General features: G+C 36.0%; 3 protein-coding genes across 6 annotated transcripts; all 3 read right to left on the bottom strand.

The window, feature by feature from the left end:
• Positions 1-6,089: 6,089 nt before the first annotated feature.
• Positions 6,090-10,636, bottom strand: NKG2A (NKG2-A/NKG2-B type II integral membrane protein-like). Its single transcript, NM_001168587.1, has 6 exons — positions 10,450-10,636; positions 9,881-9,979; positions 9,337-9,390; positions 8,365-8,513; positions 6,530-6,630; positions 6,090-6,207 (listed from the first exon to the last, which is right to left on the bottom strand). The coding sequence occupies exons 1-6, from the start codon at positions 10,634-10,636 to the stop codon at positions 6,090-6,092; spliced, it is 708 nt and encodes a 235-aa protein (NP_001162059.1).
• Positions 10,637-35,896: 25,260 nt separating this feature from the next.
• LOC101905403 (killer cell lectin-like receptor subfamily I member 1) lies at positions 35,897-63,800 on the bottom strand. The gene is made up of 7 exons (XM_005207044.5): positions 63,200-63,800; positions 58,860-59,132; positions 55,765-55,863; positions 55,546-55,614; positions 49,908-50,059; positions 49,455-49,558; positions 35,897-48,662 (listed from the first exon to the last, which is right to left on the bottom strand). The coding sequence occupies exons 2-7, from the start codon at positions 59,062-59,064 to the stop codon at positions 48,551-48,553; spliced, it is 741 nt and encodes a 246-aa protein (XP_005207101.1). The 5' UTR covers positions 59,065-59,132; positions 63,200-63,800; the 3' UTR covers positions 35,897-48,550.
• A 9,234-nt stretch (positions 63,801-73,034) lies between these two features.
• Positions 73,035-96,847, bottom strand: LOC100296778 (killer cell lectin-like receptor subfamily I member 1). Of its 4 annotated transcripts, none has more exons than XR_009494634.1 (7): positions 96,259-96,847; positions 95,164-95,198; positions 87,908-90,693; positions 87,695-87,763; positions 78,401-78,552; positions 77,946-78,040; positions 73,035-77,438 (listed from the first exon to the last, which is right to left on the bottom strand). XR_009494634.1 is itself a non-coding variant. In XM_059887067.1 (7 exons), coding segments are annotated over exons 2-7 (528 nt in total). In that variant the 5' UTR covers positions 95,165-95,198; positions 96,259-96,841; the 3' UTR covers positions 73,035-77,326. The 4 variants fall into 4 exon arrangements, 1 of the variants encoding a protein (XP_059743050.1); XM_059887067.1 differs by having other exon boundaries at positions 87,908-88,006; positions 96,259-96,841; XR_009494633.1 differs by lacking the exon at positions 96,259-96,847 and having other exon boundaries at positions 78,401-81,772; positions 95,164-96,234.
• Between the last annotated feature and the right edge of the window lie 14,836 nt (positions 96,848-111,683).

The following is a 111,683-nucleotide window of genomic DNA, read 5'->3' as shown; positions in this document are numbered from 1 at the left end:
GACCATTACTTTGCTAGCATGTGAGATTAGTGCAACTGTGCAATTGTTTGAACATTCTTTGTCATTGCCGTTCTTTGGAATTAGAATGAAACCTGACCTTTTCCAGTCCTGTGGCCACTGCTGAGTTTTTTAAATTTGTTGGCATTTTGAGTGCAGCACTTTCACAGCATCATCTTTTAGGATTTGAAATAGCTCAACTGGAATTCCATCACCTCCACTAGCTTTGTTCGTAATGATGCTTCCTAAGGCCCACTTGACTTCGCATTCCAGGATGTCTGGCTCTAGGTGAGTGATCAACCATCATGGTTATCTGGGTCATGAAGGTATTTTCTGTATATTTGTTTTGTGTATTCTGTCACCTCTTCTTGGTATCTTCTGCTTCTGTTAGGTCCATACCATTTCTGTCGTTTATTGTGCCCATCTTTGAATGAAATGTTCCCTTGGTATCTCTAGTTCTCTTGAAAAGATCTCTTGTCTTTCCCATTCTATTGTTTTCCTCTATTTCTTTGCATTGATCACTGAGGAAGTCTTTCTTATCTCTCCCTGCTATTCTTTAGAATTCTGTTTTTAAATGGGTATATCTTTTTCTCTTTTGCCTTTAGCTTCTCTTCTTTTCTTAGCTATTTGCAAAGCCTCCTCAGATAACCATTTTGCATTTTTTTCTTGGGAATGTTCTTGATCACTGCCTCCTGAACCATTTCATGAACCTCTGTCCATAGTTCTTCAAGCATTGTGGCTATCAGATTTAATGCCTTGGATCTATTTGCCACTTCCTCTGTATGATGGTTTTTGCTGACTGTATAGAGCTCCTCCATCTTTGACTGCAAAGAATATAATCAATCCGATTTTGGTATTGAGCATCTGGTGATGTCCCTGTGTAGAGTCATCTCTTGTGTTGTTGGAAGAAGGTGTTTGCTACGACCAGTGAGTTCTCTTGGCAAAACTCTGTTAGCTTTTGCCATGCTTTATTTTGTTCTCCAAGGCCAAACTTGCCTGTTACTTCAGGTATCTCTTGACTTTCTCCTTTTGATCCAGCTATATCACCATGGCAGAGATTGAAATATTGAATACTCACCATATGATTCATTGATGATCCTCAAATCATAACGTTATCTATATTTTTAATAGGAATATTTGTTGTAAATAACAAAAGCCCAAGTTTCCATAGGGGAAAAATAAGCTTTTAAATTTTCACTTCACAAGAAAATGGGGAAGGCAGAAAATGTTGACCTTTTTGCAAAACACACATATAAAATATTAAATAAACTATCAAATTTGCCTCAAATGGATTTTTTTTCATCAGTTGTCACTTGTATCAAGAAAAGGATAAACGTTTATCTACCATTCCTAAGGATATTCTCTTTCAGCATCACTTCTAGAACATTGAGTTGAGGGAACCACTATTTTTTGCTTTCTGAAATCTATACAAATGTAATGTAAACTCAGTTATGTCCTTGTAATGAAGACTAATACTTGAGCCTTCTAAAACAGTGACTAATGGCTACCTATATGGTTTATCTATCCATTATATTTTATTTACATAAACTAAATTGATAATTTTCTCTATTACTCACATCCTAGAATTATAGTTATTGAAACATTTATTAGAGATGTCACACAATGTAAAATATACTAATGTTTATTTTTAAAATTTGAAGCAGTTATATCTACTACTTTCATAGCCTTTGCTGTTTTCAATAATGTTACACATGTCAGGTTCTTTGTTATATGTAAAAATACGAGTTTAATCTGAAGAAACTGCCCTCCACGCAGGAGACATGGGTTCGATCCTTGGGTTGGGAAGATCCACTAGAGAAGGGAATGACTACCCACTCCAGTAATCTTGCCCGGAGAATTCCGTTGACAGAGGAGTTTGGCAAGCTACAGTTAATGGTGTTGCAGAATCGGATAAAACTGAGTGAGTACATTTTCATTTTCACTTTCTCTGGCATTTAACTTTAATAAAATCTATGTTCAGACAACATACAGCAAAGATAAAATTACTCAAAACACTAAAAGTAGTTTGAATTTACTTTTTGTGATATGAATATATCGATTTGTAACTATGTCTATTAATGGCCATACTTAGTGACCTAAGAGAGAGAGATAAATTGGAAGTCAATAACAAGTGAAAATGTCCTTTTCACCTAACGACAAGATCAATTCATTTTCAAGGAAGTTTTTAAATGGAGAGAAATTACCAACTGACTCTATAAAAGGAAATATTTAGGGTCTTCTAAAGAAGGAACTCTTAATCTAGGTAAAATTTTATAAGATGATTTGAAGAAAAGAACTTGTGTGACTACATCCAAATAGATATTGAGGGGTAAAATATTAATGATAAAATTTCAAATTGTAAACACATATTTGTATTAGAATTCAAGGAAGTGAATACAGCATGAGTAGTAAATAAAAGTAGAGAATAAATATATCCTTTCATTGTTTGAGAAGTGGGTGAAAGTACTAACTTGGACTTTATTGAGTAAAGAATACAAGCTGCAAAATGTAGGGCATGAATTAAACTAAGGCATATTAAGTGAATAAATTCTTACAGATGAGTGTAAAAAATATTTATTTTGAAAAATAAGAAAAAATAAAGTACAATTCAAAGAAACAATATATTGTACTTAAAAATTAATTATATATACTTGCATACAAATAAAATATGTAAAGTTTACAATAATTTTAAAATTAGGTTAAATATATATGAAATAGCCTTCCACTTCTAAGAATGTTCATAATTTAAAACATTTTGTTTAATACAGCTATATATATAGAAGAGTTATTTTAATAACTGCTGTCCTAGTTATAATTATTTTAGAAATAAAGAGGAAATTTAAAAACCTGAAAAATGATATGATGCAACACAAGATGGTAGAACTAATAAAGTTAATGTGCTGTCACAATACGAGGGAAGAATCTTGTTAGAAAAGATGAAGTATGTTTCAAAACAATATACTGAGGATCCAAGCCATTAGCAATTACAAAAAAACTGCATGTACTTAATAGTACAAGTTCAACAAAGATTTGAGAAAAGTATGTAGGTTAAATAATCATAAATGGAGATTTAAATAATTACTTCTCACTGCTCATCTGGCAAGCAGATATACCAGTAAGGCTATAGATAGATCTAAACTAGACAGTTAACCAAAATATTTGTGCACACACACACTTATATACTCGTATAGAATACTCACACTTTTAATTACACTCAAATTTTCCAAAAATTCACTGTATATTCATAATCCTGATTACATTAATATGAAGTATATAGAACTGTAGTGTCACTATAACAGCCATAAGTCAAGTTTGGCAGATGGACACTTGAAATGTGAGTATTCAAATTTAATTTTTAATTTATTATAAAAAAATAAAAATTTAAGATTTCCTCCTCATTCACACCAGCAGCATATAATAGAGATACAGATTGCTTCCAGATTCATAGAAATTCTTTACAATCTAAGCTAGAAGGTAATAACCAAAAATGTGAAAACCTTTATCTAGTTTTAATTTCAATTACACATTTGTAAATAACATATGAGCCAAAGAAAAATCCACAAAGTTCTCAATTTTTATATGATTTTGAAGGAAAATGCAATAGTAAAATCTGCCTTGTGAAATATCAATTGCCTTAAATGCATACATTGCAAACAAAAAAATAAGAAAGAATAAATTTGAGGAGGTGCCACTAGAAACTAAAACTTAAAAAGCAATCTGGGTGAAATTAAATTCAAGTATAGTCCAAATAGGAGATGGCAATGGCATCCCACTCCAGTACTCTTGCCTGGAAAATCCCATGGATGGAGGAGCCTGGTAGGCTGTAGTCCATGGGGTCGCTAAGAGTCGGACCTGACTGAGCGACTTCACTTTCATGCATTGGAGAAGGAAATGGCAACCCAATCCAGTGCTCTTGCCTGGAGATTTCCAGGGACGGGGGAACCTGTTGGGCTGCCGTCTCTGGGGTGGCACAGAGTCGGACACGACTGAGGTGACTTAGCATAGTCCAAATAAAGAAGTAAAAGGAAAATAAATGATGCAAAATCATGACAAAGAAAGCAAGTATATTAGAAAGGAATAAAATGGTCAATGTCATTTTCATTTGAAAGGCAGTATAATTGATAAAAGACGTTTAAAGAAAAAATGAGGAGCCATAAATCTTTTACATCTATAATAAATATGACAACAGCATTATTGTTTTTATAGATGTTAAATAGATAAGAAAACCATACTATGAATATATTCTACTATCTATATGAAATGCCTAAAAAATGCAATTTACCAAATGCAGTACAACTTGGATCCTGAATAAACTTAATATGTGCTAAAGATATGGCATTCATTGCATGAAGTTCCTACAAAAAAAGTTCTAGAAACTCTAATGATAACAGTAGTGAATAATAACACTTAAAATTATACCAGGTCTTTCACAAAGTCTCCAGGTAAGATTAAAAAAAAAAAAAAAGGAACGCTTCCCAATAGAGCCTTGAGAACAAAACTTGCCAGCTTACATAATATTAAGGAACTCAGTCCTGTCTCTTTGTGAAAATTGATGAAGAAAATATTTTAATCTAAGTATGACATATGCACTGATTTTAAGAGAAAGAAAATACAGAATGATCATTGTGGTTTCATTTCAGCAATGTTTGACTGGTTAATATTTGAAGTAAATAGGAATATTTGGAGGAAAAACTTTATTTTTAAAATTAATTTATTTATTTTAATTGGAGGCTAATTACAATATTGTGGTAGTTTTTTCATACATAAGCATTATTTTTAAAAAAATTTCTCATTCTATTGAAGAAAAAATAAAACTGAAACACTACTGATTGGTTACAAAATTTATAAGAAAAAATAAATAATATGGAATTGCTTTCATAGTAAAAAAGTATGATCAAAAAATCCTTAAACCTCATACTTGAAGATAAAGTATTGAAATATATTCCCATAATATAGGAATGATACATAAAGGACCTTTACAGTACCTTCTATTTGACATTGAAGATAAAAGCTTGCAGTGTAAAAATAAGTCAAGAAAAAAACAAAGCAATTGTACCTGGAGAGAAGAAATAAAACATGATTATTTATAGTTGCAATATCTGTTTTTATTTTAAAAATCCAGAAGAATGTAAATTTGAAACAATAGAATTAATACATAAAATCAGAGAGGTCATTGGACATAAGATCAGCCTGTAAACCTTTTTCTTTGTTTGTTTATTTCTGCTGCAGGAGCAAAAATTACCAAAAATTTTAAAAGCAACGATGACATTTACAAAAGCATGGATATGAAATATCCCTATTTCTCTAAGATTTCAATATTGAAAAATGTAAAACATGCTAAGCGGATTTCCTTGACAGTCAGTGGATGGGACTCTGTGCTCCCCAGCGTGGGGGGTGCAGGTTGGATTCCTGGCTTGGAAACTAAGATTCCACCTGCCACCTGGAGTGGCCAAAAATAATTAAATAAATAAAATAGAAAGAAATTAAGAGAAAACCTAAATTATTGGAAGGATAAAGCATGGTACTGATTGGAAGAATCAATATTGCAAAGATTACTCTCTTTACAATTTACTTTAAATATTAAATGCAGTCCCAAGCAATTTTTTAAAATAGCTTTATTGAGATGTGATTTACATAGCATAAAATTCATCCATTTAAAGTGTATAATCAGTTATTTTATGTACATTTCCAATTTGCGACCTTTGCCACCATCAAAATCTAGAAAGTATTCATCACTGTTCAGCTAGCAGTCATTTTCTATCCCCACCTCCCCACAGCTCTTGGTCATCACTAATCTGCTTCTGGTCTCTCTTTTCTTATTTTTGGTATTTCATGTAAATGATCCTATATACCATGTGATCCTTTAGAAAGTTTGATTGCCATAAATATATTATTGAGCGAAAAAGTCAGACACCAAAGGAATGATATCCGTACTTTCTGGTGTGCATATTAAATTTCAAGAGTTTTTTTTTTTTTTTTTAAACTTCCATTATTAGAAAAAAGAATATAATGCATTTTGAAGTTTATGCAATCATACTATTATTTCCATTTCATAAGAGATGAAGTTACCCAACAGCAGCCAAACTTACTTTTTAATTCTCAAGCTTGTGCTTGCAAGTATAAAAATTTGGGAATTCACAGTCATCTGACTTTATGTCCCCCGAGGATAGCACTGCACAGTTTCCTTTCTCAGGTAAGACGTCTAATACCCTGTAATGGAAAGCATTGCATAATTCTGTTATGATATACGAGGACAGCTCATGAAGTTATAAAATTTCTGTATAACAGTAATAAAAAGATATTTTGAAAGTGGGTAATTGTGTTTTTAACATAATTTCAGGCAGAGTTTGTTATTAGGAAAATGGAATACTGAGTATCCCATTTTCTAATAGTTCTATCAACATTTTATTAGCTTTCAACATCTTCCTTCATCATTGTGTAATTCAACCAAAACAAATGTTTTAATAATATTCTTAAAATACATATTTTTAATATGTTCCTCCTCTATATAGTATTGTTTTTAAAAACTTACTGTAGTTTGCAAGTTGAGCCATTTTGCCACATCCACGGATGACCACGGCCTTCACGAAAGACTGGAATCCATGACATAATTGATAGGGACTTCAGAAATGTCTACACAAAAGTATTTTCATTTAATCACTATGAAAGAATTTATTAATTCTTAAAATGCAAATAGTGTGCTCTTTCATAGGACCTTGAGTTTTCTGAACAAGATGAGTGTTAGAATCTAATCTAACACTAAAAATACAAAGTTGAAAGTTTTAATATTTGTCAAAGCATTAACAAATGTCAGTACTTGTGATTAAAAATAAACTCAAACATTTATGTTTATCAATTTCATTGCTTTTCTCATGTTAATAAGTAGAAGTCTGATTCATGCAGTTTAATTGCTACCCATGATGTCAAATTAAACATAGCAAGGGTTTAAATGTTTTCAGATTCTGTGACATTTGTTTTTCTAGATACTGTGATTATATCACTGGATTTCACTACTATTTTTCTGAGTTTCAGCGTTAGAAGGAAATTAAGGGATTGAAATTGAAAAAATAAGTGACATGAAAGATAAAGTTTTGATTTTCCAGGACCCACACCATTCTTTGCCTAGATGAACCCAAAATCAATCTTTTTTCTGTATTGCTGGAATCCAGTGGGCAAGACAAAGGGTCAGAGACTCATTTCTCTCTGCTCCTCCCTGCTAAGTACAACTGTAAACATGGGAACTAATGAAAGACAGAAGAATGGAGAACTCTGAAAGGTGGAAAGAGAAGGGTGATGTGGTTGGAGACTTAACAGCAGCTTGACTCTTCTGTAATCTCTCATCACTTCTCCAGGATGAGAGAACAAGGTGAGAGGTTAGGGAACAACAATTAGGGGCATCTTATATCTTCCCCCAAAGAAGAAAATGACCTAGACCTGCTAAATGACTTACCAGCCTAGCTGTAGGAGGGGGCACAGATAAGCCATTCCATTCTTTCAGTGTGTTGAGGGGAATCCTGTCGACAATGCCATGTGAGCCTTACAAAGTGCCCATCAGGACACCTGCTAACAAGGAGCAGTTAGAGGAAGTTCTCCTCCTGCTTCCACAAAGAGAACTAAAGCTGGGAGGCTGAGATGGAGGTGGGGCCTGGAAAGAGGGTCTCATATCTAAAAGTACTGAACCCAGGAAGCCTCTTTTCCCTGAAGGCATAAAACTCCATCTCCATTCAGAGACACTGGATAGAATGGATTTTAAATGTTATATTTACATAATGAGTAATAGACATTAACAAACACCATGTAAATGCAAGAATATGGATGAATTGCAAAACCAGTACATGGGAGTGTGCGGAGACTGAAAGAAAAATGCATACTGTTTGATTCTATGTACACGAAGAGCAAAAACATACAAAGAGATTATATAACATCAAATGCCACGACAGTGGGTAAATAAGGAGGACACATAAGTGATGACAAGTTACAGAGGATGGGGTGCTGGAAAGTTGAAACTTCTAATCCATGATCTGATGTGTAATTACATGGTTCTATTTATTTTGTGATCTATATGAAAATGTATGATATGTATACTTTCCTTGATATATATTAAAATTAAATAGCACAGTTTATCTTAGAATATAATAGCACTTGTAGCAGTGTGGTTTTCAGTGAAAAGCAAGAATGGAAATAATCAAGCATGAATTCATAGGATAAATATTAATAAAGTATCATAAGGTTGTATTCCATTATTTAGTAAAATAACAGGCCTTAAACAAACTACAAATACATACAAAAATACAAGTGAATTCCAACAAATATAACACTGACTGAATCAAGCCTTTAACAAAATGTTGGAAACATTTGATATCTTACCAGTTCCTCTTCATTATCTATATAAAGCAGAGTAGAGTTCCTAGAAGCACAGGCTGTCAAACTCCCATTCCACGTTTTTTCTTCAAAAATAATACAATAGCAGTTGTGGGAATATGTAAACCAGTCTTTTGAATGACCACAATGGCATTCTGAAGAAAGATTGTGAATTACTAGCCAAAAAATATTGAATTTTAGAAAATAAAAGTCAATTTACATATATGCATGCTGCTGCTGCTGCTAAGTCACTTCAGTCGTGTCCAACTCTGAGACCCTATTGATGGCAACCCAACAGGCTCCCCTGTCCCTGGGATTCTCCAAGTAAGAATACTGGAGTGGGTTGCCATTTCTTTCTCCAATGCATGAAAGTGAAATGTGAAAGTGAAGTCGTTCAGTCATGTCCGACTCCTAGTGACCCCATGGACTGCAGCCTACCAGGCTCCTCCATCCATGGTATTTTCCAGGCAAGAGTACTGGACTGAGTTGCCATTGCCTTCTCCAACATATATGCATAGATATAAACATATATATATGTATATACGTGTTTAGACAATGTATCTATGCATCCTCAAGGTTGGTACATATTAAACAAACCAACACATACATTCACAGAAAGGGTTAGTCTCTCATAACCCAATTTATGTCTCCATATAAAGCAAGGACAAAGAAATACCCACTCTTTACACATGCTGAAAATCAAGAAACGAAACCTCTGCTTTAGAATAATAAAATTATTTGTCTCTTATCATATTATAGCAGAAGGAAATTAGAACCAGTTTTCAACAATTGTATTGTTCATATTGATCATATTGTTGTATAGGCAGAAGCATTCTCCTATAATCATTACTTATAAATATTTGTTGCTCTATTTTCCAATTTATGTTCTACCCCATAATCTATTCTTATTTTCATTAGCCTAAGACAGAGACAAAATACCAACTGTATGTATGCCAGAGCTTTAAAATCATTATGTACCTTTCTGGAGCCTTGTTATCCGAGAGGAATTATTCTGTTCCTGTTTTAGAGTAGCTACAAAATTAATCATTACAAAAGTTAATATTGCTCTAAATAAATCATAATGATTTTAGTTTCTGAGTTTAAAATTTGGTTTATTATTTATGATTAGAGTAATCTAAAATAAAACTGATTTTACCTAGAAAAATTAATTAAGCAATGAAGATTTGGTGGAAAAAAAAATTTCAAAAACCAAAAGTAACAGATGCCACCACCTCTTACAGTATTTGTTTTAATCAATTAAGAATTAATTTATGTTTATCAATAAGTTATTTCAGTCTCCTAATACATGTTTTTGAGTTATGAAATTAGAATATACAAATATGTACCCTCTGTAAATATTCTGTGTTGTATATTTTTGACAGATTCAGAATTACCATTCCACATTTAGTCTAAATGCATATTTTTTAATGATAGGCACATTCTATAATATTATGAAATGTTTAGAAGACTGACCATCATTAAAGTGAAAAGTTCCCTTACAGTTTTTAAAAAATGTACTTACAGGGAGTAATAACGATCATTGTTACCACAGTGGACATCAGGACAAGGCAGATGATTCCGAGGATCCCAGCAATGAGCTTCTCTGGAGGTGATGGTGAACCTGCCGAAAGTAACTACTGAGAAAGGAGTGATGGGAGCAATTGTTTAGAGTAGACATAACACTGCTGCTGCTGCTAAGTTGCTTCAGTCGTGTCCGACTCTGTGCAACCCCATAGACAGCAGCCTACACTAGAACCCATGTAAACAGAGAGTTATGTATATAAACTTGGACCCCAAACTCAATTTCTACAACTGTAGAAATATACCATGTAGAAATATATATTCTCTCAAAATATACCATTGCATTTTCAGCAAATATAATGCTGCATTAGTTGTTGATTAAAGACTACAAATTTCAGCAATGCCAGAATGAAAGTAGTTCTCTGATTTCACATTAAATACCATACCCAATTTTAAGCTCTCTTCCTCAAAATGAAAAATATGTGACTTATCCCTTACTCCTTCTCCACACTTTTGCACCCCAACTGCATATCCTGGAACAGTTCCACCTAGTGACTGGTAATGTTTTACCTTTGAAGTGGTAGTTCTCCTCATTCCCTTGAAGATTCTGAGAAGCATTTTGAAGATTTAATTCAGCATATGTTAATTCCTGTGGAGCTATTGAAATGGAACCTTTAGAGCCCTTAGGTTTTATTCGCTGTCTCTTTGAGTTCTTGACTCCCTTCAGTTCTGCATAGATTACTCCTTGGTTATTCATCTCTGAAGCTGAGTGATGTCAAGGACTGTGCTCTAAGTGAACTGAGGAATGAATGGTGTATATAAGACAAGAATCCTACTGCAATAACATGGGGCGGGGCAAAGAGCTTAGTGTTCACTTTGCAGCTGAACAAACTTAAAGCCTGGTTCTAAATTCCTTGGAACTTCAAACAAGGATTTCATGATAGAACACTTTTTTAAAAAAAAAGATATTTTATATTTGACAATATATTATTGGTTAAACAATGAAAAGCAATAAATCAGGGAATAATAAAGAAGTTCATGACTAATAATATCCTTATTAAGTTAGATTCCACAGAAATATTTTAACAGCATTACAGTGCTTGTATTAAAATGAAAATATTTTGTAATACAACAGAGATTCAACTATAATTTTGATTCTTTTGAAATCCAACACTGGTTATAGACGAAGTACTTTAAAGATGAGGATAAAGTTGGCATTTCCTGTACTAAATTATAGTATATGGTGACATTTATTTACTAAAAAGGGTACCAAATGCTCTTTATTTTGAATGGTTGAGGAATTCTTAGAAAACTTTCAAAATTGAGGTACTACTTCATATATTGAAAAATATTACGTGACAAACTAAACATAACCTAAACAATATTAAAAATAAAACAATAGAAAAAGACTAAAAAATATTTATTTTACAAACCTAATTGATAATTGATTTAGTGACTAAGGTCTGAATTCACAAAATGATAAACAAATATAGGACATTTATGGAAGAACACTGTTGGTTCAAACTTCCAGAAAGATCTTATAGATGTCAAAGTTAGTAAAGGTCATTATATTTGTATAAGTGATGATAATTGCTTATAAAATCCAGAAAACATAGCTTAATAATTCAGTCAATGGATGCATTAGTCAGAAAGATCTGGAAATTAATTATGGATTTGAAACTTAAAGAAGTGTGTTCTTTAAAAGTTACTTAGTGTCTAGTAACCTATATTATTAATCTAACATGGAAATAATATGTAATATATAATGCATGTTACACTGAGCACTCAATCTGGTACCTATATGTTCTATAAATATTAGTTTTTAACTACTGTTTAAGTTACAATTTCTGTGTTACAATTTCTGTGTTACTATTTCTGATTCATATCAGTTAGAGCCTGGAAAGCAATTTGTTTAAACAAGAGTATCTTTAATTAGTATAGTACATCTTTTCTGAAATGTTTGTTCAATATTTTTTAAAATCCTGTCATTACTTACAGTTAAGGTTATATTAGTATTTAGGAAGCTACTTCATCTCGATTTTTATTAAAAATAAAACTGATTTTATTCAATCTAAGTGCATATATAAAGAATTATGTTTGGCCTTTTTATGCAATGAATTCTTTCCCAAGAATCTATTTATAGAAGTCAAGAGAAATATATATTAACATATTATTATACAAGAAACCTACCTTCTACTGATTATAAAATCCCAAACTAGTTGTTCTCTGTCAAGATGCCTGCAGCTTTCACTTAAGAATGATATACAAATCCAAATATGCACTTGACTAGCATTCTACAGACACTAATTTGAATACTTGGAGAAATCTTCCATCGTATTTGATATTTTATGGTTGTTTTTTACCCTGAGTTTTTTTTAAGCTAATATTATACTTTGATTTTGTTGTATATTAACTATACTTCAGTTACTTCACATCTAACATTTGCTAGTTCCCACTAAGTGAGATGGTCTAGTAGAGAGACAGGCGAGAAGGGACACATACCTTCTGTTGGCCAGAAAGTCGTGCATCCTTTAGTGGGGAGGTCAGGTTACTCTCATAAAAGAGGCCTGCTATAGCTGTGTAATAAAAGGAGAAATTTAAAAACATAAATCCAGGACAAGAATAAACAATGTCTGTGACCTTCACATACTGCCCTTTGAAGGCTCAGAGTGAAGTGAGAGTGGAAAAAGTTGATTTGTCATCAATGTGTCACTTCAGGTTTGAACAGGAAATTCTCACATTTGGGCTATTTGAAAAGAGTTTAGCTTATCACACACCTCCAGAAAATAGGAAACTTTGGACTCCAATTGAAAGGACAGATGGACCTCTAAGTGTGCTATTTATATTTTCAATTTTCAAATGCCTCTGAGAAATTATTTCCATATTCTACAAGATCTGAGGACACTGAGGTTTAACCACCCATGCAGTTATCTTGCTTCCATCTCAATCATATACATTGCAAACTTAGAATACTTCAAGTTTTTCTTTTAAAACTAGATTGCTAAATCTTGGCAGTACATATGCCTTTTCCTCACATCCATTATTACTTCATTTCCATTGTCATTAAAGAAGTTCTATGAATCATAATCCCATTTTCAATAAATATTTAAAGATATTTGTCCCTAATTATTCTGAGAAATTACTGCATTGCCAACCATAGTGTACCTGGCACAGAGTCCATCATTTTCAAAATACCATCTCCCTTTCTCTGCCTTAGTTCTTACATTCAGCTTTAATCTTATTAAATAAATATTTTAATGTATAAATTTCCTCTGATAAAAATAAATTCCCTTTGAAAGGATAAATATAAACAATATTAAATGTATCATCATGACATAGGTTGAGATATTAAATAACTACTCATCATATCAGATAACTCATCACTTCCCAGCTACACACCTTCAAATTTTACATTCTCATCATCCCTTCTCTTTTTGTTATAATGAAGGAAACATTAGTAATTTTAATTTTTATCCACCCATTCCTACCTTTAGAGACTAAATGAGTCACCACAGGCATGTCCACTGTTGATCACCATCAGTTTGTTTTACTTTCCTAGTTTCTTCCCACTTCTGTTTTCTCCTTAGGATTCACTTTGTTAGTCTTTACAATATGAAAAATGTCAGTTCTTACCCCCAAACTGAACCACCTTCAGACTACTTGCAATCCAGCATTTTCCTGAGTGCTCAAAACAGAAACTTAGGATGAAATTGAGGCAGGGTCATAGAGGTTTGTGATGTGACTAAGATTGGAAGAAAACTATTGGCAATGTCAAGAGATGTCCAATATGCTGTCAGAGTAGGAAATGAAAACTCACTCCAGTATTCTTGCCTGGAGAATTCCATGGACAAAGGAGCCTTGTGGGCTACAGTAGGGTCACAAAGAGTTGGACACAAATGAGAGACTAACACACACATCAAATCGGTCATGAATTCATCCTCCAATCCTCAATCATGCCTAGTTGTCTATATTTCACTAGGAATATTTATATCACAATATAAACCCAAGTCAAACTTTGCAGTTCAAGAAAAGGTAATTTTTAAACATATCTAACAAAACAATGGGAAGGGGAGGAAAAGAAGACATAAGCCACAAGATAAATGGCACATGCAAATGCAAATGATAAGAAAGCAGGTATAACAATATTCATATCAGATAAAATAGTCTTTAAAACAAATTTCATAATGAAAGACAAAGGACACTATGTAATGATAAGGAGATCAATATAAGAAAAGGATATTATACTTGTTAGCATATATCCACCCAATATATTTAGGAGGACCTAAATACATAAAACAAACACCACAGACATAAAAATAATGATTGAAGGGAATACAATAATAGTAGGAGCTTTTTAACACTGCACTGACATCACTGGACAGATCTTCTGGACATAAAATCCGTAAGGCAGCAGAGAATCTAAGTGACACAATAGAACTGATGAACTTAATTGATATCTACAGGACATTACATACAAAAACCCCAGAATATCCTTTTAAGTGCACATAGAACATTCTCAAGGATAGACCACATACTAGAACACAAAATATGCCTTAAGGGGTAGAAATTATTTCACACATCTTTTCTGACCACAACTCTGTAAATAGAAATAAAATAAGAAATAAAATAAAATGATAAAAGAATGATTACATGGAAGCTAAAAACACAATACTAAAACCCAATGGGTCAGCAATGAAATGAAAGAGAAAAATCAGAAAAATACCTAGAGATAAATGATGATGAAAAGACAACCTTATAAAACCTATGGGACTGAGCAAAAGCAGTTCTAAAATGGAAGGTCATAGGGATACAGAACTTTCTTAAAGAAGAAAATCTCAAATATACAACCTAACCTACCACTTAAAAAAATTAGAAAAAGAGGGACAAACAAACCCAAAAGTCATCAGAAGGAAGGAAATAACAAAGATAAGAGAGGAAATAAATAAGAAATTAAAAGCAATAGAGGAAATAAAGATAAAATTTTTTTGAGATGTAAAGAAAATCAAGCCAAGTTCACCAAGAAGAAAAGAGAGCTCGAATTTAAAAAAAGAAATTAAAAAATAAAAATGAGAAATAACAACCAATACCAGAGAAAATTTTAAAAAATAAGAAAATACTATGAATCCTTATGTCAATAAATTGGACAACCTAGAGGAAATGAACAAGCTTCTAGAAATGTACAACCTTCCAAAGTGAGTTATGAAAAAAAAAAAAAGATAATTTGAAGAGCATGATCACTGGAAGTGAAATAGAATCTGTCATCTTAAAAAACTCCCTACAAATAATAGTTCAGGTCTGGATGGCTTCACTGGGGAATTTTACCAAATATACAAAGAAAAAATTTATATTAGTTCTTCTTGCATTATTCTAAAAGGTTGAAAAGGAGGGAACACTCCTAAAGACATTCTAAGAAGCCACCAGCATCCTGATGTCAAATCAGACAAAGATACTGGGAAAAAAAAAAAAAAAAGAAAGAAAAAAAGAGAAAATTATTAAAGGCCAATATCCTTGATATATAAATGGAAAATTCCTCACAAAATATTAGAAAAATGAATGCAGCAATAAGTAAAGAGACCATATGCTATGATCAAATTAAATTCATTCCAGGGTCCCAAGAATGGTTCATCATATACAAATAAATTAACATGATACACCACAATAAAAAAAGAAAAGACAACAAACACTTATCATCTCAATAGATGAAGAAAAGTCTTTGATAGAATTCAACATCCATTCATGATAAAAACTTTCACCAAAGTGGGAAAAAGGGAACATGCCTCAGTATAAACTTTTTATAGCAAATCCATAGTCAATATAATGCTCAACAATGAAAAGCTGAAAGCCATCCAGATAAAATCTAGGACAAGACAAGGGTGCCCATTCTCACCAATTCTATTCAATATAGTATTCAAAGTACTGCCAATAGTAGTCAGACAAGAAAAGCAAATAAATTGTATCTAAATTGGGAGCTTAGCAGGTGGTGCACGAGACATAAGAGAAGCAGTTTTGCTTCTTGGGTTGGGAAGATCCCCTGAAAACAGCATGGCAACTCACTCCAGTATTTTGCCTGGAGAATCCCATGGAAAAAGGAGCCTGGAAGGCTACTGTTCATAGGATTGCAAAGTTGGACACGGTGAAGCAACTGGGCACACATGCATTCGGATTGGAAAGGAAGAGGCAAAAATGTCATTATATGCAGATGACATGACACTATATATAGAAAACCCTAATGACTGCACACAAAACCCACTAGAAGTAATAAATTCAGCAAAGAAGGAGGATGTAAAATTAATACATAGAAATCTGTTGCATTTCTTTACACTAACAATTAACTATCAGAAAGGGAAAGTAAAAATGATCCTGCTTTAAATGCATCAAAAAATACCAAAGAATAAATATAACCATGGATGTGAAAGATCTAAAGGTTGAGAACTGTAAAATATTGATAAAAAGAAACATGATTTAAAGAAGTGGAAAGGTGCTCTTGTATTGGAAGAATTAATACTGTTAAAATGGCCATACTACACCAAAGCAATCTACAGATTTAATGTAATTCCTATCAAATTACCCATGACATTTTACACAAAACTATAGCAAATAATTCTAAAATTTGTATGGAACCAGAAAAGACCCAGTAATCCAGAGGAAAAAGAACAAATCTAGAGGCAGATCCTTCTCAGAACTCAAAAAATACTACAAAGCTACAGTAACCAGTGTGATACTGGCACAGAAGAAGATATATGGATGAATGCAACTGAGCAGAGAGCACAGAAACAAACCCTCAAACCTACAGTTAATTAATCTTTCACAAAGGCGGCAAGAATAAACAACAGAGAAAAAGTCTCTTTGGCAAGCGGCATTGGGAATCTGGACAGCTGAACGTAAATCAATGAAGTTAAAACACCCACCTTGAACCATTTGTTGTGTTGTTCAGTCATTCAGTCGTATTCAACTCTTTCCAACCCCATGTACTGCAGCATGCCAGGCTTTCCTGTCCTTCAGCATCACTTGGAGCTTGTCCAAATTCATGTTCATTGAGCCAGTGATGCCATCCAACCATCTCATACTTTGTCGTGCCCTTCTCCTCCCGCCTTCAATCTTTCCCAGCATCAGGGTCTTTTCATATGAGTCAGTTCTTTGCATTAGGCAGCCAAAGTATCAGAGCTTCAGCTTCAGCATCAGTCCTTCAATGAATATTCATGATTGATTTCCTTTAGGATTGATTGGTTTGCTGTCCTCGCAGTCCAAGGTACTCTCAAGAGTCTTATCCAACACCACAGTTAAAAAGCATCAATTCTTCGGCTCTCAACTTTCTTTATAGTCCAACTCTCACATACGTATGTGATTACTGGAAAAACCATAGCTTTGACCAGACACACCTGTGTTGGTAAAGTAATGTCTCTGCTTTTTAATATGCTGTCTATGTTGGTCATAAGATAAGAAAGCCTTCCTTAATGAACAGAGCAAAGAAATAGAAGAAAATAATAGATCTCTTGAGATCTCTTCAAGAAAATTAGAGATACCAAAGGAACATTTCATGCAAAGATGGGCACAATAAAGGACAGAAATGGTGTGGACCTAACAGAAGCAAAAGATATTAAGAGGACATGGGAATAACACAGAAGAACCATACAAAAAAGATCTTCATGACTCAGATAATCACAATAGTGTGATCACTTGCCTGGAGCCAGACATCCTGGACACAAAGTCAAGTGGTCCTTAGGAAGCATCACTAAGAGCAAAGCTAATGAGCTGATGAAACTCCAGTTGAGCTCTTTCAAATCCTAAAAGATGCTGTGAGTGTGCTGCACTCAATATGCCAGCAAATTTGGAAAACAGTGGCCACAGGACTGGAAAAGGTCAGTTTTCATTCCAATCCCAAAGAAAGGCAATGCCAAAGAATGCTCAAACTCCTGCACAATTGCATTCATCTCTCATGTTAGTAAAGTAATGCTAAAAATTCTCCAAGCCAGGCTTCAACAGTATGTGAACCATGAATTTCCAGATGTTCAGCTGGACTTAGAAACAGCAGAGGAACCAGAGATCAAATTGCCAACATCCTATGGATCATTGAAAAAGCAAGAGAATTCCAGAAAAACATCTATTTCTGCTTTATTGACTATGCCAAAGCCTTTGACTGTGTGGATCACAATAAACTGTGGAAAATTCTGAAAGAGATGGGAATACCAGACCACCTGACCTATCTTTTGAGAAATATGTATGCAGGTCAGGGAGTAACAGTTAGAACTGGACATGGAACAACAGATTGGTTCCAAATAGGGAAAGGAGTACATCAAGGCTGTATATTGTCACCCTGCTTATTTAACTTATATGCAGAGTACATCATGAGAAACGCTGGGCTGGATGAAGCACAAGCTGGAATCAAGATTGCCGGGAGAAATATCAATAACATCAGATACACATATGACAATACCCTTATGGCAGAAAATGAAGAACTAAAGAGCCTGTTGATGAAGTGAAAGAGGAGAGTGAAAAATTTGGCTTAAAACTCAACAATCAGAAAATTAAGATCATGGCACCTGGTCCTATCACTTCATAGCAAATAGACGGGGAAACAGTAGAAAGAGTGACTGACTTTACTTTTTGGGGCTCCAAAATAACTGTAGATGGTGACTGCAGCCATGAAATTTTAATTTCATGTGTCTTTTAAGACACTTACTCCTTGGAAGAAAAGTTATGACCAACCTAGACAGCATATTAAAAAACAGAGACATTACTTTGCCAACAAAGGTCCATCTAGTCAAAGCTATGGTTTTTCCAGTAGTCGTGTATGGATGTGAGAGTTGGACTATAAGGAAAACTGAGTGTGGATGAATTGATGCTTTTGAACTGTGGTGTTGGAGAAGACTCTTGAGAGTCCCTTGGACTGCAAGGAGATCCAACCAGTCCATCCTAAAGGAAATTAATCCTGAATATTTATTGGAAGGACTGATGCTGAAGCTGAAACTTCAACACTTTGGCTGCCTGTTGCAAAGAGCTGAATCATCTGAAAAGACCCTGATGCTGTGAATGATTGAAAGTGGGAGAAGGGCATGACAGAGGATGAGATGGTTGGATGGCATCACTGACTCAATGGACATGAGTCTGAGTAAACTCCAGGAGTTGGTGATGGACTGGGAGGCCTGGGTGTGCTGCAGTCCATGGAGTCGCAAAGAGTCAGACATGACTGAGTGACTGAACTGAGGTTGGTCATAGCTTTTCTTCCAAGGAGCAAGTATCTTTTAATTTCATGGCTGCAGTTCACCATATGCAGTGATTTTTGAGCCCAAGAAAAAAAAATCTGTTACTATTGCCATTGTTCCCTCATCTATTTGCCATGAAGTGATGTGACAGGATGCCATGATCTTCATTTTTTGAATGTTGAGTTTTAAGCCAGCTTTTTAACTCTCCTCTTTCACTTTCATCAAGATGTTCTTTAGTTCCTCTTCACCTTCTTCCATAATGGTGGTGTCATCCATATATCTGTGGTTTTGATATTTCTCCTGGCAATCTTGATTCCAGCTTGTGCTTTCTCCAATCTGATATCTCACATGATGTACTCTGCATATAAGTTAAATAAGCAGGGTGACAGTATATAGCCTTGATGTACCCCTTTCCCAATTTGGAACCAGTCTGTTCTATGTCCAGTTCTAACTGTTGCTTCTTGATCTGCATACAGGTTTCACAGGAGACAGGTAATGTGATCTGGTATTCCCTTCTCTTGAAGAATTTTCCACAGTTTGTTGTGATCCACAAAAACAAAGGCTTTGGCACAGTAGGTAAAGCAGAAGTAGATGTTTTCTGGAATTCTCTTTCTTTCTTCTATGATCCAACAGATGTTGGCAATTTGATATCTGTTGGCAATTAGATCCCTGTTGGCAATTAGATCCCTTGCACCATCAGTTCAGTTCAGTTCAGTCGCTCAGTTGTGTCCGACTCTTTGCAACCCCATGAATCGCAGCACGCCAGGCCTGTCTGTCCATTACCAACTCCCAGAGTTCACTCAAACTCACGTCCATCGAGTCAGTGATGCCATCCAGCCATCTCATCCTCTGTCATCCTCTTCTTCTCCTGCCCCCAACCCCTCCCAGCATCAGAGTCTTTTCCAATGAGTCAACTCTTCGCATGAGGTGGTCAAAGTACTGGAGTTACAGCTTTAGCATCAGTCCTTCCAATGAACACCCAGGACTGCTCTCCTTTAGAATGGACTGGTTGGACCTCCTTGCAGTCCAAGGGACTCTTAAGAGTCTTCAACACCACAATTCAAAAGCATCAATTCTTCGGTGCTCAGCCTTATTCACAGTCCAACTCTTACATCCATACATGACCACTGGAAAAACCATAGCCTTGACTAGACGGACCTTTGTTGGCAAAATGATGTCTCTGCTTTTTAATAGGCTATTTAGGTTGGTCATAACTTTCCTTCCAAGGAGTAAGCATCTTTTAATTTCATGACTGCAATCACCATCTGCAGTGATTTTGGAGCCCCCCAAAAATAAAGTCTGACACTGTTTCCACTGTTTCCCCATCTATTTGCCATGAAGTGATGGGACCAGATGCCATGATCTTAGTTTTCTGAATGTTGAGCCTTAAGCCAACTGTTTCACTCTCCTCTTTCACTTTCATCAAGAGGCTTTTTAGTTCCTCTTCACTTTCTACCATAAGGGTGGTGTCATCTGCATATCTGAGGTTATTGATATTTCTCCCGGCAATCTTGATTCCAGCTTGTGCTTCTTCCAGCCCAACGTTTCTCACAATGTACTCTGCGTATAAGTTAAATAAGCAGGGTGACAATATACAGCCTTGATGTACTCCTTTACCTGTTTGGACCATATTCAAAAATAAATTCAAAATATCTTAACAATTTAAATATAAGACATGACACCATAAAACTCTTAAAGAGAACATAGACAAAACTTTTGACGTAATTTTAGCAATATTTACTTAAGTCAGTCTTCCAAATCAAATGAAATAAAAGCAAAAATAAACAAATGCACCTCATCAAACTTATAAGCTTTTGCAAAGCAAAGAAATAAAAAACAGAAAAACAACCCAATAAACAAATGCACCTCATCAAACTTATAAGCTTTTGCAAAGCAAAGAAATAAAAAACAGAAAAACAACCTACAAAATGGGAGAATGTATTTACAAAGGATCTCACTGTCAGGGCCTGATTTTCAAAATATGCAAACAGCTTATACAACTTTATAACAACAGAAAACAATCCAAACAAAAAATGGGCAGAAGTCCTAAATAGAAGTATGTTCAAAGACTTTCCAGATGGCCAACAAGAACTTGGAAATATGTTCAACAGCAGAAATTATTAGAGTAATGCAAATCAAAACTACAGTGAGTTATCACTTCACACCATCAAAATAACTATCTCAAAAATTCTATAACAAATGCTTAGAGGGTGTGGAAAAATGGGAACCCTCCTATAGTATTGGTGTGGTTGTAAATTTGTGTTGGCATTATGGAGAACAATATAAAGATTCCTTAAAAATTTAATAGACTCTCCATTTGACGCAGAAATGCTACACTTGGGCATATATCAAGAGAAAAATTTAATTTGAAACAACACATTAAATCCCAATGTTCATAGCACCACTATTTAAAGTAGCCAAGACATGGAAGTTATATGTCCATTGACAGATGAATGAATAGAAAGATATGTTGTACATATAAACACACACACACACACACACTTACTATATATATATAATGGAATATTTACTCAGCCATAAAAAAAGAATGAAACAATGTCATTTGTATAAACATAGTTGGACCTAGAGATTATCATACTATGTGAAGTAAATCAGACAAGGACAAGTATCATATGATATCACTTATGTTTAGAATCTTAAAAAACATGATACAAATGACCTTATTTACAAAACAGAAACAGACTCACAGATACAGAAAACAAACTTATAGTTACCAATGGGAAAAATGGAAGGAGGAATCAATTAGGAGTTTCAAATTAACATATACACACTTCTATATATAATAGATAAACCGCACAGGTAACTATATTTAATACCTTGTGGAAATAACCTATAATGGAAAAGAATCTGAAAAACAAATACATATTTTCATACATATAGTATAAATATATATCTGAATCTCTTTGCTGTACATACAAACTAACATAAATTGAAAATCAACTATACTCTAGTTGGAAATTAAAAATACATATGAGAGATTCAGCTTTCCTCAAAAAAAAAAGTTTTTTTTCAGATTTCTCTTTTTAAACTATTGTTTCATAATTTTCTGTATTCCATCTGCTTTATAATTAAGTTCATATTAACTTAGTTAAATCCTGCTATCATTCTGCTTTGTTCTTATGCTTATGTTTACTTATGTCATCATGAAGTATTCCCCTTTCTATTTTATTTTATTTATTTCATCTGAGGTTTGAATCTTGGTTTCCATTACCTCATCTTTCTTTCATTCAAAGCTGTTTGAAGTTCTATTTCTTTTTCTTTTTTTCTCTAATATTGAGTTGGCTTTGTAGATATGAAAATAGTGAAACATAAGCAATACTTCAGTGGGACCTTAAAAGATAAGTAAAAGTTCAGGTTGAAAGTCAAGTTGTTGAGAATAAAAGCCATTCTAGGCAGTGCTAAAAGTATGTTAGTATTTTGGGTGCAAAAGAGTATGGGTGCTTCAAGAACAGGGAAGAGTCTAATAAACTAATTAATAAAATCCTATTCTTTATTCAAAACAGGAGAAAGTATTTTAATTCTTAAAATAAAATAATCATGTATCCATGATCTGAAGATATTTTATATTTCACTTGCTGTAGATGCTGTTCATGAAATATTTAAATCATATAGTCTGACAGATTTTTATAGCACTTATTATATTTATTTTAATTATGATAAATGTACAAGCCTATTTTAGAAGCCCTAAGAACTAAAACTGCTAATCTGCTTTTCACAGGGGCTTGCCCCAAACATTTATGAATATGTGTTTATCAGTTAATCTGTCAATATTAAAAATGGTAAATATAAAACTATGCAACTTTTTAAATGATCAGAGCCACCAAATTACTTAAATATATGGTATGCTAATATTTATAATTAAATTATATTTTTGGTTCATAACATATGAAAATATTACTTAATACATTTTGTTAAATTACATAGTTTGAAAGTGGGAAATTTGACATACTATACATAGATATAGATGTACAGCAGCCATGCTGAGTGATTGATTGTTGTTGTTGGTGGTTAGTCTTTCAGTAGTGTCCAACTCTTTTGCAACCCATGGACTGTAGCTCGTCAGGCTCCTGGCCAGGGATTTCCCAGGCAAGAATAGTGAAGTGGGTTGTCATTTCTTTCTCCAGGAAATCTTCCCAACCCAGGAATTGGACCTGTGTCTCTTGCATTGCAGGCAGATTCTTTACGACTGAGTCACCAGGGAAGATTGAATTCATACCTGTGAGCCTATTAATACCGATAGTTCTCAGACATGCCTTAAAAAATATTGTTTTGACTTTAGAAGAATGTACCATTGCCCAACTGACTGGAGAATTTCTGGATTGACTTCCTCACTGTCATTATTTATATCAGAAACCAACTCCCTAAAATCAAGCAGTTTAATCTTAAGGAAGATATATAATAATTTAAAGGCAAATCTATGAGAAAACTCTAAAGAATCTCAAAAATGTGCAATCATTATTTAGAATGAGAAAAAGACAGCTTTGTTTTGGCAATGACGGGTGAAGTCATACCAAGCCACAGAACAGTGCTATTGAAAACACTACAAATGGTATAATTGACATAGAAGTAATTTCAGTTGTTGCTACTATGCATTTCTAGGAAAAGTTGTAAAGCATCAGAGCATTGGTGGCCCTTGAGGTGCACAGATCTATGTGGTTAATAAGGAAAAAAAGAGAAAAAAAACAAAATATAACCCTTCTTTTGTTCCTGCCTGACTAGCACTTGCTTCTGGATTAAATAGGGCCCAGACCTACTCACTATATTTAAACATGTCATGATTTAAAAACAATGCTTTGACAAGTGGAACAGATGATTTTGACTCTGACGGTTTTAAAGGGCTACATTCAAACCCATTCACCATTTTAAGATTTTCAATTTTAGTTTCTGTCACTTTTTTTTTTTTACTTGAAAACCAATGTCTGCTTCTTCAGACAATTCTAGGAGAACACAAGAAAGAAACAGAAAATGGCTATTATTCAAATCAGTCAACCCAATATTGTATATATTTATTGACTGTACTTAAGCTCCAGACTTTCGTCACTTGATGCTACCAGCCAACTCATTAGAAAAGACCCTGATGCTGAGAAGAATTGAAGGTAGAAGGAGAAGAGAGCAGCAGAGGATGAAATGGTTGGATGGCATCACCAACTTGATGCACATGAGTTTGAGTAAACTCTGGGAGTTGGTGATGGACAGGGAGGCCTGGCGTGCTGCAGTCCATGGGGTCGCAAAGAGTCAGAAACAACTGAGCAACTGATGGGGAAAAAACTAAATTAAAAAAGTTGGAAAAGAAGAAGTAAAACTCACTGTTTGCAAATGACATGATCCTCTACATAGAAAACCCTAAAGACTCACCAGAAAATTACTAGAGCTAATCAATGAATATAGTAAAGTTGCAGGATATAAAATCAACACACAGAAATCCCTTGCATTCCTATACACTAATAATGAGAAAAAAAAGAGAAATTAAGGAAACAATTCCATTCACTATTGCAACGGAAAGAATAAAATACTTAGGAATATATCTACCTAAAGAAACTAAAGACCTATATATAGAAAACTATAAAACACTGGTGAAAGAATCAAAGAGGACACTAAAAGATGGAGAAATATACCATGTTCATGGATTGGAAGAATCAATATAGTGAAAATGAGTATACCACCTAAAGCAATCTATGGATTCAATGCAATCCTTATCAAGCTACCAACGGTATTTTTCACAGAGCTAGAACAAATAATTTCACAATTTGTATGGAAATACAAAAAACCTCGAATAGCCAAAGCAATCTTGAGAAAGAAGAGTAGAATTGGAGGAATCAACATGTCTGACTTCAGGCTCTACTACAAAGCCACAGTCATCAAGACAGTATGGTACTGGCACAAAGACAGAAATATAGATCAACGGAACAAAATAGAAAGCCCAGAGATAAATCCATGCACCTACGGACAACGTATCTTTGACAAAGGAGACGAGAATATACAATGGAGAAAAGACAATCTCTTTAACAAGTGGTGCTGGGAAGATTGGTCAACCACTTGTAAAAGAATGAAACTAGAACACTTTCTAACACCATACACAAAAATAAACTCAAAATGGATTAAAGATCTAAATGTAGGGCCAGAAACTATAAAACTCCTAGAAGAGAACATAGACAACTCTCTGACATAAATCACGACAGGATCCTCTATGACCCATCTCCAAGAATACTGAAAATAAAAGCAAAAATAAACAAATGAGACATAATTAAACTTAAAATCTTCTGCACAACAAAGGAAACTATAAGCAAGGTGAAAAGACAGCCTTCAGAATGGGAGAAAATAATAGCAAATGAAGCAACTGACAAACAACTGATCTCAAAAATATACAAGCGACTGCTGCAGCTCAACTCCAGAAAAATAAATGACCCAATCAAAAAATGGGCCAAAGAACTAAATAGACATTTCTCCCAAGAAGACATACAGATGGCTAACAAACACATGAAAAGATGCTCAACATCACTCATTATCAGAGAAATGCAAATCAAAACCAGAATGAAATACCATCTCACGCCAGTCAGAATGGCAGCGATCCAAAAGTCTACAAGCAATAAATGCTGGAGAGGGTGTGGAGAAAAGGGAACCCTCTTACACTGTTGATGGGAATGCAAACTAGTACAGCCACTATGGAGAACAGTGTGGAGATTCCTTAAAAAACTGGAAATAGAACTGCCTTATGACCCAACAATCCCACTGCTGGGCATACACACCGAGGAAACCAGAATTGAAAGAGACACGTGTACCCCAATGTTCATTGCAACACTGCTTATAATAGCCAGGACATGGAAGCAACCTAGATGTCCATCAGCAGATGAATGGATGAGAAAGCTGTGGTACATATACACAATAGAGTGTAACTCAGCCATTAAAAAGAATACATTTGAATCAGTTCTAATGAGGTGGATGAAACTGGAGCCTATTGTATAGAGTGAAGTAAGCCAAAAAAAAAAAAAAAAAATACCAATACAGTATACTAACGCATCAGAGAAGGCAATAGCAACCCACTCCAGTACTCTTGCCTGGAAAATCCCATGGACAGAGGGGCCTGGTGGGCTGCAGTCCATGGGATCTCTAGGAGTCGGACACGACTGAGCAACTTCACTTTACTTTTTCACTTTCATGCATTGAAGGAGGAAATGGCAACCCACTCCAGTGTTCTTGCCTGGAGAATCCCATGGATGGGGGAGCCTGGTGGGCTGCCGTCTATGGGGTTGCACAGAGTTGGACAAGACTGAAGTGACTTAGCAGCATACTAACGCATATATATGGAATTTAGAAAGATGGTAATGATAACCCTGTAAGCGAGACAGCAAAAGAGACACAGATGTATAGAACAGTCTTTTGGACTCTGTGAGAGAGGGAGAGGGTAGGATAATTTGGGAGAATGGCATTGAAACATGTATAATATCATACATGAAACGAATCGCCAGTCCAGGTTCAGTGCATGATACTGGATGCTTGGGGCTGGTGCACTGGGACGACCCAGAGGGACGGTATGGGGAGGGAGGAGGAAGAGGGGTTCAGGATGGGGAACATGTGTATACTTGTGGTGGATTCATGTTGATGTATGCCAAAACCAATACAATATTGTAAAGTAATTAAACTTCAATTAAAATAAATACATTTATATTAAAAAAGTTTGCCAAGAAGTTATTTTAACTATAACAAGATTTATTATATATTTTGAAAGTGTAGAAGACAGAGTATTTACTAAACAATAAATAGTAGTGTTTTTGTTTAACTTATCATTATTTGATGATTGTTCAAATCAAGTTTCCTCAAATTACAAAGTAAATGTTGAAATAGTAAGATATTTTGAGAACCCAAGAATAAAACCTAAACTCTTAGGAACACTATTCTGGCTATGTTTACAGAAGTCACAGAAATATTTTTCAGAGAAAAATATGGGTTTTTTCTTTTAATCATTAGCATTTTCCATTTCTTCAGTAGTTTATTTTGTATTAGCCATACACAATCCAACTAATTTTTTAATTTATTTTTTAATTGAATGATAATTGCTTTCAACTAAATTTGTAAATCTTACTGTGTATTGAATGTATGAATTTCACTGACATCTATTCTATATTCATTATTTAAAATATTTTTATAGTTTTGAAATTATTATATGTTCATAGTATAACATGTGGACAATAGAAGGATGTCATTCCCGCAACAATCTTCTCTGCCAGTATTGGCTGTTCACCTCACAGTCTGCTAAGTGATAGAGGAGGAGTTGGAGACAAACAGGCCCTTACTTCATAAATGAGTCAACTTGTAAAGGCGCATTTTGTTTTGTTTTAGGAGTCAAAATAAATATTTAAGAAAAATATATTAAATATTGCAAGTGATGTATATATCCAGTAAACAAAGCTGTGGAGATGTCATAAAAATAAATGCAAAATTTTCTCATAATTACACAAAACATAAATAAATTTTGTATGCTAACTCCTTATTATGCTTCTTTTTACTTTCTCGATCTCATTCTAAAATGTAAACCAAATCACTGGCAAGATGAAGTCGATGCTCATGATTAACTTAGGCTAATATCTGGAGTAGAATAAATGTTGGGAAATCAATCAATATGAAAACTGAAATACTTTAAATTGATTTAGATTTGAGAAAAGACTACAATTTCTACGAGATTGTTAAGCAAATGTCCCAACTCCATTAACTGGATAATCCTTCCTTTTAGCCTCTGACTTATATAATAAATTTATACACTTTTTAACACAACATGTATGATTTAATTAATTATAGAATGTAGTTAATATATATCATGTATTAATCAAGGTATATTAATTGGTTGCAAGAATAAGTTGAATCAGAAAGCAAAAAAAACAAAAACCTCAGTACAATATGGTATATTTTACTCACTAAAGATCAGCTATACTAATTACCAATTCTATCCATATTGGATTTGCTTTAGAATTACACTTAAGATGGAATTTTAGACTCAAAAATGAAAATTGAGATCATCTCTTCTAACCTCTCCTTATGTGTATGAGAAAGTTAGAATAGTTATTTTCTTAAAGTCATAAAATTAATTTGTATCATAACAAAGATTATAACTATCTCCTGGATTCAATTATAAAGTTATTTCAGAGAATCTTGAATTGCCTTGTTTTATAGTCTGCTAAATATCAAAAGATTATGAGTCTTAGATTATTCACACCTTCCTAAAATAGCTTGAACCTTTATTGTTCCTCTTAAGTTTCAGAGCAGATTTAGTACCACGTTCTTTAAAAATCCATCCGTATCTTGCTGAAGAGAACATATTTGTCTCCATTCTAAGCCCTGTGGTGTTAAAATAGAAAAAAAAAATAAACCTTGCATTTCTTCAGAATGTTTTCCTCCTTAAATTTATTTATTTTTCTGGAGTAGACAGAGGCTATATTTTTGTGGAAGTATAGATGAGAAATTATATTTTGGAGTTATATGTATGTATGTACATATATATATGGATTTTGATTAAAGATTATCACTTATTAGTTGATTGATCTTAGAAATATTTATATTATTTAGGCTCAATTTTTCTCACTTATAGAATGAAAAATAATCACACCATATAGGCTTGTTATTAGTACCACAAGTCATCTTTGGCACCTTTAATATCACTTTTCAAAGGCTCTTTTTTTGAATCTCATGGTTACTGTGTTTTCCTCAAAATCTAAGATTCACGTTATGAACTCCAGTGACCATAATGTTGAAGGAACAAGAAAAGTGAATGATAGGACCTGGTATAACACAATTGGTCAGTTAAGGGAATTTGCCAAATTAGACTGTGTGTGTGTATTCTTCTTCAAAGGGGTTACTCTATTTGATGTACCAAAACGTGTGCCATTTGAGTCTAATACAGATACTAAGTGATGAGATATAATTTTTCTCAAAAGAACATATTGATCTGGGTTTTTGATGAGTGTGAAATATATCATTTCTAAAACTTTGCAACCAATTAAATTGATTTTTAAGTTTGAAAGTTTAAGCCATAAGCTGTCGTGGATCACTACTTAACCACACAGAAAATATGTTCTAAAAGCTCCAGAAAGAGAAATTTAAAAAATCATATTTTCTGATATTCCCAGAGAAATGGATATTTTATTTCACTTTTTAAGATCATCTTGGTTATTATTCACTTAGCACCCCATTACTTAATGATGAATATGTTGCCATTTTTCCATTGAATTAATTATACCTTATGAAACAATGTGAAGGATTCTTAGTGTGTTCTTTGCCTATAGTCTTCAAAAATGAGTGAGAAGAGGGGGTGACTCATAAACCAGAAATTGTCTTATTCAAAGAAGGATAAAAGGCATTCAGCTGATAAAAAGGTAAATACTTTTTTCTATATGCTGTGGTTGTTTAGGTCCTAAGTTGTATCTGACTCTTTTGCCACCCCTTAGAATGTATTCTCTCAGGCCCCTCTGTCCATGGAATTTCCCAGGCAAGAATATTGGAGTAGGTTGCCATTTGCTTCTCCAGGGGATCTTCCCGACCCAGGGATTGAACCCACATCCTGCACTGCAGGCTGTTTCTTTACCATTGAGCCACCAAGGAAACTCTTTTCCTATATATTTGGTTGTTTACTGGAAACAATGTCAAGTAAGAAAAAATGAAATGATAACAGTTGTGTCCGTGTATTTATTATATGTCTGGTTCTTAATATATTAAGAGGTGTATTTAAATGCAATATTCAATGACATTTGTGATCAACTAAATAGTGATATTAATCTGAAACTCCACAATAAGTTCAGTTTTGCTCTGATTCTGGAGGTTTTGCTTACCACATATTTGACTTCTGATTTTGTGAAGAATTTCCACAGCATATTGTTGCAGCAATCCTGGGATTAATGTGCTTTTTATTCCTGCTGGTAACCAGAGGCTTAGGATATACATATGAGTATCAGGTACACTTATTGATCATGAGAGCAATGAACCAGAATTTAAAAAATGAGATACTATAACTGCTGAACAGCTGTTGAGCTTCATAAACTATGAAGTTCTATAGAAATGTTAGATTCCAGAGGGTAATGACTATGATACTGATATCATAATCTTGTTATCATAAAGTTCTTATGTCACACAAAATAGCTGAAGTCATACAAAAATTTTAGTAAGGAATTTGAATTTGAAATTATTTGAAATTTTCTATTTGAAATTATTTTTCATGTAAGTTTGAATTTGCCATATGGACCAAGACTTAGAGCATTTTATTTGATTGTTACATTCCTTATCTTACTGCAATACTACTTAATTAGAAAAGAGTATATTTGATCCCTTTTTATGTTATTAAAATAAAAATCATGAGTATTGATATATTATATATTATTTTGTACATTATTCTTTCATTTCAATGTGTTTTTCCTGATAATTGTTAATTATTTGGTTCACTTCAAACCATTTTTAGTGTCTTTCTGGGTTAATGTATACTGAGTAGAATCACAAGTTTGAAATTGTTATTTGAGAAGAATATATGGCAAAAAAAAAAAAACAGGTAATAACTTCTTTATTTCCACTTTTTGTTTTCTGTTGTATAAATGTTTATTATTATTTTACTCACTTTAAAAATAACAGAGTCAAATATATGCAGCTATCATTTAAAGATCTTTTTTATGCTTCAACACTTCAAAATATTTTAACTTTACATTTTCATTGATTGTTTCAACTTAGCCAACATCATTCATACAATAAATTATAACAATGTCATCTTGTGTTAAAGCCATTCATGATCTTATTTTTACAGTTGAAGTGTTACAGGGCTATTGTGAATGCAAAATACAAAATACAACAGAAAGGAAAATTTCTGCACCAGAAGTTGAGGATCACTTCATTTTACCACCTAATACAAACAAGTATTAAATACTTAGGCTGATATCTGACAGGTATTTTTTCATAGAAATATCTCCTTCTGTACCATTTCAAAATGTAGTTTTAAAACTTTATATTGAAACTTTGGCAGAAATTTTAATTTTACTCATCTTTCTTCTTGAATCCATGTTTTACTATAGTTAATTGGATACTTAACTTTCACAAAAATCCTATGATACCATCATAGTTACTTGATTATTTGGATGTTCTATGCTAGTCATAAGATTTCCAGGTCGCTCAGTGGTAAACAATCCTCCTACCAATTCAGGAGACTCAAGACACTTGGGTTTGATCCCTGAGTCAGGAAGATCCCCTGGATTAGGAAATGGCAACCCAGTCCAGTATTCTTGCCTAGAGAATCCCATGGGCAGAAGAGCCTGGTGGGCTGTAGTCCATGGGGTTGCAAAGAGTCCGACACGACTGAGCACACACACATGCTATCTATAAATATTTCTCAAAGCAAAGAGTTTTTAGAATTAACATCATTCCCATGTATTCACTTTGATGGATTTTGCCCTTTAGGGAGAAATATTTCATTTTGTTACAATTTATCTACATTTGAGAAGTCAAGGTTTCTCAGTGTAATCTTATCAAAGGCCTTGAGTCTGTCAGAGACAGTCTCTGGCTCAACAGTATTCTTACCTACAGAATTTGGTAGAAGAGCTATTTTTTAATATAGACTTTTGGGACACAGAAAATAATCTATTTACTGATCATTCAGTCAGAAGTAAGCAGTGAAGTAAAGAAAATATACAGGTCACTAAAGATCTTGAGGCTGTGATGATGGTAGTTTTGTTTTCAAGATAGACTATGGCACATGTCAAGTACAATGGTCCTGCTGTGGCAAGAAATATTATTTTTCAAAAGAAGAAAAAATTTGGAGTGAGTATAAGAAATCATTCCAAGACCTGGGCCCTAAACTCATTAAGATTGATGACCAAGAGGAGAAGGCATATTTACTTTACTAAACCTGAGTAAGTGTTTTAGGAGAAGTTTGTATATCTTAAGTTAGGATAATTGCGTAGACTTTTCCTCCAATGATATTTGACCAATTTGGTTTGAGCCCTGATACGTATAGGTGCAGACTTACCTGCAGAAAAGGGGACACAGGTGTAACAAAGACCTGTAAAAGCTATTTCTAAACCAAGAGAGTTTTGCTGTGGGTGTGGGTGCAATGTACTGATTTTCAGTTGTTTCATTTTATGTGTGGCATCTTGATATTTTAATATACATAAGGCTGTTTCAGTATTTAGCCTCAAAGCACTTTGTTGTTGTTCAGTCGCTCAGCCGTGTCAAACTCTGACCCCATGGACTGCAGCATGCTAGGCTTCCCTGTCCTTCACTATCTCTCAGAGGGTGCTCAAACTCATGTCCATTGAGTCAGTGATGCCATCCAACCATCTCATCCTTTATTGCCCCCTTCTCCTTTTGCCCTCAATCTTTCCCAGCAACTAGATCTTTTCCAGTGAGTTGGCTCTTCCCATTAGGTGGCCAAGGCATTCGAGCTTCAGCTTCTGCATCAGTCCTTCCAAAGAATATTTTTGGGACAAAAGAGAAACTGCTTTCAATGATATAAACAGTCTAAAAGAGCCAACATCTTACTGTATTGAGTTCTATTCTTCCACCACCAGGATTTCATGGGTTCGATCCCTGGGTTGGGAAGTTCCTCTGGGGAAGGGAATGGCAACCCACTCCAGTATTCTTGCCTGGAGAATTCCATGGACAGAGGAGCCTGGCAGGCTACAGTCCACGGGGTTGCAAAGAGTTGGATATGACTGAGTGACTAACACACATCGGTATTTGGGAGGGAAAACATTTCTAAGGGAGGATGAGTTTTTCACTTTCATGACCATAGGAAATATAAAATGAAAAATAAAGAGAAAGACTTTAGCTGGAATGATTTTTGAAAATGAGTTTTTGTCTTACTCTTAATCCTGAATGACAGAGGAAGCTTCTCTTTTCTGGAAGAGAAAATCTAAGTCACATTTGCCATGACTTATAGAATGTAGAACTATAAAGCCTACCTAGCAGATTTTGTAGATTTCCTTCTAATAATTCAGGTCAGGCACTGAATTTAATTTGTAATATTTAGTCCCAAGAATGCTATTTCTATTAGTCTTATAAAGTATAGGTTAAGAGCTTTATGTTTTCTTGATTGTGAAATGCTTATGTTCTTAAAATAACAGTGTCAGTGAATAACTCTTCACTATAAAAAAGTAATGAATTAAGTGATGGACAATGAAGACAGAGAAATACAAAAATTCAGACACAGATTATAGGTACCTTGATTAATTTAAACCTCAATTGTGAACAATCAATCCCTGAATGATATGAGTTTTATTTTACCCTCAGGAAATTAGCTTTATTTTAATCTGTATTTCTCTTGTCTCTTCCCATTTTTGTTGTCTACAGTTTTACTTCTGCCACTGGAGTTTCTGGACTTTGACATTTCAGCCAAACGTCTTGTATCTTTCATCTGTGTACTTCCACGAACTATTCCATCTCCTCTGAAATTTCTGAAACCTTGTGATGTTTGTTAGAGTGAAAACTTTATGTTGTACAAATCTTATGACAGACTTTCTTGTATAACAGCATTACTTTCATGCTAATGGTTTAGGATTTTTGGTATTTCCTTGCTTTATAGAGCCTAAGAGTATAGGTAAAGCAGTGACTTAAATCCAGTGATATGTGAAAACAGTCTTTTATAAATGATATAGACCCCTAGTATGTAACAAAGATATATAAATGAAAGAATTGATGAACATTTAATTTTAGTGCTTTTTCAGAGACCTAGAAATGATAGGGTATATTTTTGACATGCCTCTAGAATACCTATATATTTTTCCTAGACATTAAAAGTTAATAATTAAAATTTTCCTCTATGCAATTTAACTATAGTAGAAAAAATTGGTGTGTGTGTGTGAGAGAGAGAGAGAGAGAGAGAGAGGGAAATACAGAAAGACAGAGAAAAAGAGAGAAAGATGTTGCTCTTAGGGAAAAATATGACTTTATAGCTCCACATTTGCATCCATATGAAAATATTTCAAGTGAATAAAATGCACCATAAAGAATGATTGCAAATAATTAATAGCATTTTTATGGTAAGGATGTTTCAGAAACTGCATGCATCCATTATTTCAGTACACAAAATCTTCAGAATAGACAGTATGATTCCCATTTGATATATAAAAAATGCTTAAGAAAATTCGTTTCCTTACATTAACATGGAAGTAAATGGGATGACCTATTTTAAAACTTGTAGATACAGTTTCTCCATTTTCACTGCTATATAATATTCCATAGTACAGATATACTTTATCCATAGTCTAAATGATGGGAATTTAATTTTTTTCCCGTTTTTGTTGTTATGAATTGTCCTTCATTAAACATTCATAGATATATCACTTCATAAGTTTTTTTTTTTTTTTTTCCCCTGTGTCCTATCTTTTCTTTGTCACAATATTCTGAGGAGTGGAATCATAGGATAATTGGGTATGTAAAAGTTTAATTTTATATGATAATTCCAAATTATTTTTCAATATTTTTAGCAATGGTTTAAAAAATATCTTTGATATCTGGCGTCCCACAAACTTGGGGTAGTTATTCTTCAGTTCGGTCACTCAGTCATGTCCAACTCTTTGGAGTTGTTATTCTTAATTTTTGACAGTTGAATAGCTGTCAATATCTTTGTAGTTTTGATTTACATTACCCTGATTTCTAGTGAGCTTGAAATATTTCCATATTTATTGACTATATATTATATTTATTATGTTTTCTTATTGATTTATAAGAATATTTTATTTGTTCTTTAAGCGAAATATTGCAGATATCTCCAGATTTGAAGCTTGTCTTTTCACATTTTTAAGATGTCTTTCATTGAAGAGAAGTTTTAGGTTTAGAGCACCCATATTAACCCATCTATTCTGTTATACATGGAATTTCTTTTAGTCTATCATGTCTCTTCCTTGATACCTTTCATCCAGACACAAAGAATTGGATGAGTCATTCATGAGGCTTTCCCACTTTCATTTCTTCTCTGCACGATGGAGAAATTAGTGCTTTTTTGATTTATCATAGGGGCATTTGAAGACAAATGTGTCCAGTGTTTTATGAAAGTCCCCAGTAATAAAGTGTTATCAATATTATGAATAACGCTAGTGATTCTAATTTTCCCACAGATCATTCGATCAAAAATAAAATACAACTATTGGGTTGGATTATATTAAAAAGGAGCTAATCATCCCTGGATGTGGCTGGATAGTTCATCTCTTTCTCAGAACATGTAAGTTTTCATTTCATTCTCAGTAACTGACTCAGAGATTACAGGTCATGAACTGAAATGGTCCTTGGGAATTTAGGTACCATCTTTAATTGCATTGAATATCACTTCTCAAGGAACCAAATGCAAATCTCAGGCCCCAAATCATCAAACACAAAGTACATTATTTCTTCTCATGTTCTTTAATGGAGGGGTCTTCCAAACAGAGTAAAGTAACATTTTACTTTTGTATTTTTCCCTTGTGTATTTGATGATGCTAGTTGTATTTGCAGGTGGGGCTGGAAGAAAGAGTAAAAATGTAGGGAAAGAACAATTGTACCTAAACCCAGCACTCTCTGTATATGAAATTTGTAGCTACTTACTGGAATGTCATTGAAGAATTGAAACAAATCCATTTCCTAATAAATCATTTAGTAATCTCAAATAGCTTATGTGGTACTGTCTTTCAAGCCATTATTTCACATAAGTTCACATTAACTCCAGTTAACCCCCTCTCATCATTAGTTAGTCGGCATAGATTTGTCGATCCATATCTAGGAAGGTAGTTTAGAAAGTGAAGAAAAATCACCTGTTAAAGATAAGTAGCATGGGGAAAAATATGAGAAACACAGGCTCTTTAACAAGCTGTTTATTGATTAATTACCCACTGTCCCATGTAGCTATTCTAGCTATTGAAGCTATAGCAATAAACAAACATACAAAAATATCTTACTCTTGTAGAAGATTACATTTTAATGCATGAGAGATAGGGATAATGAAAATTATTGACAGAAAACAAAATATGCCAAGTAAATTGCATAACATATCAGAGAATGATAAATGCTATGATGTGATATGAGTCCATATATTCCACTATATCACAAAGTACTTTCTTATATATGGATGCAAAGGAAAGATACTTCATTGTGTTAAATAGAGTTGCCAGGGACAGCCTTCTTGAGAAATTATGTCCATACAGTATCTTGAATGAGCAAGCTATATGGGTTGCCTGGTGGGATAGCTTCCGCACAGTAAAAAAGTCAGTGTACAGCCCAGCAATCCCACTACTGGGCATACACACTAGGAAACCAGAATTGAAAAGACACTTGTACCCCAATGTTCACTGCAGCACTGTTTACAATAGCTAGGACATGGAAGCAACCTAGAAGTCCATTGGCAGATGAATGGATAAGAAAGCTGTGGTATATACATAAAATGGAATATTACTCAGCTATTAAAAAGAATGCATTTGAATCAGTTCTAATGAGATGGATGAAACTGGAGCCTATTATACAGAGTGAAGTAAGTCAGAAAGAAAAACACCAATACAGTATATTAATGCATATATATGGAATTTAGAAAGATGGTAATGACAACCCTATATGCATGACAGCAAAAGAGACAGATATAAAGATCTGACTTTTGGGCTTTGTGGGAGAAGGCGAGACTGGGATGATTTGAGAGAATAGCATTGAAACATGTATATTACTATATGTGAAATAGATCACCAGTCCAAGTTCGATGCATGAAACAGGGCACTCAAAACCGGTGCACTGGGACAACCCTGAGGGATGGGATGGGGAAGGAGGTGGGAGGGTGGTTCAGGATGGGAGACACATGTATACCCATGGTTGATTCATGTCAATGTATGGCAAAAACCACTAAAATAGTGTGGAGTAATTAGCCTCCAATTAAAATAAATTAATTAATTTAAAAAAGGAATTGAAAGATATTATCCAGAAAAAAAAAAGTAGGTGTAAAAACTCAGAGGTTGGAATGTATATCACCTGCATGAGGAAAAAGCAAGAGACCTATAAGACTGGAGCAAAGTGGGGAAAGAAGAAGAAAAGTAGGTCAGAGAGCAGAGAAATAATAAGGATGACAGAGAACATGGGCTTCCCTGGTGGCTCAGCAGTAAAGAATCTGCCTGCCAACACAGGAGATGAGGGTTCAATCCCTGGATGAGGAAGCTCCTCTGAAGGGAATGGCAATTCACTCCAGTATTCTTGCCTGGAAAATCCCATGACAGAGGAGCTGGCAGGCTATAGTCCATGGCGTTGCAAAGAGTTGGACACAACTTAACTGAACAACAACAGCAACATGTAAGAGATCAGACGTTATTGCAAGAACTTTGATTTGTTTTCAGGAGGATAACTACTGGAGGGTTTTGAGCAGAGGAGTGATGAGGGCAGATTTCTAGTTTTAGAGACTCACTCTTTGAGATTAGACTGTGGGTATGTGTATTTAGGGGTATTAATTCAGTTCAGTTGCTCAGTCATATCAGACTCTTTGCGACCCCATGGACCGCAGCCCACCGGGATTTCCTGTCCTTCACCAACTCCTGGAGCCTGCTGAAACTCATGTCCATCCAGTCGGTGATCCATTCAACATCTCATCCTCTGTTGTCCATTTCTCCTCCTGCCTTCAGCCTTTCCCAGCATTAGGGACTTTTCCAGTGAGTCAATTCTTCACATCAGGTAGCCAAAGAGTTGGAGCTTCAGCTTCAGCATCAGTCCTTTCAATGAATATTCATGACTGATTTCCTTTACGATAGACTGGTGGGATCTCTGATTTTCTTTAGGATGGACTGGTTGGATCTCCTTGCAGTTCAAGGGACTCTCAAGAGTCTTCTCCAACACCACAGTTCAAAAGCATCAATTCTTCAATGCTCAGCTCTCTTTATAGTCCAACTCTCATATACATGACTGCTGGAAAACCATAGCTCTGACTAGATGGACATTTGTTGGCAAAGTGATATGTCTTATTTTTAATCTGCTGTCTAGGTTGGTCATAGCTTTTCTTCTAAGGAGCAAGCATCTTTTAATTTCATGGCTGCAGTCACCATCTGCAGTGATTTTAAAGCCCAAGAAAATAAAGTCAGTCACTCTTTCTACTGTTTCCCCATCTATTTTCTATGAAGTGATGGGACCAGGTGCCATGATCTTAATTTTCTGATTGTTGAGTTTTAAGCCAAATTTTTCACTCTCCTCTTTCACTTTCATCAACAGGCTCTTTAGTTCTTCATTTTCTGCCATAAGGGTGTTGTCATATGTGTATCTGATGTTATTGATATTTCTCTTGGCAATCTTGATTCCAGCTTGTGCTTCATCCAGCCTGGCATTTTGCATGATGTACTCTGTATAAGTTAAATAAGCAGGGTGACAATATACAGCCTTGATGTACTCCTTTCCCTATTTGGAACCAGTCTGTCGTTCCATGTCCAGTTCTAACCTTTTCTTCCTAACCTACATAGAGATTTTTCAGGAGACAGGTCAAGTGATTTGGTATTCCCATCTCTTGAAGAATTTTCCACAGTTTATTGTGATCCACACAGTCAAAGGCTTTGGCATAATCGATAAAGCAGAAATAGATGTTTTTCTGGAACTCTCTTGCTTTTTCGATGATCCAATGGATGTTGGCAATTTGATCTCTGGTTCCTCTGCCTTTTGTAAATCCAGCTTGAATATCTGGAAGTTCATGGTTTACATACTGTTGAAGACTAGCATGGAGAATTTTGAGCATTACTTTCCTAGTGTGCAATTGTGTGGTAGTTTGAACATTTTTTGGCATTGCTTTTCTTTGGAATTGAAATGAAAACTGTCCTTTTCTAGTCCTGTGGTCACTGCTGAGTTTTCCAAATGTGCTGGCATATTGAGTTGAGCACTTTCACAGCACCATCTTTTAGGATTTGAAATAGCTCAACTAGAATTCCATCACCTCCACTAGCTTTGTAGTGATGCTTCCTAAGGCGCACTTGACTTTGCCTTCCAGGCTGTCTAGGGTATGTTTAGGGGTATAGGGAGTAAGAACTGGGACGTGAAGTACTTAGTACGGTCATCTAGGTGAGAGATGATAGTGGCTTGATGAACAATGATGAACATTAAGGAGAAGGGGATGACAGAGGATGAGATAGTTGGATGGACATGAATTAGCGTAAACTTCGGGAGTTGGTGATGGACAGGGAGGCCTGGTGTGCTGCAGTCTGTGGGGTTGCAAAGAGTCAGGCACAACTGAGGGACTGAACTGAACAGAATTGAACTGATAAACATTGGTTGAGTTGGTCTGCTGACAGATTCCAAACGTATTTAAAGATGTGTGAGTCAGAGATGTCAGGGATGCCTCCAAGATTTTTATGTCAGTAATTGTAAGAATATTTGCCATTAACTCTGATGGGACATATTTGGAATTCAATTTTAGATATGTCAGATAAACATATTAAACATTTATCTATCCACAAGATATCACATGATGGTTTTTGTACATGGTTATCCAGTTCAAATGAGAGGTCTGTGCTGGGAATGCAAGTGCAGCATGAATCATTGCAGAGACATTGTCAATACTATGAAGCTGGGAGTGACCTTCAGGAAATCTAAGCCTGAACTTTTGCAGACACAAAGGGTGGTGAAAGAGACATAAGGAAAACAATGAAGCAGGTAGGGTCGTGGGATACCTTAAATAGAAGTGCTACGGAGGTCATTAGCAGAATTTGAAAGTTTGGTGACTTCACACAGATAATTTTGTGATTTAAAAGTATTACTCACTATTGGTTAGATTCAGGAACATTTAGAGAAAATTAAAATTAAGCAACATTTTCTCCTACATATTGCTGCCTCCTCCCTCTAAAATGTAAAATCTATGTTCCCTAATCTCATTGCTCAATTTCACAGAATTTTAATACTTTCTTTGGTATGAAAGTCTTTATAAAAGTGTTAGTTGCTCAGTCGTGTCTGACTCTTTGTGACTCCCATGGACTGTAGCCCACCAGGCTCCTCTGTCTTTGGGATTCTCCAAGCAAGAATACTGAAGGAGGTAGCCATTCCCTTCTCCAGGGGATCTTCTTGACCAAGGGATGGAACACAAGTCTCCTGCATTGCAGGCAGATTCTTTACCAGGGAAAGAATCTCAGGTACTAGGGAAGCCCCAAAGTCCTTAAGGTCAGTAGGAAAAAGGTGTACTTTCATTTTAGTTATTTACGTAAAATTTTTATTGACATATAGTTGACATACAACAAGTTTCAGGTGTACAACATAGTGACTATGTCTATTTGCCTCCTCGTTGTGCTTACCTCTCTGTGCTTATGATAAGTCACTCAGTCATATCAGACTCTTTGCAACCCCCTGGACTGTAGTCTGCCAGACTTCTCTGTCATGGCACTCTCCAGGCAAGAATATTGGAGCCAGTAGCCATTTCCCACCCCAGGGAATCTTCCCGACTCAGATATTAAGCCCATGTCTCTTGCTTCTCTTACTTGGCAGGCAGATTCTTTATCATTGAACCACCTGGGAAGGAGCAACAGGAATGGTGCCAACCAGTGCTGGGTTAGCTAGGTGGGTAAAGAGCTAAAAAAAAAAAGTATCCCCCACCAGTGTTTCCATCCCAATAGAAAGTTCTACCATATCCCTGCCCCTTTATCACGGGCCCTAAAATTACTCAATTAATTTTTTTCTTGTATGACTCTGATACTTTTCAAGCTTCTGCTGCTGTTCTGGGATCAGAGCAAGTTAGTTTGTGTGTGAGTCCTTCAAAACTAGAGTCTCATACTGACCTCTGGCTCCCTGGGATGTAAAAGCCCCGCTAGTTTTCAAAACCAGACATTATGGGGACTCATCTTCCTAGTGCAGGTCCCCTGGTCTGGGGACCCCAGCGAAGGGCCAGAACCTTTGCTTTTCAGGGGTGAACTCTGCAGTTGCACTCACATCTCATGGCACTGGGAATGCAGGCTCTGAATCACTATACCTAGGCATTGTCTGTTTTAAATTTTAATTTATTTTTGGCTGTGCTGGGTCTTCATTGCTGCATGAGGCTTTTCTCTAGTTGTGGCAAGTGGGGGCTACTCTCTAGCTGTGATGCACAGGCTTCTCATTCTGGTGGCTTCTCTTGTTGCAAAGCATGGGCTCTGGAGCACAGGCTCAACAGTTGTGGTGAACAGGCTTAGTTACTCCATGGCATGTGTGATCTTCCTGTATAAGAGACTGAACCCGTGTCTCCTACATTGGCAGGCAGATTCATTACCACTGAGCCACCAGGGAAGCCCCTATGCAGTGTCTTTACAACCTTAGTTATAGAAAATCTGCTCTGTTGGTCTTTAAGTCATTCTCAGAGATCGTTGTTCTACATACGGTTGTAGTTTTAGTTTGTCTGTGGAAGGAAATGAGCTCAGGATCTCCAACTCAGCTATCTTGCTTTCCAAACATACACTCTTGAGACTTCCCTGGCAGTGCAGTGGTCAAGACTTTGCCTTCCAGCTCAATTCCTGGTTGGGGAACTAAGATCCCACAGGCCTCATGGCCAAAAAACCAAAACATTAAAAAAAAAGAAACAATATTGTAACAAATCCATTTAAGACTTTAAAAATGACCAAACTAAAAAAATTAAAAATATACATTCATTTTTAATGCATATTAGCACTTTCTGCACTCAAAGTGAGGCTAGTATAGTAGATAATTGCTTTCAGCACATTATTCTGAGTCATAGGAAACTGGAAGTATTTTTATGTCTAGTTATAATTGGCAATACTTCTATTAGTTTTATATATAAAGTTACACTTTACAATTTTATAGCTATATATCTGTCACAAGATTTGCATCTGAACACTGAAATAATTACACACATATGTTTTAAATTTGTCATAATCAAATTTTTCCTGAAGAATGACTGTCTAAAATAAATATATTTTCTGCTGTAGGAATTTCCAACAGAATTCACCTGATGGGAAATGTGGATACTTCAATTCAGTGAGTATCATTTTTGATGTTTATATTAGACAGCTTCATTACATTTGTGAAAAGAAGTTTATTTGCCCTGATAACTAAAAGAATTATTGTGTTCAAAGTCAATATTTTAATTCTTTAATAGATACTATGAAAAAAAAAACTTAGGATGTTCATTCAAATTACTCAACTATGCATGATTTATGAAGGATTATGATCTCTCAAATATTCCTGAAGGATAAAACAATAAGTTTTAAATGTAATAAAGTCAAAAGTCCAAAAAATAAATTTAGATTTTAAAAATTTCGAGGGCCAGTAAATAATAAAACATCAAACAATTTCATTTAATGGAGTAGATATTTTAAAGTTATCTATGTAAGTCATTATTAAATGTATTTTAAAAGGTTTGAAATTGATACTTTCATAATGTTCAAAATATGAAAGGTGTGAAATAATGAACAAAGTCTTTTATTTTTCCTCATTTCCTTCTCAGAGAAAATATTATATTTGCCTAGATGTTATTCCAGAGATATTCTAGGAACATAAAATTATATACATGCTATATGCTAAATCAAATGTTATGTAATCATGGAACAACAGACTGGTTTCAAATAGGAAAAGGAATACTTCAAGGCTGTATATTGTCACCTGGCTTATTTAACTTATATGCAGAGTACATCATGAGAAACACTGGGCTGGAAGAAGCACAAGCTGGAATCAAGATTGTTGGGAGAAATATCAATAACCTCAGATATGCAGATGACACCACCTTTATGGCAGATAGTGAATAAAAACTAAAGAGCCTCTTGATGAAAGTGAAAGAGGTTTGCTTAAAAGTCAACATTCAGATAACTAAGATCATGGCATCTGGTCCAATCACTTCATGGCAAATAGATGGGGAAACGATGGCTGACTTTATTTTTCTGGGCTCAAAAATCACTGTAAACGGTGATTGCAGCCATGAAATTAAAAGACGTTTACTCCTTGGAAGGGAAGTTATGACCAACCTAGACAGGACAATCAAAAGCAGAGACATTACTTTGTCAACAGAGGTCTGTCTAGTTAAGGCTATGGTTTTTCTAGTGATCGTGTATGGATGTTAGAGTTGGACTATAAAGAAAGCTGAGCGCCAAAGAATTGATGCTTTTGACCTGTGGTGTTGGAGAAGACTCTTGAGAGTCGCTTGGACTGCAAGGAGATCCAACCAGTCCATCCTAAAGGAGATCAGTCCTGGGTGTTCATTGGAAGGACTGATGTTGAAGCTGAAACTCCAGTACTTTGGCCACGTGATGCGAAGAGCTGACTCATTGGAAACGACCCTGATGCTGGGAAAGATTGAGGGCAGGAAGAGATGGGGATGATGGAGGGTGAGATGGTTGGATGGCATCACATACTCGATGGACATGGGTTTGGGTGGACTCTGGGAGTTGGTGATGGACAGGGAGGCCTGGCAGGCTGCAGTTCATGGGGTCACAGAGTCAGACATGACTGAGCGACTAAACTGAACTGAATTATAAACAATAGTCCTGCTTCTTTATTTTTTTATTTAAATAACCTTCTTGCAGATTTTTCCATGTCAGCATATAAAGAGCTATCTCACTTTTTGTAAACAATTGCAAGTATTACGATAAAATTTAACTGCTTACTTGATAAAATATTCTCAGAGAAGTGTTAACCTGTCTCATTGTGATTATATATTTTTTTCTTTTCCCTTTTATTCCTTCTGATTTTTGCTTTATGCATTTTTGTTTCTTTGCTGTTAAGGTAGCTAATGGTTTATGATGTCTATCTTCTTTGTGAATTGTACCTTTTATCATTAAAAATATTTATCTTTGTTTCATTTAAAATAAATTACTTTAAAAAAATTTAACTGCTTATTTCAATGGATATTCAGTTTTGCCCCAGAATTTGGTAATTATAGAAAAATTATCCAATAAATAGCATGATATACTGTATCATTTGCCATAGAGCATATCTATAATATAAATCTCCTGCAGTGCTATTTCTGTGTCAAAAAATATGTAAATTAAATTTTGATAGAAATTTAGTGTTTAATAGAGCTTGTGCACTTACTATCCCCAAATAGCATCATTCAAAAGTGCTTGCTTCCCAACATCTTTACCAACAAAGTGTGTTATGAATCTGTTTGATTTTGCCAATAAAGCCTTTACCAATGGAAAGAGTTGTCTTGAGTTATTTAAATTTACAATTTCCTATTATTTGTGACACCAAGCATCTCTTTTGGGTATTTCTTTTATTTAAACTATCTGTTCATGTCATTGTGGGTTAATAACATGAACATAATTTTGAGCAAAAAATAAGATACAAAATAGTTTATTCTATAAAATTCTATTTATTTATACAGTAACTCTAATCTCTGCTGTTATAAATTAGGACAGAATTTATTTTAGAGAGGATTTATTCCTAGAAGGTATAATAATGGGAATGAATAATAGTTACCATGGTGAGAAGTCATTCCTAGAGACAATGTCCTAGAGGCATTTCTCAAGTGCTTGTAATATTGTTTAACACATTATTGACCAGGGGATTTTTGCAGACATTAATGCCTGTAGTTGGTGATTTGTTACATAAGTGAATATTGAAACATCCTCAGTCACTAAAGTTTCAGTAACAAAAGATATATCAATATGTTTCTGGTCAAAGCCTTGTTAATTATCTGGTCCTGGTTACTTGGGTGTTGTATTTGTTTCCTAGGCCTTCTGTAACAAAGTAGCACAACTTGAGTGTCTTAAAAGAACAGAATTTTTTTTTTTCCACAGCTCTATGAAGATAGAAGTTCAAAATAAAGGTGTCAGCAGGTCCTACAAATGAGCATATTCGATTAGGCTTCTCTCTAAAGAAAGAAGTAGCTTTAACTTGATCATATCCACCAAGACCCAAGACCCATTTCAAATAAGTTCATATTTTCAGGTCCTGGGGGATTAGATCTTAACATATATTTATATGTTAGGATCTCAACATATAAATATACAACAAGTATATTTATTTTGTGAAAATTAAACAAGCTCTACATTAATAGTCTGTGCAGTTTTCTGCATGTTTTATTTACACTATGAATTTGTTTAATATAATAGATGATTCCATTTACATTAGGAAAAAATTTAAATACCTAGGAGTATCTGGAGTAAATACCAGAAGATATTCACTATTTCTATGTAGAAAATTATGAAGTTTACTGAAAATTATTAAAGAAGATGTAAATTACTAGTGATATCTCTTGCCAATTCATTGAAATATTTACTTACATTATAAATATGGAAATTCTGCCCAAAGTAATCTAAATACTTAGTGTAACTAAAACAAACACCCTATCATTGTTTATTCTAGACCTTAATCAATTATTTCTAAAAATTTATAGTAGGGCAAAGAGCCTAGAATAGATATTTTATTCCTAAAACTGAAGAATGGTAAGAGAGAATTCGGCGTGGTAAACACAAAGCTACATATTATAAAAGCGACCTTAATTTAGATACTTGATAATGAAATAAGTCAGACAGAGACAAATAAATATTACATGATATCACATACATATGGAATCTGAAAAAGCCAAATTCAGAGAACAGAGAGAGAAGTGATTGTCACTAGGAACTGGGAGTGGACTGTGGAAATACTAATCAAAGGACATAAATTTCCAGTTATCAGATTAACAGGTTCTAGGGATCTAGTGTATAGTATGATGAATAATTGATGCCTTTGAACTGTAGTGTTGGAGAAGACTCTTGAGAGTCCCTTGGACTGAAAGGAGATCCAACCAGTCCATTCTGAAGGACATCAGCCCTGGGATTTCTTTGGAAGGAATGATGCTAAAGCTGAAACTCCAGTACTTTGGCCACCTCATGCGAAGAGTTGACTCATTGGAAAAGACTCTGATTCTGGGAGGGATTGGGGGCAAGAGGAGAAGGGGATGACAGAGGATGAGATGGCTGGATGGCATCACTGACTCGATGGATGTGAGTCTCAGTGAACTCTGGGAGTTGGTGATGGACAGGGAGGCCTGACATGCTGCGATTCATCGGGTCACAAAGAATTGGACACGACTGAGCGACTGATCTGATTTGATGATGAATAAGATAATAATATTGTAGTATATACCTGGAAGTTGCTAATAAATTAGATCTTGAAAGTTTTCATCACAAAAAAGAAATGTATGTCTCTGATAGGACAGACATGCTAGGTAATGCAATGATGACAGTCATTTTGCAATAGAAATATGTCAAATCAACATGCTGGACTTATACAATGTTGCATGTTGATTATATCTCAGTAAAACTGTGGAATAAAGTCTTTGTGTCTATCAAAAAGATATTACTTAAAAAGTGGGGGGGGAAAGTGACAACATGTAAAAATGTTTGCTGCAAATGTAACCAACAATATGAGGACAGCCCCACCTATCAGTGTCCCCATAGTAGTCATCCTATGCTGTCCACAGACTCTCTCCTAGAGCATATGGCTCTGGTGACCAGAAGAGTCTGCTGCTGGCCCCATAGGACATCTCTTACATAAGATCACTTCTCCAAGAACAAGAAACATGACCAAGCTACCTAACACAGAAATAAACACAGAGAATTAGAGAAAATGACAGAGACAAAAAGAGCAAGGTAAAATCATAGAAAAAGAAGTAAAGTGGATATGACCAATCTACCTGACAGAGTTCAAGAAAATGATTATGGATATACTCAATGAACTCAAGAGAAGAAAGGATTACACAGTATTTTTAACAAAAAGTTAGAAAATAACAGAAGAAACACACAGAGCTATAGAATTCAATAGCTAAAATTTTAAAATACACATGAAGGTATCAACAACAGATTAGATGCCGCAGATGAACAGTTCAGTAGTCTGGAAGAGAGAGTAGAGAAAAGCATTTAAGTTGAACAGAAAAGGAAAAAAAGAGAAGACTTTTAAAAATCGAGGACAGTTTAAGACACACATTATGCAATATCAAGTGCACAAACAATTGCATCATACAGATCCCCAGTAAGAGATGGAGCAGAAAACTCATATGAAGAAATAGGAGCAGAAAACTTCCTTAACCCGAGAAACAAATATCCCTGTCTGGGAGGACAGATGGTACAAAAACATATGAACCCAAAGGGGTCCTCAAAGAAACACATTATAAAGATAGTGGCAATAATTAAAAATAAAAAGAGACCATTATTAATAAAATCATTAAGGGAAAAGCCACTGGTATTGTACAAGGGAGAGGCTTCCCTGGTAGCTCAGCTGGTAAAGAATCTGCCCGCAATGCAGGAGACCTGGGTTCAGTCCCTGGGTTGGGAAGATCCCCTGGAGAAGGGAAAGGTCACCCACTCCAGTATTCTGGTCTGGAGAATCCCTATGGACAGAGAAGCCTGGCAGGCTACAGTCCATGGGATTGCAAAGAGTCAGACAACACTGAGTGACTAAGCACAACACAGCAAATTACAATGTACAAAGGAACTCCCACAAGACTATCATTTGGCTTTTCAACAGAAACTTTGCAGGTCAAAAGATAGGAATGCTGTATGCAAATTGAATAAAGGAAGTTCAGATCAATATGATGGAGTAAAAGGACATAAAGCTCACCTACTCCTTCACAACATGTCAAAAATACTTCCACATGTGGAACAATTCTCACTGAAACCTAACTGGAAACTGGCAAAAGGACTCCTGTTTAACTGAAACTGTAAGAAAGATACACAAATAATCAAGTAGAAAGGGAAGAGAAGTGATTGGGTCAGGACTGGTGCCCCTTGGAGGGAACTCAGAGGAAAGAGAGATTATACTGATGGAGACCCACTCTTGGGATTGAATGGGTCAAGCCATGGATTGGGTGTCACAGTCTGGAGTCCTATGTGGGGGAGACAAGTACCTGTGACTGATTGTAAGACTACTAAAACAGATGGAAGGGCTGTGGGAAGCCTGGGCTTTGTTCTTAAGGAGTATGCATGAACATAAGCATACTGGTTTGCCTCCAAGACTGGACAGACAAAGGTTTATAAATCTTGCTATTTCTTGTTTTTCCATTAAACCTTACCAATGTGGTTTACCACTGTGAACCTCTACAACAATCTTAAATGTCTATTTCATGCCAGAACCCTAACTGATATAAGTAGAAGCCTTTTTTAGTTTTATATCCCTAATTTTTACAATTTTTTTAGTTCATAAAGGATGTTTGCTAACTTTATTACATAAATAATTACTAATATGAGCTCTCATAAGGAGACTACTCACTCCCAAGGAATTTATGGGTGGTAAATTTTCCTCACTTTGAGTACATTTAAAATTTGGAAATGTAACTGAAGTATTCTGCATGCAGTAAAAAAAGGTTTAACTAATAACTAATAAAATTTTATAAAAGCAGCAACATATTTTATGCTCTTTAATTAATTAGGATTCACTAACAACTTGTATTGGAGAAGGAAATGGCAATCCACTCCAGTGTTCTTGCCTGGAGAATCCCGGGGATGCCGGAGCCTGGTGGGCTGCCATCTATGGGGTCGCACAGAGTTGGACATGACTGAAGTGACTTAGCAGCAGCAGCAGCAACAACAACTTGTATTAGCAAAATTGAGCTGCTATACAGTAAACTCACACACGTAACTTTTCCTAGATGAACAGTTAGCAGTATAAACATAATTTCCTTCAATATATGCACAACCATCTTTCTCCATTTTCAGGAATTCAAATCTGTAAAAAAATTAAAGCAATAAAATCTTCAAATGCCAATTTTATCTCAAGCTTAAAATTAACAAACAAAATGAGAAAGAATAAAAGAACAAACTAAACAAATAAAATAAGAACAAACCCCTGAAGACTGAGTCTTTAAATTTAGCAGTTAATACTAAACAGTATCTAATCCTGTTTGTTTAAATAGAATTATAAGCCAAATGACAATTTATAAGTCAAAGGAAATCAATCCTGAATATTCATTGGAAGAACTGATGCTGAAGCTGAAGCTCCAATACTTTGGCCACCTGATGTGAAGAGCTGACTCAATGGAAAAGACCCTGACGTGGGGAGAGATTAAGGGCAAGAGGAGAAGAGGGTGATAGAGGATGAGATGGTTGGATGGCAGCCCTGACCCAATGGACATGACTTTGAGTAAACCCAGGGAGTTAATGAAGGATAGGGAAGACAGTCCATGGGGTCACAGAATCGGAAATGACAGTGACTGGACAACAACAAAAGCAAATCACGAATGATAAAACTATGATAGAAATGTATAGATTTATAAACTTGCCTAAAACTATGCCCAATTTCTCCTAAGAGTCCAGTAAAGTTAACAATGTAAAGGTTCTAAAGCTGAGATTATTTAGAAAGAATTATTTTCCCCAATTAAATCCCACAGACTGATCCTCAAAAAACATAATGATTTCCTTTATCTTGGTTGCTCTTTCTGTTCCCTACACACATAACACACATACACACAAAACCACATATAATCTCAGAAAAGTTCAGTTATCAAAACACTGTACATACAGGTTTTCAATTACTGTGCTGCCATCTTCCCATAACCAGGATTCACTGGTTTCATTGATTTTGAGACCTATCCATCCTTTTACTTCAAGCATTGATAAAATTTCCTATTTGGAAAAAAATCATAAATGTGTACATATTATAATTCACTCCTTTCTGACTCAAAGATTATTGATTAAATTTCGCCCAAGGGTTTACACACATCCACTTAGTATTAATAAGATTTTTTCTCAAGATATCTCATTTATTAATGTGCTTTTTTCCTAGCATTGAATGTTCAAAAAGTGGAGTTTCTCTAATTTCTCCCTAATAAAACTGAGTCAAAGAAACAAAATATCATAGACTTTTGAGAACATCAGTTTTGCCAAATTATAGCATCAATCCCTAATGTTTTCAAACCAAATACAGTCACAGTATAACAACAACAATAACAAACAAATGAAGTGTTTCCCCTACCAGCTCTCCCTTGATATCGATCTTTAGAAGGTGGGTATTTAGCTCTTCACAGGCAGCATGGCTCTCCATCCAGGTTTTGGTTTTACTCGAAAGATGATAATAACTACTTCCAAATCCAATCCAGTGAGTTGAACAATGGTCACAGGAACATTCTAGAACGTAAAAATATATTTAATGTGTACTCTGTACAATAAGTCACTACTACTAACACAATTCCCTTATCTTCCTGTTTGTTATACAGATGGATATTAGGTAGAAAGCAAAACAAGCATTTTTTGGTAACATTTCTGGGCAAATTTTAAACAAAACCATAGCTAACTTCAGCAATATGTGAACCATGAACTTCCAGATGTTCAAGGTGGTTTTAGAAAAGGGAGAGGAACCAGAGATCAAACTGCCAAATTTGAATTGATCAAATTCGATGGATCATCAAAAAAGCAAGAGAGTTCCAGAAAAACATCTATTTCTGCTTTATTGAATGTGCCAAAGCCTTTGACTGTGTGGATCACAATAAACTGTGGAAAATTCTGAAAGAGATGGGCATACCAGACCACCTGACCTGTCTCTTGAGAAACCTGTATGCAGGTCAGGAATCAACAGTTAGAACTAGGCATGAAAAACAGACTGGTTCCAAATAGGGAAAAGAGTACGTCAAGGCTGTATATTGTCACCCTGCTTATTTAACTTCTATGCAGAGTACATCATGAGAAACGCTGGGCTGGAAGAAGCACAAGCTGGAATCAAGATTGCTGGGAGAAATATCAATAACCTCAGATATGCAGATGACACCACCCTTATGGCAGAAAGTGAAGAAGAACTAAAGAGCCTCTAGATGAAAGTGAAAGTGGAGAGTGAAAAAGTTGGCTTAAAGCTCAACATTCAGAAAACTAAGATCATGGCACCTGGTTCCATCACTTGGTGGCAAATAGATGGGGAAACAGTGGAAACAGTGTCAGACTTTATTTTTGGGGGGCTCCAAAATCACTGCACATGGTGACTGCAACCGTGAAATTAAAAGACACTTACTTCTTGGAAGGAAAGTTGTGACCAACCTAGACAGCACATTAAAAAGCAGAGACATTACTTTGCCAACAAAGGTCCATCTAGTCAAGGCTATAGTTTTTCCAGTGGTCATGTATGGATGTGAGAGTTGAACTATAAAGAAAGCTGAGCACTGAAAAATTGATGCTTTTGAACTATGGTGTTGGAGACTCTTGAGAGTCCCTTGGACTGCAAGGAGATCCAACCAGTCCATCCTAAAGGAGATCAGTTCTGGGTGTTCATTGGAAGGACTGATGTTGAAGCTTAAACTCCAGTACTTTGGCCACGTGATGCAAAGAGCTGACTCATTGGAAAAGACCCTGATGCTGGGAAAGATTGAGGGCAGGAGAAGGGGACGATAGAGGATAAGATGGTTGGATGGCATCATCGACTTGATGGACATGGGTTTGGGTGAACTCCAGGAGTTGGTGATAGACAGGGAGCCCTGGTGTGCTGTGATTCATGGGATCGCAGAGTTGGACACGACTGAGCGACTGAACTGAACAATAATTAGCTCATGCTTTTAATTTTTCTACTTAAAATTTGTTATAAAATTTTATCTATAGGGAAAATGCATTTTAAGTATAACTTTTTTGATCTGATCAAAATTATGCATGCATATCGTAGTCCAGTGGCTAAGACTCTGAGCCCCTATGCAGGAGACCCAGTCTTGATCCCTGGTCAGGGAACTGGATCCCACATGTTGCAACTAAGAGTTTGCATGTGGCAACTAGAAATATCCCACATGCCACAAAGACGATGGAAAATCCCATGTGCTGCAACTAAGACCCAGCACAGTCAAATAAATAAGTGAATAAATAAATGTCATAAATAAAAAACTAATCAACATATAATCATATGAACACAAAAAGCAACTAATGAGCTATTTCACTTTTGTCAAAATTTTTGCTATTAGTTTAAATATTCCTTGCCATTTCCTTCTCCAGGATATCTACCCTACCAAGGGATTGAACCTCAGTCTCTGGCATTGCAGGCAGTTTCTTTAGCAACTTATCCACCAGGGAAGCAATTTAAATACACAGAATAAAATTCCGTAAGTAATTTTTTAAAACTTATACTTCAACAATTTAATAATCATGTAACTTGTGTATTTTAATAATTTTTTATAATCATAAAAAATGTAGACTTAGAGAGGGGGAACAAGATGGTGGAGTAGGAAGACATGGAACTCATTTTCCCACAGGCACATCAAAAAAATATCTACATGTGTAACAATGCTCATGAAAAACTAACTGGAAACTGGTAGAAGGACTCCTATAAAATCAAAACAGCAGGAAACATGTAACCCTGTAGGATGGGAGAAAAAAGGCATCATTTCAGGACCTGCACCCTTGGGAAGGATCTGATATGAGGAGAAGGACCTTCACTCAAACAGCAAGCAGGGTGAGCCACAATCTGGGCATTCCAGTCCTAGGTCCTGTGCATGGGAGACAAACCCCCTCGTCTGCTGAGACAACTGCTGGGACAGATAGAAGTACTGGAGAAGCCTAGATAGACTGACTCTATTTATGAGGGGTGTGCATGGGCTGGTTTGCCAACAATCAGGGTGGAGAGATCTTTGGGCTTGTGGCTACTGGATCAACACTCTTTTTAATCCAAAAGGGTGATCACCCCAACCCTGCTCACTCCACACCACAGCCTGGTGTGATATCTGGGACAACCAGGCCCTGGGAAAAGACTGTCTAACTCCACACAGAGAGACTGGGAGGCCTGGGGAGTGATGGGGGTGGGTGGGTAGTGGTCACTGTCAGCGTACACACAAGGTGACAGATGGGGCAGCTACGAATATAGCGGCTACAGGGGTAGCACCCCAGGAGTCTCAGTGGCTTAATGCTGAGTTTCAGGCACACAGGTATTGGGAGAGGACTTGATGTAGCCACGCAGAGACTGCCTGGAGGGGCTATGGTGTGTTTTGGGTGGGGCAGCAGCAGCCATTCTCAGCACCCACAGGAGTATACAGTGGTTCCTCTCCCAGGGAGAGCATCCCAGCTCCAATCCCTCTCTACCACATCTTAGAGGTCCATCTGGGACAGACTGGTCTCAGGAGGAGAATGCCACAGAGACCGTCCACATCTCTGTCAGCAGCACTTCTTATGGCCATGATGCCCTGACCCCCAAACCCAGCCTTCTGCACTACAGCCTTGCACTAGATCTGGGATGAACACAACAGAGGAAGGGATACAAGCCCAGGTTGCTTCTGAGCCTGGGAAATCCCATGGACAGAGGAACCTGGCAGGCTACAGTCCACAGAGTTATCATTTACACATAATAAAAAGCAGTTTTGAAATATCCAAGTTGATAAGTTTTGATAAATGAATATATTTCTGTAACTTCCTCTCCAATCAAATTTTAGAATATTTCTATTAACACAGAAGTTAATTTATGTTACTTCCCAACTAATGCTCCAACACCCCTACTTCACCCAAACAACCTTGGATCTGATTTACATCGCCACAAATTATTTTTTTTACATTTTTAAGCAGCTCTTATAAACATAATCCTTCAAGATCAATTCTTTTGCATCTTTTCCCACTCAGTATGTTTTTGAATCTTATCTATTGTGTGTATAGAGATTTCATTCCTTTTCATTACTGAGTAGTCTCTGGAGGTTTATATTTGGATTGCTTATAATTTTTAGTTATTATAAATAAAGTGTCTCTAGATATTCTTGTACATGTCTTATGTGGACATATGCCTTCATTTCTCTTTTTCAAGTGTCTAAGAGTAGGCTCGTTAAGGGCTTGTGCCAGTACAGTTAGTTCCACATCCTTACTAAAGCTTGTTACTGTCAGTCTTTTCAAATTCTAACCATATTGGTGGTTGTGTAATGGTAACTCATTGGGGTTATAATTTGCATTTCCTTAATTTCCTATTTGATCGCTTTTTATTTTCAAATTAGGCGAATGAAAGGAAAACAGAAACACAAGCAATGTGGATGGCTAATGTTTGACATTGATATGGTTTTTTTTTTTTTTTCTGAGAGACAACAAAGTTTCTCAAGTCAATCACTAATTTAAATAAAAAATTAACAACTGATGTATCTACTCTCTGTTTATTGCATCTGTTGAGATTTTCTCTTTTTACTCAAAGAATTTATTTTTAATTAGACTTGAAATTAGTTCTTTTCATCTTTTTTTAATCTTAGACTTCCTCTTTCATAACTGTTTAGTCCTTTTTAATTTCTTCAGATCAGATCAGATCAGTTGCTCAGTCGTGTCCGACTCTTTGCGACCCCATGAATCACAGCACACCAGGCCTCCCTGTCCATCACCAACTCCCGGAGTTCAGTCAGACTCACATCCATCGAGTCAGTGATGCCATCCAGCCATCTCATCCTCTGTCATCCCCTTCTCCTCTTGCCCCCAATCCCTCCCAGCATCAGAGTCTTTTCCAATGAGTCAACCCTTTGCATGAGGTGGCCAAAGTATCATTTCTTCCAAAGAAATGGCAGGGCTGATCTCCTTCAGAATGGACTGGTTGAATCTCCTTACAGTCCAAGGGACTCTCAAGAGTCTTCTCCAACACCACAGTTCAAAAGCATCAATTCTTCAGTGCTCAGCCTTCTTCACAGTGCAACTCTCACATCCATACATGACCACAGGAAAAACCATAGCCTTGACTAGACGAACCTTTGTTGGCAAAGTAATGTCTCTGCTTTTGAATGGGAGTGCTAAACCAAAATATTTTTATGTCATCCTCAAACCAGTGCATGATTTTTATTATTTTCCTTCTATTTCTTTCTTTATCCCCCCTGCTTGTAGGAAATGTTCATCAGGAACACTCATGAGGAATGTCTTTGGCCTCAGTGACAAAGGGACCCTACCCTTTTGGTTTTAGTGTATGGAAAAAGAGATACCTTTCTTGGCAAATGCATCTGTGCTGAGAATCTAACACTGTTCTTTAAAAAGGAAAAATTTCCGTGAAAGAAAGTCAGAGGGGAACCATCCCAACTTCCTGAAAAAATAGACTCAGAAACATTATCTCCCTCTCTCTCGCATTCTTTGTCTTTCTTTCAAGTGCTGAGTTTACTGTTAGGACTTTGAGTAAACTTGCAATAAGTGAAAAAAAAACAACAAGAATTCAAAACAATAACTGCTTTCTATATCATAGCTATATCAGTGTATAAATAAAATGAATGTACTTTAATAAAATCAAAATGCTTCTAACTTCATAAATGCTAGAGGAATCATCTCCATCAGGGAAAGCTAGAAACAAAAAAAAATGTTATTGAGACATAACTCCTTTGTTTTTCATTTGTTTTCTTTTTCTTTTTGCCCTCTTCACCCATTTCTCTTGCTCCCACCTTAATATAATTTATATCCCATTTTTCTCCTAAAAATAATCAAATCACAAAAACAATACTTACCTGTTATACATAGTACTTTGGGTCTTGCATTCCCCTGTGTCATCTTTCTCATCTTGCCCAATATTAATAGTTCCATGATAAAAAATTGAACATACCATAAAAGAGGATTTTTTCTATCTGATTCACTGAAGTTTTGTGGATGTTAGGAAAACAAACCTTTTAACCCTAATAATCAATATTAGAAGTGGACAAAACAGAGAGAGTACTCACCATCATTTTTAGAAGATACAGTGGGAACAGGTGATATTTTTTGGTTTGGGTCTTCTTTGTTGGAATATACTATGGAAAAAATCATGGTAATACTTAGTTCTGTTTAGGATAAAATAATTAGGACAATAAAAATTCAGTCTTGATCACAAATCATTGAAATGTATTATGTTGTTGATATATTGACTGTGCCAAGGACAGATTATTTTCTTAATTACTTACAGTTTGCAAGCAAGACACACACTGTTGTCAACAAGACCACGCACAAGGTCCCCAGGCTCCCAGTTATCACTTGCCAGGCCTTAGATCGGTGGTGTAACACTAAAGGAAACAGAAACAATGATGAAGTTTCATCAGTTCCCACAAATCATCAAATATGAAATTTAAATCCATTTTGTTTCACTCTCAGAGGGCAGTCATTCATTTTCCAATCCTTGTATGAGTTCTTTGATACCCAGATTTCCTCCTTTTTAGCTTTTTCTTGACTTCAATTCTTTCTGATCCTGTTTGAGGCCCCAGGTATGTCACCTGACTCACCAGCATCTTTGCGTATTCCTCGCCTAGTCATCTATAAATTATTGAGTCTGAGCAATTTGAAAATATACTCTCAGCTAGGAGACTTAAAAATGAAATACACCTAGAGAAAATAATGCTGTCATGCAAAAAAATTATTTTCAAAACTCTATGTGAATATTAATATTCACTCATTAGCCAATCAATCAGTCAGGGGGGAATAGCAAAACACATTTTTGCTCTTTGTTGAGATAAGAAATAATTATCATAAATTTTACAAAGACATACAAGTATGTTCACCAAGTTTTAATCCAGACACATGTGAACAGGAAATGCATTTATCAAAAAAAAAAAAAAAGACATTTCACTGAAAGCTGGAGGAAAGTAAGAGCTAATTATTTCTTCAAGTACGAAAGACATGGAGGAGGTCTTCCACTTGGGGTTGTTGTTTAGGCACTAAGTCCTGTCTGACTCTTTTGTGACCCTGTGGACTGTAATCCAACAGGCTCCTCTGTCCATGGGATTTCCTAAGCAACAATACTGGAGTGGGTTGCCATTTCCTGATTCAGAGGATCTTCCTGACCCAGGGATCAAACTCTAGGAGAGTCATCAATAAATGATTTTAGATGACAGGAAGTTTGATGTATCATGGAACTGAAATTATAGTCTGACTGGAATTCAGGGAGCAAAGGAGGGAATGGAAGCATAGAGATAACTGTTTTTAACTTTAAGAACAATATGAAATCTTTGCAGACACCTATTTTAAAAAGATATCACCATTTGTCTTGAAACATAAGAAAAGATTGAAAAATGTGTAGAGTGGAAGATGAGAGACTTTTAGAGAGTCTGTGTCAGTAATCTTCATGAAAGCAGATAGACATCAATCCAAGAGAGAAGCAAGTTATTTGAACACGTGGTCCTTTTCAAGATTGCTTGAATGTGTCATAGATGAAAGAGTGTGAGGAGTCAAATTTCCAAGTTTAGAAATTAAACAGTGTGGTGGATAAATATTAGCATGTCTAATCTTAATTTTGGTCAACTTCTGCCCAAAGTCCCTCTTTGACTACCAAACAAACAAACAAAAATTATCAAGCCTCAGTAAGACTCTAACTCAAGCACCAAGAAATTTCTTATTTTACAAGGAAGTTGAAACCATGAATTTCCTTACCTTGACCACCTTCCTGAATATATGAACATTCATATATTCTACCTTACTATATGGATATTCATATATTCATACCTTATTATCTTCTTTTCAATTCAGAGGAAAAGCAATTTCTTTATGGCCCAAGTTAAAACCTATTGTATGCCCTAATTACTCCATGCCACCCAGTTTCCTTTAGAACATTTATTTTCTAAGAGAAATTTTCTCTTTTTTGCCAGCTTCTTCATCATCTCTTTCTATAAATTTTGTCACATTCATCCATGTATGGGCTCAGACCTCTCAAACTCTAATATCAGATCAGATCAGATCAGTCGCTCAGTCGTATCCGACTCTTTGCGACCCCATGAATCGCAGCACGCCAGGCCTCCCTGTTCATTACCAACTCCCGGAGTTCACTGGGACTCACGTCCATCGAGTCAGTGATGTCATCCAGCCATCTCATCCTCTGTCGTCCCCTTCTCCTCTTGCCCCCAATGCCTCCCAGCATCAGAGTCCTTGTTATTCATACAGGTCTTTCATTTATTATCATCATTTCTCTTATGTTGTTTTTTTTCTCAATGAAAATTATAAAAATGTTTTCTGAACTAAATTTATTCCCATAATAAATTTCTTTCAACCTCTTAACCCTTAGTTGTAGCTTATATGTTTTTCTTGGCACTCAAACAGAAATCCCAATTTTTTGGACTTTGCCAAACCCCAAATTTTTGGACTTTTCTAAGTCCAAAGAAATAATTTTCCACTTGTCATTTATTAGATATAGTTTATTTTCTCCTTCTCTCTGGACATGCATTTCATATGTATCCTTCTTGAATCTTCTTCTGCTTAAGTCATATATGTTCTTTTTCTCTAGGATAGACTTTTCACCCATATCGTCTCTGTTTGCAATCTTACCTACTAACATAAGTCTTTCCTACCCTTTTCCATCCTTTTCTGGGACATCTAGCCTTTAAAATCCAATTTCTTTATGGACATTTTCCTCTGAACTGATCAAGAGACAATTCAAATTTCATATATGATCTGCCTTTATTAGATTAAACATGTTTTTCTTAATGGTGAGTAAACATTTTTTTAATGATGAGTAAGATGATTAACTACTCAGTCACTTAGGTTAGGAACATTATTATCATATTCTGCTAATTTTTCAGCTTTAATGCCAATATCCAATTAATCATTATTATATTTTTCTGTAATCTATCTTTCCTCTTACAAATTCTGTTAGTTTTTTTGAAGCCAAGTGGTTATTGCAGCTTCATCTTTATGGGTATCATAGGTTTGGATCAGGGCCACAGTAAAAATTCAAAAACAGTTGTGGGGCTGAGTTACATTGAATTGAATTGAAGATTAATAACAAGAATTATTTTTAAAATTATTTAAAAAATAAGCAGTAGAATTTACACAATAATTCTTACAAGTAATACAATTCTGTAGGATTATTTTAGAGGAAATGAACATAGTGAAGGATTATTTAAGAGACAAAAAATTTTATGGTAATATCTAAAATAACTAAGGAGAGTGCTGAAGATAGGTAATCAGTGTAATGAGGCAATTTTATTATACAATGGTTTTGAAAGAAGTAATTTTCTAAACCCAAGAATCAATATCTAGCAAATAGCAAAATATAATACATATAATAATGTACCTTTTCCTTTTTTCTGTTTTCTGTGCTTAAAGTGAGAAGATCTGGGAAACTTCAGTTCCATATAGTCTACTTGCTCTTCTCTTGACTGGACATTACTCTGATTTGTCTTGGATATTTTTTGCTGTTGAGACTTGCAAAATTTTGGTTCTGTGTAGATTACCTCTTGCTTGTTTACAATACCTTTGTTTTGCATACTCTTAAGCATTTTTTCTTTTTTTAAACTTAGACTGCTTCAGCTCAATCTGGGTATCTTTCTGTGTCTCTCTTTAATATCTATGCAGTAGAGAAAAGTGAGGGAAAAGGTTAAGCGGTGATTATATCAAATCAGACAGTGAAAAATGCATTCATTCTAAAGTACAAGTAAGCTTTTAGGTATAACATTAAAAGGGTAAAAAAGGGAGTAAGCGAGAGACTAAATCTCCCTCTCACTTTGCAGTCTTTATTCAGAAAAATAGTTTTATTCTCCTTTAATAAGATTGATAAGATACATTTCCTCTCTGAATCAGGTTTTCAAAGGAGTAGGTTTAAAGTAGATATGTTTTCCCTCCTCAACATTCTCTATATAATGAATAAATGTCGACAATGTGTGAACTAAGGTTAAAACACAGCTATATTAACAAAGGTTTAATTACTTAAATTTAATATTAAAATTTTTATTTCAAATCACATTGACATAAAGTTTACTGTATCATTGAAATAATTCATTAGGCAGTAGATTCTTGACTAATAGAGGGGGAGAAACCTATGTCTTTCATGAACTGGGTAAATTCTACATTTGCATATAACCATGTATCTCTCTGCCAGCCTAACATCATTTTTCTACTTAACTAGATCATGTTTATTTGCAAGCACACACACACACAGAGGCAAGCAAACAAGCCATCTAAAATTAAGAAACAATACCAATGAATTGCCAAAAAGGGACAAAAGAAATTAAAAGGTCATGCATAAAATTTTAAAAATTTATTGTCTAGTTAATAAAGAAAGAAATGCAAATGAAAATAATAGAGCACATTTCAGCTGTGAGAACACTAAATAATTAATGCTTTGTGGAATTGGCACATGATTGTGAGTACAAAATTATCAATATTTATGAAAGCATAAAATAAGTAGAATTTTAACCAGCAATTCTAGCTTGAGCAATGTATCTTACAAAATACTTTTTAAATATTCAAAGTTATGCAGAACCTATCTTTTGTTTTTATTTACTAAGAGCTAAATTGGAAAAACAAAGAACAAAAAGTTATCAACAGAATTCACAATTAAGGCAGGTGTTAAAGCTATGGTACATTTATACCCTAGTATACTATTGTTTAATGTAACAGATATTATTTTTATATATTATTATATTGTATAATGGAATATATATTATTAAAGCAAAGTAATAGATTTCTAACAGGCTGTATTTTCAGTGATTACTTGTAGGTAGAGTTTTGGCATGCATTGCTCTCTATTTTATTGAAAATAAAAGAATGCATGATACAAGCTATGTTTTTTGTTTATTATTTGTTTATTTAACAGTTTTTTAAAAATTTTGACTATTTAGAAGTATTGAGTAACAAACAATTTTATTCATAAAGCCTTTTCCATATCCTATATTTATCCTTCTATAAATTTACTAACAGTAAATTTTGAAAAAACTAGGATAAACTAATTTTCAAATTAAAAATTGTTCTCACCTCCTCAAATTGTTTTCTGAAAATTTTGACCAATTCATTTAGCACCAGCAAAAAATTGATATTTAAGAGTATATTAGCATTGTAAGAATGTTGCTGTTTAAATGTTTAGCACAATTAAACTCCCTTTTTCTTTGTCCCAAAAAAGAAAGAAAAATGACTATTGTTTTTGAGAGTTGATAATTAAATAAACATGATCCAGGAAATGCTAAAAGTGATAGAATCAGATGGAATATTAGTTCAAATTGAAGCAATACATAGATTGCTAATTTCACAACATATACTTGAACAAATTTCAGATAAATCAAAATGTTAAATGCAAACCATGAGATGATAAAATTAATAAAACATTCAAAGAAAGTATAAGTAAATAGTTATAAGTTTCTAATCACACATAGACAAGAAAGAGAGTTAGGTTGAATTATAAAAACATCATTTTATTGCTAATGCAAAGACCTTTTGTCAATAATAACCACATGAAAAGACTTTTTCTTCATCACTAAACAAAGAAATACAGACTAACATATTAATAATATAGATGTTAACCTACAGAATCAATAAATCAAATTCAACCACACAGAGTTGGACAATGTGCAGGAAAACAGACATTCATTTACACAGACTTATGGTTAATTTAAATCTTTCCCTTCTGGAAAATAATTAGTTAGTATGTATGGAAACCAAATAATGAAAACATCAACTGATCCAACATTTTAAAATAATGAGAAAAATATGGGTTATTTAATAAAAGAGGCTAAACAATTGGAGAAAAGAACAACAAGAAAATTCCAAGACAAAGAACCAAAAAATACAAAAGATAGCTGCATTCATTCTTCATACCATTGTTTACAAAATGAGCACGTAATGTAATTTTACAGAAATGATTTTTTTCCTAAACTGCAGTACATTATGAATTGATTGTTGATATTAATGTCAAAAATTACATACAATTTTAACTTCTTGAGAGAAGGAAATAAACAGAAACAATGATACTCACCAACTTGAAGAATAAATTTAAAAAGAAACTTTGTAGGAAAATCAAAGATCCTAAACAATATAAAGATACTAAACAATATAAAATCGCTGTATGCTGAAAATAAAGTTATACAGAGGACAATGTGGTGTAAGAACCTTGAGGGAAGATTCTCGGTTGAAAAATAATCTAATAATGACTTATAATCATTTGTTATTCAAAGCATGTGTGAAAAACTACAAAGGAAGTTTTCATGAAACTACTCATTTGTAGTTTACCTCCCCCACAAAATACCAATCAGGAAATAAAAAATACCTTTGGTATTTCAAAAACCATTTCATAAATTACAAATTTTCAATTTAAAATGTATAAGGAAAATATTACATTTAATGACCGCTTAATAAGAGTATTTTAATATCAAGCCTGAGGCCTTAAAGGAAAAGAAAACTGGACCAATTACATATTGTATTAGAGATTATATGAAATAAGAGTACCATGGGATACATGGAAAAGTATGTAGTTATGACAATAGAAATTATTTTTAGGCTTTACTGGTTAAATTATAATAGATAATTCTTGCTTATTAGTTGGTAGTGATACCAAGTATCACTACCCAGAGAATGAAGTTTATTTTTATATTGTGTTTATTATAGCATACAATATAGTTTATCAGCTTAATATCAGCTTCCCTGATGGCTCAGTTGATAAAGAATCAGCCTTCATTGCAGGAGATCCCAGTTGTATTTCTCGGTGGGGAAGATCCTCTGGAGAAGGGGCAAGCTACCCACTTCAGTGGTCTTAGGCTTCCCTTGCGGCTCAGCTGGTAAAGAATCCACCTGCAAAGCGGGAGACCTGGATTCAATCCCTGGGTTGGGAAGATACCCTGGAGAAGGGCGTGGCAACCCACTTCACTATTCTGGCCTGGAGAATTCCATGGACTCTATAGTCCATGAAGTCCTAAAAAGTTAGGCATGACTGAGCGACTTTCACTTTCATAATATAGTTTAATATAGTCATGTGTGTGTTTGTGGGTGTTAGTTGCTCAGTCATGTCTGACTCTTTGTGACCCCATGGATTGTAGCCTATCAGACTCCTCTGTCCATGGGATTATCCAGGCAAGAATACTGGAATGGTTAGCCATTCCCTTCTACAGGGGATCTTCTAAACCCAGGAATCAAACCTGGGTCTCGCGAATTGCAGGCAGATTCTTTAATGTCTGAGCCACTTGGAAAGCTTGGTGTGTTATAATAAATACATATAATTTGAAAGACTTCCATGATCAGCAGCTTATGGGTAAAAAAGGAAACATTTTAATATAAATTTCCAAATGTGTCTCTTGTTAGTTTGTACCTGATGATTGAGAACCACAGTACAGACACCATCTTTTTCAAGTCTCTTCCACTTATTTATGACTCTAACATTCATTTTCCCTCATCATGGCTTATGTGCTCCCAGGTATCTTCATTATTGACCAGGCTAATGAATCACAGTATTCTGATCCATTAATGTCCATATGAACCATCCTCTTATATCCCGATTACACAATTCTCTGTCTCCTCATCTACAGTAACTTCCTCATTCTGCCACAGCCAAGCCCCGCTATGGGAACACCTTGGTCTTTGAATATCTTTAAGTATTTCATCTAAAAAAGTATCTTATATAAACTTAGCACCCTCCACAAACACTCTTACCTTTCAAGATTGCTCATTTATCTCTCTCCAACATGAAAATGCTCTGATCTCATTGATGTCTGCAGCCCATTTGACCTCATTCCACTCTATCAGTATACTTCTTTCTTCACCTTCTTTCTTATCAACCTTGATTCTCTTCTGCCAATCACTAACTACCTTGAACATTTTCTGGTCCCACTTGTTCAGTAAAATCACCCTATGTATGAGATAAATTATCTGTTCCTCTCTGTCAACACCTGAGAAGCCAAGTCCTTTTCAGAACAGATCAGATTTACTGCAATATAAATTCACAGTCACCAACATGAAATTGCTTTAATTCTGCTAGGAATCCTGTTGCTTTCTTCAAGTCATCATTCTTTCACATTCTCTGAAACTAATTTTATCACACATTCTCCATTCTTAACAAATCTCTCTTCCACACCCTCTTTGTTCTCAGAAGATGACCTATATCACAGAAAAAGAAAAACTAACAGATTACCTTATCTTTCTCCGTGTATATGCATGCATCTTATCTTCTTTCCTGTTCAACAGAGGTGATTTCTTTCCTCTTCAATAAAGTCAATTTCAATTATATTTGAATCTACCTCTCCACTGACCAAGAATCACACACTATTTATCACTCTACTTTCTTCTTGAATATTCAGTATCTTCTTAGTACTATCCTTCACATCAGTTTAAAATTACACACAATTTTCATCATCATTAGACCTCAATCCCAATAAAAAGTACTATCTTTGCTCTCTATCACTCTTAGAAACATTCTCAAAGTGCCACTGAATTTCATCACTATTTATTATATTTTATTCTCATTTCTCAAGCCATTGCATTCTAACTCCTACCTAATGACTCCTTGGTATCAGCACACTGTTAGATCATAAGTGATCTCTGCTTCACTAAATGGATCCTTTATTTCTCTTTTAGTTGAACTTTTAATAGAATTCAATCCCATTCACCACTTCTTTCTTCTTAACCATTTCTGCTTTATATTTTCTTGGTCTCTTCATCCACCGTCCTTGTTTCAATTACTACTTATCATGTGTTTACACATGTGCACGTGCTGAGAAGATTTCTTCTTTAGGTTTCAGTTCACTTATTCTTTGTCAGTTAGCATCTCCTCAAATGTCCTAAATATTAACAACTAAAACTCCACACCTCAAAAATGAAACAAAGTAAACAATATCATCATCATCCCACATATGTTCTTATGTTAGTGAAGGTCACCATTTTTCAACTTGTTGAAAGAGTAAGGAATCTGGAATTCCCCCAATTTACTGTTTGTATATCTAGATCAGTTACAAGATTTGACCTATTTTAAATAAGAAATTATTCTCAAATTGCCTGCCTCTGCTATGGCCTAGTCTTTGAAAGTGTTATACACTTTCTTCTATCGTTTTGCTCTAGCTGCATCATTCCTCTTTAATTAAATGAACCATTTTTCTTAACATCACTGGGTCTTCACACATCCTAATATTCTTTTCTAAATCGTTCTTTGTCCTTTTCTTTACCTAACTGACTGAAACAATTCAGTTTGTAAAATACTTGTTCCAATCTATACTCCCTTAGAGCTCTTCAGGGAACTCCGACACTAAGTCAGTTACCTGTATATTATTTCTCATAGTACCAGGTTGATAATTTACCTTTTTTGAGGTAATAATCAATACTGAAAGCTAAAAATAATTTCTGTAGTTATTTGACTGATATATATTTTCTCCAACAAGTTTAATTTCCCCAAGGATATGTCCATTACTATTTATCATTTTAGGTCCTGACATAGTAGATAACCAGACATATTACTTAAATGGGTGAATCAGAAAATAAATAATAGAATACTCCATAAATTGTGCTTAAACAACTACATATTACATCTTGGAAAATTAAACTTAGCTCCCTATATCAGGCAAATGAAATGCTAAACAGGAGTGTATGTATAACGGGATAAAGGGCTTCCCAGGTTGCACTGGCAGTAAAGAACCTGCCTGCCTAGACAGGAGACCTAAGAGATGCAGGTTTGATCCCTCGGTCAGGCAGATCCCCTGGAGGAGGGAATGGCAACCCATTCCAGTATTCTTGCCTGGAAAATCCCATGCTTTTCTACAGTCCTTAGGGTCTCCAAGAGTCGGACACAATTGAAGTGGCTTAGCATGTGCACACATAAGGGAATAAAACACAGAAAATGTATTTTTAATCTTTGAGAAAGGCAAAAAAAATGAAATGAAAACAAATTTTTTAAATGACGTGCTTGTCCAAAAAAAAGGGAAAAACAAAATATTTTAATTTATATAAAACTTGTTATTAAATATGAAAAATATATAACCTATATTTATTACATAATGTTGTTGTTGTTGTGTTACCAAGTCATGTCTGACTCTGTTGCCACCCTCTGGACTGTAGCCTAACAGGCTCCTCTGTCCATGGGATTTCCCAGGGAAGCATTCTAGAGTGGGCTGCCATTTCCTTCCACATGGGATTTTCCCAACTCAGGGGTCAAACTCATGTTTTGTACATTGCAGGATGATTCTTTACCTCTGAGCTACCTGGGAAATCCATATTGTATAACATATATATATATTTAAATAGAACGTGATGAAGTCTGATAAAAATACAATATCTTCTTAAAATAGCTAATTAGAAGTTTCTCTTACTACAGGCAATACCACAGACAATATCAATTCAGTTTTGAAACAATGTTTGCTATTTTCTGACAAAAACTTTGATTTAGTTCTTAGGCATGCATGCGTGCTCAGTTGCTTTAGTCGTGTCCGACTCTATGAGACCCTATGGAGTGTAGCTTGCCAGGGTCCTCTATCCATGAGATTTTCCAGACAAGAATGCTGGAGTGGGTTGCTGTGCCCTCCTCCAGGGGATCTTCCCAAACTAGGGACAGTCTTCAGATAATGATGTGAAAATCTTTTTGACTACAGCCTGGCATCTTTTCTGTTCAGAAGATCTGCTGTTAAGTATAAAAGATACACCTGTGTTTCTTCTTATTTCCTATGCCTACCTCAAAACAGGGTATAAGTTAGAACCTTTGTGAAATACATCAGTATAAACCAAATTAACTAAATTGATCAATTTTCAAATTCTTTTCATATATAAGTGGCTCTCTGTATCTATGAGTTCCACATCCATAAATTCAACCAACCACTGATGGAAAGTATTTGAAAAACAAAATTTCAGAAAGTTCAAAAAAAGCAAAACTTGAATGTACAGCAAACTGGCAACTATTTATAAAGTGCTTACATTGTACTTCCCTTGTGGCTCAGATGGTAAACAATCTGCCTGCAATGCGAGAGACCCGGATTCAATCCCTGGGTTGGGAAGATTCCCTGGAGAAGGTAATAGCTACCCACTCTGGTATTCTTGCCTGAAGAATTCCATGGACAGCGAAGCCTGGTAAGCTTCAGTCCATGGAGTCGCAAAGAGTGGGACATGAATGAGTGACTAACACTTTCACTTTCCACATTGTACTTAAACTATTTACACGGCATGTGCATTGAATCAGATATCATAAGTAATATAGAAATGATTTAAAGTATATGTAGGATGTGCTGAGATTATATGCAAATGCCACACAATTTTATATAAAGGGCTTGGGCATCAGCAGAATTTGGTATCCAAAGGATCCCTGGAACCAATTCTCCAGGGACGCTGAGGGACAACTGTATGCCCCAATTTAAACCTGCTAAAATAGTATTTCTTGAGGAAAAATCGCAAACAGAAAATTCCTAACAAAAGCTACTTGCAATCTGAGCATTTAGATTAGTAAAATATTTATTTTTAATGGGTTTCACTAGTGACTTGGTGGTAAATAATCTTCCTGCCAATGTAGGAGTCTAGGGTTCCATCCCTGGGTTGGGTATATTCTCTGGAAAAGGAAATGGCAACCCACTCCAGTATTCTTGTCTGGAGAATCTCATGGATAGAGGAGCCTGGCAGGCAGTCCATGGGGTCACAAAAAACAGTCAGAGACGACTTAGTGACTAAACAACAATGCAATATTTATTTTCAGGTCTAAAAATTCTTAGCCCTGTAACAAAATGTATTTTAATAATGAATATTTTCTTTTTCAATAAGCATCTCTAAGTAAATAAATTTCCAGTAATAAGATTTTCTCCAAATGATAAATCAATAGAGCTGATTTTCATTAATTAAATCTCCAATCTTACTGGGTTCTAACATAGTAAATAAAAGGCATGCAAAAATTTGCTCTATATTATGAGAGAATAGAACACTTTGCAATTTTATTTGGAACTTATACTAGCATATACTATTCTTTTACATTTTTGAACTTTATTATTAATCTTTGAAAATCCTAAACTTTTCCCAAACTTCCCAAGTTCACACATGCCTATGATCTGAAATGCCAGTGTCTACAGTAGTGGATCAGAGGTTTTTTTCTAAAATATAGCTAGATTTTAAACCACATATTTTTAAAACTTTGCTAGCCCAAACTTTCAGGAATATAGTCTTGTATTTTCTATTTTTCTATTTTCTATTTCTTTCTCAGTGAATCTGTAGTTGATTTTGTACTTCAAAGACCTTCACTTATCTAAGGCAACAGGGAATTTGACAAATCTGTTTTCAAAAAATTGGAATCAAAACAAAGATCTAAACATTAGACACAGAATTAAATACAAATATTCAGTAAAATAAGTAAGCAGCTTTTTTATATACTAATATTCCATAAATCTTATCCTTGTGTGTAAATTTCAAGTTTATAAAATATAATTCTTTGGTCTATACTAGTTAAAAACACAAATACTTTTAAAATACATCACTTTCAACCAGAAAAAAAAAGGGCAGGTGATCTTCTCTGTATGGACTAACAGACCTTAATATACACATACTGTTTACAATGTTTAATAAAACAATTACAGTCTTAAAGAAGCCATTCCTTGGTGGAATAAGATTTTCAATATTTGCAAGATTCATAAAGTCACTTTTAGTCATTAACTTGTTGATGTATCTAATTGTAATACCAAATTTTACATTTGGTAACTCATAATACCAAATTTTACATTTGTGCATGTGAATATAATCCATTAATTCAGGGGTATTAATATAATTTCTAGTATTAATAAAAAGGTAACTGAATTTTGATACAATCCATATTAATATAATTCCTATGCTTTAAATTTGCCTTCACATGTGTATAAATGGACAGGTTTTGTATGCTTTTAAGTATGAAAGCATAGTCTCTTTTCTAGAGTATCTGTGAATATCTTAAGACCAGTCTCACTTTCTCTACTTAGTGTCTTCTTCACTTTATTCCCCGGAAAACGTCCTTATTTGACCCACTTTGTAGTATTTCCTTTGCTAAGATATGTTAACATGTTTACAGGGAAAAGGCCATTGTTTCAGCCACATAGCGAACATCACCTCCACCCATGTTGACCTCACAGGCTGAGTGCCATCTCCCCTGGAAGCCACAGCGTCCACCACAGCCTTGGCCGAGCTAGAGCTTCCTGTGCAGCTACCGGGGTGAGCAGAGTCGCCTGCTGCACACTTCACCCACTCACACGCAGTCATCTTTCTGTGTTCTGTTACCAGTTTTTATGTGCATTTAATTCTATTGGTCGTATCTCACTTGTACATTCTTCTTGAGTTTAGGAGTTACACCACCTCTTATTTCAACTTTTCATAACATCTAAGAGCGAACCAATATTTTTTTTGGTGTGGTGTTACTTGATAAAGCATATGAAAAACATTAACAGAAAATAGTGTATCTTTGAACTTGTCCTGTCTTATCTGAAATATACTTAATCCTCTTTCATTTGTTTAATATTAAGTATTACAGACACACAAATTTCCACACATACTACATTTTTGTCAGGGCTATTTTATATACTATTAACACACCCCAGGTTTCCCTTACCCTTCTTTCTACCCTGCCTTGTAATGTTTTTTTTTTTTTTTTCCTATCCCTTGATAACATCAGTAAGCAATTTTTGTACAGAAATTACAGTCCTGTCAATCTATTATGCATTTTATTGATAAAGAGTAATTATACTGTGGAAAAGGCATTTTATAATAGTAAGGATGGAGAAACACCTTTAACCAAGAAAATGAGAACATTTAGATTATTAAGTTGACTCTCAAAGCAAAAATATAATGATATCTGGATGACCCAAGGCCTTTCTTGACTTCTTTATTTAAATATCCAATTCTTTGACTGCAAAATACCCTTCACTGCTTTATTTTGCTTATTAGCATTCATGATCACTTATTACATATGATTTATTACTTCACTGTCTTTGTCATTTTTCCACTTTAATGTCAGTCCATGTGGACAGTGACTTTTCTTTGTTTTGTCCATTTATGTAGCCTCAGACCCTCGAAGAGTGACGGACATAAGGAGATGCTCAATAAATATTTGTTGCTGTGCTGTGCTAAGTTGCTTCAGTCATGTCTGACTCTTTGCAACCCTACAGACTGTAGTAAATCAAAGAATAAAAACCATAATCTTCAAGCTTATCTGTATCTTAAATTTGGTTAAGACTGCAAGAAAGAGTACAGTGGGTGCCATCTGTTTGGACATTTGCACCTGTATAGTATCTCCAGTACAGCTCCTATTAATACTTCATTAAAATGGCTGTAGAGAAATTAGGAAAATGTAGAGAAGTAGTTCCTAATACAAGGCTTCCCTGATGGTTCAGCGGTAAAGAATCCACTTGACAATGCAGGAAGATATGGGTTTGATCCTTAGGTTGGGAAGATCCCCAGGAAAAGGAAATGGTGATCAACTGCTGTGCTCTTGCCTGGAAAAATCCCATGGATAGAGGAGCCTGGTAGGCTACAGTCTATGGGGCCATAAAGAGTTGGACATGACTTAGCAGCTAAACAACAGTTACTAATACCGACAGCCAGTGCTGCCTTCTTCTATCTGGGTTTCCCTGATAGCCCTTCCAGGGTTTCCCTGAGTTGGTACAGAATCTGCCTGCAATATGGGAGACCCCAGTTCGATTCGTGAGTGGGGAAGATCCCCTGGAGAAGGGGCAAGCTACCCACTCCAGTATTCTTGGGATTCCCCTATGGCTCAGCTGGTAAAGAATCCACCTGCAATGTGGGAGATCTGGGTTCAATCCCTGGTTTGGGAGGATCCCCTGGAAAATGGAAAGGCTACCCACTCTAATATTCTGACCTAGAGAATTCCATGGACTATATAGTTCATGGGGTTGCAAAGAGTCAGACACGACTGAGCAACTTAAACTTTTATTTCCGTCTGCCAAACACACAGCTCCTAGAGCGAGATTGTCACATAAGAGGAACATGTCATGCATTCACTGCCAGCATCAGAGCTGTGGTCAGAGAATTTGCTCAGGAAGAGTAACAGGCCATAATGTAGAATTCCAAATTCCTCCTCCCAAGAGTGGAAGACTGTGGGAGATAGTGTATAAACAGCCCTCAAAGACGTTCACATCCTCATCCCTGAACCTGTGAATATGTTACCTTGTATGTCATGTCCCTGGTGACTCAGATGGTAAAGAATATGCCTGCAATAGGGAGACCTAGGTTTGAACCCTGGGTCAGAAAGATACTCTGGAGAAAGAAATGGCTATGTATTCCAAAATATTTGCCAGAGGAGCCTGGCGGGCTACAGTACATGAGGTCACAAGAGTCAGACATGAATGAGTGACTAATTTATGTCATATTCCCAGTGAGGTATTTAATTGTTTAAACCTATTTTATGTGCAGGCTGTATATTGTCACCCTGCTTATTTAACTTATATGCAGAGTACATCATGAGGAACACTGGGCTGGAAGATGCACAAGCAGGAATCAAGATTGCCGGGAGAAATATCAATAACCTCACATATGCAGATAACACCACCCTTATGGTAGAAAGTGAAGAGGAACTAAAAAGTCTCCTGATGAAAGTGAAAGAGGAGAGTGAAAAAGTTGGCTTAAAGTTCAACACCCAAAAAACTACGATCATGGCATCTGGTCCCATCACTTCATGGGAAATAGATGGAGAAAGAGTGGAAACAGTGTCAGACTTTATTTTTCTGGGCTCCAAAATCACTGCAGATGGTGACTGAAGCCATGAAATTAAAAGACGCTTACTCCTTGGAAGGAAAGTTATGACCAACCTAGATAGCATATCGAAAAGCAGAGAAATTACTTTGCCAACAAAGGTCCATCTAGTCAAGGCTATGGTTTTTCCAGTGGTCATGTATGGATGTGAGAGTTGGACTGTGAAGAAAGCTGAGCACCAAAGAATTGATGCTTTTGAACTGTGGTGTTGAAGAAGACTCTTGAGAGTCCCGTGGACTGCAGGGAATTCCAACCAGTCCATCCTAAAAGAGATCAGTCCTGGGTGTTCATTGGAAGGACTGATGCTTAAGCTGAAACTAATACTTTGGCCACCTCATGCAAAGAGTTGAGTCACTGGAAAAGACCCTGATGCTGGGAGGGATTGGGGGCAGGAGGAGAAGGGGACGACAGAGGATGAGATGGCTGGATGGCATCACCGACTCGATGGACATGAGTTTGGGTAAACTCTAAAAGTTGGTGATGGACAGAGAGGCCTGGCGTTCTGTGATTCGTGGGGTCGCAAAGAGTCGGACACGACTGAGTGACTGAACTGAACTGTTCTGAGTGAATAACAAACTTGAAATGTGACCCTTCCCTCATCTTTACTGTTGCCCTATGAATGCTTCTTGAATATAACCACTCAAAACAGATATGAATAAAATGATGTTTCATTGTAGTAGATTTCTCCTTTGCAAATAAAGCATCAGATTAAGATTAATTTCAAAAAGTAAATGCAACTTGAATTTTCTCAAAACATTGCCAGTACAGCAGAATGAAATAAATCTTACTTCTCTTATATCTTTACAAATTACTTGCTATTCCTTTTGAAAACAATATCTGTTTGGCACTCAAACAAACTTGTAGAAATGAAAACTAGGGTAAGAACTACAACCTAGCTATTTATTTTTAACAAAAGGTCAAGATAATAGTTCATCTTCTTAGTTTAAGGAGGTAAGAGATACCTTACCAATAAAACCTTCACCAACAGAAAGGATTATCTTGAATTATTTAAATTTATATTTTCCTATTCTTTCTGAGGCTGAATATCTCTTTATGGTATCTCTTTTATTTATGCGGTCTGTTCATGTCATTGTGGATTAATATCACAAACAATTTTGAGGAAAAAAAAGTGACACAAAATAGTTTATTCTATAAGATTCCATTTATTCATACAGTTTAAAACCAGGTAAATCTAATCTCTGCTATTATAAACTAAGACAAAATGTACTATAGTGGGGATTTATTCCCAAAAGGAATAATGATGTGGAATGGATAGCTGTTATGAAGATGAGGAGTTATTCCTGGAGACAGTGTCCAAGAGGCATTTCTCAGGTGCTTGGAATATTATTCAATTATATGGGTGCTGGTTACATCAGTGTAGTATTTTTTTCCTAGGGCTTCTGTAACAAAGTAGCACAACTTGAATATCTTGAAAAAACAGATTTTGTTTTTCACAGTCTGGAAGGTAGAAGTTCAAAATAAGGTTGTGAGCAGAGCTGACCCCTAAGCACAGTTTTCTAGGCTTATCTCTAAAGAAAGAACTAGCTTTAACTAGATCACATACCAAGATCTATTTCACATTTGGAAATAGGGAGTTAACACTTCAAAATATATTCTGGCAGCAACACAATGTATCCCCAAATAGTCATATTTATTTTGTGAAAATTAAACATTATACATTAATTGGCTGTTCTATTTTCTATATGAACACTTCACTTCCAGTATAAATTTAAAAAATGATGTGATTTACATTAAGGAAAAATTAAATACCTAGGATAAATCTAATGAAAGATAAACACAATTACTATGTAAAGAATTATGAAGTTTTATTGAAAATTACTGAAGAAGACCTAAATTACCAATTCACTGAAATATTTACTTACATTACAAATACACAAACTCTGCCCAAATTGTTATAAACATTTAACAATCAACCATCTCAACCAAAAATTAATAATTGGATGTTTATTTTAGTTATACTATAAACATTTAGTATAACTAAAATAAACATCCAATTATTAATTTTTTTCAAGAACTAAACAAGGTATTTCTAAAAATTGTACAGTAGGGCAAAGAGCCAAGAATGGACATTTTACTTCTAAAGCTGAAGAATGATAAGAGAGAATTTGGCATGGTAAATACAAAACTACATATTCTGAAAGCAACACCAGACAGTTTGATATTGAAATAAGTCAGACAGACACAGACAAATATTACCTGATATCAAATATGTGTGGAATCTGGAGAAGTCAAATTCTGAGAAACAGATAGAGAAGTGATAGTTACCAGTGACTTGGTGTGAGGTAGGGACATATTAGTCAAAGGTAATGAAATGTTGGTCTGGATGAAGCACAAGCTGGAATAAAGATTGCTTGGAGAAATATCAATAACCTCAGATACACAGATGACCTGCCTATTGAGAAACCTGTATGCAGGTCAGGAAGCAATAGTTAGAATGGGACATGGAACAACAGACTGGTTCCAAATAGGGAAAGGAGTACATCAAGGCTGTATATTGTCACCCTGCTTATTTAACTTATATACAGAGTACATCATGAGAAATGCTGGGCTGGAGGAAGCACAAGCTGGAATCAAGATTGCCAGGAGAAATATCAGTAACCTCAGATATGCAGATGACACCACCCTTATGGCAGAAAATGAAGAAGAACTAAAGAGCCTCTTGATGGAAGTAAAAGAGGAGAGTGAAAAAGTTGGCTCACAGCTCAACTCAGAAAACTAAGATTATGTCATCCAGTCCCATCACTTCATGGCCATCTGATGCAGAGAGCTGACTCATTTGAAAAGACCCTGATGCTGGGGAAGATTGAAGGCAGGAGGAGAAGAGGATGACAGAGGATGAGATGGTTGGATGGCATCACTGACACAATGGACATGGGTTTGAGTGGACTCCAGGAGTTGGTGATGGACAGGGAGACCTGGCGTGCATGGTTCATGGTGTTGCAAAGAGTTGGACACAACTGAATGACTGAACTGACTGACTGACACATATGACACCACCCTTACGGCAGAAAGTGAAGAACTAAAGAGTCTCTTGATGAAAGTGAAAGGGGAAAGTGAAAAAGTTGGCTTAAAACTCAACATTTAGAAAACTAAAATCATGGCATTCAGTCCCATCACTTCATGGCAAATAGATGGGGAAACAGTGGAAACTGTGACAGACTTTATTTTCTTGGGCTCCAAAATCACTGCAGATGGTGACTACAGCCATGAAATTAAAAGTCGCTTGCTCCTTGGAAGAAAAGCTATGACCAACCTAGACAGCACATTAAAAAGCAGAGACATTAGTTTGTCAACAAAGGTCAGTCTAGTCAAAGCTATGGTTTTTCCAGTAATCTTGAATGGATGTGAGAGTTGGTCTATAAAGAAAGCTGAAGGCTGAAGAATTAATGCTTTTGAACTGCACTGTTGGAGACTCTTGAGAGTCCCTTGAGTTGCAAGGATATCCAACCAGTCCATTCTAAAGGAAATCAGTCCTGAATATTCATTGGAAGAACTGATGCTGAAGCTGAAACTCCAATACTTTGGCTACCTGATGTGAAGAATTGACTCATTTGAAAAGACCCTGATGCTGGGAAAGATTGAAGGCAGGAAGAGAAGTGAATAACAGAGGATGAGATGGTTGGATGGCATCACTGACTCAATGAACATGAGTTTTAACAGGCTTCAGGAGCTGGTGATGGACAGGGAAGACTGGCATGCTGCAGTCCATGGAGTCCAAAGAGTTGAACATGACCGAGTGACTGAACTGAACTGAATGAACTTTCAGTGGTAAGATTAACAAGTTTTAGAGATCTAATGTACGGCATGATGAATAAAGTAATAATATTGTAGTATATTCTTGGAAGTTGCTAATAAATATATCTTGAAAGTTTTATCATGAAAAAGAAAGGTACCTCTGTGATAGGACAGAGGTACTAGTCAATGCAATGATGGTAGTCATTCTGCAGTATATAAATCTATCAAATCAAAATGTTTGACTTAATGTTATATGTTGATTATGTCTCAATAAATCTTGGGAATAAAGTCTTTGTGTCTATCAAAAAGATACTATTGGAAAAGTGAAAAAAAATATGACAACATGGAAAAATGTTTTCTGCAAACATAACCAACAAGACAGGGACTAACCACATCTACCAGTGTCCCAGTAGTAGTTAGTTGGCCTATGCATCCCACACAGAGTCACCCCTAGAGCAAATGGCTCTGTAACCAGAGAAGTCTACTGTTGGGCCCCGTAAGACATCTCCTATGTAAGATCACTTCTCCAAGAACCAGAAACATGACCAAACTACCTAACACTGAGAAACAAATATAGAGAATCAGAGAGAATGATGGAGACAGGATGTTTCAAATTAAGGAACAAGGTTAAATCACAGAAAAAGAAGTAAACAAAGTGAAGGTAACTGATCTATCTAACAGAATTCAAGGAAATGATCATGGGGATGCTCAGTGAACTCAGGAGAAGAGTGGGTGAGCACAGATTTTAGCAAAGAGTTAGAAAATATCAGAAGAAACACAGAGCTGGAGATTTCAATAGTTAAAAATTTAAAATACACATGGGGGAATCAGCAACAGATTAGATGACCCAGATGAACAGATGAACAAACTGGTAGAGAATGGTGGAAATTGCTTGACTTGAACAGAATAAAGAAAAAAGAATTTCAAAAATTAGGACAGTTTAAGACACTTATGGAATAATGTCAAGTACACAAACAAGACCCAGAAGGAAGTGGGAGATAGAAAGGGGCAGAGAACTCATTTGAAGAAATAAGAGTATAAAACTTCCCTAACCTGGAAAAGGGAGCAAATATCCCTGTCCGGGAGCACAGAAATTCCAAAACAATAGGAACTCAGAGGGGTTCACAAAAAAACACTTATAATTATAGTGGCAAAAATTAAAAGCAAAGAGAGAATACTAAATGCAGCAAGAGAAAAGCAACTGGTTATATACAAGAGAACTCTCATAACATTATTATTTGCCTTTTCAGCAGAAATTTTATAGATCAAAAGGGAGTCATGCTATATTCCAAGTAAATAAAGGAGGTTCAGATCAAGACCTGGAGAAGGAAATGGCAACCCACTCCAGTATTCTTGACTGGAGAATCCTATGGACAGAGGAGCCTGGTGAACTAGAGTCCATGGGGTTGCAAAGAGTCAGACACAACTGAGTGACTAACACTTTTCAGATTAAGATGGCAGAGTAAGAGGCCATAAAGTTCACCTGCCCTCTCATGAATGTGTCAAAAATACATCCACATGTGGAACAATTCTCACTGAAACCTAACTGGAAACTGGCAAAAGGACTCCTGTGTAACCAAACTGTAAGAAAGATACACAAGTAATCAGGTAGGCAGGGAAGAGAAGTGATTGGGTCAGGACTGGTGCCCCTTGGAGGGGCCTCAGAGGAAAGAGAGATTATACTGATGGAGACCCACTCTTGGGATTGAATGGGTCAGGCCACAGATTGGGTGTGACAGTCCTGGAGTCTTTTGTGGGGGAAACAAGTACCCGTGGCTAATGGTAGAAGTACCGGGACAGATGGAAGGACTGTGGGAAGCCTGGACTCTGCTCTTAAGGAGTGTGCTTGAACACAAGCACCCTGGCTTGCCCCCAAGACTTGCCCCCAAGGAGAGGTCTATAAATCTTGTTATTTCTTGTTTTTTCCATTAAACCTCACCAATATGGTGAGTGTCCTCATCACTGTAAACCTCTTGAACAATCTTAAATGATGTCTATTTCATGCCAGAACCCTAACTGATATAGAAGCCCTTTTTATTTTTGTGTCCCTAATTTTACAAATTTTTTAGTTCATAAAAAGTGCTTTTAACTTTATTAAATTAAAAAATATTAACATGAGTTATCATAGGGAAAATACTTGCTCCCAAGGAATTTGGGTGATAAATTTTTCTCACTTAGAATACATTTAAAATTCAAAAATTTAGCTAAAGTATTCTGTGTGCAGTTAAAAAAAAAGCTTTAGTAATAATTTATACCATTTTATAAAAGCAACAACATATTTTGTACTTTTTAATTAATTAAAATTCACCAACAATATGTATTAGCAAAATTCAGCTGCTATATGGTAAGCTCACAGATGTAAGATTTCCCAGATAAACAGTTAGCAGTATGCACATAATTTCCTTCAATATATGCACAACTCTCATCATCCATTTTCAGGAATTCAAATCTGCAAAAAAATTGTAAAGCAAGGTGTCATATCTACAAATGCCAACTCACAAGCTTAAAATCAGCAAAAACAAAATAAGAAACAGTAAAAGAACAAACTAAACAAATCAAAACAAGAACAAAACTCTGAAGATTAATAGTCTTTAATTACAAAATATTAAAACTTAACAGAAAATATTAGACAATACCTAATCCCATCCTGTTTAAGTAGAATTATAAGTCAAATGACAAATAATAAAAATACAACAGAAGTCTATAGATTTATAAGCTTGCCTAAAACTATGCACAAATTTATCCTGAGTCCAGTAAAGTTAAAAATGTAAAGTTCCTAAAGGTGAAATTTTTTAGAAAGAACTGGCAATTTTCCCCCAATTAAATCTCACAGGATGATTTTCAAAAAACATAATAATTTCCTTTTTCTTAGCTGATTTTTCTGTGCCCTACACACATAACATACACACATCCCTATATACACAGAAAAGTTCAGTTATCAAAATACTGTACTTACAGGTTTTCATTTACTGTGGTGCCATCTTCCCATAACCAGGATTCACTGATTTGAAGACCTATCCATCCTTTTTCTTCTAGCACTGATAAAATTTCCTATTAGGAAAAAAATCATAAACCAGAAAAGTGTGCATATTATAATCCACTCCTTTCAAAGGTTATTGGTTAGAGTTCTCCCAAGGGCTTGCATACATTTACTTAGTGTTAAAAAGATTTTTTTTTTCTCAAGATATCTCATTTGTTAATGTGATTTTTTTCTTCTAGCATTAAACATTCAAAAAGTAGAGTTTCTCTAATCTCTCCCTAAGAAAATTGAGTCAAAGAAAGAAAATATCATATACTTTTGAGAATCTCCAGTTTTCCCAAATTATGGTGTCAATCACTAATGCTTTCAAACCAAATATAGTTACAGTATAACACCACCACCACCAACAAAAACAGAAGTGTCTATCCTACCAGCTCTCCCTTAGTATCAATCTTTAGAAGGTGGGAATTCAGCTCTGCACAGGCAGCATGGCTTTCCACCCAGGTTCTGACTTGACTGAAAAGATGGTAAGAACTATTTCCAAATCCAATCCAGTGAGTGGAACAAAGGTCACAGGAACATTCTAGAAAATATAAACTCATTTAATGTGTACTCTGTACTATGAATCACTACTACTAACACAGTTACTATACCTTTGTGCTTGTTATACAGATGAATATTAGGTAGAAAGCAAAGTGAGCATTTTTTGTAATGTTCCTGGGCAAATTTTATACAAACCATAGCTAACAATAATATTTAGCTCATGTATTATACTTTTCTACTTAAAATTTGTTATCAAATTTTACCTATAAGGAAAATGCATTCCAAATAATATTACAAGATTGCTTGATGTGATTAAAATTATACATGCATATTTAAAAGGCCAGAGACTTCTCTGGTGGTCCAGTGGCTAATACTCCTTGCCCCCAATGCAGGGGGCCTGGGTTTCATCCCACATACTGCAACTAAAACCTGGAGCAGCCATATAAATAAATATTAAAAATAAAATAAGAGGCTAAACAACATATAAACATACAAGCACTGAAAGTAACTGATGAGTTATTCCCTTTTGTCAAAAATGTTTATTATTAATGATTTTAAATATACAGAATAAAATTCAGCAAAAAAATTTAAAAACTTATACCTTATTTAATAAACATGTAATTTGCATTTTTAATAATATTTTTTAAATCATCAAAAACATATACTTGAGGGAGAGTAAGATGATAGAGAAGCAGGACATGAAATTCATCTACCCACACAAGCACATCAAAAAGACATCTACATATGGAGCAATTTTCATGAAAAACTAACTGGAAACTGGCAGAACTCCCATACAATCAAAATGGCAAGAAAATTGTAACCTGATAGGATGGGGGAAAAAAACAGCATCAGTTCAGGACCTTGCACCCTTGGGAGGGATCTGAAAGGAAAGAAAAGAACCCTCACCCTATGGAATAAGCAGAATAAGCCATAGTCTGGGCGTCCCAGTCCTGGATCCTGTGTGTAGGAGACAAGCCCTATTGCCTGATGGGGAAACTCCTGGGACAGAAAAAGGGCTCTAAAAGCCTAGACTCTACTTATGAGGACAGTGTATGTGCTGGTTGGCTAACAGTCAGTGTGGGTAGAGTCTTGCATGGGTGACTGCTGCATTGCCACAAATTTCAATACAAAGAGGTGATCACCCCAGTCCTGCTCACTCCACACCATTGTTTGGTGTCGTATCCAGCCAAACAGGTCCTGGGAAAAGACTCTGTCTAGTTCTGCAGGGACAGACTGGGAGGCTTAGAGAGTGATCTGGGTGGGGCGATGCTAGCCATTGTCAGCAAATCTGCAGGGCAGCACTGCAGGAGTGTTCAGTGGCTTCGTGCTGAGTCCCAGTAGACAGATACTGAGGGAGGACCTGATGTAACTACACAGAGGCAGCCTGGATGAGCCTGAGGTGTGTTTCAGGTGAGGGCAGTGACAGCAATTCTCAGCACCCACAGGAGCACTCAGCGGTTCCTCTCCCAATTGAGAGCACCCCAGTTCCACCCACTTCATACCTCAGTTCAGAGCTGGATCTGTGGCAGACAGGGCCTGGGAGAAGAATGCCACAGAGACAGCCCAGATCTTCGATAGCAGCACAGCCAACTCACTTCCTGCAGCCACAGTGCCCTGACCCCTAGCCTCAGCATTCTCCACACTACAGCCTTGCACTAGATCTGGGATTATCACAACAGGGGAAGGGATGCAAGCCCAAGCCGCTTCTGAGTGGAGCCATGGACACCTCCATAGGTTGTGCATAGGTCTTCTGTAAGTACATGGGTCACACTTGCTTCAGCAAGCACCCCACTTTGTGTCAGGGCATGCACTCAAGGGCAATGGAGGCTGATCGAGTCTTTCCCTCAGGGTTTTTACTCTAGCAACTGGGAAAAGATCCAGCACTTGACAGACAGCAACAGCCACTGAGAAGAGAGGAAGTCCCGCCTCACACCACTAATGTCAATCACATACCCTAGCAAAGTGATAGTGGCCAGGATACCCTGAGGATAGAAGTAGCTGGCTTCCATATCAAAAGCAGCCCTTACATCAAAGACACTGGACAAACACAGTCTTTACAGGATTGCTGCCACATGAAAACCAACCTTCAAGACCACAATACACAACTGTTTCTCCTAAATTCAATATAGTCAGAGAAATTTCAATAAAAAGAAATGACAGAGAAACTACTCTCAATTAAAAGAACAAGAGAAATCCCCTGAAAGAACAAATAATAAAACAGAATTCACCAGACCCTGAGTTCAAGAAGGTGGTAGTAAAAATACTAACTGACTTAAGAAAGGCTATCAATAGAAATGTAGATCACTATAAAAAGAAACTAGGAACTATAAAGAAGAACCAATCAAAAGTAGATAACTCAATTACTGAGATAAAAAGCAATCTAGAAGCAATGAATAACTAACTAAATGACACAAAGAATGAATAAATGACCCAGAACATAGAAAAAATGGAAATAACTCAATCAGAACAGCAGATATAAGGACAAATAAAGCAAAACAAAAGCAGTATATGAGATCTATAGGATAATATAAAACATGCCAACCCACACAGAATAGGGCTTCCAGAAGGAGAAGAGAGAGAGAAGGGGATCAAAAATGTTTTGAAGAAGTTATGGCTGAAAACTTTCCAAACTTAAAGAAGGAAACAGGAAGCACAGAGGGTCCCAAACACAATCAACCCAAACACATCATCAAGAAATGTGAAATTAAAATGCAAAAGTTGAAAGAAAGGATTCTAAAGGCAGAAAGAAAAATACAAAGAGGTAGTTACAAGGGGACTCCCACAAGACTGTCAACTAATTGCTCTGCAGTAATTTATCAATAGTGGATGTGAAGGAAGTGGCAAGATATATTCAAAGTCCAGAAATGGGAAAAAACTTGGAACCCAGGATACTCTACCCAACAAAATGATCATTTAGAATAGAAGGAAAGATGATGAATTTCTCCAATAAGCAAAGACCAAAAGAATCAGCGATACTAAACCTATACAACAGAGAAGGCAATGGCACACCACTTCAGTAGTCTTGCCTGGGAGATCCCGTGGATGGATGAGCCTGGTAGGCTGCAGTCCATGGGGTCACTAAGAGTTGGAGCGACTTCACTTTCACTTTTCACTTTCATGCATTGGAGAAGGAAATGGCAACCCACTCCAGTGTTCTTGCCTGGAGAATCCCAGGGACAGAGGAGCCTGGTGGGCTGCCATCTATGGAGTTGCACAGAGTCGGACATGACTGATGCGGCTTAGCAGCAGCAGCAGCAAACCTATACAAAAAGAAATATCGAAGGGCAGTTTCTTAATAGAAAAGAAACAAGAACCTGTAGGAAAGGGAAAATCACAATAGGAAAAGCAAATATATAAAAGAATCTAAGCTCACTTAAGTCAGAATGTAGATTAAAAAAGAATCAAAAAAATGCAAAAGTGATTGTAACTACAGGAAACAGTGAAAGGATAATCATGAAGCTATAAAATAGGACATCAAAATGTGGAAGAGGTAAATATAAAAATGTATATCTTTTATAATGTGTTTGAACTTGAATATCTATCCTTTTAAAGCAAGTAGATATAACTGTGAGTTAACATACTTGAACTCCCTGGTAACCACAGATTAAAAACATCCAACAGATTCACAAAAACTAAAAAGAAGATAAATCAGGTATACTAAAAAAGAAAATCAGCAAACCACAAAAGGAGAAACAAAAGAAGAAATGACTATAAAAGAACTACAACCACCAGAAAACAAAGATGTAAATGGTTATTAGTACATATATATCAACATGTTTAGTCATTCAGTCATGTCCGACTCTTTGTGAGCCCATGGACTATAGCCTTCCAGGCTCCTCTGTCTGTGGAGATTCTCCAAGCAAGAAAACTGGATTGGGTTGCCATTTTCCCCTCCAGGGGATCTTCTCAACCCAAGGATCAAACCCTGGTCTCTGCATTGCAGGCAGATTCTTTACCATTTGAGCCACCTGGATGATTATTACTTAAATGTCAATGAACTAAATGCTCTGATCAAAAGCAAGCATATTGGATTAAAAAAAAAAAAAAGAAACTGTGATATGCTACCTATAAGAGACTCATTTCAGGGTGAAAGACACAAAGTGAAAATTAGGGGATGGAAAAAGATATTTCTAAAAATACAAATATAAACAATAAGAATATGGGGAAAGCAATACTTCTATCAGACAAAATGGACTTTAAAGGCAAAACCATGATGACAAAGAAAGGCACTGTGCCTGCGTGTTCAGTCATATCCCACTTGCCAGGCTCCTCTATCCATGAGATTTCCCAGGCAAGAATACTAGAGTGGGTTGCCATTTCTTCCTGCACGGGATTTTCTCAACCTAGGGAATGAACCTGCATCTCCTGCATTGGCAGGCAGATTCTTTACCACTGAGCTACCCAGGAAGCCCCAAACAAAGGCATTATGTAATAGCAAAGGAATAACTAGGGCTTCCTGGGATGGTTACCCTAATAATAATAATAATAATAATAATAATCATCTACCTGCAGTGCCTGATCCCTGGGTCCCATCCCTAGGTCGGGAAGATACCCTAAGGAAGGGCACAGTAACCCACTGGAGTTTTCTTGCCTGCAGAATCCCATGGACAGAAGAGCCTGGTGGGCTAAGTCCAAAGTGTCACAAATACTTGGACACGACTGAAGCAACTTAGTACACAGGCACGTGCCATTTTTAAGTCAACTTGAGTTATAATTTACACACAACAAAATAAACTGTTTTGAAGTACACAATTTGATAAGTTTTGAAAAATAAGTATACTTCTGTAACTTCCTCGCCAATTAAAATTTAGAATATTTCCATCACATCAAAAGCTAACTTCTGTCCCTTTTCAACTAATGCCCCACACTGCTACTTCACCCAAGCAACCTGGGATCTGATATGCATAACTGTAAATTATTTTTTACAGATTATATTTTTAACAATTCATATAAGCAGAATCACTCAGTATCAATTCTTTTGATCAATTCTTACCTTACTCAGCATAGTGTTTCTGGGTTTTACTCAGGTTGTGAGTATAGGGATTTCATTCCTTTTCATTACTGAACAGTCCATTCTATGACTAACCCACATTTTGGCGGTTCATTTATCTGGTGATTTACATTTGGATTGCTGATAATTCTTATAAGAATTACAAGAAAAGTGTCTAGAAATATTTTTTCACATGTCTTATGTGGACATGTGTCTTCATTTCTCTTTTCTAAGTGTCTAAGAGTAGACTTATTGGGGATTTGTGCCTGTACAGTTAACTCCACATCCTTTCTAAAGCTTGTTAATGTCAGTCTTTTCAAGTTCTATCCATTTGGGTGGTTGTGTAATGGTAACCCACTGGGGTCATAATTTGCATGTCCTTAATTATTTTTATTTGATTGCTTTTAATTTTCAAACTCTGCATTCAAATGGGGATATCTTTCCTTTTCTCCTTTGCCTTTTGCTTCTCTTCTTTTCACAACTATTTGTAAGGCCTCCTCAAATAACATTTTTGCATTTCTTTTTCTTGGGAATGGTCTTCCTGTACAATGTCATAAACCTTTAACCATAGTTCTTCAGGCACACTATCAGATTTAATCCCCTGAATCTATTTCTCAATTCCACTGTATAATCGTAAGGGATTTGATTTAGGTCATACCTGAGTGGTCTAGTGGTTTTCCCTACTTTCGTCAAATTAAGTCTGAATTTGGCAATAAGGAGTTCATGATCTGAGCCACAGTCAGCTCCTGGTCTTGTTTTAACAGACTGTATAGAGCTTCTCCAACTCTGGTTGCAAAGAACATAGTCATTCTGATTTCGGAGTTGACCATCTTGTGATGTCTATATGTAGAGTCATTTCTTGTGTTCTTGGAAGCGGGTGTTAGCTATGACAAGTGGGTTCTCTTGGCAAAACTCTATTAGCCTTTGCCCTGTTTCATTCTGTACTCTAAGACCAAATTTGCCTGCTACTCCAGGTATTTCTTGACTTCCTACTTTTGCATTCCAGTCCCGTATAATGAAAAGGACATCTTTAGGGGGTGTTAGTTCTAAAAGGTCTTGTAGGTCTTCATAGAGACGTTCAAATTCAGCTTCTTCAGCATTACTGGTCGGGGCATAGACTTGGATTACTGTGATATTGAATGGTTTGCCTTGGAAATGAATGGAGATGATTCTGTCATTTTTGAGACAATGAAGAGAAAAGGAGAAAAGGAAAGATATACCCACTTGAATGCAGAGTTCCAAAGAATAGCAAGGAGAGATAAGAAAGCCTTCTTCAGCGATCAATGCAAAGAAATAGAGGAAAACAGCAAAATGGGAAAGACTAGAGATCTTTTCAAGAAAATTAGAGATACCAAAGGAACATTTCATGCAAGATGGGCATAATAAAGCACAAAAATGGTATGAGCCTAACAGAAGAAGAAGATATTAAGAAGAGGTGGCAAGAATACACAGAAGAACTATACAAAAAAAAATCTTCACAATCCAGATAACCACAATGGTGTGATCACTCACCTAGTTCCAGACATCCTGGAATGTGAAGTCAAGTGGGACTTAGGAAACATCACTACAAACAAAGCTACTGGAGGTGATGGAATTCCAGTTGAGCTATTTCAAATCCCGAAAATTGATGCTGTGACATGCTTCACTCAATATGCCAGCAAATTTGGAAAACTCAGCAGTGGCCACAGGACTGGAAAAGGTCAGTTTTCTTTCCAATCCCAAAGAAAGGCAACACCAAATGCTCAAACTACTGCACAATTGCACTCATCTCACACGCTAGCAAAGTAATGCTCAAAATTCTCTAAGCCAGGCTTCAGCAATACGTGAACCATGAACTTCCAGATGTTCAAGCAGGATTTAGAAAAGTCAGAGGAACCAGAGATTTCAAATTGCCAACATCTGTTCGATCACTGAAAAAGCAAGGGAGATCCAGAAAAATATCTACTTCTACTTTATTGACTATGCCAAAGCCTTTGACTGTGTGGATCACAACAAGCTGTGGAAAATTCTTCAAGAGATGGGAATACCAGACCACCTGACCTGCCTCCTGAGAAATCTGCATGAAGGTCATGAAGCCACAGTTAGAATGGGACATGGAACAACAGACTGGTTCCAAATAGGGAAAGGAGTATTGGAAGGCTGTATATTGTCACTCTGCTTATTAACTTATATGCAGAGTACATCATGAGAAAAGCTGGGCTGGATGAAACACAGGCTGGAATCAAGATTTCTGGGAAAAATGTCAGTAATCACAGATATGCAGATGACACCACCCTTATGGCAGAATGTGAAGAACCAAAGAGTCTGTTGATGAATGTGGAAGAGAAGCGCGATAAAGTTGGCTTAAAACTCAACATTCAGAAAACTAAAATCATGGCATCTGGTCCCATCACTTGATAGCAAACAGATGTGGAAACAGTGAAAACAGTGAGAGACTTTAATCTTTTTGGGCTCCAAAATCACTGCAGATGGTGACTGCAGCCATGAAATTAAAAGACACTTGCTCCTTAGAAGAAAAGTTATGACCAACCTAGACAGCATATTAAAAAGCAGAGACATTACTTTGCCAACAAAGGTCTGTCTAATCAAAACTATGGTTTTTCCAGTAGTCTTGTATGGATGTGAGAGCTGGACTATAATGAAAGCTGAGTGCTGAAGAATTGATGCTTTTGAACTATGGTGTTGGAGAAGACTCTTGAGAGTCCCTTGGACTGCAAGGAGATCCAACCAGTCCATCCTCAGGGAAATCAGTCCTGAATATTCATTGAAAGGACTGATGTTGAGGCTGAAACTCCAATACTTTGGCCACGTGATGCAAATAACTGACTCATTTGAAAAGACTCAGATGCTGGGAAAGATTGAAGGCAGGAGGAGAAGGGGATGACAGAGGATGAGATGGTTGGATGGCATCACCGACTCAGTCGACATGAGTTTGAGTGAACTCTGGGAGTTGGTGATGGACAGGGAGGCCTGGCGTGCTGCTGTCCATGGGGTCACAAAGAGTTGGACATGACTGAGCAACTGAACTGAACTGAATTTTCAAACCAGGTGAATGAAAGAAAAACAAAAACACAAGCCATATAAATGGCTAATATTTGGCATTTATAGATTTTATTTTTTCTAAGAGCCATCAAACAAGTTCTAAAACAATAACTGATTATAATAAAAACTAGTAGCTGTGTTGTCTAGTCTCCTGTTTCTTGAATCTATTGGGACATTCCCTTTTTATTCAGGCAATTTATTTTTAATAAAACTTGAAATTAGTTCTTTCTTCCATCTTTTTTATACTTTGACTTTTCTCCTTTCATAAATGTTTGTCTCTAAATTCTTGGAGAATGCTAAGCCAAATTATTTTCATGCCATGCTTGAATTACTCCATTATTGTCATAATTTTTCTTTCCTTTTTAACTGCTTAGAAGATAGTTCATGGGTAATACTCATGGGCAATGCTTTTGGTTGATATAGGAGCCCTACCCTTCTGTTTTTTTTGTGTGTGTGTAAAGATACTTTGTTTCTTGGCAAATGCATCCTTCCTGAAAATCCAACCCTGTTCATGAAAATGCAATTATTTCCCCAAAAGGATAACAGAGGGGAAAAATCCCATCTTCCTGGAAAGACAGGCTCATTTAGGAATAGATATATCTTTTTCTTTATAAGTGCTGAATTTACTGATAAGGATTTGAGTAAACTTGCAATATGTGAAAAAGAGAGAAAACTAAAAACAACTTTCTATATCATGGCCACTGAATCTATGTGTACAATACATATTAATGTAAAATATAAATGCTTGTAATTTCAAAAATGCTAATCATCTCCATCAGAGAAAGCGAGAAAGAAAAATTGCTAAAGAGACACAACTCCCTGGCTTTTCACTTGTTTTCTTTCTATCTTTTAGACATCCTTCACCCATTTCTCACACCTTCACCTCAATATAATTTAAATCGCTTTTTTGTCCTAATAAGAATCAAATCACAGACAATACTTACACACATGACACTTTGAGTATTTTCACATTCTCCTATATTATCTTTCTTCTTTTGCCCAATATTAATTTTTCCTTAATGAAAACTGAACATACTATAAAATTATATTTTTCTATCATGATTGACTAAAGTTTTGTGGATGTCAGGAAAATAAACTCTTTAGACCAGTAATCAATATTAGAATTAGACTGAACAGAGAGAATACTTACCACCAGTTTTAGAAGATAGAGTGGGAACAGTTGATATTTTTTGGTTTTGGTCTTCTCTGCTAGAAAATACTATGGCAAAAATCATGATAGTAATTAGTTCTCCTTAGGATAAAATATTAAGACAATGTAAAATTCAGTCCTGATTTCAAATCATTGAAACATGTTGCTGACATACTGATTGTAATAAGAACAGATATTTTCTCAATTACTTACACTTTGCAAGCAAGACACGCAGTGTTATCATCAGGACCACACACAAGATCCCTAGACTCCAAGCTAACACTTGCCACTTTGTAGATCGGTGGTGTGGCACTAAAGGAAACAGAAACAATGATGAAGCTTCATCATTTCCCAGAAAACATCAAATATAAAACTGAACACCAAAATGTTTCACTCTCAGAGGGAAATCATTCGTTTTTTAAATTCTTGAATGTGTTCATCCTGAATAAAACCATTTCTTAGCCACATTCAGAACTCTAATTTTTCCATACTCAAATATCCTCCCTAATAGGTTCTTCCTGATCTCACTTCTTATCCTGCTTGAGGCTCCAGGTATGTCACCTGAACCACCTTCACCATCATCTTTGAGCCTCCTTTGCCTATGATTTTATAAATTATTAACTCTGAGCACTCCGCAAATATACTTTCTTCTAGTAAACTCAGAAATGAAATACATCTAGATAGAGAAAATAATATCCTGTGTTTAGTCGGTCAGTTGTGTCCACCTCTTTGGGACCCCATGGACTGTAGCCTGCCAGGCTCCTCTGTCCACAGGGATTCTCCCGGCAAGAATATTGGAGTGGGTTGCCATTTCCTTCTCCAAGGGGTCTTCGAATCCCAGGGATCAAACCCAGGTCTCCCGCATTGCAGGCAGATTCTTTACCATCTGAGCCACCAGGGAAGCCCAAGAATACTGAAGTGGGTAGACTATCCCTTCTCCAGGAGAACTTCCCAAGCCAGAAATTGAACTTGGGTATCCTGCATTGCAGGTGGATTCTTTACCGGCTGAGCCACCAGGGAGCATGAAGTGAAGTGAAGTCACTCAGTAGTGTCCAACTCTTTGTTACCTGGTGGACTGCAGCCTACCAGACTCTTCCATCCATGGGATTCTCCAGGCAAGAATACTGGAGTGGGTTGCCATTTCCTTCTCCAGGAGATCTTCCCGACCCAGGAATCAAACCCAGGTTTCCAGCATTGGAGGCAGACGCTTTAACCTCTGAGCCACCAGGGAAGCCCCACCAGGAAGCATAGTGTCATGCAAATAAAAATATTAATTATAAATTCCATTGAACATTAACATTTTTTTAAATTTTATTTTTTAACTTTACAATATTGTATTGGTTTTGCCATATATCAACATGAATCTGCCACAGGTATACAAGTGTTCCGCATCCTGAACCCTCCTCCCTTTTCCCTCCATGTACCATCCCTCTGGGTCATCCCAGTGCAACAGCCCTAAGCATCCAGTATCATGCATCGAACATGGACTGGTGACTCGTTTCATATATGATATTATACATGTTTCAATGCCATTCTCCCAAATCATCCCACCCTCTCCCTCTCCCACAGAGTCCAAACGACTGTTCTATACATCAGTGTCTCTTTTGCTGTCTCATATACAGGGTTATTGTTACCATCTTTCTAAATTCCATATATATGCATTAGTATACTGTATTGGTGTTTTTCTTTCTAGCTTACTTCACTCTGTACAATAGGCTCCAGTTTCATCCACCTCATTAAAACTGATTCAAATGTATTCTTTTTAATGGCTGAGTAATACTCCATTTTGTATATGTACCACAGCTTTCTTATCCATTTTATTAGCCAATCATTCAGTATATCAGTCAAAAGGGAAGTAACAAAATACATTATTATCTTTTGTCAAGAAAGAAATAGCTGTCATAAATTTTATAAAGATATATGAGCATGTTCATCAAGTTTTGGCTTCCCTTGTGGCTCAGACAGTAAAGAATCCCCCTGCAATGTGAGAGACCTGGGTTCAATTCCCTCGTTGGGAAGATCTCCTGGAGATGGGTATGGCAACCCACTCCACGGCAATACTTGCTTGGAGAATCTCGTGGACAGAGGAGCCTGGCGGGCTACAGTCCATGGGGTCACAAAAAGTCAGCCACAACTGAGCAATTAAGCACGCACCAAGTTTCAGCATAATGTTAGAAAATGTTTCTGTCAAAAAGTGGCATTGTACTTAAAATTAGAGGAAAATAAAAATTCATTATTCCTTAAAGTAGGAGAAGCATGGGGGATGGAGAGAGGGTGTCTTCAACTTGGAGAGGCAATCTCTGTAAACACTTTTAAAGGACAGGGAGCTTGGAACTGAAATACAATCTAGTGGAGCTCAGTAAAGGAGGGGATGGAGATGGAGAGATAGTCTGTAGGACGAGAGGACTATTTTTTTTTTTTTAACTTTAAGAACAATAGAAAATTGTGTAGGAACTTTGTTTAAAAAGTCATGATCATTTTGCTGGGAATATAAGGAAAGGTGAAAAGTGGAAGATGTGAGACTTTTGAGAGTCTGTCTCAGTAATCTCCATGAAAATATATGAATCTCAGTCCAAGAGAGAAGCGGGTCAGCTTGAACACACTACTTGAGTGTGAGGAGTCAAACTTTACTTTCAGGTTTTGAGATTAAGCAATGAGGGAGCAAAATACTAAATTCAATCCTCTTAGTTTGGTCACGGAGAAGGTGATGGCACCCCACTCCAGTACTCTTGGCTGGAAAATCCCATGGACGGAGGAGCCTGGTAGGCTGCAGTCCATGGGGTCGCGAAGAGTCAGACACAACTGAGCAACTTGACTTTCACTTTTCACTTTCATGCATTGGAGAAGGAAATGGCAACCCACTCCAGTGTTCTTGCCTGGAGAATCCCGGGGATGGGGGAGTCTGGTGGGCTGCCGTCTATGGGGTCGCACAGAGTTGGACACGACTGAAGTGACTTAGCAGCAGCAGCAGCAGTTTTGGTCAACTTCTGCCCCAAGTCCTCCAGATAGTTAAAAAACAAAACAAAACAAAATCAAGCCTTGGAGAAGCTCTATCCAAACACCAAGATATTTCTCTTATTTTACCAAAATAGTTGAGGCTATGAATGTCTTTAACTTGCCCACTCCGATATCTGTATGTACATGTGTGTATATATATTCATATATTCATACCCTGTTGTCATTGTCTTCTTTTTATTTCAGAAGATGAGCAATTTCTCTATGATTCAAGTCAAAACCTTTTACATATCCTATTTATTCCATGCCACCCGTCTCCCTTAGAGCATTTATTATCTAAGAGAAAATTATCTTTTTGTCCCCTTTTCTTCATCATCTCTTTTTTATAAACTTTATCTGATTAGTCTATACATGGGCTCAAATCTCTCAAAATCTAATATTTTGAGATAAGGGATTCCTTGTCTTGGCTCAGGTCTTCCACTTTTCATTGTCATTTCTATTATGTTGCTATTATCAGTGAAAATTGTAAAAATACTTTCCGGACTCTTTTTATTCCTATACTAAACTTCTTTCGATCCCTTAACTTTCAGTTGTAGCTTGTAAGCTTTTCTCCATCATCAAACAAAAACCCCAACTGCAAAATCCAAGGAAATAATTTTCCACTTACACTTTATTAGACATAGTTTAGTTTCTCCTATCTGGATATGCATTTCATATGTACCTTTCTTGAGTCTTCCTCTGCTAATTCTTACATGTTGCCTTTTTCTATGGTAGACTTTTCATTCACATCATCTCTATTTGTAGTCCTATCTACTCACATCAGTCTTTCTTGCCCATTTCCATCTTCTTTCTAGAGATTCAACCTTTCAAATCCCATTTCATTATGTATGTTGTCCTCTGAACTGATTAAGAGATGATTCAAATGTCATACATGATCTGACTTTTACTGGATTAAATATTTTTCTTAATGGTGGTTAAGATGATTAACTACTCAGTCACTTAAGTTAGGAATCTTGCTATCTTATTCTACTAATTTCTCACCTTTACCTCCAATATCCAAATGATTGTAGAGTCTTAAAAAACTTTACCTCCAAAATATTCTTTTTCTTTCTGTAGTCTGTCTCTCTGCTAATAGACTCTTGTTAGTTTTTTGAAGTCAAGTGATTATTGCTTCTTTACCTTTATAGGTACCATTTTGTCCAGAGCAGGCCCACAGTACAAATTCAAAAAATAATTGTTGGAACTGAGTTAGACTGAACTGAATTGAAGACTTGCACCAAGAATTATTTTTAAAATAATACATGAAAGAAGCAATAGAATTCATATAACAGTTCTTACAAATAATGCAGTTCTGTTGGGATTTGGATCAGTACAATTTTAGAAGAAATGAACATAGTGAAGGACTATTTAAGAGACAAACAATTCCACAGTAATATCCTAAAATAATCAAGGACAGTCCTGACGATAAGTAAATAGTGTAATGTGGCAATTTAATAAAGATTTTGAGAGAAGTAATCTAAATGCAAGAAGTGAGATCTAGTGAATTGCAAAATGTAATATTATGCTTTTTCTTTTTTTCCTAAACAACCATTTTCTGTACTGAAAGAGAAAATCTGGGTGATTTCAGTTCCTTGTGTCTTGCTTGCTGTTCGCTTGATACGACATTTCTCTCATTTGTTTTGGGTCTTTTTTGCTTCTGTTGAGATCTGGGAAATTTCAGTTCTGTGTGGGTTACCTCTTGCTTGTTTACAATACCTTTATTTTGCATATTCTTAAGCTTTTTTTTTTTTTTTTTTCTGAAAAGACTTGGATTCCTTTAGCTCAATCTTGATATCTTTCTCTTTAGTATCTATGCAGTAGACAAATGTGAGGTAAAGAGTTAAGTGGTCATTGCATCAGATCAAACAGTGAAAAATTATTTCATTCTGATGTATAAGTAAACATTTAGGTATAACATGATAAGAGTAAAAAAGGGACCAAATGAGAGACTAAATCTCTCTCCCAACATTGCAATCCTTATTTAGAAGAATGATTTTATTTTCCTTTAATATGATTATACATTTCATTTCCTCTTTTAATCATTTTTTGAAAGGAGTAAAGTATATATATATTTGCTTCTCAATAGTTTTTTTTTTCTCTCAATAGTTTTTATGTAATGAATAATGTTAATCATGTGTAGACTATGATTAAAGACATTAACAAAGAACTTATTATTTAAATTTAATATTAAAGCTTTTTAATCTCAAATCAAGTTGACATAAAGGTTGTTGTATCACTGAAATAATCCATTATTCAGAAGATTCTTAATATAGAAAAAACTCTCTCAGGAACTAGGTAAATCTTACAATTGTAAAATAACAATTTGTCTCTCAGTCTGCCTGCCTACCATCTTTTTCCCACTTAATCAAGTCATATTTACCTATCCACATACACACACAAGCAGAAGCAAGCACATGGACCACCTAAATTAATGAGACAATGCCAATGAACCACCAAAAATGAACAAAAGAAATAAAAAGGTAAAATATAAAATTTGAAAAAAAAATTATTGTCTTCAAATTCATTAATAAATAAAAAAGCCTAATTGAAAGAATAAAATAACTTTTACCTGTGAAAACACTAGATAACAGATATTCTTGTATTAGCAAATGATTGTGAGTACAAAAATATTTACCAATATTTACAAAACATAAAGTATGCAAGCTCTGAAACAATTCTACTTTTAGCAATTTATCTTACAATTTTTAAACATCCAAAGTTATACAGCATAGATTTTTTTTTCCATTATGCTTTACTAAGAGTTAAGCTGGAAAACAGAAAACAAAAAACAAAGTTATTAGCAGATGTGTTTGTAATAAAGTGAGTTGTGAGATAAGTTAATATTTCACATTGATATATTGATACTCTACTGCTGCTGCTGTTAAGTCGCTTCAGTCGTGTCCGACTCTGTGCGACCCCATAGACAGCAGCCCACCAGGCTCCTCCGTCCCTGGGATTCTCCAGGCAAGAACACTGGAGTGGGTTGCCATTTCCTTCTCCAATGCATGAAAGTGAAAAGTGAAAGTGAAGTCGTTCAGTCGTATCCGACTCTTAGCGCCCTCATGGACTGCAGCCTACCAGGCTCCTCCGTCCATGGGATTTTCCAAGCAAGAGTACTGGAGTCCGGTGCCAATGCCTTCTCCAATTGATACTCTAGTACACCTTTAACTATTTAATGTAACAAATATTGATACATGAAGCAAAGTAATAGATTCGCAGTGATTACTTTTAGGTACAGTTTTGGCAAGTTTGCACTGCTTTTCATTTTACTGAAAATTAAAGAACGTGATAAAAGTAACTTAAAGGTGAAATTTTGAGAATTTTAAAATGTTGAAAATCAAATAATTTTATACATAGGATATTTTCTACATCCATGGCTATTTTAAGAGTAAATTTCAGGAAAAAAATTCGATACAATTTTTTAATTAAAAATTTTTATACTTCCTTAAATTGTTTACTGAAAACTTTGCTCAATGATAGAAAAATGATATTTAATTGAAGAATATATTGGTATTGTAAGAATGAGCTGTTAAAATATTTGGTGCAATTAAACTACATTTTTGTACCAAAGGAGGAAGAAAAATGACTATTGTTATTAAGAAAAAGTAATTAAATAAGCATGGTCTAAGAAAAGTTTAAAAGTGGTATAATCACTGGAAGGATGGACTATTGGTTCACAGCGAAGCATTACATAGACTTAGATCACTAATTTCACTACAATACTGAAACAAATTTCAGATAAGTCAAAATGTTAAATGTAAGACATGAGACAATAAAGCTAATAAAGGATTAAAAGAAAGTATAAGTAAATAGTTACAACTTTCTAATCTCATACAGACTAGGAAAATAATTAAGTTGAATTATAGAAATGTCATTTTTATTACTAAAATTTTTTTGTCACCAATAATCACACTAAAAGATTTTTATTTCACCACTAACCAAAGAAATATGAACTAACATACTAATGATACACATTTTTACCAATAAAATCAGTAAATTTAAGTCAAATGCAGTCACATAGAGTTGCACAATGTGCAAGAAAACACATTTATTTACACGGACTTCAGGTTAATCTAAATCTTTCCCTTTGGAAATTAATTTGTTGTTATGTACCAAACCAAATAATAAAAACATCTACTGATCCAATAATTCAAAATAATGAGAAAATTATAGCTTTTTAAATAAATTTACTGGAGGAAAGAGCCTAGGTAGTTGGAAAAAAATGAAAAAAAGAAAAAAAAAACAGTAAAATTTCAAGACAAAGAAACAAAAAAATTAATAAATTAAAGACATACCTGGATTCATACTCCATGCCATTGTTTATGAAATAAGCATGCAACATAATTTTACAAAAGCTATTTTTTCCTAAACTATCATTTAATACATTCTGAGTTACTAGTTCAAATTAATGCTAATCATTACATACATTTTTAACTTCTTAAGAGAAGGAAATAAATGGAAGCAATCATACTCACTGACTTGAAGATAAATTTGTAGGAAAATCAGAGACCTAAAATAATGTAAAATTGTTGTAGGTTGGAATTAGTTATGAGGTAGATAATCTGGTATAAGAACCTCTAGAGAAGACTCTAGGTTAAAAAACACTCTGATACTGACATAAACTTTTGTTGTTCAAAACATATGTGAAAAACTACACAGGAAGTTTTCACGTAACTGCCAATTTGTAGTTTTAACTCTTCCACAAAATACTGACCAAGAAGTGAAAATGTTGCTTCAATACCTCATGACTTTTGGTACTCTGAAAACTGTATCATAAATTACAGACTTTTTATTTAAAAAGGTCTGAAAAAAATATTAATTTAATGGCGGCTTAATAAGAATATCCCTTTATCAAAGCTGAAGCTTAATGGAAAAGAAAAATGAGCCAAATTACATATTTTATTAGATGTTACACAGAACAAGAATACCATGGGATATGTAGAAAAGTCTGCAGATGTGTCAGAATAGAAAGTATATTTTAGGCTTTACTGGCTAAATTAAAATATATAATTCTTAGTAGTATTTAGTGGTAGTTGCTATCACCACCCAGAACGAAGTTTACATTGTGTGTATTATAACATGTAATACAGTGTAGTAGAGTTTGGCATGTTATAATTAATAACTGTGTAATTTGAAAGACTTCCATAGTCACCTACTTGCAGGTTAAAAAGACAACATATTATGATAAATTTCCAAATGTGTCTCTGTTGTTAGTTTGTACCAGATGACTGAGAATCACATACTGATCCCATCTTCCTTAAGTCACCCCCATTTACTTATGACTCTAACATTCCTTTTCCCTCCTCTCATCATGGTTTATGTGCTCCCAGGCATTATCGATATTGACTTGTAATAATGGATCACAGTCTTCTGATTCATCAATGTCTCTGTGAACCATCCACTTACACCCTGGCCACTCAGTTTTTCTTTCTCCCCATCCCCAAGTGACTTCCCCACTCTGCCTCAGCCAAGCCCTCCCATGGGAACATCTCGGTCCTTGTCGTACCTTTAAGTGTTTCATATCAAAAAATGTCTTATTAAAACCTCCCCCCCTCTACAAACACTCTTACCTTTCAAGATTGCTTATTCATCTTTCTCCAACATGAAAATGCTCTGGTCTCATTGACATCTCCAGCCCTGTCTCCAACTTGACCTTGTTCCACTCCATCAGTATATTTCTTTCTTCACCTTCTTTCAGGTCAACCTTGATTCTCTTCTGCCAATCACTAGCTTTCTTGAACATATTTTGGTCCCACTTGTTCAATAAAATCATTATCCTATGTTTGAGATAAATTATGTTTCTGTCTGTCAACACCTGAGAAGCCAAGTGCTTTTGGAAGAGGTAAGATTTACCACAATACAAATTCTTTGTCACCAGCACCAAATCGCTTTAATGCTGCTAGGCATCCTATTGCTTTCTTCAGGTCATTATTCTTTCACATTCTCTGCAACTGATTTTATCACATATTCTTCATTCTTAACAAATCTCTCTTCCACACCCTCTCTTTGTTCTCAGAAGATGACCTATATCACAGAAAAAGAAAAGCTAACAGATTACCTCATCTTTCTCTCTATATACGTATGCATTTTATCTTCTCTCCTGTTCAACAGAGGTGTTTTTCTTCCTCTTCAATAAAGCCAATTTTAACTATATTTGAGTCTATCTACTCCACCACCCAAGAATCACACACTATTTATCACTCCACTTTCTTTTTGAATATTCAATATTTTCTTAATATTATCCTTCACATCAGTTTAAAATTACATGTAATTTTTAACATCATTAGACCTCAAGCTCAATAAAAATACTATTTTTGCTCTCTATCCTCTTAGAAAAATTCTCAAAGTGCCATTGCATTTCATTACTATTTATTATATTTTATTCTCACTACTCAAGCCATTGCATTCTGACTCCTTACTAATGACTGCTTGGCATCAGTACACCTTTAGATCATAAGTGATCTCTGCTTCACTAAATGGATCCTTTATTTCTCTTTTAGTTGAACTTTCCATAGAATTCAACACCATTCACCACTCTTTTCTTCTTGACCATTTCTTCTTTAATCTGTAGTCTCCTGGTCTCTTCATCCACCATCCTTGTCTCAATTACTACGTATCATGTGTTTACACATGTGCACATGCTGAGAAGATTTCTTCTTTAGGTTTCAGCTCACTTATTCCCTTGCCAGTTAGCGCTTCTCCAAATGCCCCTAATATTAAACACTAGAACTCCACACCTTAAAAATGAAAACAAAGTAAACATATCATCATTCCACAGATGTTCTAAAGGTCACCATTTTTCAACTTGTTGAAAGAGTAAGGAATCTGGAGTCCCCCTACTTATTCTCTGTATATCTATGTCAGTTACAAGATTTGGCCTATTTTAAATAAGAAATTATCCTCAAATTGTCTGCCTCTGCTATGGCCTTGCCTTTGAAAGCTTCATACACTTCTGTCTTTTTGCTCTTGTTACATCATTCCGCTTTAATTAAATGAACTATTTTTCCTAACATCACTGGGTCTTCACACATCCTAATATTCTTGCCTAAGTCGTTCTTTGTCCTTTTCTTTACCTAATTAACTGAAATAATTCAGATTGTAAAATACCTGTTTCAATCTATACTCCTTTAGAGCTCTTCAGGGAACTCTGACACTAGGTCAGTTACCTCTATAATATTTCTCATAGCTTGATAGTTTACATTTTTGAGGCAATAATCAACACTGAAGCTTATAATAATTTCTATAGTTATTTGACTGATATATATTTTCTCCAACAATTCTAATTTCCACAGGGATATGTCCATTATTATTTATCATTTTAGGCCTTGACATATAGTAGACACCCAGACATGTTACTTAAACGGGTGAATCAGAAAATAAATTATAGAATACTCAACAAATTGTGCTTGAACAACTAGATATACTTTTGGTAAAATTAAACTTAGCTCCCTATATCAGGCAAATGAAGTGCTAAACATAGGTAATATGTATAAGGGAATAAAGGGCTTCCCAGGTGTCACTAATGGTAAAGAACCTGCCAGTCAATGCAGAAGACCTTAGAGATGTGGGCTTGATCCCTGGGTCTGTAAAATCCCCTGGAGGAGGAAATAGTAACCCACTCCAGTATTCTTGCCTACAAAATCCCATGGACAGAAGAGCTTGGCAGCTACAGTCCATAGGGTCTCAAAGAGTCAGACATGACTGAAAGAATTAGCATGCACACACATAAGGGAATAAAACACATAAAACATATTTTTAATCTGAGAAAGGTCAAGAAAAAATAAACTGAAGACAAATTTTTTTAGATAATGTATTTGCCTGAATAAAAGGAAAAACAAAATATTTTAAATATGTAACATTTTATTAAAATATGAAAAATAACCTATGTATATGACATTGTTATTGTTGTTGTGTTGCTAAGTCATGTCCGACTCTTTTTGCAACCCCATCGACTGTAGCTCACCAAGATCCCCTATCCATAGGATTTTCAGGCAAGGATACTGCAGTGGGTTGCCATTTCCTCCCATAGGGTATCTTCCTAACCCAGTGATCAAGCCCATGTTTCCTGCATTCATTGCAGGCTAATTCTTTACCTCTCAGTCACCTGGGAAACCCATATTATATAACACATACAAATTTAAATATAGCATGTGGTGAAGTCTGATAAAGATATAATCAGTTTCTTCATAAAATGGCTAATCAAAATTTCTCCCACCACAGACAATACGAGTTCAGTTTTTAAACTATAAATTTCCAATTATGTGGTGGAGGGTGGGGCTTCCCCAGTGAGGCAGTGGTGAAGAATGCCCCTGCCAATGCAAGAGATAAAGAGATCCCTGAGGTGGGAAGATCCCCTGGAGAAGGAAATGGCCATCAGCTCCACTATTCCTGCCTGGAAAATTCCATGAACAGAGGAGCCTGGAGGGCTACAGTCCATGGGATGGCAAACAGTTGGACACAGCTGAGCACACAAAACATATACTTGCTATTTTTTATTTCCAGTTTTCAGAAATAGAGCCAAAAGATATGAAATAGCAATCTAAAATGATGAGCCCTAGCCATGAGGAAAGAAAGCAAGAGCTTGGACTGGGGTGGAGTGAGAAGTGAGAAGGTGGGGTAAGGGGGCAGAGGTGGTGGCAGAGGGAGTGGGAGACCATAGGAGCCCGAGCCTAAGACTAGGAGCTTGATGGCACCGTTTTCTCCTGTAGCAGAGGCTACACTTACCTCTTCCACTTTTCTTCCTCAGTGGATCAATGGGGGCTGAGTCAGGTAGAAGCCAGTGGTCAGAGATCTTAAGAGAAAACCCAAAATAGAAAGGCATTAGTAAAATTTAAATAAGAAGGGGAGTTCAGTCCATGCAAACGTTTTAAGTAGATAATAAATATTGAAATTTAGTTTAGGTTCAGAAAGTAGAAGAGATTGCAGACCTTTAAAAGCAAGTTTATAATAGCCAGGACATGGAAGCAACCTAGATGCCCATCAGCAGATGAATGGATAAGAAAGCTGTGGTACATATACACAATGGAGTATTACTTAGCCATTAAAAAGAATACATTTGAATCAGTTCTAATGAGGTGGATGAAACTGGAGCCTATTATACAGAGTGAAGTAAGCCAGGAGGAAAAACACCAATACAGTATACTAATGCATATATATGGAATTTAGAAAGATAGTAACAATAACCCTGTGTACGAGACAGCAAAAGAGACACTGATGTATAGAACAGTCTTATGGACTCTGTGGGAGAGGGAGAGGGTGGGAAGATTTGGGAGAATGGCATTGAAACATGTAAAATATCATGTACGAAACGAGATGCCAGTCCAGGTTCGATGCACGATACTGGATGCTTGGGGCTAGTGCACTGGGACCACCCAGAGGGATGGTATGGGGAGGGAGGAGGGAGGAGGGTTCAGGATGGGGAACACATGTATACCTGTGGTGGATTCATTTTGATATTTGGCAAAACTAATACAATTATGTTAGGTTTAAAAATTAAATAAAATTTAAAAAAAAAAGCAAGTTTATTTGATTGTCAAAAAAGATAATTTGTAAGACTTCACCTTGCACTGCTTCCCTGGTGGATCAGTTGGTAAAGAATCCACCTACAATGCAGGAGACCTAGGTTCAATCCCTGGGTTGGGAAGATCCCCTGGAGGAAGACATGGCAACCCACTCTAGTATTCTTGCCTGGAGAATTCCATGGACAGAGAAGCCTGGTGGGCTGCAGTTGATGGGATCGCAAAGAGTCAGAAAAGACTGAGTGACTTTCACACACACACACACACACACCTTCCACTGAAGAGGATGTAAATTTGATCCCTGGTCAGCGAGCTAAGATCCCACATGCTTTGCTTTGCGGCCAAAAAATGAAAAATCATAAAGCAGAAGTAATATTGTAACCAACTGAATAAAGACTTTTAAAAAGGCTGCATCAAAACAAATCTAAGAAAAACAAAAAAAGAGACTTTAAAGACAGCACTAAATCGGAGAACAGAAGGCAGAGCATGGACCAGGTGCTGATTTAGATTCAATACAATCAGGTGATAACTTTTTAGGAGACTTTTCCAATAAATTTTTTTCAATTTCTGTCTTCTCCATCCTTATATTTTTTTCCTACCTGAGATATTATTTCCTGGGTCTTCCCATTTCTTTAACTTCAGTTGTTGGATTAATGCCATAAGTACAAATTCAATCATGCTGCTTTATAAATTATTTAATCAGTGAAGTGAATCCTTTGTGAAGCATGTCCATAAAATCAGATGGGTAAGAAATTCTTGATCCTAAATTAGGACTTGAAAATTTGAAAAGGTGGCTTTGTGATATACACTTTGAATACATATCAGAAATCATCTTCATTTAAATTTCCATCCTATCCTAATTCGTCTGAGTTCAATAGCAACCTTTATCTCTCCTTTTATTTAAGTTCTGACAGTGAATCTTTAATAGTGCCCATGGCTTGTGACACATATGGTACACATTTTAGTTTATGTGTATTATGTATTAGTGCACATATTATCATTTACACCAAAGTTTTCTTCCTGACTTACAGACTGTCTATCCTGACATTTTCAGGCTGTTTTGTACAAGAAGTAAAAATACTCAGACTTAATTGAATGTATATTGTTTGTACTTGTTCATTCAGTCGTGTCTGACTCTTTGCGACCCTATGGACTGCAGCACGCCAGGTTCCCTGTCCTTCATCATCTCCCAGAGCTTGCTCAAACTCATGTGCATTGAATTGGTGATGCCATCCAACTTTCTTGTCCTCTGTATATTGCTTGATACCCACTAATTTCATTCATTAAAGTAATAATTATTGAGTGTATAATGTAACTAGGTCTCTGCTACACAGTGAAGGTGGACAGCCACTGAAGCCCAGGTGTTTAGTCTATTTGAGAAAAGTATAGAAATGATTATAGATATCTGCATAGCGGGCAGTGATACGAGTGTGCAGCTTGAAAAGAAAAACACAAAATCAAATCCTGGTACAGGCTGAAGTAAGGTGGACGGGAAAAACAGATTTTTAGAGGTAGTAATTGATTGGAGTCCTAAAGAATTACTAAGAAGGTAACAAAGTTATGGACAGAACAAGCAGTCCTTGTGGCAACAGAAAGCATTGCATTAGGAGGGCAGTGAGAGGAAATAAAACTGAAAGGGTGGCAGGAGTGAGGAAGAGTTTTGTGTTTATGTAAGGAATCTTATTGTCACTTCATAGACAATAGAAGCTTACTGGGTTATATAATAATATGAGATTGACTGATATGCCTTTTGAATATATAACTGACAGCTGTGCAGAATTGGAATTGTCTTTTCAGTTCAGTTCAGTTGCTCAGTCGTGTCTGACTCTGCGACCCCATGAGCTGCAGCATGCCAGGCCTCCCTGTCCAACACCAACTCCCGGATCCTACCCAAACTCATGTCCATTGAGTCAGTGATGCTATCCTGCCATCTCATCCTCTGTCGTCCCCTTCTCCTCCTGCCCTCAATCTTTCCCAGCATCAGGGTCTTTTCAAATGAGTCAGCTCTTTCAATCAGGTGGCCAAAGTACTGGAGTTTCAACTTCAACATCACACCTTCCAATGAACGCTCAGGACTGATCTCCTTTAGGATGGACTGGTTGAACCTTCTTGCAGTCCAAGGGACTCTCAAGAGTCTTCTCCAACACCACAGTTCAAAAGCATCAATTCCTCAGTGCTCAGCTTTCTTCACAGTCCAACTCTCACATCCATACATAACTACTGGAAAAACCATAGCCTTGACTAGAGGGACCTTTGTTGGCAAAGTAATGTCTCTGCTTTTTAATATGCTATCTAGGTTGCTCATAACTTTCCTTTCAAGGAGTAAGCATCTTTTAATTTCATGGCTGCAATCACCATCTTCAGTGATTTTGGAGCCCCCCAAAATAAAGTCTGTCACTGTTTCCACTGTTTCCCCATCTATTTGCCATGAAGTAATGGGATTGGATGCCATGATCTTAGTTTTATGAATGTTGAGCTTTAAGCTAACTTTTTCAACCTCCTCTTTCACTTTCATCAAGAGGCTTTTTAGTTCTTCTTCACTTTCTACCATAAGGGTGGTATCATCAGCATATCTGAGGTTACTGATATTTCTCCCAGCAATCTTGATTCCAACTTGTGCTTCTTCCAGCCCAGCATTTCTCATGATGTACTCTGCATATAAGTTAAATAAGCAGGGTGACAACATACAGCCTTGATATACTCCTTTTCCTATTTGGAACCAGCCTGTTGTTCCATGTCTGGCTCTAACTGTTGCTCCCTGACCTGAATACAGGTTTCTCAAGAGGCAGGTCAGGTGGTCTGGTATTCCCATCTCTTTCAGAATTTTAAACAGTTTATTGTGATCCACACAGTCAAAGGCTTTGGCATAGCCAACAAAGCAGAAATAGATGTTTTCTTAGAACTCTCTTGCTTTTTTGATGATCCAGCAGATGTTGGCAATTTGTTTTCTGGTTCCTCTGTCTTTTCTAAAACCAGCTGGAACATCTGGAAAGTTAATGGTTCATTTATTGCTGAAGCCTGGCTTGGAGAATTTTGAGCATTACTTTACTAGTATGTGAGATAAGTGCAATTATGCAGCAGTTTGAGTATTTTTTGGCATTTCCTTTCTTTGGGATTGGAATGAAAACTGACCTTTTCCAGTCGTGGCCACTGCTGAGTTTTCCAAATTTGCTGACATATTGAGTACAGCACTTTAACAGCATCTTTTCTGTTCCAAAGCTCTGCTTTTAAAAATAAAAGACAAACCTCTGTTTTTTCTTGTTACTCATGTCTGCCTCAGAACAGAAACTTAGGTTGTAATTTAGAATCATTGCTAAATATATCAGTATAAATTAAAGTGACTAAATAAATCAATGTTCACATTAATTTTCATATTCAAGTGGCCCTCCGCATCCATGAGTTCCACATCCATAAATTCAACCAACCACTGGTAGAAAGTATTGAAAAACAAAATTTCAGAAAGTTCCAAAAGGCAAACCTTGAATGTACTGCACACTGGCAATAATTTACATAGTTTTTATATTGTACTTATGCTATTTGTACAAGGTTTGCTTTGAATCAGGTATCATAAGTAATCTAGAAATAATTTAAAGTATATGGAGGATGTGCTGAGATTATATGCAAATTCTAAAGATTTTGGTATCCATGGGGCATCCTGAAACCAATCTTCTAGGGATGCTAAGGGACAATTGTATACTCCCAACTTTAACCTTGCTAAAATCCTTGGAATATTTCTTGAGGGAAAATAGCAAAAAGAAAATTCCAACAAAAACTATGTGCAATCTGAGTATTTAGATTAATATAACATTTATAATATTTATTTATCTATCAGTCCTGTAACAAAATGCATTTTAATAATTAACATTTTCTTTTTCAGTAAGAATCACTAAGTGATAAATTTCCCAGTAATAAGACTATCTTCAATTGAAATAACAATATAGCTCAAATGGACATATTTCGTTAATTAAATCTTCCACTTTACTCAGTTCTAACAGACTAATTCTAAGATATGCAAAAGTTTTCTCTTCGTTTATGAGAGAAAGGACATTTTCCAATTTTATTCCAAACTTAAAATGGCATATATCCATTCTTTTATATTTTTGTACTGTATTATTTATTAACCCTTTTAAAATTCTAAACTTTTCCCAAACTTTCTAATTTCACACACTCCCAAGACTGAAATGCCTATCTCTACAACCTTAGATGGGGGGATTTTTCTAGAATTTAGCTAGAATTTAAATATGTATTTCTATAAACTTTGCCAGCCAGAATATTTAGGAATATAATCTTGTATTTCCTCTTTCTTTCTCAGTGAATCTGTAGTTGATTTTGTACTTCAAAGACCTTCACTTACCTAAGGTTACAGACATTTTTATAAATCTATTTTTCTAAAAATAGGAATCAAAACAAAGAGTTTAACATTTAAAACAGAATTAAATACAAATATTCAAAATATTTGTAGAGTGAGTAGCTTTTTTATATATGAATCTCCCATAAATCTTACCTTTGTGTGTAAATTTCAAGTCTGTAAAATATAATTCTTTGGTTCTGTAATTGAAATGTTAATCAAGAAGACAAATTGCTTTTACTTTTTATGTTTTTGCTTTTTTATTGAAGTATAATTGCTTTAGAATGTTGTGTTAGTTTCTCTTAAACAGTGAAGTGAATCAGCTATATGTATACATACATTCCCACCCTCTGGAGACTCCCTTACATCCAACCCCATTCCACCCCTTTAGTCATCACAGAGCACCAAGCTGAGCTACCTGTGCTATACAGCAACTTCCCACTAACTAACTATTTTATACATGGTAGTGTATATGTCAATGCTACTATCTCATTTTGACAAGTTATTTTTAAAACACATCACTTTCAACCAGAAAAAAACAAGAAATGGTGGTGGGGGGGGGGTGTAAAATCTATAATGTGTGTACAAATAGACCTTATTATATACATATTATTTTGTGTTTATGTTCAGTTACTCAGTCCTGTTTGACTCTTTGCAACCCCATGGACCACAGCATACCAGGGGGCTGTTCTTCCCTGGCCTTCACAATCTCCCGGTTTTTGCTCAAACTCATGTCCATGGAGTTGATGATGCCATCCAACCATTTCATCTTCTGTCACCTGCTTCACCTTTTGTTCTCAATCTTTCCCAGTATCAGGGTCTTTTCCAAAGAGTTGGCTCTTCCCATTAGGAAGCCAAAGAATTGGAACTGCAGCAACAGTCCTTCCAATGAATATTCAGGGTTGACTTCCTTTAGAATTGACTGGTTTGATCTCCTTGAAGTCCAAGGGACTCTTAAGAGTCTTCTCCTGCACCAGAGATGGAAAGCATAAATTCTTCAGCACAGCCTTCTTTACAGTCCAACTCTCACATCCGTACATGACTACTGGAAAAACCATAGCTTTGACTATAGGGACCTTTGTAGGCAAAGTGATGTCTCTGCTTTTTAGTATGCTGTCTAGGTTTGTCATAGCTTTTTTCCAAGGAGTAACTGTCTTTTAATTTCATGGCTGTAGTCACAATCTGCAGTGATTTTGGAGCCCAAGAAAATAAACTCTTTCAGTGATTCCGTTGTCTCCCCATCTACTTGCTATGAAGTGATGAGACTGGAAGGCATGATCTTCATTTTTTGAATGTTGAGTTTTAAACCAGCTTTCTCTCTTCTCTTTCACCTTCATCAAGAAGCCCTTTGGTTCCTCTTCACTTTCTACCATAAGGGTGGTATCATCTGCATATCTGAGGTTATTTATATTTCTCCCGCAATTTTGATTCCAACTTGAATTTCCTTGATTCTGGCATTTTGCATGATGTATTCTGCTTAAAAGTGAAATAAGTAGGGTGACAATATACAGCCTTGACATACTCCTTTCCCAATTTGGAACCAGTCCATTGTTCCAGGTCCAGTTCTAACTGTTGCTTCTTCATCTGCATACAAGTTTTTCAGAAGACAGATAAGGTTGTCTGGTATTCCCATCTCTTCAAAAATTTTCCAAAGTTTGTTGCAATCCACACAGTCAAAGGCTTTAGCATAGTCAGTGAAGCAGAAATATATGTTTTTCTGGAATTCTCTTGCTTTTTCTATGATACAGCAGATGTTGGCAATTTGACCCCTGATTCCTCTGCCTTTTCTAAATCCAGCTTATACATATGGAAACTATTGGTTCACATATTGTTGAAGCTTAGCTTGAAAGATTTGCAGTATTACCTTGTCAGCATGTGCAATGAGTGAATGGTGGGGTAGTTTAAACATTCTTTGACATTGCCCTTCTTTGGGATTGTAATGAAAATTGACCTTTTCCAGTCCTGTTGCCACTGCTGAGTTTTCCAAATTTGCTGGCATATTCAGTGCAGCACTGTCACAGCATCATCTTTTAGGATTTAAAATAGCTCAGCTGGAATTTGATCACCTCCACTAGCTATTTACTTAAATAATTAAATAGCTTTAAAGAACCATTCCTGAGTGGATTAAGGTATTTAAAATTTTTTCAAGATTTGTAAAGTCCCTTGCTAAGCCTAGTTAGTCAGCCTCGTCTAACTCAATGAAACTAAGCCATGCCTTGTGGGGCCAGCCAAGACAGGCGGGTCATGGTGGAGAAGGCTGACAGAATGTGGTCCACTGGAGAAGGGAATGGCAAACCACTTCAGTATTCGTGCCTTGAGAACCCCATGAACAGTATGAAAAGGCAAAATGATAGGATACTGAAAAAGGAACTCCCCAAGTCAGTAGGTGCCCAATATGCTACTGGAGATCAGTGGAGAAATAACTCCAGAAAGAATGAAGGGATGGAGCCAAAGCAAAAAGAATACCCAGCTGTGGATGTGACTGGTGATAGAAGCAAGGTCTGATGTTGTAAAGAGCAATATTGCATAGGAACCTGGAATGTCAGGTACATGAATCAAGGCTAATTGGAAGTGGTCAAACAGGAGATGGCAAGAGTGAACGTGGACATTCTAGGAATCAGCGAACTAAAATGGACTGGAATGGGTGAATTTAACTCAGATGACCATTATATCTACTACTACAGGCAGGAATCCCTCAGAGGAAATGGAGTAGCCATCATGGTCAACAAACGAGTCCGAAATGCAGTACTTGGATGCAATCTCTAAAACGATAGAATGATCTCTGTTCGTTTCCAAGGCAAACCATTCAATATCATAGTAATCCAAGTCTATGCCCCAACCAGTAATGCTGAAGAAGCTGAAGTTGAATGGTTCTATGAAGGCTTACAAGACCTTTTAGAACTAACACCCAAAAAAGATGTCCTTTTCATGATGCAAAAGTAGGAATGCAAAAGTAGGAAGTCAAGAAACACCTGGGGTAACAGGCATTTTGGCCTTGGAATATGGAATGAAGCAGGGCAAAGATTAATAGAATTTTGCCAAGAAAATGCACTGGTCATAGCAAACACCCTCTTCCAACAACACAAGAGAAGACTCTACACATGGACATCACCAGATGGTCAACATTGAAATCAGATTGATTATATTCTTTGCAGCCAAAGATGGAGAAGCTCTATACAGTCAACAAAAACAAGACCAGGAGCTGACTGTGGCTCAGATCATGAACTCCTTATTGCCAAATTCAGACTGAAATTGAAGAAAGTAGGGAAAACCACTAGACCATTCAGGTATGACCTAAATCAATTCCCTTATGATTGTACAGTGGAAGTGAGAAATAGATTTAAGGGCCTAGATCTGATAGATAGAGTGCCTGATGAACTATGGAATGAGGTTTGTGACACTGTACAGGAGACAGGGATCAAGACCATCCCCATGGAAAAGAAATGCAAAAAAGCAAAATGGCTGTCTGGGGAGGCCTTACAAATAGCTGTGAAAAGAAGAGAAGCAAAAAGCAAAGGAGAAAAGGAAAATTATAAGAATCTGAATGCAGAGTTCCAAAGAATAGCAAGAAGAGATAAGAAAGTCTTCCTCAGTGATCAATGCAAAGAAATAGAGGAAAACAACAGAATGGGAAAGACTAGAGATCTCTTCAAGAAAATTAGAGATACCAAGGGAACATTTCATGCAAAGATGGGCTCAACAAAGGACAGAAATGGCATGGACCTAACAGAAGCAGAAGATATTAAGAAGAGGTGGCAGGAATACACAGAAGAACTGTCCAAAAAAGATCTTTGTGACCAAGATAATCACGATGGTGTGATCACTGACCTAGAGCCAGACATCCTGGAATGTGAAGTCAAGTGGGCCTTAGAAAGCATCACTATTAACAAAGCTAGTGGAGGTGATGGAATTCAAGTTGAGCTATTTCAAATCCTGAAAGATGATGCTGTGAAAGTGCTGCAGTCAATATGCCAGCAAATTTGGAAAACTCAGCAGTGGCCACAGGACTGGAAAAGGTCAGTTTTCATTCCAATCCCAAAGAAAGGCAATGCCAAAGAATGTTCCAACTACCGCACAATTGCACTCATCTCACATGCTAGTAAAGTAATGCTCAAAATTCTCGAAGCCAGGCTTTAGCAATATGTGAACTGTGAACTTCCTGATGTTCAAGCTGGTTTTAGAAAAGGCAGAGGAACCAGAGATCAAATGGTCAATATCCGCTGGGTCATCAAAAAAGCAAGAGAGTTCCAGAAAAACATCTATTTCTGCTTTATTGACTATGCCAAAGCCTTTGACTGTGTGGATCACAATAAACTGTGGAAAATTCTGAAAGAGATGGGAATACCAGACCACCTCACCGGCCTCTTGAGAAACCTGTATGCAGGTCAGGAAGCAACAGTTAGAATTGGACATGGAACAACAGACTGGTTCCAAATAGGTAAAGGAGTACATCAAGGCTGTATATTGTCACCCTGCTTATTTAACTTATATGCAGAGAACATCATGAGAAATGCTGGGCTGGAAGAAGCACAAGTTGGAATCAAGATTGCCAGGAGAAATATCAGTAACCTGAGATATGCAGATGACACCACCCTTATGGCAGAAAGTGAAGAGGAACTAAAAAGCCTCTTGATGAAAGTGAAAGTCGAGAGTGAAAAAGTTGGCTTAAAGCTCAACATTCATAAAACAAAGATCATGGCATCTGGTCCCATTACTTCATGGGAAATAGATGGGGAAACAGTGTCAGACTTTATTTTTGGGGGCTCCAAAATCACTGCAGATGGTGATTGCAGCCATGAAATTAAAAGACACTTACTCCTTGGAAGGGAAGTTATGTCCAACCTAGATAGCATATAGAAAAGCAGAGACATTACTTTGCCAACAAAGTTCCATCTAATCAAGGCTGTGGTTTTTCCTGTGGTCATGTATGGATGTGAAAGTTGGACTGTGAAGAAGGCTGAGCGCTGAAGAATTGATGCTTTTGAACTGTGGTGTTGGAGAAGATTCTTGAGAGTCCCTTGGACTGAAAGGAGATCCAACCAGTCCATTCTGAAGGAGATCAGCCCTGGGATTTCTTTGGAGGGAATGACACTGAAGCTGAAACTCCAGTACTTTGGCCACCTGATGCAAGGAGTTGACTCATTGGAAAAGACTCTGATGCTGGGAGGGATTGGGAGCAGGAGAGGAGGGGATGATGGAGGATGAAATGGCTGGATGGCATCACCAACTTGATGGACATGAGTTTGAGTGAACTCTGGGAATTGGTGATGGACAGGAGGCCTGGCGTGCTGCGCTTCATGGGGTCGCAGAGTCGGACACGACTGAGCGACTGAACTGAACTGAACTGTTTGTTACATGTAAAGAATGCTCTGAAGTTTATTGGTATACAGTACCCATTCTAGAAAATAAAGCAGCAGGCCCCAACCTTTTTGGCACCAGGGACGAGTTTTGTGGAAGACAATTTTTCACTACTTTTTTTCTTGAGTTTTGGGGAACAGAAAACTTGCTTTTAATATACAGATCACTGGACTGAAAGGACCTGCCGTGAATCTGATCCCAGTGAACATAACTCAATGATCCTTATTTACAACTTGACTTTATTGAAATGAGGAAATCCTAGACTTCAAGATGAGCAGATTTTGAATGTGGAAAATACGTGAGTTGTGTTTACATCTTTCCCACATTGTGTTTCCAAAGTTAGCCACAAAAATCTCTCCTTTTCTCATGTTCTCTGCTATGTATCTATGGTTACCTTCATCAAAGCATGTAGTTTATTTCCCTTCTGCTTGAACTGGTCTTATGTCTTGTGTTAACCAAACCAAACCTTAAAACTATTTAAATCTTGAGCTACCTACACCATAGAAAAATAAAGACATTTCTGTGACCATATTGGTTTAGAAGTCCACTGACTAAAAGGGATGTTGAGTGAGCAACAAATTAACCCTTCCTGGACAGGGAGGCCTGGTGTGCTGCAGTCCATGGGGTCTCAAAGTATCAGACACAATTGAGCCACCAAACTGAACTGAACTGAACCCCATCTCAGTTATAGGTTTATCACATCTTTTTCTGTTCAATACTATTTTCTTTCTCTTCCATTAAGAGCCCCTTTGACACAATAATCTCTGTCTCAGATACAATTTCCTTGCAAGCCTGACATACTAAAAAAAAATTGAGATTTGGGGAATTTATCGATATATTTTTCTAGATATAAAATCCACTAGGATTCCTCTCCTGCTTTATTCTTAAATTTGAGTGGCACCCCTTATGTGTACTTTCCAGAGAACTTGTTCTTATTCTAACACTGCTATTCTACTGCAAAACTGCAAAGGCCATATAGTCTTTTGAGTTCCCCACTATTTTTATTGAACACAGAACCATTATTTATGATTTTCTAAGGTTACCAGCATAATGTCACCTGCCATTAATCAGTATACTATGCTTCTGCCAATGCTTCTTTGAATCGGTATATGAGAAGATATATGTAGCTATGTGTTTCAGGGCATGAGTTGTGGCATTAAGATGTGTGCATTTGGGAGCTCAGCTCGGTGCTCTGTGGTGACCTAGAGAGGTGGGATTAGGGGCAAAGTGTGTCATTTTAGTCACTCAGTCGTGTCTGACTCTTTGAGACCCCGTGGACTGCAGTACACCAGACCTCCCTGTCCATCACCAATTCGCAGAGCTTACTCAAAATCACGTCCATAGAGTCAGTGATGCCGTCCAACTGTCTCATATTCTGTCGTCCCCTTCTCCTCCTGCCTTCAATCTTTAATGTGTGTATATTTATACCTATAGCTGATTCACTTTCCTGTATAGCAGAAACACAACACTGTAAAGCAGTTATACTCCAATAATAAAATTAAAAAATAAATTAGAAAAAACATATCTGCATCAAATTCTAGGTCTGTTACTAACTTGTTCTACAACCTTGGAAAGTTAACCACTTCTCTTTTCTATAAAATATTGCAATCTACTTCATAGGGTTATCTTGACTAATGCATGTAAATACTTAGCACTTGACACATAGTAAATTTTAAATATATGCTCAGTATTATTCAGTTCAGTTCAGTCGCTCAGTTGTGTCTGACTCTTTGCAACCCCATGAATCGCAGCACGCCAGGCCTCCCTGTCC

This window comes from Bos taurus, chromosome 5 (genome assembly GCF_002263795.3).
Source record: "Bos taurus isolate L1 Dominette 01449 registration number 42190680 breed Hereford chromosome 5, ARS-UCD2.0, whole genome shotgun sequence".
NCBI lineage: Eukaryota > Metazoa > Chordata > Mammalia > Artiodactyla > Bovidae > Bos > Bos taurus.
The sequence above is the reverse complement of the archived record's forward strand: the minus strand, read 5'-3'. Positions and strand labels throughout refer to the sequence as shown.

Coding starts and splice junctions, on each gene's coding strand:
- NKG2A (NM_001168587.1), bottom strand. CDS start 10,636: ATGAATAACCAAGGAGTAATCTATGCAGAACTGAAGGGAGTCAAGAAC. Junction 9,391..9,880: donor AATGATCGTTATTACTCCCT/GTAAGTACATTT, acceptor TTAATTTTGTAG/CTACTCTAAAACAGGAACAG. Junction 6,208..6,529: donor GGCTCAACTTGCAAACTACA/GTAAGTTTTTAA, acceptor TTTCCATTACAG/GGTATTAGACGTCTTACCTG.
- LOC101905403 (XM_005207044.5), bottom strand. CDS start 59,064: ATGCTTAAGAGTATGCAAAACAAAGGTATTGTAAACAAGCAAGAGGTA. Junction 49,559..49,907: donor TCGATATCAAGGGAGAGCTG/GTAGGGGAAACA, acceptor TTTTCCAAATAG/GAAATTTTATCAATGCTTGA. Junction 48,663..49,454: donor AGCACAGTAATTGAAAACCT/GTATGTACAGTG, acceptor ATTTTTTTACAG/ATTTGAATTCCTGAAAATGG.
- LOC100296778 (XM_059887067.1), bottom strand. Junction 78,553..87,694: donor TCTATCTTCTAAAACTGGTG/GTAAGTATTCTC, acceptor TATATTTTCTAG/AATGTTCCTGTGACCTTTGT. Junction 77,439..77,945: donor ACCACAGTAAATGAAAACCT/GTAAGTACAGTA, acceptor ATTTTTTTGCAG/ATTTGAATTCCTGAAAATGG.